General features: G+C 49.2%; 6 protein-coding genes and 1 long non-coding RNA gene across 9 annotated transcripts; 5 read left to right on the forward strand and 2 right to left on the reverse strand.

Annotated features, from left to right (window-relative positions):
- The first annotated feature begins 6,554 nt into the window (after positions 1 to 6,554).
- Positions 6,555 to 22,989, forward strand: MICOS10 (mitochondrial contact site and cristae organizing system subunit 10). Its single transcript, XM_061357361.1, has 4 exons — positions 6,555 to 6,667; positions 19,005 to 19,052; positions 19,657 to 19,766; positions 22,748 to 22,989. The coding sequence occupies exons 1-4, from the start codon at positions 6,592 to 6,594 to the stop codon at positions 22,754 to 22,756; spliced, it is 243 nt and encodes an 80-aa protein (XP_061213345.1). The 5' UTR covers positions 6,555 to 6,591; the 3' UTR covers positions 22,757 to 22,989.
- An 11,260-nt stretch (positions 22,990 to 34,249) lies between these two features.
- Positions 34,250 to 45,876, forward strand: NBL1 (NBL1, DAN family BMP antagonist). Its single transcript, XM_061357354.1, has 4 exons — positions 34,250 to 34,395; positions 43,606 to 43,800; positions 43,978 to 44,089; positions 45,544 to 45,876. The coding sequence occupies exons 2-4, from the start codon at positions 43,631 to 43,633 to the stop codon at positions 45,799 to 45,801; spliced, it is 540 nt and encodes a 179-aa protein (XP_061213338.1). The 5' UTR covers positions 34,250 to 34,395; positions 43,606 to 43,630; the 3' UTR covers positions 45,802 to 45,876.
- Positions 45,877 to 50,728: 4,852 nt separating this feature from the next.
- On the forward strand, positions 50,729 to 54,461 carry HTR6 (5-hydroxytryptamine receptor 6). Its single transcript, XM_061357347.1, has 3 exons — positions 50,729 to 51,748; positions 53,475 to 53,633; positions 54,108 to 54,461. The coding sequence occupies exons 1-3, from the start codon at positions 51,020 to 51,022 to the stop codon at positions 54,459 to 54,461; spliced, it is 1,242 nt and encodes a 413-aa protein (XP_061213331.1). The 5' UTR covers positions 50,729 to 51,019.
- A 2,635-nt stretch (positions 54,462 to 57,096) lies between these two features.
- TMCO4 (transmembrane and coiled-coil domains 4) lies at positions 57,097 to 88,504 on the reverse strand. Of its 2 annotated transcripts, none has more exons than XM_061357356.1 (14): positions 88,474 to 88,504; positions 86,379 to 86,563; positions 85,822 to 85,996; positions 81,292 to 81,319; positions 79,252 to 79,384; positions 75,668 to 75,765; positions 74,793 to 74,936; positions 74,190 to 74,309; positions 72,248 to 72,412; positions 71,623 to 71,759; positions 70,558 to 70,642; positions 66,111 to 66,228; positions 63,261 to 63,378; positions 57,097 to 57,645 (listed from the first exon to the last, which is right to left on the reverse strand). In XM_061357356.1, the coding sequence occupies exons 2-14, from the start codon at positions 86,555 to 86,557 to the stop codon at positions 57,361 to 57,363; spliced, it is 1,785 nt and encodes a 594-aa protein (XP_061213340.1). In that variant the 5' UTR covers positions 86,558 to 86,563; positions 88,474 to 88,504; the 3' UTR covers positions 57,097 to 57,360. The 2 variants fall into 2 exon arrangements, with proteins under 2 accessions (XP_061213340.1, XP_061213339.1); XM_061357355.1 differs by lacking the exon at positions 88,474 to 88,504 and adding an exon at positions 87,123 to 87,670.
- On the forward strand, positions 63,579 to 81,285 carry LOC133214456 (uncharacterized). 2 transcript variants are annotated; one of them, XR_009726124.1, is made up of 4 exons: positions 63,579 to 63,723; positions 64,196 to 64,403; positions 79,281 to 79,617; positions 80,899 to 81,285. It is a non-coding gene; the product is annotated as an uncharacterized LOC133214456 (long non-coding RNA). The 2 variants fall into 2 exon arrangements; XR_009726125.1 differs by lacking the exons at positions 79,281 to 79,617; positions 80,899 to 81,285 and adding an exon at positions 64,483 to 64,636 and having other exon boundaries at positions 63,590 to 63,723.
- Positions 88,505 to 92,780: 4,276 nt separating the features above from the next.
- Positions 92,781 to 96,254, reverse strand: RNF186 (ring finger protein 186). Its single transcript, XM_061357383.1, has one exon. The coding sequence runs from the start codon at positions 95,470 to 95,472 to the stop codon at positions 94,477 to 94,479; it is 996 nt and encodes a 331-aa protein (XP_061213367.1). The 5' UTR covers positions 95,473 to 96,254; the 3' UTR covers positions 92,781 to 94,476.
- Positions 96,255 to 98,816: 2,562 nt separating this feature from the next.
- Positions 98,817 to 107,739, forward strand: OTUD3 (OTU deubiquitinase 3). The gene is made up of 8 exons (XM_061357358.1): positions 98,817 to 99,013; positions 100,074 to 100,222; positions 101,663 to 101,775; positions 104,455 to 104,577; positions 105,776 to 105,901; positions 106,610 to 106,706; positions 106,974 to 107,155; positions 107,496 to 107,739. The coding sequence occupies exons 1-8, from the start codon at positions 98,832 to 98,834 to the stop codon at positions 107,670 to 107,672; spliced, it is 1,149 nt and encodes a 382-aa protein (XP_061213342.1). The 5' UTR covers positions 98,817 to 98,831; the 3' UTR covers positions 107,673 to 107,739.
- Positions 107,740 to 110,022: the final 2,283 nt, after the last annotated feature.

Here is a 110,022-nt window from a genome sequence, read left to right on the forward strand (position 1 = left end):
TGAGCTTTTCTTGAAGGTCAAATTGCACATTTTCATTCATGGCACTTGAAAGATATGTAAACTTCTCTTAGGGTTTCTCCTAAATTGAATTTACTGCAGTGAGACTCTTCCAGCAATGGTAAAGTTTTGCTTGCTGGGTTTTATTAGTCAGAGGCAGTAACCCAGCAGCATCGCCTGAGTTGAGGCTTAAAACCCAGTGTTTCTTGGAAACCAATAGAGGAAAAAGGTACCTACAACCCTACCCAATGGCTTGGAATTCCATATTCCAGCCACAGATAGTTCTCACTATGGAGATCCTTGTACACACTGTCAAAATAGCACACAATTCCAATCACAAAGCAACTTTGCTGAGGGGACTCTTGGAATATAAAGGTTTTAAGAATTTCCCTATTTGCTGCAGGAGCTGATGAGCAAATTCAAATACCATGTTTTATGAAAACCAACATCTTGTCCATTTAGAGTGAGGTTTGAGACATTTCTCCCCTCCAGTGCTAATGCTAAAGCCAGACTTTTTCCCACTTCAGCACCCAAGGAGATCTGCTCATTTGGTTAATGGAAAAGACAATAAACCTGGCAGCATAAGATGTCATGTAGTGGCCAAAAATGAGACATTCTGCTACCAGGCCAGCACTGTCACAGTAACAACAGAGAAATTAAAGGTTACCCATCACTCAGGCACACATACTGCCAGAGGCACGAGGCTCTTCTGGCTCTGAGCATTCTCATATAGCTGTAAGAAAATAGGTAAGACCAAGGCATGCCCCCTATCCTCCTTTCACAGCCTGAAGAGCAGACTTGGCCACTCAGCTGAAGCACAGAGAGGGGATTTGCAGAGTCACTTTAAAAGTCCCATTTACACATTTCCTGCTTTAGGAGACTTCCCCCCCCATATAAAGTATGACCCTCATTCAGTAATAAAAAGTGATGCATTTCAGTCCAAAAGTACCTGCCCACATTTTGAGGAGGCGGCTGGAGCTGTTTGCAGCCACACTGTTCTCACATGTCCCACAGGTTTCAAACAAACTGTATTCCACACAATGCCCCATCCCTGGCAGCGTTCAAGGCCAGGCTGGATGGGGCTTGGAGCAAGCTGCTCTAGGGGAAGGTGTCACTGCCCTTGGCAGGGTGTTGGAACTGGGTAAGCTTTAGGGTCCCTTCCAACCCAAAACAGTCTGTCATTCTCTGAAATGTTTAATACAAGATGGACAAATGTGACCAAGACACATAAAGAAACCTTCAGTGCTTGTTCAGAAAAGGACTAAGAGGAATTCTCTTAAGTATCAGTCCAGAACAGAGGAATATAGGACTGTTGGGGTTGCTTATTTTCCACTGTAGTTGTATATCTGAGGCTGCTGTTTGCTTCTGCGCTTGCAACTGCTCTTTATATTTTCAGCACAGAACTGTGATAGACAAGAGCTTTCAGAGCTGACTTGACCCTGAGCAAAGAGGGTACTGAGCACATTCTTGTCAAACTTGGTCATTAACTGGAGCAATAATGTCTGTAGCGTGTCATTAAAAAGGAATCGAGGAGAAGCTGATTAAACACACCAGAAGGAAACAAAACTTTTCCATTCCCTTACTTTTTCCTTGACACGTAGCACTTCATTGGAAGCTTGCTAATACACCAGCCAAGAGAATGGTAAGGGCCTGGATTCTCTCTTAATACAATAGTCACGGTTCACTGGTTAGAATCTGCATAGAATTAGCCAGTGACATGGACACATGGAAAAACATCCTGAAAGAGCTGAAAAACAGAACTCTCTCACAGGCTTGTTCATTAGAAAACCTCTATTGATGTAACACGCAACTTCTGTTTCTATTCCTACTCCTAACCTCAAAAATGATCGTACTGGCAGCACTGTGTGCAGTGCTGGTGTGCCCAACATAAGAAGGACATGTAGCTGTTGAAGCAACTCCAGAGGAGGCCACAAGGATGATCAGGGGCTGAAGCACCTCCCATATGGAGACAGGCTGAGAGCATTGTGGCTGTTGGAAAAGAGAAGCTGCATGGAGACCTCAGAGCAGCTTCCAGTGTCTGAAGGGGGCTGCAAGGATGCTGGAGAGGGGCTCTTCATCAGGGACTGGAGCGACAGGACAAGGGGTGATGGGTTCAAACTGAAACAGGGGAAGTTCAGGTTGGAGATAAGGCAGAAGCTCTTCCCTGTGAGGGTGCTGAGGCGCTGGCACAGGGTGCCCAGAGAAGCTGTGGCTGCCCCATCCCTGGCAGTGCTCAAGGCCAGGTTGGACACAGGGGCTTGGAGCAAGCTGCTCTGGTGGAAGGTGTCCCTGCCCATGGCAGGGGCTTGGAAGTGGATGGGCTTTAAGATCCCTTCCAACACAAACCATTCTATGCTTCTAAAATAGTACACATCAAATAAAGATGAGAAGTTGTGCTTATGCCTGTAACGTAAATTAGCAAAACCTCACATCAGTCTTTCCATGCAAGTGCTTTGCCTCCATGGATTTTTGGGGCAAACCTCACCGCAAAAGCAGCCTGAAGTAGAAGTAGCATGATGAGCTGCGACACATCTTGTTCTTGTTTTCAGTGTTCCACTTGACTCAGCTGTACCTGACAGCTGTAACCCGCAGTACCACGCTACTAATACACCTTTAGCTTTGCCAAACCAGCAAGAAAAGACATTAGCACAGCCAGAAAATGGACTTATTAATGTGAATGTGATCACTGTGAGAAGACTGAATGATGTTTCACTCAGCATCACAAGCTGTCTCTCCTAATGCTACCTCAGCCTTCAGATTATTGTTCATCCCCATAGTACCTGACTGCCTTCCACACCAAATCAATAGCAGCAAAGTGGATTTAATGGAGGTTTTGGCACTCTTCCCACTTTAGGGCAAAGTCCTGCTGATGGTTTCTTTTTCCTCAGGCTTAGACTTTTGTTGATGTTGCCTGGATAACAAGAAGTCTTTCAAAGAGAAAGCCAAGCATCAGTGACTGCACTTGTATCTGTGAGGAAAAAAACAACAAACCAAAGTGAAGACTAAGAGTTGAGGTTTCCTGCTCAGGTCTGCACCTCTCTGTAACATGAAGTGCTCTGACGTACAGACAGCAAAGTAGGGGTTCTCTACTAAAGCTGTGTCAACCATTTCAACTGGGCAACTCCTGCACTGCCTTCTTCCTATGCAGATCACTGCTACTCTTGGCAGGAAAACAAACAATGAACCTGTGTGTGGGAGGTGATTCATGTTGTTTAAAACAATGGAAAAACTTACATGTGTATTCTTTGGAAAAGAGGAGATCAGGAGCATATTGGTATGCAGTGAGGAACTTGACAGGAGGGATGCTAGAGGATTCTTTGAGAAACCAGGGTAAGAGATGATACCCTCATCTGGGGGATGGGAATTTTAAAGGAACTTCCTTGGGAGCCTTAAAACAAAACCAATCAGGGTGAGAGTGAACCTCCCTATACGGCACTGTAAAAGCTGGAGAGAACAGTTAAAATAAAGTCTCTTACAGTAAAAAGGGGGTTCATATTCTGGCTGGTGAAGCTCCCTCCTTACCTCTGCATGCGTGTGGGGACATGCCCTCTGCGTGGCTTCTTCCACTATACACCAGGGAAACAGAAAATGGGAAGAATAATTGTGGCACTTACTCCTCTTAGATTTCCCATTCTGCCTCTAGCTTGTTTGATGAGCATCAGTTGAAAAACTAACCACCAGTTTATTTAAGTCAATGCCTACCTTTTAGTCTCTGAGTAGTCTTACTAATTTAAAACACACATTAGTATACAGTTAAAAAAAAAATGGTGATACAGGGTCTGAGCCTACAAGAAGTTGACTCCTATCAGAGAAATGCAGGATTTGGGGCATTTTAAAGCTTTCTGGCTTCACTGCAGCTTCCTCTATTTTTTTTATATGCTTATTTACCGGAAAGGAGAAGAGAATGTGAGAGGGAGGGACAGAACCCTGGGACAGCAAATGCTGCACTCTAAAATGCAAAGGTTTATCAAAACCACACATTCTAAACATTACCTTAGAGTCACACAATAATAAATACTCAATATTACACTGAGAGGGTCTAATTGCCAAGTAACTATGGCAATGGAGAGAAAAGGCTGTCTTTGGACACGTTCCCTCCTGCCTTAATCTTTCCCTGGGGTGGGGAAGGGGCACAGAGAATGTGCTCTAGATCCTTCCTGGATAATGTTTTCCAGAGGCTCCCTCTGATCACCAGTGACTGGGATTTAGAAGCAGCAGGCTGATTTCTCTGAAGGAAGCTGAATGTTCAAAACAATTACACTGAACTATTCCATCTCCTCTGAAAGGGTTCAGTGCACCATGTTCCTGATGCAAGGCTGTCAAAATACATCAAGACCCATTACACAGCAACTCAGCCATTTATGAAGCACCTTCCAGTCCAACAACTCACCACAACTCCCTTCAGCCCCAAAGAAACAGTGCTTTCCAGGCAGCTTAGCAGCCTGAAAGTAAGTGTGAAGTGAGACTACACGTTGGCCTGCAGTGGGTGCATGTTTCTTGCCAAAGCGAAGACCACATTTCTGGCTTGCTTTTAAAAAGCTAAAATTTTTGGGGTGGAAAAATAATAAGGAGGCTTCAGGTATCTTTCCCTTTCTGCTGTTTTCCAGAGCTGATGGGAAAGGGGAAGGTGGAGCTAGGGCATCAGCCACTGGTTTCACAAAACACTTATCTGGCGAGTTAAAAACCTGCTCCCTCATGGTGGTGCTTTTATAAGTAACCTGATGCATGGTTCTATTTTTGATATAACTCTGCAGCAATGCAAACTGATTTGAGTAAATTGCAGGGGGGGGGGCGGAAGAGAACAGAAAGCTCCTTTTACAGAAGAACAATATCTGCCTTCTCTAGGGACAGCTCTTGAACCTGCAAGGACTTGGTTTAACCATTTGCCTTCCAAAAAAGTTTTTTTAAAAGCCATTTTTTAATTATGTAAAAATAATGGGCAATTGTAATGGTTCAGGTTCCATTTTTTAATGATGTAAAAATAATCATAGAATCATGGAATAGTTAGGGTTGGAAAGGACCTTAAGATGATCAAGTTCCAACCCCCCTGCCATGGGCAGGGACACCTCACACTAAACCATGGCACCCAAGGCCTTGTCCAATCTGGCCTTAAACACTGCCAGGGATGGCACATTCACAACCTCCCTGGGCAACCCATTCCAGTGCCTCAGCACCCTAACAGGAAAGAATTTCCTCCTTATATCCAATCTAAACTTCCCCTGTTTCAGTTTTAACCCATTACCCCTTGTCCTATCACTACAGTCCCTAATGAAGAGTCCCTCCCCAGCATCCCTGTAGCCCCCCTTCAGATACTGGAAGCTGCTCTGAGGTCTCCACGCAGCCTTCTTTTCTCCAGGCTGAACAGCCCCAACTTTCTGAGCCTAGAGCAAAGGGCAGGATCACCTCCTTCGACCTGCTGGTCACGCTCCTTTTGATGCAGCCCAGGATACAATTGGCTTTCTGGGCTGCAAGCGCACACTGAAGCCAGCTCATGTAATGGGGCAATTGTGATGGTTCAGTGATACGTGAAGGAGTCGAACTAAACCAAGTACAGAAGAAACCTTTCATCATTACTCTAGCTCAAACCCAGCTTTACTTTTAAGGCCAACAGAAAAACACAAACTATAATAACTGCAGAAAATGTTTGCCAGTTTCAGGGTGCTTTGACTCCTATTTGCTGCTCTAGTCTTTAATTGACTTGCTCAAGAACTTCCAGTTTTATGAGGCAGTAAAGCCTCCTCCTCTGCAGCTTGACGACACTGTCAGAAATAAAACCAAATAACTGCAGCTAAAAATTGCCTTACCCAGTACAAATGGGGACATTGGTACTTGAAAAACACCCTCTGTTTTTTCCACAAGGTTTCTAGAGAATGACTTCCAGAAAAGCCCACACAACATTTGCAACACAAATCTCATTACAGTGCATTTGAAGCTATTCACACTTACGTTGCTGGTTCTACAATGCTGTAGCACACTTCAGGACGTGCCAGAGACCCATAAACCATTAGGAACCCTTCCCATTACTCCTTACTTTAAGATTAGCATCCTATTGCATGGAGCAGCTGCTTATTTTTACAACTAAACAAAAAGGTATTGGGCCCAGGTTGCTTTTATTGGAGAGGTGATGGGTAGGGATTGGCAGCAGCTGATTTTTCACATACCTGTACCTCATTTCAGGCTCTAAAGATAAGGTGAAGCCAACAGGCAAAGGTGCAGGATTTTGGGGGTTGCATGTCCAGTGGGACCAAAAGTAGGCTCTTGCCAAGGGTGAAGTGAGAGCCCTGAGGGGAGTTGGTCAACCAGAGGGGGCTGTCTGAAGATGGGTATCCTGCCTTAGGCTGAGGTGTATGAGGCTTAACAAGGACAAGCGGGAGCCGTGGTTGAAGAGATGTAGCCCAGGAAGGGGAAAACAGGCTTTTGGGCCGGGCCCAAGGTTGATGGCTGCCTCCATCGCGCCCTCCCGCCGGTAACCTTGACAACGGCGGCCCCAGGCAGTTCTCGCGAGATCTGGCGTTGCGCCGTTTCCCCGCGCTGGTAGATCTCGCGAGAGTTTCTCGGGGGAGGAGGTGAGGGCACGGCCTGAGGTGGGAGGGGATGGGCAAGATGGCGTCGGAGAGTGAGCTGGGCAGGAAGTGGGACCGGTGTCTGGCGGACTCCGCCGTCAAGCTGGGTAAGGGCGGGGAGGGCAGGGCGGAGGGGGAGGACCCGGGGAGGAGCGGTGGCGGCCCGCCGGGCGCCTGGGGGCTTTGGAGAGCTGCCGCCTGTGTGGCCCCACGGTGCGGCCGAGACGGGCTCTGTGAGGCCCGGTGCTCTCCCGCCCCTCCGGGGCCAGCTTAGGCCGGCGTTGTCCTCGGTGCGGCAGGCGGGAGTGGGGCCTGTCCTGCGGCTCCGCTCTCAGCGCAAGGCAGCGCTGCCGCGGGGAGCGGTGCAACGGTGATGAGCAGGGCGGCCCCGGGCCTGGCAAGGTGACCTTGGCCGCGGGACGGACCCCCTCTGGGTCCGCTCGCATGGCAGCCCCGCCTGCTTCCCCCCCCGACCCTGTCCTGTCTTACCGGCGGTCCGGTCGCTGTGGGTCCGTGTTGACCTCTGGTTGCTCCCTCTGTTGAAGATGAGAGTTTTCCGTGTGTAATGTCGCTCAGCGCTGAGCTCCGGGGCTAGAGGGATGCCTCCTGCGCTGAATGAATGGGCCCCGGGTTGGCATCACCGGGGCCATGAGGGCCGCGACCTTGCCTGCCTTTAGTTGCGCTGTGACGGCGGCTTGGTTTTCAAAACCTGCTTGTGCAGAGCTGCTCACATCACTCAGCGTACGAGGTGGGCTGTGTTTATTAAAAGCAATGCTCTGCGTGACACGCTGATAGCTTTGGCATGTGTTGCTTAGTACAGTGTGCGGAGTTTGACATTGAGAAGCTTTCCGTCCGGTGTCCCAACCCTGCAGAGAGTTGTGCTTTAAGTAGGGGAGCAGTTGTGATAGTTTGCTTTAAGTAGGGCAACAGTTCTCTTGGTTTTCTTCCCTGTTTATTTGTTCCTAATGTTAGCACTGTGGTGCTAGCAAACGTTTCAGAGCATGTCACTTGGAACTGTGGGCTTTATGAGTGGTTGTGCTTTTCATGTGACAGGCTGGCAAGTCGACTAGACAGAGGTTGTGGCTTTCTGAAATGTGTATATTAAAGCAAATCTTTAAATGCAATGTACAGAGCAACAAGTGAAGTATCTGACACAAAAGGATGTGTCCCATGTTGGTGCAGATGTTTCTCTTAGGACCATAAATTATATCTGAGAAATGTGAATGTTTATTTCTTGTTGCTGTAGTGGCTTTATGCTTGAAAGCTGATGAGGAATTCAGGGGGTTTAGTTGCCTAATACTTTTCCATTAGGAAAGCTGTTTAATAGTTTTAAGTAAACTGAAACTTCCATTGTTTATATCAGGCCTTTGAAAAGTGTCAAGTGCTCCAGAGCAATGTTTTGCCTTATGAAATTCTATTCAGGTTTGTCTGACAAACACATCCAGATCTGTTTATGTTTCCGTAGTGCTGGTTGCTTTATCATAAAATATTAAGTATGCCAAATTATAAACAAGAACTTGTTCCTTGCTGCAGCTGTACATGAACATGTAGGAATTCTGTGCATGGGAAGTCTTTCTCAGGCTGAAAGATGTGGATGAAGGGTTGATTTCAATGCAGCATGTCTCTTGAGCAAGCCTTTCCTCTTAACTTGTTCAGGTTTTCCATCCTAAAGTAGCAGCAGAAGAAAACATGCTTAGACTTTTCTGAACTACTCCTTTAGACCAAGATTCGCAGTGTGAGCTTCAGGATGGCATTGGGTAAAGGTCTCAATAAAATTAATGTTTTTCATTAGATTGCCCCAAACCATCAGGAGCTGCAGCTCTTTAGCACTAAACCCCATGGCCTCAGATACACATTTCTTTTCATGTGTGAAAGCATTCCTCTATTTTGTGTGCTTCTACGATTGATCCGGTAGCTGAAGCATCTGTGCTGGTGACCTGCACTGCTGTATTAACAACAAATGACTCTATAGAAACTTTGGAAGTCAAAACAACCTCAAAGTTGCTTCATACTCCAGTAGTTTGTGACTGAAGGTGATGATGGCCTTTAACTGCAAAGTGAGTTGCATTAACACAAACATTGGCTGGAACAATCTCTCTACTGTTAATACTCAGGAAGGATGTAATGAACGTACAGGAAGGAAACTGCAGTCACCAAAAGGAGAAGTCCTACACATAGAAGTCCAACAAATTAACACAGACTGTTAATTGCATGCCTACAACACCAACTTTCTCAGTCTGTCTTGGTGGAAGTGAGTGTTTGCAGGAACTTCAAAAACCTGTGTGGTTGTGGTGATTGTTTTTGTAATACTACTGCAAATTCTGTGGAGTTTTAATAAACTGTCCAGGGCAGTTACTATACTGAAAAAAAAAGAAAATAAATTCTTTTTACTTGAGAATATTGTTACTTATTATGTGGGATAAAGAAGTTTACCAAATCCTCGCTTCTTACTCTCTGCAACTACCTGACAGGAGGTTGTAGTGAGGGGGGGCCAGTCTCTTCTCCCAAGGAACAAGTGACAGGACAAGAGGAAATGGCTTCAAGCTGCCCCAGGGGAGGTTTAAATGGAGACCAGGAATAATTTCTTCCCCAGAGCATGCTCAGGCTTTGGAACAGGCTGCCCAGGGCAGTGATGGAGTCACTGTCCCTGCAGGTGTTCACACACAGTGTAGACAAGGTCCTCAGTGCCATGGGTTAGTGGTGGCCTTGGCAGTGCTGGGGTAAAGGTTGGACTGGATGATCTTGAAGGTCTTTTCCAACCTCATTAATTCTATGATTCTGTTTGTAGGACTCTTCCTTTTAGTGGCTGCAGTTTCCTTCCTGTATGTTCATTACATCCTGAGCACTAATACCAGAGAGATCATTCCAGCAGTAGCTGGGGAAAGACAAACATTGTCATTAGTCCTGTGTTTTCACATTCCAGACCCTGTAAATAGGGGAAAACACTGAATTTCTGATGCCTTGCACACATGACTGTTCTCCAGTGAGAACTGTAGAGACAGGTAACTCCTGTGGATTAATTTGAGGGTTGGAGGTACATGGGAAACAGGAGAGTGAGAAGGGGAAGTAGTGGCTATCCAGGATGACTTTATTAGCCCCCTAGTATGTTGTTTAAAGACTAACTGGTGGCTTTGCAGCCTGTCCTATATTGTGTGAGTCTGTCTGGCTTACCACTACCCTTTGGTAAGCCGGTGTGTTTGTAGTTATGCTCTGCTGTTTTAGTTGGAGATGGAGCTCCCAGGAGAAACTTGATCTTCTGCCACTAAAATGTCCAAACTACATATTTATCTTGTAATACATCTTTTGAAATGCTGTATTATTTTTGACCTCTTGAGCGCTACCTGTATCCATGTTGTAATTTGGTATTAAACCTCTTTTTCCTGTTAGTTTAAAACAGAATGTGTTGTCAGGCGTTGGTAAGATGGTATTTCAGTTCAAAGAATAAAGTGCTGTAAGCCCACAGAAAACACTGAAACATTGTTCCGTGGAGTTTATGTGCTCACCTCTCTTTTGCTAGGGTTGATGTTTATTTGGTTTTGTATGATGAGGATGGGGTTAGGTATTTTGTTCCCCTTCCCTTTCTTTCCCCCTATTTCCCTTTCATTTAAATAATTTAACTTTCTGTTCCGTCTTTTCTTCCTGATAGGGTTTTTCTTACTCATCAGAAAAGTTGCTCGTTTATGTGTGGGGAAGGAGAATCTAAGCGTAGTGGCTTTCTTTTTCTTCCCAGCTTGCAAAGCTTTATAAGCTCCTGTGTCTTTTCCAACCTTCACAACCATTTATTTCCCTTTATTAGATGAGCTTTGTAGTGGAGGAATAGGAAGTAAATAGTGTTGTGGTCTTCTTCCATCCTACCAGCTCCAAACCCTGGCTAAAGGTTTTGTTTGTTTAACTTACTGGTCTTTCATGACTGTTTCTTTGGAAAGACTGTTAGTCATGAGGGACTGGCAGAGTTGGTTTTTCTCTGCAAGGCTATGCTTTTGGACAAACCATTGTTATATGCTGTTTCCAGTAAACAGGGAGGCAGTAGTGGTGCTATTGACATGCTGGAGGGAAGGGATGTCATCCAAAGGGACCTGGACATGCTTGAGAGGTGGCCAATGCCAACCTCATGAAATTCAGCAAAGCAAAGTGCAAGGTCCTGCACCTGGGTTGTGGCAATCCTAGGCACAGCTACGGGTGGGGAGGAGAAGCCTGAGGAGAAGGATGTGGGAATGTTGGTCACTGGGAAACTGAGTAAGACCCCTCTTCAGTGTGCACTTGAGCCCAGAACCCCACTGTTTGCAGGACTGCATCCCCAGAGCACGAGCAGCAGGTCAAGGGAAATGATCCTGCCCCTCTACTCTGCTCTTGTGACACTCCACTTGCAACACTGTGTGCAGTGCTGCTGTCCCCAACACAAGAAGGACATGGAGCTGCTGGAGCAAGTCCAGAGGAGGCCATGAGGTTGATCACAGGCTGCAGCACCTCCCGTTTGAAGACAGGCTGAGAACACTGGGGCTGTTCAGCCTGGAGAAGAGAAGCTGTGTGGAGACCTCAGAGCAGCTTCCAGTGTCTGAAGGAGGCTACAAGGATGCTGGAGAGGGACTCTTCATCAGGGACTGGAGCAATAGGACAAGGGGTGATGGGTTCAAACTGAAACAGGGGAAGTTCAGGTTGGAGATAAGGCAGAAGCTCTTCCCTGTGAGGGTGCTGAGGCACTGGCACAGGGTGCCCAGAGAAGCTGTGGCTGCCCCATCCCTGGCAGTGTTCAAGGCCAGGTTGGACACAGGGGCTTGGAGCAAACTGCTCTAGTGGAAGGGGTCCCTGCCTGTGGCAGGGGTTGAAGCTGGATGAGCTTTAAGGTCCCTTCCAACACAAACCAGTCTGGGATTCTATAATAAACTGTGGATGTGTAAGGGGAGGGAGCTTTGTGTGCCTGTGTGTGTTTGTTTGTTTAGAAACTGTAGTAGTGAGTTGAATGCTAATTTACCTGACATTGAAAGGTAATCCCAGGGAAACTGTTCGCTTCTTGCCTTGTGTGTTAAGTTGTTGAGCTGAAGTTATTTGTTCTTTTTTTCTGTTTCAGCAGTGAAATGTTTTGATGTCTGTGACTGACTAAAATCCAGCCTGGAAGCTTGTAAATAACCCAGTGTAGGGATGTTCATTTTCCTGTAATCCTCTGTTTTGACATCTGAAAAGAAAACACTTCTAATTTCCATTTAATAGGAATTTTGTAAGAGGAAAGGGCACTTTCAGCTCTCCTGCAAACTGCTACAGGATTTCTTCAAGTTTCATCATCTGGGCTGCTTCAGTGGCTGCTTCTGTTAATAACAGTGGTGTTACTGTATTGTTTGGTTCATTCCACAGATTGACTGTTTCAGAAGGAACCATTGTATGGATTGCACTGTCAGTATTTTTAAATAATCCTTCCCATGGTTATGAATAGGATCAAGTCAGTCTATGTAATGATAAAGCTTGATTATACTTCCTGAAAACTGGATTAGACTTTCTCTAAATATACAGAAATCCTGAAATTCTTGGTTTGAAGTGATTTGGGGAGTATTTTTGCTTGGTGATAGTAATGTGGCTGTTCAGTCTTACCAACCAGGTCAAAAGAGCGTGTTCTTCATTAGGGATTTTCTTTCTAATAATGGAGAACACAGCTATTATGTGAACACACAACTGCATTGTGATGTTTGTAACCTCAAGTTATTTTCCTCTCTTGTACAGGAGAAGATCCAATCCTAAGATCCAGTCGTACTAGTTTGATCTTGCAGCAGCCCAAGTAGTGTAAATATTAACTGTTTATGGCTCAGCCTGTGTGGGGAGGCAATGCAGCCAACAAGATGATGTTTGATTTGGAAGAGGTGGCTAAATGCTGTTCTGAGAACAGGCATTTAGTCAAAATCCAGGAGCAGTATTTAGTTATGTTGTTTGCAGACTTCTGAGTGCAATGACTGGCTACACATTGGGGGCTTATTACCTTATTTTGGAGGAAAAAGATAGGGAATCTTTAGGAATCCAGGCCTCTCTTCTGTTGACTGCATTGCATCCTGCTGTTCTCTGGGCTGACTGATCCATGGAGTCAGAGAGCTCTGCCCTGCTTATGTGTGCCCTTGCGCACTGTGAGCAACACTGGGGGAAGCCTTACTGAACCCTTGCTTCAGGCTGCTCTCGGCAACACTTATGGTGTGCTGTAACACCTGAGAGATCTGTGGTATCCACCTGATGGTACGGCCATTTATAACACTTACAGCCTATGTAAGATCTCCTGTGCTGTGAATGAATCCAAGGTGCACTGCTTCCTCCTTCTCTGCACTAGTGCATTGATAAGGTGTCACCTGGGCCTTCTTGGCATGCAGTGACATGGTCCAGGGAAAGGGGACTCTGAAGTAATGTCCTAAACCACTTGTTTGGTCCTTGATAGCAGCAGGTGGAAACAATTCTTTGTTAAGTCAGAGTTCTCTGGGAAAATCCTTCCAGGGCTGTTGGCACATCCTTGATGATAACAAATCAAATAGTGAGAGATTTGAGAAGGATCAGAGGCTGATTTCTGTAGCCATTCTGCTAGTGAGGTGCCAATGTGCGGCTTCTTACTCCAAACTGCCTCTTTCTTCACTGGGCCAGTAGACGTCAGTACTGGTCAACCTACACTGGATGGGTGTGAAGAAGGGTGGTTGCCAGCTCTCAGAGCTAGGCTTGCAGAAGCCTTGCATGTGAATATGTTTACTCCAGCTAAACTTTTCTTTTTAGCAATGCTGTTGTTTGCATTAATGCAATATTTTCTTACAGTAAGACAAGGTAAAGGTTTCTGTCAGAGGTGTATTTTCCATGTAATAAGCATCTTGCTGATTTCTTATATACGTGCTTCTAAAGCAAGTGCTACCCGGATTTTGTCTAAAAGCTTGGTGCAAGATCCTTTGTTGCACAGTCTGTTCAGAGTAGCTTCCACTCTTTTCCCCTTCCCCTCTTTAAGGAAAGAGGAAATGCTCTGTTCTCACCAGCTCATTCACTGGTGTGAGGATGGGAAGTTCCTGGTCCACTACAGGACTACAACTGTGATTGCTTGGAGGTGCTAATAGGGATATTTCCATCTGTGAAAGTGCTGATACCTATCTCAGTTTAGCCTCTGGGTGGTGGGTGACCTGCAGCAGTGCTTAAGGGTGGAAGGCAGCTCTTGGAAGCATGTCAGGATCTTTATATTATAAAGGTATTTGGATACTTAATGGTCTCAGGTTTCTGACCAGTGCATGAAGAAGGGTCTGCTCCCTGTGTTTGCGAAACACATACCCATGTATCTTGACAGAGTGGGATTGGAGAGCGAAGGATGGGACACTGCTTGCCTTCTTTGTTTTGAAGATCCTGACTTATTGTGGATGTTGCCTTACCTAAAGCAAATTTTAGTGCTGGACTGAGCTGATACTCATTTGAAACTTTCAGTGGATCAGGTGCATGGGTGAGATCTGCTCTTGGACCTTGGAGCTATTGTTGTCACTGTCTCCAGAGAGAAACTAACAGGGATTGACACGTTTTCCTGATCCTAATGGAAGCTCTCAGCTGGGAAGAAATCTCTGTTGGGGCAAGTCCATGACCTATTTTAGAGAGTCTTGTCTGTACAGGGTAGTTGCTGTTTTCTTAGAACAAGACACAATCTTCCAGGAGCTCTTTCTTCATTTTAGTTCAGTAATATACCTCTCTTTGACTTGTCAAATAAGAGAATGTGAAGGGGAGGAGGCTGCAGCTCTGTTTTGTACTGGTGTGTAAGGAATGGCAGAGGAAAAGAAGAGGTTTTTTTTTATCATCAGATTAAGTAATTGAAAAACTTCCAGTGCTATAGTAACAGCAACACCACAGTAACAGCCAGATGTCAATGAGCACATTTGAATCCTTCTATTTTAATCCTTCTATTTTAAGTTTCAAGCTGTTGAAGAAAAGTGTAAGATTCTTTAATCTGGAGAAGAGAAGGCTCGGGGGACCTTATGGCTCAATACAACTGTCCAGGGCAGTTACTATACTGAAAAAAAAAGAAAATAAATTCTTTTTACTTGAGAATATTGTTACTTATTATGTGGGATAAAGAAGTTTACCAAATCCTCGCTTCTTACTCTCTGCAACTACCTGACAGGAGGTTGTAGTGAGGGGGGGCCAGTCTCTTCTCCCAAGGAACAAGTGACAGGACAAGAGGAAATGGCTTCAAGCTGCCCCAGGGGAGGTTTAAATGGAGACCAGGAATAATTTCTTCCCCAGAGCATGCTCAGGCTTTGGAACAGGCTGCCCAGGGCAGTGATGGAGTCACTGTCCCTGCAGGTGTTCACACACAGTGTAGACAAGGTCCTCAGTGCCATGGGTTAGTGGTGGCCTTGGCAGTGCTGGGGTAAAGGTTGGACTTCACTTGAAGGTCTTTTCCAACCTGCTCAATTCTGTGTTTCTAGGTGTGGCAGCCTCACTAGCTGCTTCAGCCTGTAGCTGCTTGGGTAGCCTAGGAAGGAACCGTGTAGTAGCACTGTTAGGGGGCCTGTTAATTAAATTTATAGAAGAAGCTTTTCCCAGATGTTCTTGGGGACAGGAGCCTGACTCGAAGATTTGTGTTTCTCTCTGAGACACTTTGGTGGTGTCCTGTTGGGTCTGTGGCATGTGTTCTCTCTGGGCTGGATTGATCTGAGGTACTGTGACATTTTTCTTGGAAGGTGTATAAGCCAGGAATGAAGAAGTTTTGGAGACTGGGCTTAGTGCCTAATCCCCATTCCATGTGGCTGTGCTGGTCTACACAGCAGGGACACTTACTGGAGAGCAGGAGTAAGATGGCCATGGAGCCATCCTGTCCCCTGTTGACACTGAGTTGAAGCTGAGGTGATAGATGTGGGGTGGAAGAGGCTGTTTTTCTAGTTAAACATTTTAAACTGTCAGAGGAGGTGAAAAATGAGTTGTACTCTTTCCTGTGGCCTTTTTCTCCAAAGAGTCTCTCATGCAAAAAGAAATGTGCCCTGCATGGATCAAGCCCTTTGCTTCTCTATGTTCGTTTGTTTTTATTGTAAGATAAACCTTTCATGTTTTATTGTTCTGAAGTTAAAGCCTGGCCTAGAGGTGCTGATCCTTAGTAGAAACAGCTGCAGACTGAGTGTCCCCTGCTCAGGTGGGAGGCTCTTTGAAGCAACATGTTGCCTCTTATAAAGGAAATTGAGCATGTGAGAACTTAAACCTGTAAAAGCCATCAACAGCTCTGCCATTGTTTATCTCTGGTGTAACTTTATATAGAATTAAAGTGAAATGCCTCATTCTGCTTCCAAAATGAGATGGTTTTAGCTCCCTCCTGGTCCTGGAGACACACAGGAAATGACCACATAACCACAAATACTTTCTAGTGGAAGGAAGATGAGTGACAAAGTATCCACAGAAATGGGCTCTTAACCAGACAGGCTACGAAGATATATGTAACTTCTGGTTTTTAGGTAAACCCAATGCCTAAACATTAAAACTAAAAGATCAAATGCTGTGTATGCACTGGCTGGTGTGAGGGGGCACAGCGGTGCATTTCTTGGTTGGGTATTACGATCCACAACAGTTTGCAGCACAGACTGTAGCCTGTTCCTCAGGAAGAAAAGGAATGAGCAAAACTGAGGGAAGCTACAGTATGTTTGTGGCTTTGTTTATCAAGTTGCCTTGTTCAGAAACAAAAACCCCTCATCTGGCAGATTCTTCTTGCTCTGTAGCATTTAATTATTTAAAGCAAAGCCCTGGATATGTACCATCAGTCAGCTTCCATGCTCCTCTTCATACTGGGACAGGGTGCAGAGATAGCCTCTAAATTGCAAGAAGAATCCCTTCAGCTTCATTGGTTCCAAGAAAAGCTTTCTTAGGGAAGACAGAATGGGTTTTCCTAACTCAGTCATGTTGGACCACAGCTGCTTTGCAGTGGTGTTGGGTATTGGTGTGGGACAAGTTCTAGGTTTTGGTTTAGGCTCAGGCTGAATTGCAGTTGGCAAAGAGAATAAATCTATCACCTTTAAGAGTATCCTGTAGCTTCCCCCTCAGCCAACAGGAAGCAACATTGATGGCATCTGTGTGGAGCCCTTACAGATGGAGCTGTAATGGGAGAGAGCATTTGAAGGAGGTGAAAAGAGTTTAAGATAATGCCTATTTCTGGAAGCAGTTGGAAAGAAACTGTATTAACTTAGAGCTTCCTTAGTGCGGCTTTTTTTGAAGGCAAGAAAGTAAGCAGTTTACCATCAGGCTGGTAAAAAGAATGTGGGTTTGACTGGGAATGTGGAAAATGTGGTGACATTAGAAACTGCTGGGCTGTGCATGGAGATGATGCAGGATTTGTCATCCTGTAAATCATTTCTTATTGATTAGCTAAACTGTTTGGCTTGGCAGAGGGGATTTTTTCCTAGGACCAGTATCGCCATTACATGGCAGACCTTCTGAACTGGGCACTTCAAACAATGCTTAGTGCTGTCTGAACAGAAATTACTTCCACAAAGTCCTTTTCAGACCTACAGTGCAACAGCCCAAACCCAAAAGGCAGCAGACTCTGTATTACAGAAGACTGGCAGAGGGAGCTGGGTCAGAGGGCCAAACAGTTGTCATTTAGATGAATTCTTGAAGATAGTCATTATCCTTAATAGCATAAACATTCTATGAGAGCCAACACAGCTGTATTCTAGCAAAGGTACTGAAGGAAGGCTCTACACGGGGAGGAACCAGCTTGTAGCAATGATGTTTCTTCCAGTCCACATCTAAATGCCGGTCAGTGATACAGTGTGAGTAGTTAGCTGCACATGTGAGATGCTTCAAGTGGTGTATCTCTGCCTGAAATGCAGAAAAAGTCTGAAGCTCCAACCAGACATCTGAGGAGCTGAGACTTCCCCTTAGCTGTGCAAATGATTAGAGCTAAAACCTGACCTTCTGTTTCTGAGGTGGCTGGGGGAGTTGTGTCAGGACCACTTGGCAGGCAAAGTTCTCCCCTGCACTTGCGTGTTTTGTAAGCCTACTCCAGAGTTGTAATGACCTGGTAGAGTAGTTACCTCTGTCACACTCAAAAAGTTGTATGAAAATGAAGAGAGTTTTCAAAAGCAGCTTGGTTTCCCAGCTCTCAGTAAACGCAGATAGTGAGTCCTAACAGGAGAGTAAATGTAAGGTGTTTTGTTCTGATCATCTCTTGTCACCTCTGGTGTAGTAGTCATGGTTTTATAATCAATGACAAACATGGGGTACTAACTTAACATACTAATAATGCAGGAAGTGTTGTTTCATTTCAAGCTGCAGTTAATGTGCTTCTTGCAAGGAAAAAAAGTTTAAGGAATAGAAGGAAACATAGGAAAAAAGACCTAGTCCTGTGTGCCAAGAGGGTATAGGATTCTTTGGCATTTTTCTGGCCACATCCCACTTGGTAATGTGTTCAACAGGAGCTGAAATAAGGACCCCGTGCTTCTAGGAATATATGAAAAAGATAATATATCTTTAATTAAACTTTTTATACTTCAGTGAGATTTCTTGTAGTGAAGGGGGAGAATTGAAGCCCATAACAGGATGTGTTTGCTGCAAACCTGAAACTCCTGGGTATCTTTTTCATGAGCATGACTGATTTATTTCCTTTTCTTTTGTTAAACTTATGTACTTCTGTCCCTTATCTCAATTTCTTGTCTTTAGTGGATAGAATTAAAGGTAGAATTTAGCCACTGACCTCCAAGTTTTCCCTGTTCTATTTATTGGGCTGTGAGGGGAGTTTTGCAGACTTGCCTGACTTCTTGCAACAAATCATCAGCTCACCTTCCAAGCAAAGCAAAAGTCAGTTTTAGGTACACCAGCTGAGTTTTTTAATGGTGCTGGATGGTTTTCCTTTCCTTTTTTTTTCAGCTGCTGCAGTTATTTCTATATATAGTCTTAAGGATGTGAGAAGTCATTCATTCCTAGTGTGTTTAAATATGCTCCATAATGAATGTTGTGGATGTGAAAGATAAGCAGCCTGGAGCTTTCTTTTGTAAGGTATAGGGTAACACAAAGCATCAAAGTTTTACTGCCCTCAGGACACACATTGAAGCAGTTAAAGTAGTGAGATAACCGAAATACAATAAGATATCCATCTGCAAAATCTAAAGCTCAAGGACACAATAAGTTTTCATTTAAGTGTTTCTCATTTGCTGAGAATGAGCCAAATAAATCTTAATTCCACATTGTAGATGGTGACAGAAATTCAGTAACTTTCCCTGGGATGAGTCTGGTTTGGTGCCTGAATCTCTCTGATAATGGTCTATGTTGGGATGCTAATCTGAATTAGCTGCTTACAGTTACTTAAGAAAACAATAATTAGTATTGCTATTTAGGAACATTTCTGTTTGGTGCTGAACTACAGGTAGTCTGTTCTTCCTGAGCTGGAACAAAGAATTCCTGTAAAGAACTAAATCACTTTGCCTTTACTTTGCATTATATCTTAGTTCTCACTCACTGTGTTTGTTCTTACAGGTGCTGGGTTTGGATTAGGAATTGTTTTCTCAGTCATCTTCTTCAAAAGTAAGTATACTGCAGGAATTTTACTGCCTGGTTCCCTACTTTCTCTTGTAGGTGCAGCTGAAAACCAATACATCTTTGAGGCATGTAAAAATCAGCATGCTAAACCAATTTATTATTGGTTATGTCTTTTGAGTTGACATGGAGTTACGTACTGTGTTAACTGTTGTGTAACAAGGTTGTTCCATGAGGCACCTCTCTAAGCTCCTACTGTGCTCAGCTCAAATGCTGGAATTGCAGGAAACCCTGAGCCAAGTGACTGGAGCCATGTGTCTAGACATCAGTTTATGCCAGGCTTGCCAGGGTTTTAAAACTGATCTAAATTCCTCTTTCGTTATGCTTTGGTAAGAGAATAGTTTACAGAAATATCTTGGATTGAGAGATTCATTAGAATCCATTGAATTCTCAATGTGATGTCTTACTGTTACTTTTGTTGTTTTGAAGTACTCAGGGTATTAGCTGATTTTAGAACTTGAAAATGCCTAATATGCCTCTTCCCAGTGATATATTCTTTCTTGGTGCTTATTTAACAATTCTGTCACTGTCATGTGAAATAAACAGCTTTTCTTGACTTGGACTTTTTCTTTTTGCTTGCCTTCCCCCACAGGAAGGACATGGCCTATCGCTTTTGGGTCAGGGATGGGGTTAGGAATGGCTTATTCCAATTGTCAACATGACTTCCAGTCTCCATATCTTCTCCATGGTAAATTTGTAAAAGTAAGTATCAGTACTAGTTACTATTAGTTAGTAACTGTTTTAATTTAGAATGTTACATTTAGACACTATTTAAATAGACATTACTCTGCCTTTCACAAAAGAGCACTAGGAAGGAAAAGCTTGTGTTGCCAAATCTGGGCAGTTCCCCTCTCTTTAGTAATGTTTAATATCTGGTGTGTTTAGCACTAAACTTACTGGGCTGAATACATAGGCTTAGTTTAACAGACCCTGCATGTGGGTTTGCCCACAACCTGAAAACAACTCTAATAACAACAAGAAAGCTGAAAAACTAAACTAATGGTAAGATTTTTGTCTTCTTACTTAGAAAGAGATGAGCTAGGAAGAAACTGAAAGTTATGTCAGGTAGATCTGCCTGTGGAAGCAGACCTGGAATCTTTTGAGAGTGGGTTGGTGGGTTTATTTTTTTGGTTGGGGTTTTTGGAGTTTTTCAACATGAAAATAATAATCTTGTGTAAGTTTTGTGTCTTGTTTGGCTGGAATCTAATAATTAGTCTGAAGAAACTGTATACTGTATACTACTGTGTATACTACTGTATACAGTATACTACTGTATACTACTTACAGTAGTAAGTAGTAAGTTGGAAGAGAATCATTTAGATGAGTTTAGTTTTGTCACAGACCATGCCAAGAGAAAGTACTTAAAACTAGATTAATGAGCAGGAACCATTTGTTCACTCCCAAACTGCCTGCAGTGCACTAAGCCCACATTCTGACTCCATTCATATTGCTATTACTTCTTCACATGTAAAAGTTGGGGCTGTTTTTATGGTAATTCATCATGGTGGTGTCTGAGGGGAAAAAAAAGGTGTGAATGTTTTGGATTCACAAAGCCATAGACTGATGAAAGCACTTCAGTGATAGCACTTCAGCAATAGCACTGCAGAAGCATCCACTAAGACACATTTGCAGTCACTTTAGCACTCCAGAAGGTACTGAGGTAAATGTTCTGCCAGGAGCTTCTCATGGCAAGTACACAGAAGTGCATAAAGTGCTCATCTGCCTGATGAAAGAATCCTGAATGTGGTGTTCCCCTTCTTCCTCATGCATCTGCAGCTGGAAATTGAGTTCAGTCCCCCTCAGATTTACTGTCAAATGAGCTTTTGCCAGCCCTCTGCAGCCCTACCAGACATACTCGCTTATGACATTCAGCTGTTAAGAAGGGAAGTGGTAACAAGATTCTTGTCCACCTTCAGGATAAAATATTTTAGACAGCAGTATAGAGAAACAATGACTTAGATGCAGCAGCTACAACACTGCAGCTCCAGCCCAGAAGGGAAATCATGTGCAGCACTCTGCTGGCCAGATCTGCTAACATTAAAATGTGTTAGCTTTCCACACTATCCTGAGGGTATGCCTCCAATTCACATCTCCAGAAAGACGCTGGAATGACTTGTCTGTGGCTTCCTGTGAATGGTAAATGCCCTGCAAGCATTATTCATTCAAGGATGCTTGTTACTAGGGATGTTGAGCAACAGAAAACTGACTTTGGGGTCAGCTCAGTAAGGGATTTTGTTTGGATTAAGGACTAAGCTGTGTGCTGGAGCAAGGGTGGTCCTTTGAAGCATGAGGTAATTGAAAGTGCACTTCAGAGAAGCAGCACAGCTGCCTGCATGGCACAGGAGTAGACAAATAGTTTCCAGTGCACTGTCTCCGCTGGCTTTCTCTGGCACAGAGAGGCTGAACACACAGAGAGGGAAGTCGTGGATGAAACCATCTAATGGTTAATGCTGTTAATCCTCTCCAAAATGTCGTGTCATGGATAATGGCTCTGGGGTTATTATAACAAAATTATTTCATTTCTGTTGGTTAGGAACATGGAAAATATTGTTGCATTATCACTCATCTGTTTTTTTTCTTAGAAAATACAGTTATAACTGAACTCCGTAGAACTTCCTTTACAAAATGGAGTCCTGCTTAAATGTTAATTTGTCACAGTGTGAGATTCTGCAAGAAACTCTGTTATTGAGAGAGAAATGTCACATGGATTAACTTGAACCAAATTGTTTCTGGTTTTCTGAGCCTGTCAAGTTCATAGGATCACTCAGCTTGGAAAGGACTTCAAGGAGGTCGTCTACTCTGACCTCAAGGCAGGGTCAGCTCTGAGGTCGGGCCAGGTTACTTGGGGCTTTATTCAGTCTGGATTCTTAATTCTTCAGGCTCAAGTTCTTAATTCAGAATCCAAAGTGAGAATGAGAGAGAAGAGGGGACCTTCAGGATACCAGTCAGGAGATTACAGAGTGACTTTGGAGCTGTTGTAACTGTAACTTGGATAATCATGTTGCCCATCCTTGGGGTTAGTAATTTGATTATGAAACTCACCAATGCAAGAGCCATTCATCTAGACCAAGAGACTCCTTAAATGCAGACAAGTCTTCGTTTGTGGGCATAAGATTCTAAGGGCTTTTTAAGTAATTTGCTCAAGTGGATTCCACTGTGATTTCAGCTGAATTTAGAATCAACCTCTAGCAATTATTTGGAAGCTGAGAATTACAAGGCCTTGATTTCCTTGCAGAATGGGAAGTATCATGTTTTTCAGGTTATTTAGCATGTATTATTTATCACCCCAAATCCACAAGCCCGTGCTTTGGTGCAGTGTGGGTTACATTGATGTGCAAGAATACAGTCTGGCAAATGAAGCCTTTCCTCCTGCCCTTTGCAGCTTTGATTTCTCTCTGGTTTCTATTCAGTCTGTGAATAGTTACCTTGAACAATAATGTTGGGGTTTCTTGAAGTATCCATTTGATCAGAATAGGGAGTTATGTGCATGAAAACATGCTTCTGGCATGAAAATAGCTGCTTAACTTCTCCATGCTCAACTTCTCAGTCTAGTGAAGGATGAAAATGTTAGCCTACCTTCTGGAAACGTTTTGGAGCCAAGTGGCTTGCTTTACATCGAGCAGCACCTTCCATGTAAGGAACCCAAATGGCTTTTTAATAATGTAAGCCTTCTTGCTTTACAGGAACAGTGACTAATGACTAAGACTATCCCAGTGGGAAGGAAGGAGAAATCAATGATTATTCCTCAGGAATACTTGAAGTGCCCCTGGAATAAGCCAACATTCTTCAGTAACGATCACCAGTAACTCTTTATACTCCAACAAACTGTTTCTGTACATGAAACAAAGTTCTGTTGCTTGTTTTGTATCGTGTCTGCAACGTGCAAGGAAGAGCTCTTCTGGGAAATAAATAAAACAAAAATGGCCTTCTCTGGTGTGTTGACTTTGTATGTGAGTGAGCGAGAGAAGGGAAGGAGAGACCTTCAGTGTGAGTACCTAGCAGCTGTGCCCACATGGGTAAAAGCCACTGCGAGAGCTCTTCAGAGGAGACAGCCGTCGTATGTTCCTCTCCACTCCTGAAAGACAACCCCCATCTAACATAGAGTTCAAAGCAGCATTCCCACCTCATAAATCACCCACCAGACCCCTGCTGCTTGTGCTGGTGTTTGGAGAGGAATATAAATACTCCTATGTCCTGTTTGTACAGTTGCCCTTTAAAATTGGAGTTTTGGCCAAAGAGGCAGAAACCAAAAGGGCAAATCCTGTGTGACTGCACCTAACCAGTGCTGTGTGCTGGAGCTCTGAGTCATGGAGTGACCCAGGTTTGAAGCTTCCCAGGATAGTGGGTGAATTAAACAGCTGCACTTTGCCATCTGGCTCTTACCTTTTAGCTTGATTGTTTTTTCACCCCTCTTCTGTGGGAGAGAGGTTTCAGTGTCTGGGAATGGGTAACAGATATTTAAAGCTCTTTATTACCTCGGCAAGTCGCTGGTCCAAGTGCTCCCTTCTACTTTACATTTTCTCTAGTCCTTGTAATTGTCAGCATGTTGTCTGCTGCTCTTCTCCTGACTTGAGGTTGTCTTCAGTGCTGCTTTACTCAGCACTATTGTCTGGCTATTGAGGTGAACCCTTTTTCTTCGTCCCATGCTTGCTACGTGTCGTCTGCATAGTGCTTGGTGTAAATGCATGTCTCCTGAGATAGAATAGTGTATATATGGACATAGAGCTTTCTGTTACTGAAAACCTGCTGTGCTGGATGGTGAGTGCTGGCAGATGGAAAAGTGACCAAAAAAAGTCTCTCCAGAAAGGAAAACACAATGGAAAACAAGTTGTGCAATATTTGTGTTTGCTTTAACCATGCCAAAACCAGAAGGGGATGGACTGAGGGGCAGTGTGCTGAGTTCAGAGAGCTTGAGAAGCTCCTCATCTTCCTTAGCAATGAGGCTGAGATTTGGTGCAGGTGCCACAGCAGTTACGCCACACCGCATCCCCCTGCGGGCTCATTCATATGTGGATCTTGAGCACTGAAGAGCCATGTTGAGCTGTGCCCAGAGTCAACAGGAGCTGAAGAGCTTGCCTAGAGCAATGGACTTGTGAAACTAAATAGCTTTAATGCCAGAGCAGCATTAAAGACTGTCAAAGCATGATACCATCCAGGACCATTGCTTGAGCATGTCCTTGTTTTTCCACCTCCTCCCTTGCCGGGCTGGATTCATCAGTCAGGTCAAAACAGCTTATTGGAAACAGGATCTCTGCTTTCTTCCCAATTTGGAATCATTTTATCTGGCCCCAATTTTTAATTTGAGCTATGTACTTTGGAGTCATAGCTCCTCTGTGGTTTGGAAAGTGTTTTTATTGAGTTCTCAGTGTGTGTGTGCTGTGGTGCTAGCAGTCTGGGTTCAGCTGGAGAGAAGACCATCAACCTGGGTAAGAAACAGGAGAACCAAAAGCAATGCTGAATGCAATAACTGCCAAAGCGCACAAAAAGCTTTAGCTTAATGCTGTGTCATTTGAGCCACAATGATGGGTTCTGGGCTTTTTCAGTGTCCTTGGTAATGCCTTGTTCTGCCCTGGTGTGAGCTGCTTCAGTTCAAATCCAACACTTGGTTCTGGGGCTCCCAACACAAGAGGGACGTGGAGCTGTTGGAGCAAGGCCAGAGGAGGCCATGGAGATGCTGCGAGGGCTGGAGCAGCTCTGCTCTGGAGCCAGGCTGAGAGAGCTGGGCTAGGGCAGCCTGGAGAAGAGAAGGCTCCTGAAGGGGAGACCTTAGAGCAGCTCCAGTGCCTAAAGGGGCTGCAGGAAAGCTGGAGAGGGGCTTGGGACAAGGGCCTGTAGGGACAGGCCAAGGGGAATGGCTTGAACCTGCCCGAGGGGAGACTGAGCTGAGCTCTTAGGCAGAAGCTCTTCCCTGTGAGGGTGCTGAGGCGCTGGCACAGGGTGCCCAGAGAAGCTGTGGCTGCCCCATCCCTGGCAGTGCTCAAGGCCAGGTTGGACACAGGGGCTTGGAGCAAGCTGCTCCAGTGGAAGGGGTCCCTGCCCATGGCAGGGGTTGGAGCTGGGTGAGCTTTAAGGTCCCTTCCAACCCAACCCAGGCTGGGATTCTATGAAATACGACCTCCTGGAGTTAATTCTTGCTTGCTTTGATCTACTGTGGCCTGTGATCAAGCAGTTCTGGCTCTGGAACTCAGAGGGTTCCACTGTAGATCCCATTTCACAATGTGTCCTTTGTTGCTGGAGTGAGAATGATCACAACAAGTGGTTTTGCTCATTAATAGAAGCTCCACTGTGGTGAGTGTGGAAATGGTGTGCAATTATAAAAGTGGCATGTAAGATTGCTCTTTAAATGCATTTAAAATGCTCTTCAAATGGGGTAAGAACTTATATAGTCTTTTTCATAGCTGCCTTGCTGGTTGTTGGTGTTACAACATGCATATACACATATATAACTAAGACATAATGGGCCTGTGTTTTTTTCTGGTTTAATTAAAGTTGTTTAAATCCTGGTTTTGAACCTGTCTATGTAAGTTGTGCTGAATATCTCCTCTTTCCCTTTGTGGGAATAAGACCATACTGTTCCCAACTGAGAATGGAATAGGAACAGTTTTTTGATGCTTGATTTCTAATTACGTAAATGGAAGGGGGAAAAGTGGAAATTCTAAGTACCAAAAGGCATGTTAAATTTAGTATAATACACTCATCTGGAAACTATCACCTTTTTCCTTCGTTCTTAAGCCTGCTGAAATCATTGCTTCGTCTGAACTGTAGCGTGATTTGGATCAGTACCAAAAAGGGCAAACAAGATAGGCCTAAAGAAATCAGGTGTCCCTACCCAAAATTAATGAGACCTTTTAGTGGAGAAGTTACTGTAGCACCCCAGTGCAGTTTTAATAGGAAAACGGTGAGTATAGAGTGAGTAAAGAAATGATACCACTATCTAGGAGAGGGAGGGGAAAAAAGCTGTTTGCTGAATAGAACTGGGTTTGAACGTTTAACAGCTCCCTCAGTGCTTGACTGGCCACAAATCTGCCTCTTTAACAGCTTGATTAGATGTCTGCTGAAGCTTTGTGATGGATAAACAAGCCATGGAAAAGCAGAGACTGCGGGGAATCAAGTTGCTTTTCCCTTGTTTATCTGAGTTCTTCATGTTTGATCAAGACACCGTCATTTCTTTGTATTTCAGTCATGCCTTAGCCAAGATCAGGACCCTGCTGTATGTGGTGCTGTACACACAAATAAAAACCAGTCTCTGCCCTGGAGACTTTACAAACTAAACAGATGGGATTCAGGGAGGTAGAAGGGTTTGGAATTCCCATTATAAAGATGGGAGAAGCTGTAGACAAGGTCAGTGCCAAGCCTCAGGGGGAACATGGCGTGCAGCTGGGACTCGAGTTTGAGTCTCGAGCCATTGCCCCGAGCAGCCATCCACTGTGCTTTTACTTAGCAGATGCTGGAGCCTTAGGGGAAAGCTGCCACTTCCTGAGCTGGGAGACTCCAGCAGGGTATGTTCTGCAGCCATTCACTATCCTCAAGTCACCCCAAATTCTTAATGGCAAAGCTCTGATAAGGTAGGAATTCTGGTTTAGCATCTGGGACGTGATTGCACATGGAATCACTAATAGGTGTAAAACACTGAGGTCCTCAATATTGACTTGTGGTGTGAATCTAAATCTGATGAGGAGGTAAATATTGAAATGTGTTATCAATTCTTTGCATCTCACGGAATAGCACATGGCTGGGTTAGGTGTGACGTAAGCATAATTCCAGAAGACAGTCACTGCCTTAGCAGATGTACCTTAGATACGAGCTTAGGTAACAGATTGAGATGGAGGGAGGAGATCAAGGTGATACTATCATTCCAGTAGTGGAAACACAGCAGTGATGGTGTAACACGACTCTTCCAGAGGCTTCACATGGTGGATGATTTTCAGTAGGAGAAGGAACTGGTTTTCCAGATATTCTTATGGGGTTCCCTCTGGAGTTTTGGAGCAGTGCAGAAGAAATCACAAAGGTGCTTGTTTGCAAACACAAGCAGTGGGCGCATGAGTGGACTAAAGGTGTTGTGGTAGTGATGTACCATGAGGTACAGTTCTTAGCTAGAAGGGAGAAGCTGGTGGCAGAGCTGGGGAACACAGGATCAGGGACCTGGGAGGAAACCCATGTTTCCCAGCAGCATCCTGCATCCACAAGGCGCTGCTGCCCATTTGCTGGGAGCTGAATGGGGTTTGGTGCTTTTTCCCCGTACCACACACATCCTGACAGTAAGGAATGAACTTTTCCCTCACCTCCCACCCCAGCTCTGCCTTTGTAAATGGGAATAGTGCACATTCTGGCCCGGCAGCTCTGGTAGGCAGCTGTATGCAACGTGTCCCGTGTCTTAACTGCTCCGAGAGTCCAGCCTATAGCCCACCCACAGTGAAACGCTTGACTGGGATTGAAGCTAAACGGGAACATAGTTTATGGAAATTCAGCTGTGGATCGCTGTTCCTCCTGTGACTTCTGGCTGTCAGCACTTTGCTGTACACCACTGCTAGCTGTGTTCCTGGTGGTGGTGGATACCCACCTCCTGGAGCTTATAAAGATGCTGAGAAAGTTGTTGGTGACTAATAAATCACTCTTCATCTGCAGGCTTTATTGGGAGTGCTTGTAAAGACTCCAGCTCTGGGTTAGGAGTGTGTGCCCCTTCCTAGGAAAGGTCATGCCCTTATCAGTTCAAATTCAGTTCATAAATCTCCGGTTGGATGAAGGAGTGTGTTCCTTCATAGCAGTTTTAGAGGGTATTCTGCCTCCTCCTTGGTGCTGAACTTGAAGTTGGACTGGAGGTGCACTGGAAGGACTGGGTCGGAATGTCTGCACCATGTCAGGCAGAACAGAGGAAGTTTATTGGGTTCTTTTAAGGCCTGAGAAATAACTGTGAAACCTTTGGGAGCATCCTAGTATGCCACGTGCTTGTGGGAGGCTCTAGTTTGCTATCTGCAATGTTGTGGGGTTTATATCCATATTAGGTAGAACTAGAGGTAGACTGGCAGATAGAGAGGTCACGGTGACTCCTCTGAGCACGGGATGAGCCTGCGGTTATTAAACTAAGGCTTCAACATTAACTCTTGTCATACACTGCAGCAGCCACTGAGGCAAGTCCCTGCTACCAAAACTAAACCCGTACTGGCCCAGAATTGGTCCAGTGCTAGCACAGATGTCTCAGCCTGTTCAAGAAAGCAAGGAGAAGCTCCTGATCAGCTTTGTTCAGTTCCTCACCACCTGCAGTAGTGTTTCCTGCTTCACAAACCCAGAAGTCATGACCAGCAGGTCAGAGGAGGTGATCCTGCCCCTCTACTGTGCTCTGCTAAGACCCCACTTGCAGCACTGTGTGCAGTGCTGGTGTCCTCAGCATAAGGACATGGAGCTGCTGGAGCAAGTCCAGAGGAGGCCACGAGGATGCTCAGGGACTGGAGCAGCTCCTGTATGGAGCCAGGCTGAGAACACTGGGGCTGTTCAGCCTGGAGAAGAGAAGCTGCGTGGAGACCTCAGAGCAGCTTCCAGTGTCTGAAGGGGGCTGCAAGGATGCTGGAGAGGGGCTGTTCATCAGGGACTGGAGCGATAGGACAAGGGGTGATGGGTTCAGACTGAAACAAGAAGTTCAGGTTGGAGATAAGGCAGAAGCTCTTCCCTGTGAGGGTGCTGAGGCGCTGGCACAGGGTGCCCAGAGAAGCTGTGGCTGCCCCATCCCTGGCAGTGCTCAAGGCCAGGTTGGACACAGGGGCTTGGAGCAAGCTGCTCCAGTGGAAGGGGTCCCTGCCCGTGGCAGGGGCTGGAGCTGGAGGAGATTTAAGGTCCCTTCCAACCCAAACCAGTCTGGGATTCTATGAAATCACCACCCTGCTTCAGGGCAGGAGGAGCAGGAGGCAGTGAAAGCAGATTTCTCAGGGTGCTGTTTTTATGATTTTATGAACCACACCCTCTAAAAGATGAAAATCACGTTATCACTTTAAGAGTTATATTGGCATTTGTCCTCTGTATGGTGGGGGCTGTTAGTGAATCCACTGGTACATTCCTTTTCCTCTGTTACCCTAAGTTTAAACCCTAAGTTTAAAGAATGCTGACTCTCTCTCTTGCAGCAGCAGCACTTCAGAAACTGGCACTTTGATGCTTTGGATTTTGGATGCTTTTCTTAGAAGCCAGAGTTTGTTCAGCAGCAACATGCAAGAGCAGCTCACTATTGCAGTGGGCTGAGTCACCCCGGCTCAGGCGGTGCTGGTTTCCTTTTGGTAATGTGCAAAATGTTCCCTGCACACACGTGTGTGTTCTGTGTTTGTTCTGCTGCTTGACAGTTTGTCGGTGCTTTGGTGCCAGAGCTGTCTCTAAACACATACAAACACCTATTGTGACGAGGCCCTGAGCTTGGCTGGGCCCTTCAGGCAGCGCTGCAAGAGAAAGCACTGCTATAAGCAGAGGTTCTGAGCTATTGCAGCAGGGGGAAGTTGTGCAGCAGCAAAGAAGATGGTTATCGGAGGGGATTTATCCCTTTGGAATGGAACTGGAGGAAACCAGTGTTTTGGAAGTAGAAAGAGAGAAGCTGTTTGAACTCGCAGGGAAAAGGGCACCTGCTTCTTCCCAGCCCTCCCTGTTAGAAACTGCCCCTGCAGCCATGAGCTGAACAGGGGAAGGATTTTGCATGACCTGAGTTGCTGGGGAAGGGAGGGACGGAGGGGCCTAGCATGCCTGGGAGCAGGGAATGATTGGGCAAGGTGGAAAATAGAGCGATTAAACACACTTGGACTTGCTCAGCGATGGGAGGGGTACATGTTTTTACTGCTGCCCCAGGGCCCCAAAATGCATTGGCACAGCACTAGAGAGAAACCACTAATCCCAGTCACCGAGGGGAGGGAAGGGGACGTTCTCCTCCTCTCCTGCCCGCCGAGTTCGGACCCCTGTGGAAGGGAAGGCTGATGGGATTAGAGGAAACAGCTGGCTGGAGTCTTACCCTGCAGGAGCTCGCATTCCCGGCACTCGGAAGAGAGGAGCACCCCGCTGCCGAGTCGCATTCCAGGTCATTTGCTGAGCCCAGATGTTTTCTAATGAGCTCTATGAGAAATCCTTTTCCTTCACTACCAAGCACAGCCCCTGCCAGCCAGGTCCATCCATAGGTCTCTCCTGCCCATGGCCAGGCAAGTGGAGCTTGGCCAAGTTACCCCTAGGACTCGTGCCTTTCTGCTTTGCTTATGCAAAGGGATTCAGCACAGAGCTCAAACCTGTTACCCTAAAGCTGTGGCCTGATGGAGGTGGCTGGTTGAAATTCCTCCTGTGGCTGAACCCTCCCCTCCAGCCTCTCCTTACCCCTGTGTGTTATTAAGGCAGATGCTCAGTGTGGATTGACCTGACGAGCATGTTGTTAGCTACATGCTCCTCACATCCTACTTGCCACCATTGTCCCTTCCCCTCATCTACCCAAGATGGTGATGGGGAATCAAAAAACCTTTGCCTTCATCTCCTGGCGTGAGTGCTGCTTCCTTCACCTCAGGCATATATACCCTTAGACACAGCAGTTTGAAGTGCTTGGAGATGTCTTAGGAGCCAAGAAGTAGGAATTCAACTTCAGCAGGTGATGTTACCAGGGAGCTGGTAAAGAGCCATCTTTGTTCTGAGGAGCTCCAATGCAATTTTGCACCCTTTTTACAAGGGTATGAAGAGATAGGACAAGGGGGAATGTTTAAGATGGAAGAGGGTAGGTTTAGATTAGGTATAAGGCAGAAGCTCTTCCCTGTGAGGGTGCTGAGGCGCTGGCACAGGGTGCCCAGAGAAGCTGTGGCTGCCCCATCCCTGGCAGTGTTCAAGGCCAGGTTGGACACAGGGGCTTGGAGCAAGCTGCTCCAGTAGAAGGGGTCCCTGCCTGTGGCATCATCCATTGGAGATGGATGGGCTTTAAAGTCCCTTCCTACCCAAAACACTCCATGGTTCTGGTTCAGGTTGAGAGCCCTTCTTTGGTCCCTACATGATGTGTCCTGGGGATCATGAATAAAACACAAGTCACTGGAGGAGACCTGAAGCATGGGCCCAGCAGTGGGGATATGGCTGCTCCCTGCAGCCCTCAGACACACAGCCTCTCCCTTCACCCCCTCTTCTCCCAGCTCCCTCTCCCCCCTATGTTTTCCAGCAGGCAGCTGTGGGCAGGGAGCCCTGGAATCTGCGTGAAGGCACCAATAAAAGGGATGGGGTTATTTTTAACTTTCAAATACACCCTTTTAATTCTCACGCCCACAGCTCCCCGTCCTGTCCTGACAAGCGGGGAGCCCCTGGCACTGTGGGTGTTTGTCAGCAGGCCCGAAGCAGCAGCAGCGGGCTAGGGAGGAGGGAAGGAAGCTCCTGGGGACTGGAGAGCAGGTTTCTGCTGTGTCTCGCTGCACAGAAGCCTTGGTGATCCCACAGCAGGGGAAAGGGGAAGGCACAGGTGGGGGTGTGGAGCTTTAGGGCAAGGCTCTGTTTTCATGTGGTGTCTGTCTGCAGTGGAGGATAACAGGCTGACGAAATGGGCTCTTGTTGGGGGGTGAAGGAGGAGACGTGTGTTGTGTCACATCACTCAGGATGAAAAGTCCAGAAGAGGCCACAGGGATGCTCAAGGAGTGGAGCAGCTCCTGTATGGAGCCAGGCTGAGAACACTGGGGCTGTTCAGCCTGGAGAAGAGAAGCTGCGTGGAGACCTCAGAGCAGCTTCCAGTGTCTGAAGGGGGCTGCAAGGATGCTGGAGAGGAGCTGTTCATCAGGGACTGGAGCGATAGGACAAGGGGTGATGGGTTCAAACTGAAACAGGGGAAGTTCAGGCTGGAGATAAGGCAGAAGCTCTTCCCTGTGAGGGTGCTGAGGTGCTGGAATGGGTTGCACAGGAGGTTGTGAATGCTCCATCCCTGGCAGTGTTCAAGGCCAGGTTGGGCAGAGTGACATGGTTTAGTGTGAGTTGTCCCTGCCCATGGCAGGGGGTTGGAACTGGATGATCTTAAGGTCCTTTCCAACCCTAACTATTCTATGATTCTATGTCAAATACCAGCACTGTGGTTTGACATGAATGGGTTAGGGGCCAGCAGTGAGCTCCCCAGAGCTGGGTGGAGCTGGTGACTGGGGGTGGATGTGGAGCAAGAGTCTGAAGATGCTGAAGATGAAGAGTGTTAGCCCAGGCTGTGCCAGCAGCAGGTTGTCTCCTCCACCCAGCCTGCTCTCACACAGCACCTCTGCCTGCTGCTTCTGACACCAGAAAACCTCAGCTCTCCCACCCCAGACACACGGATTGCCATGTTCCCCTTGGCTGCTGCTTGCAGAACTGGAACACGAAGGACAGAGGGCAGCAGTGAATGAGCTGCACGCTGGCTCACAGCTCTGCATGCAGCCTGGTGCTCCTCTCACACTCATCACACCCCAGTGCTAAGGATCCCACAGAACCCATCCAAATACTGAACCACGGACCAGATGTACTGAGGTGAATTTCACTTTAATGCCCGTGGTCTGTTGCTTTGTAGCTGGTTATATCTATGTTTTATTTCCCCTCATTTATCCACAGCCATGAGAAATTGATTCCAAGCCTCAGATGTCTCCTCTTTCACTCCTTATTTTATTCATAGAATTATAGAATCCCAGCCTGGTTTGGGTTGAAGGGACCTTAAAGCTCCTCCAGCTCCAACCCCTGCCACAGGCAAGGACACCTTCCCCTAGAGCAGCTTGCTCCAAGCCCCTGTGTCCGATCTGGCCTTGAACACTGCCAGGGATGGGGCATTTGGAATAAAGTGGTCTCCCAGGCAGGAGCTCACTGCTGCTTGTGCTGGCCATGAGGAGCAGGGAGAGAGCAGCCAAAAGCCCAGGTTCAGCAGTGGGTGACCACACTGGGAGATGAGAGCTCAGGCTCCTGATGGTGAAAGGCTTCTCCTCTGCCTCTTGTTGGCACTTCTGGAGGTGAGCACAGTTTGGGCCTGGGGAGTTTGTATCTAACAGGGTGACAAAGCGATGCTGGCAGCAGGGTTCTGCAACCCTGTTTACAGATTCCTGTTGTCCTGGAGCTGAAGGGAACAGAGCAGCAGGAAACTGTTCCATTGCTGGCAGGCTCCAGGCTCCTTGAGCTAACCCCCAGCCCCAAAGCTGCTGCCAGCTCTCCCCTCAGCACAGCTGCTGCCTTCTTACCACCTCCTCTTCCTCCTTCTCTGATCTCTATGCAAATCTCCACACAAGCAGGAGCCAGCAAAGCCCATCCAAGCCTTGCAGGTATCTATTGCTTTGGGTAGTGCTGTGCCAGTGTTTAATGTAGAGGCCTCCATTAGATTAATTGCACCGTTACAGAGTCCTTCCGCTCTCTAGCAATTACTGCAGCTGAAAGACAGCGATGGATGGGCTTCACTGGGATTGGGGCTGGCTGGTAGTTCTTTAATGGGAAGAGGGAGAGAAAAAGGGAAGGGAAGGAGAAGAGAAGGGAAAGAAAAAAGGGAAGGAGAAAGGAATGGAAAGGAGAAGGGAAAGGAAAGGAGAAGGAGAAAGGGAAGAGGAGGAAAGAATGGAAAGGAGAAGGAGAAAGGGAAGAGGAGGAGAGAATGGAAAGGAGAAGGGAAAGGAAAGGAGAAGGAGAAAGGGAAGAGAAGGAGGGAATGGAAAGGAAAGGAGGAGACAGGGAAGAGAAAGAGGGAATGGAATGGAAAGGAGAAGGAGAAAGGGAAGAGAAGGAGGGAATGGAAAGGAGAAGGAGAAAGGGAAGAGAAGGAGAAGAAGGAAAAGCAAAAGAGAAGGGAAAGGAAGGATGAGAAAGAGGAAGGGAAGCAAAAAGAAAAGAGAAACCCGTCCGCTCTGGTGTTGCAGAGCTTCCCCAGAGCCTGTGCCCGTGCCAGGGCTCTACCCCAGGCGCTCTCTGTCAAGCACTGGGTTTAAATGGGAGCCGTTCGCGTTCGGTGCGCCCTGCCCACACTTTGTTTCTGCCGCTCCGCAGCAAGCCCCGGCTGCAGCCGCCGCACCCGGCTCTCCCGCTCGGGACACGCCGCTCTCGGCCCCCCCGTGCCTGCAGCGCCCAGCCCGAGCTGCGAGCGGGGCTCCCCGCGCCGCGGCCGCTCCCTCGCCCCGTCCCGTCCCTCCTCTCCTCTCGCTTCCCGCCCCGATTGTGCAATCGCGAGCGGCGGGGCCGGCGGCACCGCCCGGAGCCCGGCACCGGGGGGAGGGAAGGGAGGGAAGCAGGAGGGAGGCGGCCGGTCCCGCCCGCCCCGCGCCTCCCTGGGCCGCGGCGCCGGGGATGCGGCAGCCGCCGGGCACCGCGGGGCTGTAGCCGCCCGCCGCGGCCCCGGAGCCCATGGGCTGAGCCCAACGACGCCTGGGTGGTGAGTACCGCGGCTCCGCGCCTCGGCCCCCTCCCCGCACCCGCCGCCGCCGCTTTTCCGCCTCTTTCCCCTTCTGCTCCCCCCGCCACCGATCCCCGCGTGCGATGAGAGTGTGGCCATGGCCAGAAATGAGTTGCAGATGAGGCGGAGGTCGGGGGAGCCGCTGTGCGAGCGTTGAACGATTCCCACCGCCGCTTTAGCGCAAAGAAAGTAGAAGCCGAAGGGCTGGGAGCCGCGCTGCGCTGGTCCCCATCTGCGGCGCAGAGTCCTGCCCATCGCCTTCGGGTTTCCAACAAAAGTGCGGAGGGAAGAACGGGAGCGTTCCGACTATCGATTAACCGCAGCGGCAGAGGACGGGGAGTGCTTCGGGCAGTGTGAAGGAACGGGATTTTCTGGATGGCAAAGCAGTGAACTTTTGTTACTTGAAAAAGGGGATGAATTTACACCCTTGTAGCCTACAAATAGGTTTCGTGCTTGCTGGTGTATTACAAAGGCTTAGATCCTATGGCTCTCTACCTGTTTCTTGAGTTGTAAGGAAGTGTTTCAGTTTGCCTCGGTATTTGTGGCAATTCTCACTTGTTATATACAAGAATCTTGTTGCCCACTAACATTTCTCTTACAAGGGCACTTGTATGGAAATCGTATGCTCTGTTCCACAATCTACCTTTCCTGTATAGGATTTATATACAGGATTAACCCCACTGGCTTCCGAATTCAGCCTGTGTGGAGTGGTTGCTTTTGGGACACTGTAGCTTTGTCCTGTAGGTTTTCTTTGGAGAAGAATCTGCGCTCCACTGAAACGAGTGGGAAAGATACGGCGAGGCCCGGGTTTTCCCTTGTATTTTTAGCCTAAGAACTGCATGTCCTCTTTGCAATATCCAACCAGCCAAAACTCGGCTGTGTACAATGGGCACTTTTGCTTTTGGGAGGCAGTCTCCCATCTCCTAAAAGGCAGCTTTGCCTCCCATTTGCAAACCGCAGGATGGGAAATGGAATTTGCCTTTGGTCTAAAAATCCCAAGTGTTTGCAAACAGCCCTGAGAAGAATCCGGGCTCTTGGCTTGACCTCTCCGTGCTGGATTCCAGCTTGGGGAGTTTGTGGTCTTGCAGAAAGGGTGAATGAGCAAAGTCTTCCCGAGTGCCCGGTCGGTCGCCTTTCCGGAGCGAGGCAAAGCTGGAGGGAATTTTGGGGTGCCCAGGAAGTGCAGGATTGAGCCAAATTGCTTTTAAAGTAGCCCTGAAGACCTGCTCATGTTGGAGTAACTTTGTGTGTTGGCATCGCTGAGGTCGTGTTAAGCTGGTACAGTGGGAAACCTGCCCGAGCAGCACAGTGAGCTCCTGGGCAGTTATCCCTCCCCAGGCTCCATGCTGTATCCGTTAACGTGGTCGCAGGCTCTCCACCAGCCCCTGTATCCCTGTGGAGCAATCAGAGCCGGGGACTTGCTCCAGCCTTGCTCCGGCTCCTCGTTGTTTGAAGTCTTCTGGAAAAACCCTCCTCTGGTTGCTCAGCTCAGAGATCCTCTGGGATAAAGCAAGGACCAGAGTGCTGGGGGGCTCCAGCACGGCGGAGGGCAAAGAAACCTCATGGAGGAGAGTCCTAAAACCCTGCTGGTTGATAACATCGTGCTTTTGGGGTGGGCTGAGGGGTGCTCTGTCTCCTGTGCCTCCCGTTAGCGCTCCTGCTTCCCCAGACCTTTGTTCTTCACACAGTGCCGTTTGGGGGGGCGGAAGGGACCAGGGTGTAAATGAGCACCGATGGTGGGACCGGAGCAACCCAAGACTCAGTTGTGGAGCGGTGCTGGGTGCTCCCCCCCATTCCAGCCAAAACTGCAGTGCTTTGGAGCTGAGCTTTGGAAATGGCGTCAGGATCGGGCCCTTGCGTTGGTTGCTCTCGATGATGTGGCTTAAACCTCCTCCTTCTGTGAGACACAGCTCAGGCGACTGTCCAGAGAGGGGAAAGGACCAGCATCGGGTTCACAGTTTGATTTCAGTGTGGTTATGGGGCCAAATCCTGCACTTTAGGGGAGACAGTGTCTAAACATCAAGTGTGAGCTCAGCCCGCAGTGTCTGGTAGTTAGTTGCACATCCCAAGTGGGCTGTGAGATGTTGTGATACCCCCAAAAGCCTCTGGCCCTGCACTGCTTCAGAATTAGAGCTACTGCGGTCAATGCCATGGGTAGGGAATGCAGACGTTGGGTTTAAAACTGAGGAGGCTGGTGCAGCGTAAGGCAGAGACTAAAAGAGGGAAAAACAGTGCTCCAGCCGACTGGATTTCTGCAGTTGTGACCAGGATACGGCCTAAAAGGGCATAAAGGGAGAGGAACAGGGCAGGAAGGATCCTGAACCATTGCTGAAAGATCCACAGCTTCAGCTGCAAACCCTTCTCCTTCCCTCTTGCTCCAGCAGCCGGGAACCTGATCCCAGAGGCGCAGCCCCGTTGGGTAGGACAGGGCTCCATGTTCCTGTGCCAGTTTGGTCCTGAATGACCGAGGGAGGTGAACGGCAGCGCGGTGGCACCCGAGCCACCTCCCGTCCCTGCCTGCTCCATCGTGTGCTCGCTGAGGAGCCCCGGTCCCGGTGGCCACTGTGAACTGGTTGTGTCTGGTTCCAGTCCTGCTCGTTGTGAGCAAGCCGAGCGGTGCCAGGTTCTGATCTCATTTGCACCACTGGAGTCATTCCGAGGAGCCGGTCCCAGTTTACCTCACTCCTAAGTGAAAGCAGAACTGGGCCTGCTGGGAGCCGCGCTCCCCAGGGAGCTGGTGCCAGCCTGCAAAGCAGGCCCCGGGGGATGTGAGCGCCGGGGGGGGGGTTTCACCACCAACCCTGAGAGCTGCTTCAACCAAAAAAGGAGGGGAGAGGCTGTGGCTTCAGCAAGGGAAGTGGTGACCGCGCTCAGGTGCCTTGGGGCCGTGCTGTCGGTGGTAGGACTGATAGGGGTCAGGCTCCGGGTTAGTGATGCTGTGGTGGAGGAAAAGGCAGCCCCTTGCCGTGCTGGTGGGGAAGCGGCTGCTCGCAGGGGGGCTGGGGCAGCTTTAGGGCTCATAGCCCAGTTCAAGGGCAGCAGTCAGTGCTGGGGTTGGGGTTTGGATCCACAGTTCACATGTGGACACCTCTCGTCCTCCCGCAGCCGGTACCCTCAGCCGCAGGCAGCAGCAGTGCTGCTCCAGAGGGATGTGTGGGATGGCTGTGTGGGAATCACCAGCTCCAGGGGAAACGCAGGAGGGAGTCGAGCCTCCTTCAGGTCCAGACATGCGAGCGAGGCCTCTGGCTGGAGCGCTGCTGCCAGCTGTGTTTGTAAGTGCCTGCTGCTCCTATGAGCTGCAGCGTGGGGACTGCTTCAGCCAAAGCATGCGACAGGCTCGTCCTTCCTTGCTCGGGCTCTCACATGCAGCCTGGGCGCTCTCCATTCCCCCAGTCCTCCGAGCACCCCAGTCCTGCTGCTCCCCAGAGCTGGTTCCAGGTTTGTTTCCCAGGTCCCGCACAGCAGAGCCCCGCATTTCGAGCAGGTGCTTGAAGAAGAGGGGGGCTGGAGGGTGCTGTGGGGCTGGGATGTATTCCTGTTGATGTGTTTTCCTGTCCGTGATTGTTCTTCATGCAGAAATTGAGCAATTGAAATAAGCCACCAGGAGCACTTTGGGTTACCCTTGCCTCCTCCCCAGGCTGTTTGCATGTCCCTTTTCCAGCAGAGCTCCTTCAGGACCCCGTTCTAAGCCTAGATGAGTCCATAGGTAACTTTCCAGTGGCTTTTGTAGGTAAAGGAGCTGGGGTTTCTTTTCCAGCTGCAGAAGACCTGAGTTTCTGAGTGCTCAGAGCATGGTCGAGAGGCCAGGTTTAAACTCCCAATGTACCAAAGGCTTTAGGACTGGGGAAGGGAGAGGGCTTTGAACTGCTGCAGGGCTTTGCTCTGCTTCTGCTTCCTTGCTGTGAATGACGCAGCCATGCGTGAGTGAAAGGAGTATGTGACCGAACGGGGAGCTCTGACACCTCCTGCTTTGGAAAGGGGCAGGGGCAGCAGGAGCCACCCATGGCACAGCTCTTGCTCCGTTACCAGAGAGGTTTAGGACCCATTCTTGTGCGTGTTAAACATGGGACACCCTCTTGTAGGAATTCCCTGTTTGCCACTGTTCCTTCCCTGCTTTTGCAGCTCAAAGCGAGCCTGGAGCTCCCAGCAGGGGCTGTGTGCTCAGTGGAGCCTTGCTGGCCTCAAGAATCACCTCTACCCATTTTCAGTGCATCCTTGTCTTCCCTCTCCCCTGCTGTGGCATCCATGGGATGGATTTGGGCTGTTGCAGACACAACGGTGGAGTCCCCAGAGGATGCTGTACCTTGTGGTTTTGACAGATGTAGTTTTACCTCAACTCAGCTGGCAAGTAAGGGCAAGCACTGAATGAAACCATTGGTTTGATAGGTTTTATTGACTCTCCAAGTTTTCACAGGTTAGATTGAAACTTTCCCTGCTAATAAAGCTGTCTCGATAGAACTTTTCTTCCGTGTGAGCAAATACTGAGTGGAAGAATTGCCTTTCAGCATTCAGAAGTTCCTGTAGAGACAAAACCCTGCGTCTGAGGAGAGCTGTGCTCTTTGTGGGACACATCCGTGTTTCCTTCCAGCTGCCACCAAATCCCTTACTGGGGCTCTGCTTCCTCTTAGGTGCCTAAATAATCTCCTACCTCCCAGCACACACAGCTCCCTGCAGCCACTTCCACACAGCAGAAGAGATCCCACTGGAGTCCTTGGCTTTCCATTCTCCTTACCCTGCAGCACCGTGTCCCCACTGGCATCGTGTGGGGCAGGGGCTGTTGGCGGCCTCCCTCCCCTCCTGCCCCTGCAGCCTCTTCCCTGCAGCATTCCAAAGCCCTCCCTGTGCATTCCCACTCTCTCTGCACCCATCAGCTCACCCAGCATATGGCATTCTCCTGTCTCTGCTCTTCCATTAGGGAAGCTGAGGCACGGAGCAGTGCATTCAGCAGCGCATCCTTGGTGCCTCCTCCTCTCCCTGCAGTGCTGTGTGGCAGCTCCATGCAGCAGAATGGCACAGACGATGAGTTGAACACAAGGCAGGACCCTCAAGTGCTGTGATTCATGTCCAGCACCAACTTGGGGTTGCTCTGGGCGCTTGGCATCAGAGCCGTGCTGGGTGGGAAGCTGGCTCCTTCAGGACACCCCTGTGTCCAGGGCAGCAGGGGAGGAAGGTGGAGATCCCAGTTCTGATCCACAGCAGAAGCTGAAACCTGCATCGTGTCCATGCTGAGACCTTCTGCATCTCACACAAGGATTGGGATCTGAGTTAGGCCTGGAGGTAGGGCAAATTTCCCAGCTTTGAACCTCATTTTCCTTAGCTGCAGCATGGAGCTGACACTGTTTCTGTGCTGTACCCACAGGCTTTGAGCCTTGGCTAAGCCATGTGTGTAAGGCTTAGGGGCTTGCTGTCTCTCAGAACCTGGGATGTGGCCGTGAGCACAATCTGCCTGTGTCTGCAGTTTACTGTGTTAGGCAAAACTGCAAGATCCTGGATAAGGAAAATACCTACAACTGTGTTAACCTGCTGATGGAATACTCCCCGTGTCCACCTGCAGGCTGCTCTCCTGTGATGGTGTAAACTCCCCACTGGAAAAAGAGGGTAAAACTGACCAGATGCTTTGTATTGTCCTGCAGCCGTGTTTGGTTTCCAAGTGGCCGGGAACAGCTGTGGGCTGGATGTGGGAATGCGGCCTCCGAGGTAATTCCCCTCATTGTAACCATGTAGATTTCCCAGCTGCTTCCAGGCGTTGGCGGGGTCTGTCCTGAGAGCCCCTGGGATGGGAGGAAGGAGCTCCTCGAGGTGACACGGAGCAGCTGAGCCTGCTAACACCAGCTCTCGAAGGGTATCACAAGGATGCTGAGGCGGTGCCTCGGGACCCGCCAGCACTGGGACATGCTGCCCTCAGCTCCAGGGACACGGGGACGGGCTGGGAAAGGGCTCTGGAGCTGCTCCCCACAAGGCTGCAGCTGTGCCTGCGCTGAGGAGTTGTTTGTCTCCGGAGCCTGGGATGTGCCAGGCTCAAGGGCTGAGTCATTCGATGGCTCCAACGCGTGCGGAAGGGATGGAGGAGGAGGCTGCCATGGGCAGGGAGCGGGCAGAGACCCCGTGGGCTGCTGGCTCGGATGGAGCCGGGCTGAACTTTCTGCTTGAACAGCTTTGACTCTCAGGCAAAGCCCCGTGTGCCCTGGGGTGGAAAGAGAAAAGAGCCCCTGTGAGGCAGGCCAGGGCCGGGGTCAGCACCGGGGAGCACACACTTGTTCCTGTAGGGGCTGCAACGTGTAATTTAGCTTGTCACAGAGGAATGCGCTCCGTGCCTTTATCTAATGGGGAGCTTGCAGACCTGCTCGGGTGCCTTGCCTTCCTTTTCGCCTTCCCTTTCCCAGCCGGGGGCAGAGGGAACACGGTGCCTTTGTCTGCCCCCATGTGTCTGCTGTCAGATGAACGGCTTTAGCGGCAGCTCCGTTCGCATGACTGGGCTGAGCTGTGCCAGTGAGCACGCCGGGGTTGCAAGCAGGCTCTTTCCATCCCAGGCTCCCTCCCAAACTCAGCTGCACCCGATGTTTTCCTAAGCACTGGCATAAACCTCGTTACTGACTAGAACTGCGGCCCTGCAGGTTCCAGGGTAGGAGGAAGGCACTGTGAGGATGCGGCTGGTTCAAGTCAGCGAGGGATGGAACGGGGCAGAGTTGTAGCTGCTCCAGCAATAGAGGAGCTCCCCTGCTCACCTCTGCTAGGGCCCTGCTTGCTGAAACATCCCTGCTCGGGAAAGGAGAGGCTTCAGCACAGGTTCAAGGGCTTTCCTGAATGCTGGCCGGGTCCTGTGCGTTAGCAGAGCACAACCTCGCTCATCTTCCTCTCGCAATCAAAGGGAGACGAGCCCAGGTGTTCGGAGGTGACCCCTCCTGCCGCTGGCACTGGGTCTAACACCCCTCTATTGAACACATCCCTCTGGGGCGAGGGAAGAGGTCCAGGGAAGCCGGTCTGCCTGCACGGACATCAGTGTTTGCCTCTCTGCTCGGGGAGTTGCATAGAAACCTGGAAAACCCCAGCCACCACCTTGCTTTGGGAAGGAGGAAATTGCTCTGTAACGGGCATGTGGATGTGAGCTTGTGAGCTGGCTCCCGAGGAATCCGGCTGTTCCCCGGGGGCTGCAGTTGCTGTTTGGGTCACATCCCAGCCCTGATCTCGGACTTGCCTTTGGGGCGAGATTCCTCAGCACAGAGCTGCTGGTGTCTGAGGAATGAGGCTGGTGCTGAGCAAGCCAAGTGTGTGCGCAGCTCAGCTGGGTTCTTAGGAACTGCAGAGCTCCCCCATTGACATGGAAATGAACCTTCAGGGAGCACAAGAAAGCCCTGAGCCTTGTCTTCAGGTCAAATGTATTCAACCACACCACTCTCCTTGCTGGTGCTGCAGGTTCAGGGGCTAAACCCCTCTGCTTATCTCCAAGCAGGAGCTGCAAACCCTGCTTTGTGCACGTATTCTCACTGGGGACTGGGGCATTCACATGAGCAAGTGGTGGGAGGGCTGTAAAGGTGTTGCTGCATTATACCATTACTGGATGACCTGGAGGTCCTTTCCAACCCGAGCCATCTATGATTAGTTCCTGTACCACGAGGAAACAGAGGTTAGCAGAGAGACTGCCTGATTCCTCCAGAGGTCCCGGGACCAGGGAATGAGGATGCCCTCTTCTTGCTGCCTTGGGATGGAGGCTGGGCAGCATCTCTTGTCTCTCAATTCAGATCCAGGAGTTTGGGCTCAGTGAAGGGGTACCAGGACAAACCCCTTTGCTTCATAATGACCTTAATGTACGTGAGCTGGAGCTGTGAGAGGTTCTTGTAGGGTGTCTCAGTCATGTAAGAAGAGAAGCTGTGTGGAGACCTCAGAGCAGCTCCCGGTGTCTGCAGGGGGCTACAGGGATGCTGGGGAAGGACTCTTCATCAGGGACTGTAGGGATAGGACAAGGGGTGATGGGTTCAAACTGAAACAGGGGGAGTTCAGGTTGGAGATAAGGCAGAAGCTCTTCCCTGTGAGGGTGCTGAGGCGCTGGCACAGGGTGCCCAGAGAAGCTGTGGCTGCCCCATCCCTGGCAGTGCTCAAGGCCAGGTTGGACACAGGGGCTTGGAGCAAGCTGCTCCAGTGGAAGGGGTCCCTGCCCATGGCAGGGGCTGGAGCTGGAGGAGCTTTAAGATCCCTTCAACCCAACCCATTCCATGGTTCTATGTAGGTAAGCGTCGTGGTCCTGCAGCCAAGGAGGGGTTGGGGAGCACTGCAGAGACCAGGGGAGCGCCCAGCATGGAGCTGCCTCTGGCACCAGTGTCTGATAACCGAGGCATTTTCCTCTCCTTCCCCAGCAAGCATTAGAGGGCTGGGCCCAGGAGCCCTGGGAATCAACAGGAGTCTTTCCAGTGTGGGCCTTGGATCTTCATCTGGATAAATAAACAGGAGGAAATAACAAATTCCCCTGTTCCTATGATGCTTTTCCATCTGCCTGTCCCCGGTCACTGGGAGTGTTAATGCAGGCACCGTGCCTCGGGAATTCGCCTGGCCACAGGGAAACCCTGCGTGGGGTTTCTCTGACCGCCTTTGCGAGCGAGGTTCGTGCTTGTTGCCGGAGGGACCCCGCTCCCCGCAGGCTCGGCTCCCATCGCGGTTCCTGGGTTTGAGCGGCTCCGCACAAGGAACCGCGGGTTCGGTCCTTGGCCGCTCCCGGCCTCTCCATGGAGGCTTTCCCACCTCTCCCTGCTCGCCGCTGCCTTGCAGCGACCCCTGCTGCGCGCTTCCCGGGGGAGAGAGGAGCTCCTGCCCCTCGGCCCTGCCGGCAGGGCCCGCTTTGGCTTTGTGGGTGCGAGCAAAGGAAGCGGGAAGGGGGCTCCCCCCTCGCTCTGCCGCCTCAGCCCGTGGAGGCGATGCTGGTGCCCTGCAAACACCCGGCCCGGCTGGGGGTGGAGGTGATGGGAAGCTCGGGAGCAGCTTGGGTACCCGGGGCCTTGCTCCCCTTGCAGAGGGAAGGGGCAGAGCAGGATGCCCCGCTCCCTGCGCGCTGTTCTGCAGAGCCCGCTCGGCCCGGGGCTGATGTGAGCACCAACACCGCGGGCACAGCAGGGCTTGTGGCTGCCGGGAGCGGCTGCGGGGCTGCAGGAGCAGCGGTGCCTGCTGCTGCCCTCCTAACGCTGCGCTCCCTGTGTGCAGTTGCAGGGTTCCGGCAGAGCTGGCCATGATGTTATGGTTCGTGGTCGGTGCCCTCCTCCCAGCGCTGCTCCTGGCTGCACCCCCCCCCATCAACAAGCTCGCCCTCTTCCCCGACAAGAGCGCTTGGTGCGAGGCCAAGAACATCACCCAGATCGTGGGGCACAGCGGCTGCGAGTCCAAGTCCATCCAGAACAGGTACGGATCCAGCGCGGAGCTGGGTGCAGCGGCACTGCGGTGGCTCCGGGGCTGCCACTCGCACAACGCCCTGCTTCTGCCTGGCTGCCTCCTGACCTGTGGCATCTCCTCCTTCCTGCCTCTGTTGGGAAGAGCAGCGCCTCCCCTGAGGTCTCACCCCTCCTCTTGTCTCTGCAGGGCCTGTCTGGGGCAGTGTTTCAGCTACAGCGTCCCCAACACCTTCCCTCAGTCCACAGAGTCCCTGGTGCACTGTGACTCCTGCATGCCAGCCCAGTCCATGTGGGAAATCGTGAGTATCCCTCCCTGCCTGCTCCAGGGGTCCTGCTGCTGGGGGCGCTGGGCTCTGCTCTGCCACCACTTCAGGACAAGAGATTCTCCTTCCCTGAGGCTCCCCAGTCGCAGTTTGGGTGCCTCTCAGTGGCAGCACCAGTCTCAGGATGCCTGGTGAAGGGGCTGCTGCAGCAACTGGACTGCAGTGATGAACGATGCATGTGTCAGTGTTTGCAGAAGCATTCCCATCAGGCCCTGCATTATTCATCCCTGTGCTCACCCCTCGTGCCCCTTCCCTCCACCACTCCTGTTGTTGCTTCCTCCCATTTGGGAGTTTTTGCCTTCTTTGATGTCCACAAGTGCTCCCCACAGCCCATCTGTCCAGTCCAAACAGCTCCATGCCCCCATTGCTCCTGGCAGAGCCATAAACCCTGCCTCTGAGGCACGCCAGGATGCTGGGCTCAGCTCTGCGGTGCTTTCAGCTCCTGCCTTCGGGCAGATGGGTCAGTCCAGGCTCTCAGATGCTCAGCAGCGATCTTGTGGGGGGCCTTTGAGTTACTGCCGAGGTTTCTGTGCCAGCAGTGACTGGGAGCAGCATCCTGCTTGAGCCAGGGCTCAACACAGCCCATCAGTGAGCCCAGAACCCCCCGTGTGCTGGGCTGCACCCCCAGAGCGTGAGCAGCAGCTCAGGGAGGGGATCCTGCCCCTCTGCTGTGCTCTGGGGAGACCCCCCCTGCAGCCCTGATCCAGCTCTGGGGCAGCAGCACAAGAGGGACCTGGAGCTGCTGGAGCGAGGCCAGAGGAGGCCATGGAGATGCTGCGAGGGCTGGAGCAGCTCTGCTCTGGAGCCAGGCTGAGAGAGCTGGGCTGGGGCAGCCTGGAGAAGAGAAGGCTCCTGAAGGGGAGACCTGAGAGCAGCTCCAGTGCCTAAAGGGGCTGCAGGAAAGCTGGAGAGGGGCTTGGGACAAGGGCCTGTAGGGACAGGCCAAGGGGAATGGCTTGAACCTGCCCGAGGGGAGACTGAGCTGAGCTCTTAGGCAGAAGCTCTTCCCTGTGAGGGTGCTGAGGCGCTGGCACAGGGTGCCCAGAGAAGCTGTGGCTGCCCCATCCCTGGCAGTGCTCAAGGCCAGGTTGGACACAGGGGCTTGGAGCAAGCTGCTCCAGTGGAAGGGGTCCCTGCCTGTGGCAGGGGTTGGAGCTGGATGAGCTTTGAGGTCCCTTCCAACCCAACCCATCCCATGGCTCTATGATGATCCTATGACTTTCCCTGCACCTTGTCCCTTATGAGACATTTCCAGTGAGCTCTTGCCTTGCAGACTGGCAGTAGAGGTTTCTTTATGTGGATAATGAGCCACCACTTCTGTGTTGTAGTGCACCATGTGCAGGGCATGGGGCAGCCCAGACCCACATCCCCGTGCCCATCCGGTCGCTGAGCCTGCTCACTCACCCCCCCGTCCTCCTCCCTCCGTGCAGGTGACCCTGGACTGCCCAGGCAACGACGAGATCCCCCGGGTGGACAAGCTGGTGGAGAAGATCCTTCACTGCAGCTGCCAGGCGTGCGGGAAGGAGCCGAGCCACGAGGGAGCCCTGTTCAACGTGTACCTGAACGCGGAGGAGAGCCTGCCCGCCGAGGGGCCCGCGCCCCATCACTATGCCCACCACCAGCAGCAGGAGCTGGAGGAGCCTCCTGCCTCCAGCCACCACCAGCACGAGGAGGAGGGGGACGAGTGAGCCGGCCCCTGTGGACTGTCCTTGTGGGCAGGGGCTGGGGGTGGGTGCGGGACAGGGCCGGGGCTTGGGGAGGGAGGGGGGTGCTGGAGTCTTTCCTGTCCTCACGCTTTGCTCCGCAGGGCCCCCCCGGGAAGGGGGAAGGTTCTGAGGCACAAGCAGGGCTGAGGGGAGGGCTCGGTGTTGTCGGATGCAAACCCACTTGCACATAATAGTAATAATATATTGAGAGGAGCAGGGGCGCGATTGGGGGGGGTTTGGCTGAGAGCAGGAGCTGAGCTGGGCTCCCCAGGGGCTGTCTGCAGGCTCCGGACCCCTGTGGAGCCCTTGCTGAGTCCCTCTGGGTTTTGCTCTTGTAAACGGCTCATCCCTGGGGTGCAGGAGGAAGGGGCGCATCTCAGGCTGCCAGGAGATGCGCGGCTCTCCTGTGCAGGACCAGCAGCATCCCTTCTTCCTCCTTCCATCCCTGCTGCCTCAGGAGCTGAGCCGGATGCGCTGTTCCTCGCTGGATCTTCATTCAGCCCCAGCCCTCCCCTGTCAGCAGCCCCTGGGGAGTGCTTTGCCCCAGGATGTGCCACTGGGGCCGTGTGAGGTTGTTGGGATCCGGGGTGGTGACCGCTGGGGCCACCACGAGGGAGCTGGATGGCGCCATGGGCACTGCTGTGGCTCACAGGGGAAGGCCAAGAGCAGGCGGGGGGGAGCCATCCCCTCTGCCCCCACTCCCTGCTGCACTTTAAGGGTGGGGGCTGCAGATGGAGCCTTGCAGGGGCTGCCGGTGCCGGGCTGGGGCAGCTCGGGGTGGGTCCCCTCCTGCTCCCCCTTCCTCTCTGTTGTATGGAGCTGATTTCTTGGCGCTGCCCTGACAGGAGCTCCCAGAGCCTGTGCTCGGTGCCTCCCCCTCCGTTTCACAAGGGGTTTGGTTGGGTTTGTGTTTCTGAAATAAATGGGTTCTGACTCCCACCCCTCGGCGCGCTGGTGCCTGTCTGGTTTGTGGCTGTAGGCTCGGTGCTTACAGCAGCACAGGAGGGTACAGGGCATGGGAAGCAGTGGCTCCCCTTGGCTTGCTGCGTTCCGTTCAGGAGGAAGAGCTCTTAAAGGGAAAACCCACCCCGAATTCCCAGCATCTGGGCTGCATGTGGGCGCCCCGGGCGCTGCTGTGCTCCAGGTTGCTGCAGCCGGGAGGTTTGGGGGCTGTCGGGACCCACTTGTGTGGAAGTGTGGGGGGTCCCTGTGGGATCATGGAGCCTTTCCCAGCTCTGTGGCCACTAGGTGACACTCTTGGTCCAGTGCCTTGCGTGGCATCCAGATGTTCCCTGGCCCTGGGGGTGCTGCGGGAGCCGAGGAAGGCGGACATGGGCATGGATGTGGGCATGGATGTGGACACGGATGTGGGCATGGATGTGGACATGGATGTGGACACGGATGTGGACATGGATGTGGGCATGGATGTGGACACGGATGTGGACACGGATGTGGGCATGGATGTGGGCATGGATGTGGACATGGATGTGGACACGGATGTGGACACGGATGTGGGCATGGATGTGGGCATGGATGTGGGCATGGATGTGGACATGGATGTGGACACGGATGTGGACATGGATGTGGGCATGGATGTGGACACGGATGTGGACACGGATGTGGGCATGGATGTGGGCATGGATGTGGACATGGATGTGGACACGGATGTGGACACGGATGTGGGCATGGATGTGGGCATGGATGTGGGCATGGATGTGGACATGGATGTGGACACGGATGTGGACATGGATGTGGGCATGGATGTGGACACGGATGTGGACACGGATGTGGGCATGGATGTGGGCATGGATGTGGACATGGATGTGGACACGGATGTGGACACGGATGTGGGCATGGATGTGGGCATGGATGTGGGCATGGATGTGGGAATGGATGTGGGCATGGATGTGGGCATGGATGTGGGAATGGATGTGGGCATGGATGTGGGCATGGATGTGGGCACGGATGTGGGCATGGATGTGGACATGGACATCCCTTCCTGAGTGAGGAGGGGACCAGAGCACCTTGGCTGGAAACCAGAGGGCTCTTTTCCAAGGGTGGAAAAGGGATTTCCCAAGGGATCAGGCATCCCTGGGCAGGGCAGAGTGGCCCTCACAAACCCCTGCTCCCACTGCTGCCCCCAGCCTGGCTGTGCCAGACACAACCAGGCGATGCTCCCTTGTTGGACCTGACCCTGGGGCAGGTCCCAGTGCTCCCGTGGGATGTGAGGCTGTTCCGTGCAAGCCACCAGCTCTCAGTGAATGAATCCCAGGCTCTGGGGGCTCTGCACGTGTTTGGAGAGCAGCTCTGGAGCGTGTTTGCATTGGGGCAGCAGCAAAGGGGATGGGCTGAAAGGGGAGGCCCCCGTGGGGTTGGAGGTGCCGGGTGGGCTGAGGCGATGTCCTGGCTGTGCCGTGTGTTCCCAAGGCAGGGAGCAGGGTGGGGATCACAGGCACCCCACGGAAAGGATGCAGTAGGGCCCCGGGGACAGAGTGCACTGGTGGGGCTGGCCTGCACCGCCCGCGTGTCCTCACCGAGCTCCCTCGGCCCTCCCCGTTCTCCTCACCAGCCCTTTCCTCAGCCCTGTGGCTTCCGTGCTGGTGGTAGGGGAGAGCAGAGCTGGTGGAGCCGCGATGCCCTGCAGAGGTGCCCTGGGATGTGCGCAGGGACAGAGCGCACACGGGCACTGCGGGGGCACAGGAGCCTGCGCAGGGGCAATGGTGGGATTCAGAGCTTGTTTAAGGCAGGATTTTAAACACGTTTTCATGGAATCAGGGAGCCCCAGCCTGGTTTGGGTTGAAGGGATCTTAAAGCTCCTCCAGCTCCAACCCCTGCCACGGGCAGGGACCCCTTCCACTGGAGCAGCTTGCTCCAAGCCCCTGTGTCCAACCTGGCCTTGAGCACTGCCAGGGATGGGGCAGCCACAGCTTCTCTGGGCACCCTGTGCCAGCGCCTCAGCACCCTCACAGGGAAGAGCTTCTGCCTAAGAGCTCAGCTCAGTCTCCCCTCGGGCAGGTTCAAGCCGCTCCTCATTTGCTTCCATCGGTTCGGATTCACTTCCCCAGCGGCCGCGTCCAAACCGAGCACGGGAAACCTCCCCTTGGTGCTGGGGGCCGCGCTCCTGATCCCATGCAGGAGCCGAAGCCCTGGAGCTGCGCTGCTCCCGAGGCTGGGGGGGACGGGAGCGTGGCTTTGCCCTGTGTCACCGCTCCCCCCGCGCACGGAGCCAGCTGGGCCGAACGTGCTGCTCCTCGCTGCTCCTCGCTGCTCCTCGCTGCTCTCGCTGGAGGCTGCCGCAGGGGGCTCCCTGGGTGCCTCGCTCGCTCCCACGCAGATGCGCTGAGGAAGGGAGGGTTTCCTGGTGCGAGCGCTGCTCCCCCGTCCCTCCCGCTGCGATCAGAGCCTCCCATCCCTTGCCCTGAGGTGGTTCCAGGCCTCAAGCGCCCGTTAGGCCACGGGGGAAAGCACGAAGTTGGTGAGGAAAGTGGGGCTTGGTAAAGAGCCCCGCTCCTGGCCCAGCGTGGGGGCTTGTGCGCTGCAGCGGTGCTGGGGCTGCAGCAGGATGGGGCCGGGCACAGCTGGCTCTCATCGCACATCTGCACCAACATCTGTGGTGGTGCAGGGAGGAAGGGGCAGTGTCTGTGCCCCTCTGGCCTGTGCTGGGGGCGGTGCCCTTGGCTCTGCTCATCCCCAACAGAAACTGAGGCCAGGAACTGGAAGGAAAAGAAGGCTTTTGGCAGCTGGGTGGTTAAAACCCCAAAGCAGGCCCTGCCGAGCACCACGAGGTGTTGGCTGTGATGTGTGGAGGTGGTGGCAGCACTGACAGACTCAGAAGTGTTGAACTAGAAGGGATGAAGAAGCCAGCGGGACCCCCTGGCTCCCACTTGCCGAAGGACAGTTGCCATGGGTCCACCCAGGGATGCTGCACCGCGGCCAGCCCAGGTAACCATGGAGCAGAGAGGGGAGGGCTGATGCTCCCCTGGTGCGGTGCAGCCTCTGCTCTCGGCTTCTGCTCACACCTCCATCCCTGGCTGCAGATGGGTGGAAAAGCAGCCAGCAAATCCTCCCTGTGCCTGTGGCTGCTCGGAGCGGGCTCTCGGTGCAGGTTTGGGTGCTCTCCATGTGGCTTTGCTTCAAATCACCCAGCACAGAGGATGGAGCCTGGCATGGGCAGGGCTTCCCCACGGACCTGCTGGTCCAGGGTCACTGCTCACCCGCCCGGCCAACGTGGGGTCCCCAGTGCTGGCGTGGGGAGGCAGAGCACGGTGCAGGCTGTCTCTTTAAGGCAGAGAAGGGAACTCTCCGCGTGCCACTTTGTGGAGTTTAGAGCAGATCCCTGTTCCCATCAGCATCTCACTGCATCCATCCCCTCCTCGCCCTCCCTGGCCCCACCTCCTCCGAATCCGCGTTTCTGCATCCTTTGCTGTGCAGCGCAGAGCCGCAGGTGAAGGTCTGGCTGGTGCCTGCACGGGGACACGGACCCGGACCCGGACCCTGCACGCACCTCTGCCGGGGACAGGCGCCTGCCCACTCCGAGCGCTGCATCCTCCTCCCGGCGCGCGTGGCTGGGAGCAGCTCCGGCTCTGCCTCTCCTCGCTGGCTCTGGCTGCAGCAGCAGCAGCGAGAGGAGCTCAGTGCGGCCCCACTGCCCCAGGGGACAGAGCTCTGCAGGGAGCCAAGCCCAGCCGGGGGGCGGTGCAGGGCCTCAGGGGTCCAGAGCATCCCCAGCATCTCCGGTCCAGAGCATCCCAGTATGCGATGTATCCGGAGGTCCAGAGCATCCCAGCATCTGAAGTATCCTGAGGTCCAGAGCGTTTGAAGCATTCTTGTGTTCCAGCACATCCAGAGCATCAGAGCATCCTGCTATGGAGAGCATTGCTGGCACCTCAAGCATCCTGCCATTCAGAGCATCCCCAGCATCCGGAAGCAGTGTCCAAGGGCATCCCGGAGCAGGGGGACTTGCAGGGATGAGGAACCGCCTGGCTGTGAGTAATGGGGAGGAGAACCTTGCTCCTGCTGATGGGCTCCTGGGAACGTCACTCTGCCCTGATCACCGGTGAAAAGACGGGGAAGAGGGGGAGAGGAGGAGGAGAGGAGGAAGGAGGATGGATGCACGGGGATGCCTCTTCTCGCCCTGGCACTGCCCCCGGTGATGATCACCTAGCACAGGGCGCGCTGGAGAAGGTCCCTGCAGCTCCTCATGGAGGGTGACTTGGGAGCCCCCAACGCCAGCGTGCTGGGGGAGCGCTCGCTGCTGGTGGGGAGCAGCTGGGTGGCTGCTTTCCTCTGCTTCATCATCCTGCTGACGGCAGCGGGGAACTTCCTCCTCATCCTCCTCATCGTCACCCAGCGCTCCCTCCGCAACACCTCCAACTACTTCCTGGTGTCGCTCTTCATGTCCGACCTGATGGTGGGGCTGGTGGTGATGCCCCCGGCCATGCTCAACCAGCTCTACGGGCGCTGGGTGCTGCGCGGTGACTTGTGCTCGCTCTGGTACTCCTTCGATGTCATGTGCTGCAGCGCCTCCATCCTCAACCTCTGCATCATCAGCCTGGACCGGTACCTGCTCATCATCTCCCCGCTCAAGTACAAGCTGCGCATGACCTCCTGCAGGGCCCTCTGGCTCATCCTGGCTACCTGGACCTTGGCTGCGCTGGCCTCCTTCCTGCCCATCAAGATGGGGTGGCACGAGCTGGACTTCGAGGTCCGGTCCCCAAACGTCACCTCCCGTGGGGACGAGGACCAGTGCCGGCTGCTGGTCAGCCTGCCCTACGCGCTGGTGGCCTCCTGCCTCACCTTCTTCCTCCCCTCCACCGCCATCTCCTTCACCTACTGCCGCATCCTCCTGGCGGCCCGCAAGCAGGCCGTGCAGGTGGCCTCCCTCGCCTCCAACGTGGCCACCACCACCGCCGAGGAGGCCACGGCACAGGTGAGGTGCCCATGGGATGCTGCTCCTTGCTGGCACCGTGCTCTGGGTGCAGGGAGGGGGGGGGTTTGTGGCTTCTGGAGCCAGCAAAACCAGGATGCAGGGAAGGGGTTTGGGCAGCATCCACCTCCTTGGTGTCCTCTGATGTCCCCCGTGTCTTTTAAGCTGCTTGGGAGCACAGGAACAGCACAAGGGACGCATTGAAACCCAGGCGAAACTGAACGGAGCTTCGCCTCCCTTCTGGCTGGAGGGTTTAACCTCAGTCCTGGCCGTGGTGGGTGTGGGGCACATGGGGGAGAAGGGGTTTAAACCACGGCAAATGCCAGGTCCCAAGGGAGCCTTCGGAAGCGGCAGCGGCTGCTCCTGCTCCTGCTCCTGGTCCCGGTCCCTAACGGGAGCCGCGCGATCCCTCCCTGCATCGCTGCTCGGGCTCGGGTGCGTGGCTTTTATCGCCGGGGCTTGTTTGTGTTTCTCCAGGAGAAGGTAATTGCCGCTCAATGTAACAGCTTTAATTCCCTATAATGGGCTTTATTGCCCCCGGGTCCTGCAGGGAATGACAAACGTAATTGCCTTTAAATACCTTGATTTAGTTTGTTGCTCTCTCTTAGACAAAAGCAGCCGAGGCTCTGGGACTTGCCCAGCTCCTGCACGTGATGGGATGCGCCAGCCTTGCCAAAGGGAAATGGGGAGGAAAGACCAGCGACAACAGCATCAAATCATAGAATCATAGAACAGTTAGGGTTGGAAAGGACCTTAAGATCATCCAGTTCCAACCCCCCTGCCATGGGCAGGGACACCTCACACTAACCCATCTCACCCAAGGCTCTGTCCAACCTGGCCTTGAACACTGCCAGGGATGGAGCATTCACAGCCTCCCTGGGCAACCCATTCCAGTGCCTCAGCACCCTAACAGGAAAGAACTTCTTCCTTATATCCAATCTAAACTTCCCCTGTTTCAGTTTTAACCCATTACCCCTTGTCCTATCACTGCAGTCCCTAATGAAGAGTCCACCCCCAGCATCCCTATAGGCCCCCTTCAGACACTGGAAGCTGCTCTGAGGTCTCCACGCAGCTTCTCCTCTCCAGGCTGAGCAGCCCCAGTGTTCTCAGCCCATCTTCAATTGTTCCTTCTCTGCCCACGAGTCAGGGGTTTGGGTGCTGCAGACACCTCGAGGTGCTCGGGTGCTTTGCTCTGTGTGAACCCAGCACCACCCCCGTGTCCCAGGAGGCTCCTCCAGGGAATCCTCGAGTTTCCCCTTTCTAACCCCATTTTCCTTCTCTTTTCTGGGCCCAGAGCTGGGTGCCAACAGGCCCCTGGTTATCTGTGGCACGGGGCTGAGCTAAGGGCTCTGTTTTGGGTTGCAAGGACAGGGCCCTGAGCTGGGGCTCTGCAGGCTGGCACCTCTGATGTCCTGCCTTTCACCACAGAGTTCCTGCCCTAAGCAGCAGCTCAGGCTGCACCTTCAGGGCTTGTTTTACCCTCCCCAAAGCCTTCAAGAGCCGGGTTTGTCTCTGCAGGAGCAGCCTGATGAGAAAGCCTCTGTTTTACAGTTACAGCACTCCCAGTGCCCAGGGTTTCTCTTGCCTCCTCTCCCCTATCCACAGTGCAGTGTGTGCCCCCTCCTGCCCATTGCCCAAAGGGAAGGAGCTGCGGGCTCTGCACTCCCCTGGAGGCTGGGGCCGGTATTCCAGCCGCTGGGAATCGCTCATTGCCCTTCTCCCTCCCCAGGCTCCCCATGCCCCGAGCCAGCCCGCGGCCGGCAGCGAGAGCAGGAGGTTCACCAGCAAGCACAGCAAGAAGGCGCTGAAGGCCAGCCTGACGCTGGGCATCCTCCTGGGCATGTTCTTCGTGGCCTGGCTGCCCTTCTTCATCACCAACGTGGCGCAGGTGAGGCTCGGGTGGGTTTTACATCGGGGTTTCAATCGGGTTTCACTTGGAAACCAGAGGGGTGCAGTCTTGGGCACCTGCAGGAGCTGCTGGAAAGGCTCCAGGAGCAAAGGTGCAAGGGATGGGGCAAGAGGAACCGGCCTCAAGCTGCACCAGGGCAGGGTTAGATGGAGCTGAGGAACAATTCCTGCCCCAGAGGGTGCTCAGGCATTGGAACAGGCTGCCCAGGGCAGGGCTGCAGGCACCGGCCCTGCAAGTGTTCACACACCCTCAGTGCCATGGGGCAGTGGTGGCCTTGGCAGTGCTGGGTAAGGGTTGGACTGGATGGGCTGAAAGGGCTTTCCCAACCTGGTTGGTTCCATGTTCTCCCTGGGGAGCAGCATCGAGGAGAAGCCCCTTTGGAAGGGTTCTGAGGGGTTTCTGTGGAAGGGAGGTGCTGCCCTGGCTGGGGCTGACCCTGCTGGGTGCCCGCAGGCAGTGTGCGGCTGCGTTCCCGCCGGCTTCTTCGACGTCCTCACGTGGCTCGGGTACTGCAACAGCACCGTGAACCCCATCATCTACCCGCTCTTCATGAGGGACTTCAGGAGGGCCATGGGCAAGTACCTGCCCTGCTGCCGGCGCCCCGGGGAGCCGCGGCCCAGCGCCATCTCCCTCTCCATGAGGAACTCCAACAGCGGGGCCCGCGCCGCCACGTCCCTCCGGAACGTGCTCACGCTGCAGGCTGAGACCGACTCGGGGCTGCTGGGCCACGAGCACCCCCTGCTCCCGGCCCCCGGGGAGCCCCCCGACACGGAGCCGCAGCCCCAGCTCATCACCCCCATGGCCTGAGAGGGGGTCCTGTGCTGAGCGCTGCTTCACTGCCCCATGGACCTGCCTTGTTCTCCTCTCCTCCCATCCCGCCTTTGCTCGTCGTCACCAAGCGCTTGTTCCCTCTCCAAGGGATGCTCCTTGGGGCCTTTTCTGGTCACTGTGAACCTTGGGCACCGCATCTTCCACAGCCAACATCTCCCCGGCGTTAAACCAAAGCCTGGCTTTCATCTCCCACTCCCACAGCTCGGTGGGTCACCAAATGCACTGAGAGCAGCAGGGGAAGCAGCATCCCACGACCCACGGCCAAGAGGTTTGGGGCTGTTTCAGGCCACAGAACATCCCATCTGGTTGGAGGTTAATCCCCTCGCCTGGCTGGGACTGCGTCTGTGCTGCACTGAGCAGCAGCACAGTGAAACCATGGTGTTTAATCACAAACAGCACACCGGGGGTTAAACGTGATGCAGAATGCTCAGCACCACTTTCTGGCTCCTCAGCAAGGTGTGGGTGTTCGCCTTGTTTGCGGCTCTGTGGGTATCCTGACAGGAGATAAGCTTCCCTTTGGGTTGCATCCTACAGCTTCCTATTTTTGGCATGTGCCCATCATACTTTGACAATCCGTCAGTTTTTAGATGATGTGGTTGAAAAAATAGACTTATTTATTCCCTTTGCAGTGAAAATGTAACCAAATATTGTCTTTTAAACAACAGTTCCAGTCCCTCCGCAGCCACCAGCAGAGAGAAAAGTGACTAACGCAGCAAGTGGGCACTTCAAATGTGTAATAACCCAATGAGTGCTTTTAGCAAATCCCTCCTCAAGTGCCTTTCTGATGCAGCCATGGGGCTGCCCCTTTGGAATCACACCCTATGAGGCTGCTGCCTTTTTCCAGAACTTGCTGTTATCCAGACAAAGCATCCCTGTGGGACCGGATGCTCGGAGAATCCACCACACCCCAAGCAAATTGCGTTGGTTTTCTTTCCCCATCACCCACGTGCGTTCCAGAACTGAACAAGGGGTGGGTATGAAGAAATCCACGTTTCCCTGCTATAAATGCCCCCCAGGGCCAGCACTGCCAGAGCATGCGTCCAAACAGCACAAAGGTTCATGCACTTGTGGTACCTACCTGTGGACAGATGGGGTTTGGCATCGAGCATGAAGTGAGCGCATCTGCCCCTAAAGGGCTTTATGTATGAACACCCTCTGGCTGTAGCTCCAGTGAAAAGGGAGCTGGCAAACAGAGGGTGCAGTGTGTGAGGTGACCGGAGCAGCAGGCACAGGATGGGGGAGATGGATGGAGCGAGGCCGCTTCTTCAAGCCAAATGGTCAAAAGCAGCACCAGGACTCCCTTGAGCCTGTTCTTTGCAATGGGGTGTTTGCTTGTGGACAAAGCTTCCGATGCCACGGAGGAATCACGGCCCCTTCCTGCAGCCAACAGCACTGCCCTGCAAAACAGGCTGCGGGTTCCTGGTCCTTGGGGTGTTCCCAAGGCCCTGCTCTGGAATGAGCGCTGAGCAGCACCGAGCCCCCTGACTGCAGGGTCTGGAGAGAGGAAAAGCCCCCAACAACATCAAACCCCAAACCAGCCACGCTTTGGACTCAGGAGAGGTCACCTGCAGGTAAGGTGTGCACACAGCTCGGGAAGGGAAGGGAAGGGAAGGGAAGGGAAGGGAAGGGAAGGGAAGGGAAGGGAAGGGAAGGGAAGGGAAGGGAAGGGAAGGGAAGGTGGGTATTGAAGTAGCTGCTGGGACAGGGAGGGAGGAGAAGGACTTGGTGTGTGAAAGGGAAGCTGCAACCGTGCTCTTTCCCCCCTCGAGTCAAGACCTGATCTGGAGGTGTTTCTACACGAGGAGGTTTCTCCTCGTGCCCTGCTCCTGGCAGATTCGTTTGCTTGGGCTCAGCAGCAAAACAGGTCAGAAAAGAAGCTCTGATGGCAGATGTGGATCAGTCCCCCATGGATTGGGAAGGCTCTGTGTGGTGGCGGATGTAAAGTGGGGTCCTTCCCTCTGGTGTGAGACTGAGGGAGTGGAGAGCGGATACCAGATACCAATTAGCTCTTGTGGAAGGAGGCAGAAATCAAACAGATTCATCCTGAGTATTGGTTTTATTCTAAGCCAATGAAAAATACGCCTGGAGGGGGCTTTCAAGGCTGGAGAAGTTTGTGGGACACAAAAGCAAAGTCTCTGTGGGTTGCTGGCTTGCAAAGCCTGGGAGGAGGTTTTACAGAGCACTAAATCACAACCAGCCCCCTCTGTTTGCTCTGCTGTGTTCACCTGGGGTCTCCAAGTGTGTCTCCACCTGGAGCACTCACTGCACCAAGCTGGCAGACAGGGACAGAGTCCAGTGCCCAAGCCTGCGCACCAAACCTACAGCAGACAGGGAGAGGAGCCAGGCAGCCCCAGCCCTTCGCCTCCTCACTCAGCAGAGCCGAAGCGTGGGCACTGGGATGCATGTGCCCGCACTCCAGAGCCTGCAATGCACCAGCTCATGTGAAAGCCAAAGCCAAATCGACCACCAAAAGTGGGTTTCATTTCCTAGAGCCCCTCTCCTCAATCTGCTTCAAAGTACCCACAGAGACACCTCTTTCCCAAGAGTTACACAGCAGAAACACAGCCCCGATGGGGAGAGCTGCTTCCCCCCAGGATAAACCCAGTTTGTGCAAGGAGGGAAGCGCTTCCTGAGGAGCAGGGCTGATTCAGGCAGGAATCAGCCCCTTCTCCATGGGAGATGCTATGGGCAGCTGCTCCATAAGCTCTGATCCAGTGACACACTGGTGCCATGCTCCAGGCTCTCAGGAGGGTCTGCAGCCTGCAGCTGCAGCTCTGCCAGTGCTACTGATATTCCTTTGGGAATGCCAGCGCTTTGGACAGTGCTTTGGAAGCAGTTTTAGTGCTGGTTGAGCATCTCTGCCCAGCACCAAGGTCTAATGTGCTCCTTCTGCTGCTGCCTGTTCCTTGGTTCCTCCCAGGACAGGGCTGGGGGAATCTGGGCAGTGAGCACTGGCTGGGAGAGCATCACTTGCAGCCACATCCTCCTCCTCCTCCTGCCCAGTGCCTTCCTCTTCCTGAGTCCTACTGCCCGCTCCCTGCTGGGACTGCCTGCCTGGAGGGGAGGAGAAGCTGGCACTGCCCTTCTCTTCCTTGGTTTTAATGCCCACAGCTTTGAGGATCGTGTCCATTTGCTTCATGTAGTCCAGGTGGCCGCTGACCTGCAGAAAACAAGAGTCCTGTTAGTGGGGAGGCTGTGGGGAGCCGGGCTCAGGTGAGTCCTTCAGCTCAGGAGCCACCAACATCGCCAGACTTGGGTTTAGCTCTGAAAGGCTGGAAGAAAGAGGTCTGACAAGGGTTGTTTAAGTGCTCGGATGTTGTTGAGTTACAAACCCCCAGATTCTGGGTACCGCAAAGCATAACCTGCCATGGGCAGAGACAGCAGGCAAGCTGTCTTAGTTCAGCTCCCCGCTCTCTGCTCAGTCATGTGCCCTCGTCGTGCCTTAGGTCCCTAAAAGCAAAGATTATCTTAATTGTACTATAGGAATTAAATCTCACAACAGCTACCAAGTGTGTGAAAGGTTCTTGGCTGGAAGCAGTGACCTGGCCCACACTATAGGAAACTGAGGCTGGCCGGAGCCAAAATAAAGTCAGCAATACACAAACACACACAGTTTTACTGTGAGATAAGATAAACCCTTCTGAGATGGAGGCTGGAATGCTCCATTCCAGGCAGGACACAGGAAGGAGAGGGAACCTCCTCTGCAGGTGATTGTGGTCCACTGTGAGGGTGCTGAGGCACAGGGTGCCCAGAGAAGCTGTGGCTGCCCCATCCCTGGCAGTGCCCAAGGCCAGGTTGGACACAGGGGCTTGGAGCAAGCTGCTCCAGTGGAAGGGGTCCCTGCCTGTGGCAGGGGCTGGAGCTTTAAGGTCCCTTCAGCCCAAACCAGTCTGGGACTCTGTGATTGATGCTAAAGGCCAACAGGCTGAAGGCAGGAGCTGCCTTCTCTGCTTCAGGTCTCCTGTGCAAGGTAGGATTTGCATCCTAAGATATTTAAGCATCTCTGGTAAATTCAGTTTCTAAGAAATTAAACCATTCCAGACCCAGGCAGGAAGCCCTCTCAGGGAAAACCACCTCTTCTTTTCCCAAGTATTGCTAGGAATTAGGGAATTTCCACAGCAGGGAATACCTGACACTACATTCCCAGCTTTCCTGCTTCCCAGGAAGGGGCTGCAAAGAAACCCAGCCTGCTCCCTCCTTGCTAGTCTGGCTGGGTCCTTCCCTGCTAAGGCAGCAGCCAGGTTTAGCAGCACACCTTGACCCAAGCCTAAAAGAAGCCTCCTTTCTTGCATGTGTGGAATTCAAGCCTCGGAGCTGTTTGCAGGAAGCGGTTTCTGAGTGGTAACATTTGGATACATTCGGGACTTGGAGCAAAATGAAGTTTTTAATCAGCACATTACTAATGCAGTATGTGGCTTTAACCAGCCCAGATGGCTCAATGGGCTCTGCCTGTTTCGAACAGATTAGTTAATTAAAATAACCACTGAAGAGCTAATGGACTGGCTGTTGTGTGCATTGTTCTCTGAACAAGGCTGAACCTTTTACTGCTCACCAAGGGGGCTTGGTGCTAAAGAGAGAAATGAGCAGCGTCAGACAAGGTAGAGAGAAACAAGGAGGAAATGGGCTTACTGGGAGGGGTTGGGAAGGTTCTTGTTTGTGTCTTCTGAAACCTCTGCAGTCACCATCTACCTGTCCTGATCAGCACTGAGGAATTTCTCAGCCTGTTATGTTCTCTAGTTAATAGTCAGGGAGAACAAATCTCTGCCCCCCTAAGGAGAAGACTTTTGTAACTCCTCATCATCCAGCAGCTTCCACTAATCCAATGGGGAATTCCTCTTCCTCGAGTGCCATGATCACTGAGAGGTGCTGGCTATGAGTGGTTCTGAAAGGGCTGAACCTTCCCTGTGCTGCTAAAAGAGCTTAGGCCTTCTGAAAGCCTGTCTCAGATTCCTGCTCTAAATGTCTCGAAAGGAACCTCAGTTCTGTCTCCAGGATGGCCCAGGAGAGAATTCCACAAAGCCAGACCAAGGCAAGCCCTGAGAAGCATTAAGAGGATGTAGGACTCGTTCTCTGCTATAGAATATATGTGCCAAATCCTATACTGTGACCTTAAGTACAGAGCCATCAGCAAAAGAACAGCAAACACATTTTCTTGCTGCTTTCAAGCTGTGCAGCCATCCTGGTGGGAAAATGTAGTGATTCCATCTCTTAAAAGCCTGTTTTCCTGTGCTGAATTCTTCCGCTGGCTCGGCTGCACAGGAGATGGGATGGGAACATTGGAAACATTACAAGGAACAATAAAAGCATTAAAGGGAAATAAAAAGTTGTTTAATATCTGTCAGAACAAAGGGCAGGAGGAATTCCGGAACAAATGGAATAGAACAGTGTTCTTGTAACCAAAGCAAATACATTTATGCTCGTTATAAGGAAATGCAAGCAGTGGGGTAGGTTTATCAGTGTGCATCAGTGACTTCTCCCCTGTGGTATCTCATTTTATGGCTGCTTTGACGCACTGCAAAGCACAAGCTGCCTGTATCACTGATTCTGATGTGGGACAACAGCACTGCACTGCCTGATCTCCAAAGGGCTACTTACAGGTGACAGCATCAGTCAGCTGCAAGGAGCAATCAGTTTGGTACTTTGGAAAGGTTTCCATAGTTCAAATCCACCCCAAAGGACCAGAAATGTCATTGAGCATAATGGGCTATTAAAATTCCAACTGAAGGCTTTCTGTTGGGTGCAGTAAGTGCCATAAAGACACAGTTCAGTTTATGGGAGCTGCAGCCCCCTCCCTGGAGATGAGGTGAGCTGTGATGCTGCTCTCCATAGTGATGGAGCAGTTCTGGGTGGAGAAGGTCAGGGGACAGAGATCAGTGTGTGTGAGGAGGGATGATAACAGGATCATCTCCAGACACCACACAGCTCTCTCCATTCGCAAAACCAGGGCAGGCTCAACGCGTGCTGGTGAAGAATAAGAAAAGGAGAATTTATCTGCCATTAGCACCATGGGAAAGACTTCATCATGTCACCCAAGCCCCTGTGTCCAACCTGGCCTTGAGCACTGCCAGGGATGGGGCAGCCACAGCTTCTCTGGGCACCCTGTGCCAGCGCCTCAGCACCCTCACAGGGAAGAGCTTCTGCCTTATCTCCAACCTGAACTTCCCCTGTTTCAGTCTGAACCCATCACCCCTTGTCCTATCACTGCAGTCCCTGATGAAGAGCCCCTCTCCAGCATCCTTGCACCCTCTTCAGACACAGGAAGGCATCATGGCCTATCCATGCTCTCTGCTGGACTTCCCACCACACATTCCTCCTACTCCTTTGCTTCCAAGTCCACTCCTGGTTTCTGCAGCACTAAAACTGCCCAGAGAAAGCCCTGTTCTTGACTTGTGAACCTGCCTGAGCACACACTGCCTGTGCTCTGACTGGAGCAGCTCTGCAACACACAGATGTTAATGCAGGATGTAATCTCCTATAGCCCGTCTGAACAAGCAGCAATCAGTCTAACCCACCACAGCTCAATTGCTTCCTCGGTCTCTGTAACAGGTGCTGTCAAATAAATCTGGTGGATAAATCAGTCCCATTGTAACCATTAGGAAGGTTTTATAACTGCATTTGATGAGGGGGAGGACAGTTTTTTCTCTGTTTTTTTAATGACAGCTAGCTAAAAACCATGCTAATCACGAGAGACATGCAGTAAATGCCTCGGAGGTGAATCCCTGTTTATACTGGAATCTCTTAGTACTGCTTATACTGAGAGCTCTTAGTCCTCCACTTATTTGAGGATTCTGAGGCAAAGAGAACCAAGCTCTTTGGACCCAGCCCAGTTTTCATCATGGATGGGCTGGGAGATGCCTAAATCAGTAGGGAGGCTGCCTGCATAATACTTTCACACTGAGCACCTTTGCATCACCTATGCTTTGTTATGCTGGCACAGCTCAGCCTTTCTTATTCCTGGCAGGACACTCCTGGGGATGGGATCCTGCAAAGGCATCTGTAGGGGTGGAGCCAGTCCCCACTGCAGAAACTCTGCACTGTGCTTGCAGCAAAATCTATCTTTGCTTTAAAACAGATTGCCCCTGAGTGTTTCCTTCCCATTCTTGCTCCTTTCACTTGTCAAATGTTCATCAGAGTGTTCTGTAATTCTTTTCATAAAGCTCCATGGTCTGGAAAATGGATCAAGACAATGACACCTCATCAGGACAGGCTTTTCCTCCTGTGGGAGTTGCTTCCAACCCCAGTGCTTTGCAGCCAGATGAAGCAAGTGCAAGTGTCAGCTCCCTCTGAAAGGAGAGCAGTGCTGGGCTGCCTGTTGGCATCAAGCAGCATGGGTACAGATGCACAGCAACAGAAGATGAGCAGATAGCAGCTCTGCAAGCTTATTCATTTAGAGCTGTAAATACTGCAGCTCTGGGGGCACTGGGGCTGCTGCCAGCCAGGCAGGAGGGAGTCTGCAGGGCGCTGGGGAATTCAAAGTGCAGGAAGCAGAAAGTCAACAGAAAGAGGATTTCTGAAGAGAAGTCAAAAAGAGGAGAGGAACACGGGCTGAGCTGACAGGAATCAGCCCCCTGCCAACAGCATTTGACACCTTTGGCCATTCTTTTCATGCCAGCAACAGATGTCACTGCTCACTAATGGCAGCTCTGGGGATGGGGAAGAACTTGCCTCTGGGCACATGTGGAAATGCAAACCTAGAAAACCCAGTGAGATGCAAAGATACAGGAAAAGCAACAGTGCTGGGCCTTTACTACAGCACTTCCTTCTGGGAAGCCTCTAGTTTGTTCTGCATTTGATCTGTAGAGCAGTAAGCCCTGTATTTTCTGGCAAGGGCTGGCCATGGCTCAGGTATAATGAATGAAATGAGCAGGTAACAGTTGTGTACTTATAGGCTGGTGTGCCAACAAGTGTGAAAGCACTTAAGAGTGCTTTTGGCTCCAGAGCAGTGTTGACGGTGGGGACATTCAAACTGCAGCATCTTCCAATCCACTTTGCAGAGTGAAGAATGAACTAAAACATGAAGATGTGGCACAAGAAGAACTGTGTGTCCAAGATCACTGTGAATATGGATAAACAAGGAAGTTCTGCATGAATTCCTGTGAAAGAGCTCACTCATCAGTGAAGACAAGGCAATGAGATCATTAGTTTGCTTAAGGTAGTTGAGTTGAATATTGCTAGACATGTAATCCAGTGGCTTTTCATTAATGACACCAGATAGCTTTGAGGAAGTTGATGGCACATGGGTGAGTATCTCTGTTTCCTGGAGACCTCCAACAACTCATCATAGAGCTGCTGCAATTAGAGACTGGCTCCTGCACCACAGCACCAGTGCAGCCCAGGGGACCAAGGTACAAGGTCTATGGACTTGTCCCTGTATGGACCTGAATGGTGTTGAAGGCTCCACCAAGACAAGGCTGCAGACTGCAGTGTTTGAGCTCCGGGTTTCCCAGCTGCTGATCCCACCTATGTGCCCTCTGCAGGGCTTGCAAGACAGCAGGATCTTTTTTGGAGATAATGGCATTTTCTGTCTCCAGGATGAGGTATTTCACAACAAAAAAAAATCCCCAAAATACCCTAAAAGAGAGTCAGATTCTCCTTGTTTTGCTCAATACTGAGTGCTGGCTGGGCAACCAAATCTATAGTGAAGTGTGAGATGAGCAGGGACGGGAAGCACACAGAGGTGCTCTCTTCAGGATCCCATTCTCCTCTCATCAATGACTGTGAGGCTGCAGTGTCACAAGCAAAGGAAACACTGAGAAAATCAGAAGTATTACTTACTACAGATGAAAGGTCCATGTTTACCATTCTCCTATCCTCCAGGTCGACTGGCTGGAGGCCTGCAACATTGATCTGGGCAGAAGAGGTTCTGTACACAAACCCCAGCAGCCAGTCCCCCCTAGGAGCAGAGCAGAAGAGCGTGAATAAATCCTGTTGCCAAAGCCAAGTGATTTGTAGAGATCACAGCAGGTTCCTAGGCCATGGTTGTGTAAGTCTGAATTGAATCCTGAGCCATGGGTGTAGCCTCTATTATGTGCAGTAGGTTTAAAAATCTGACCCTTCTATTTCTTCCTGTATTTGCTTAGAGATTGCAACACATTCCCATATTTAACCTTTTTAATGTACTAACAGGTAGGACATTCCCCAGCCTGTAGAGAGCTGCCAATGCGATGAGGCCTACACCACCAATGTTGTTGACATAAAGATCAACTGTGAAGCTCCTCGGTGTGCTCCTGATTTAGAGGTACAGTACAAACACATGGTTGCAATGACAGAATAAGGAAGAGTCTGTCCCCACTGTATAGCATAGCCCTAAGTCACTGCAGCAGTGTCAGGGTGGACTGTAGCATGATAAGTCCTTTGGCAATAACCTCCTGGGCTGAGCAACAGTGTAAAATCTGTGCACCTAAGTACTGTGGAGTAGATTTAAGCTGTGGTGTTTGTACTCGGTGATGGCAGGAGGTGAAATACACCTGCATAGGCGCTGTTTCTAGCTGCTCCTGTCCACTCCAAGATGGTCTATGCTAGAAGTCGTAGATCTACACAGCTCTGCAAAACCTTTGCAATGCATCCTTGCTACTCAAGCACGGGTTCTTTCAAAGGCTGAGTGAGTCTGACTCATTTGGTTAAGGTTTCCCACTAGGAATTTGTAACCCTACTGTGAGATGGGATGGGCCAGCTCTGACAGTTGGCTTTCACTCTCTGTGTCCTCTCAGGCTTCAGAGCTGAAGGAGACAAGTCACACTGGCCTGGAGTTCAACAAATTAACCCGAGCAACTGTATGAATCTGTGAAATTGGGCCCACATCTGATCGTGCAGGAATTCTATTCAATGTAACTCACCTGATCTAAATACAGTTACTCCCAAGGTGACAGAACAAAGCCACAATTGGTATGAGTGAGTGATCAGAGGCATCAGAATCAGGTGAGGTTGTACCACTAAATCTTTGTATAATCCTTCTCTCATATCTAATAGACTCACGTAAGTTCTCCCTATCTCTCAGTTACCTCCTCCAGCTGCCCTCTTGCTAACTTAATAACCCTCAAATCCAGCACTGAGGGCAAAGTGTAGAACCAGCAGAGCGGTGACAGGCTCCTCACCTGCTTCATCCTGTTCGGGAGCAACAAGCTACAATTTCTACATCATTTTGCATTCAACCTTCGATTCATGGGCTTGGCAAAGCAGAGACAAACCAAATTACTGCACACACAGAGGCACAAACACACACACTGTTTTATTCCAACAGCACATGCAGACTTTGGAACTATAACAGGATCTTGTGGGGGGATTTCGTATTATAGGAAATGAATACACCAAGCTTTCTGGAGTGAAATTGGGGTTTGTATAACACAGGAGGAAGAATATTTGCCAGGGCAAATTCAGTTCCATGCTACAACTGCATCCAGCATTTCTGGCTGCTTGGAGGACCCCAGCAGCACTCCCAAGGAGGCAGGAATTGCCTTTTCCTTCTGTCACATGCAGAACTCCTCTCAGTTATTTGCACCTCCAGCAGCTGTAAAACTTCCTGTGATCCAGAAAGGACAAAAGCAACAATCTACAACCTCATCTTACACCTACATACACATAGAAATACACATGTATGTGTGTACAGAAAGTACCAGCAGCATTTTCAGCCCTCCTTAACCCAGGCTCATGGCTTTATAGGCTGCCTTGACTTGCAGTTACATGTTCTTTGACAACCTTCTTGCCTGGTTATTTCTCACTTTATTTTCTCCATACTCTTAGCCTTCCCTGCTTCGTTCCTTCATTTTAATCTCCCCTTTTCCAGTTGTGGTGGTAAGGAGTGTTCTGGTCACAATTATCTCCCAACACAGAGTCATTAGATTTGATACCATCACTTGAATTCTTAATTAGCTTTTATAAGATTGCTTCAGCTGTTTCATGCCTCTGAATCTCCCTCTCCTCACCCAGCACACTCTGCAAAGCAGTGTTAAAGGCTGCTATTTGGTCTCAAGGTAATGTTTCTATTCTTCTCCATCCTTAGTAAATTTAGTACAACTATTCCAACTGTATCTCCTTTGTAAGTAAAATACCTTGGTCGTATGGACTATCCTGACCAGAAACTGACTCTAGATATAAAAGGTCATCAATTTGCTTGAGCTCCTTCCCTTCCATTGCAATTTTCACAGCTTGCTCCCCACGAGCAGTCCCTGGTGAATTGTATCTCAAAGCTTTCTTAGATTTTAATTCCCATTCTTTAACTGTCAGTGAACTAAAGGGCTGTATCTGTAATCCCTTACACCAAGCTGAGATTGAAAGGGGCCTTAGAATATGTCAAATGATGCACACAAACACACTGACCCAGCTTTAAGCTGATATAACACAGCCACTGTACAAACAGGACACACACACTGAGCACCTCAGGCTTCCTTTGCACCACAGAGAGCAGAGCTGGACACAGACCAGCCTTCAGTGTCTCCTGAAGACTGGCACCCAAATGGATCTGAGGGAGAGACCCTCAGCAGGAAGAGGCTCTGACACTTGCCATCTCTGGTGCTATTGAATCAGTGCACTCACCAGCTGAACAATTACTCACTTACAAAAGTCTAAAAGAGATAAATTAATGGAATAATCTCAAAGTGATACCAGGACAATGAAGCACATACAGACCTGCAGTAACCATTTATGATCCTGCCCGACACCACTTTTGCAATAGGCTTCCAGTACTTGGGATCTCCTTCCACTGGAGCTCCCAGTAAGACCACATCTTCAATGATGCCTTGGAAGTCTGTAAAGATGAAAGTAGAACAGCTCAGATTGAGCAGACAGATCAGGAAATGTATTTTAACACATCCGTGAAGGAGGGGGTAGGTTCTGATGTGTACTATGGAAAAATCATCACTTCTGTGATTTAAAGACAGAAGCAGCGGAAAGGAGGATCTTGAACATCATTCTGCATAAATTCTGTGTCTGCAGTTCAAGCTGGAGACAGTAACTGTGAAAATTGGAAATCCTGACATAGTGAAGGGGGGAAGACTGATGGGAAGAGGGAGAAATGGCCTGGAATGGTTTGTGTTGGAAGAGACCTTAAAGCTCATCCAGTTCCAACCCCCTTAAAGCTCATCCAGTTCCAACCCCTGCCACAGGCAGGGACCCCTTCCACTGGAGCAGCTTGCTCCAAGCCCCTGTGTCCAACCTGGCCTTGAGCACTGCCAGGGATGGGGCAGCCACAGCTTCTCTGGGCACCCTGTGCCAGCGCCTCAGCACCCTCACAGGGAAGAGCTTCTGCCTAAGAGCTCAGCTCAGTCTCCCCTCGGGCAGGTTCAAGCCATTCCCCTTGGCCTGTCCCTACAGGCCCTTGTCCCAAGCCCCTCTCCAGCTTTCCTGCAGCCCCTTTAGGCACTGGAGCTGCTCTGAGGTCTCCCCTTCAGGAGCCTTCTCTTCTCCAGGCTGCCCCAGCCCAGCTCTCTCAGCCTGGCTCCAGAGCAGAGCTGCTCGAGCCCTCGCAGCATCTCCATGGCCTCCTCTGGCCTCGCTCCAGCAGCTCCAGGTCCCTCTTGTGCTGGATGCAGGTTGCAGTGGGGGACTCTCCAGACCCACTTTGATAATCTATCAAATTTGTTTGATTTTCATGAAGGGCACTTTAACCTCGGTGCCCAGGGCATGATTTGCAGAAAAGGAATGCTGACTTTGAGGCATAATAAATCTTCCTCTTGTCAGACAGCCACAACTGGGCAATTCCAGTAGAAATCATGATTGAATGAGAAAATTGGGGTGGCTCTGCTGTTTTCCTGAAATCCCAGTCAATATCTATTAATATCTATTCATAAATCATGTTGGTAAAGAGAGATCAAGAGTGATACCATAGAGCTAAATGAAATTCAGAGTCCTTGGAGGCTCATGGGCACAGCATGCCAAATCCATACTCTCCAGTCCTGGGAGCCCAGCAGGCACAAGCTGTGAGCCAAACCATTCCCAGGCTGGCCTTTGCAGGCTGTAAGCTGTATGCTGAAGTCTGTGGGGATGTGAAAGTGGGAATGAGTGCATAGCACCTCAAGTTTGGATGGGGAGGTGCTGCCTGACTTGGTTTTTTATATGTAAATCAATTGGTTTCCTTCCCCTGATAGCAGGAAAGGACTCGGAGCTGCATGCAGTGCCTGGGTCTTTCTCTGCAGTGTAAATCCCATCACCTGCCAACAATCCGAGAGAGCTGTTGTGGTATTATTTCTTATTGCAAAGCAAATTTTGCACCAATGGGGAACAGCGAAGAGCAATTCCATTTTGGTACTGTAATCTGTGAGCAATGAAGTCCTGCTCCCAGCAATCATGGGCAATGGAAAAGACACTGAGAGCTTAGCCAAAAAGAAAAGAAACCCAAAGCCTCTCAAATGGGGAGCTTGTTCCAACCAAGGTACTAAATTCCCTGGCCATAGTGTGAACCAACTGAATAAACACACAGCTAATTCATCAGCATCCTGGACATCTGGGCAAGGCATTGGAAGGTTTGGTTTCGCCAGTGCTTTGTACAGCTTATTTCTTGCTTAGAACTAAAATGCTTGAAAAATACACACTTTGAATTGTTGACAGAAACCTGAGAACAGATCACTGACCTCTACAGTGCTGACACTCTTATTTCCCAGTTTGCAAAACTGTTCTATGATGAAGAACAAGAAAGACTGCATAGGCAGAAAAATGAAGAAGGGGGGGGGCAAAAAATAAAACCTGGTAAGATCATAGAATCCCAGCCTGCTTTGTGTTGGAAGGGACCTTAAAGCTCATCCAGTTCCAACCCCCTGCCACGAGCAGGGACACCTTCCACTGGAGCAGCTTGCTCCAAGCCCAGCCCAACCTGGCCTTGAGCACTGCCAGGGATGGGGCAGATTTGCTGAAAAGGAATGTTGACTTTGATGCATAATAAATCTTCCTCTTATCACACAGCCACAGCTGGGCAATTCCAGTAGAAATCGTGATTGAATGAGAAATCTTGCGCAGCTCTGCTACTTCCCTAAAATCCCAACCACTATATCTATATCTATTCATAAATCATGTTGGTAAAGAGAGATCAAGAGTGATACCATGGAGCTAAATGAGATTCAAAGTCCTTGGGCACCTTCTCTGGGCACCCTGTGCCAGCTCCTCACCACCCTCACAGGGAAGAACTTCTTCAGCATTAGATAAATGAGTACCCTGTGATTCGTCACCCAGTTTGGTTTCAAGGTGCAGGTTCTGGTGGTAACAGCCATTATCAATAGTTCACTCTTCTTATTCACTAAATGCATGGGAATTGTGATGAAGAAATATGACCAATAACCACCCTATGCAGTAACTTGCCTCTGATGGGTCAATTTCTACATCTTCTGCTCTAATACCATTATCTGAAAACCTCCTGAATCTGGCTTCCAGTCATTTGTGATCAGCTATCCCAAAGGTTATTTCATTGCTTTGCAGAAGAGTGTTTTCTGTGAACAGCATCTGAGTTTCTGCCATGGTGTTTCACTGGATAATCCATGCTTAGCTATTTGTCCTCAGAAATGCCACTGCCATCTGGATACAAAAGGCTGCATGTCTAGGCCTTGTATTCCTTTTGTGTTAGACATCCAAGCCCAAACCCAAACGAGTCTCAGATGTTTCAGGTCCCAGCTCCATTCCTTCTGTGGCTTGCGCTGGAATGTGCATGTGAAGAAGGCCTTGGCAATGTGCACTGAACATGCTGCTTTTCATCTCACCAACAGCTCAGCTTTCATAATTCAATTAAGGAACTGAAAGATCACTGTGCAGTGGGGAGCTGCTCTGATACATAATTACAGTGCAAGATTTCCTTAGAATGGCAGCCAACCTTAAAGACCCCTAATGATTTCCTTTCCTGTATTCCTTAGCTACAGTCCCCTTATTCCAGCAACAGGCTGCACACCATTAAATAAAAACCTGGAAATATCCCAGCCCTTGGCATTCTTTGGACACAAGAAGAGTAGATTTAGGGCCAGATTAGGATCTGGGTTCTGGCTTTGGGAGAACTCCATTAGGATCATTCTGGATTTGATTAGATTTATTTTGAGGCCAGGATTCCTGGTTTTGAAGGCTCACATCTGAAACCAGAAGTGAAGTTCTGGTACACAGCTGTCAAGAGAGAAACTGCTGACCTGCTCTGTCCTCACTTGACTCTATTCCCACCTTCTTGGCCTTTATTGAACATTTTCCTTTATAAAGCTCTTTATTTATTAGGGGCTCGTTGTGAGGCTGGATGGTTAATGAAGTAAACTGCCACAGAGGGGGAAGGCTGCAGGCACACACTCACTACTGACTCAACTCCAAGATGCAATTTACATCAACTGATCATCATGATTTTATTCTCTTTCTAAATCAAAAATAGAATCTATTAATAAACAGAACCACAATGGGTAATAAATTGACAGATGGTTTTATACTTGACTTTGGGGAAAAATTACCATGAAAATAGCAGATGACAGTGGCATTTTAGTGACTTAAATGGAAGGGAGGACTCAGGGAATCAGCTACAATAGCTACAGAGAGCTTCCAATAAAGGCAAGCCATCCTCTGCCAAGATCACAGCATCGTGTGGGCAGCTCACAGACCGATCCAGCAGCTGAATGTCACTAAATGTCAAGTTGTTGTTTACAGACTGGAGACCAAACTGACACACTGAGCACCTCGAGTGAGCACAGTGGATTTAATCCACTGAATCTGTGGAAGTGACAGGAGAATTGGGCTCCAAATGCATTTCAAAACTTTTTTGTTTAAGGCTTTTGTCTTATACTAGAAGACCCAAGCTCTGTTCCAGAACTCTTTCTCTTCTGTAGATAGAAGGCAGAAGCTCTTCCCTGTGAGGGTGCTGAGGCGCTGGCACAGGGTGCCCAGAGAAGCTGTGGCTGCCCCATCCCTGGCAGTGTTCAAGGCCAGGTTGGACACAGGGGCTTGGAGCAAGCTGCTCCAGTGGAAGGGGACCCTGCCTGTGGCAGGGGTTGGAGCTGGAGGAGCTTTAAGGTCCCTTCCAACCCAAAGCATCCCATGATTTGATTCTATGATTCTCTTGGAAGAAAACCTTCTCTACTGGCAGTAAGGAAAATGAAGGTGGAAAAGGTTAGAAGGTGAGTTTTACCTTTTTCTTGAGCCATTTCCTGCAGGCAGAAGTAAATGACTCTTGCACCCAGACTGAAGCCAATCAGTGTGACAGGTCGCTTGCCCTAAGAAAGGAAAGGAAGAAATGCCATAAAATACTATCCTAGACCCAGAAAGAGAGACTGGCTAGGTGATCCCCAAGACCCTGATCTACAAAACACACTTTGAAATTTGATATCTTTTTGCTATTCAAAAAGTCAATTGAAATCATCTAATGATCACAAGTTACAACAAAGTAGATGCTTCAAACAGAAACAAACCAGAAGCTGTCATTGGCTTGAGGTTTCCAAATGAAAGCCTAATTGAAGGAGCAAAGTCTTCCTAGAAATGTTTCAATGAACAGAAGAAGGTGTAACACAAAAATATTGACCACTTCTAGATTTCAGACGGAGTGACAGCAGCACTGTGTGGTTGTTCTAGAAATGATGTGGGGTAAGCTAATGAGATTTTCTGTGAGATCTAAGGGAGTCTAATCTCAACAAGAACATAAAATGCTCTTTGTGTTAAGGAGGGAGTAGGTGTGCAATGGACTCTTTAGCCATCAGCTGTCTAGTTTGAGATGCTCCCAACATTGGAATGTGTGTTTTCACAATAAAGGATGCTTAAAAGGCAGAAACAAATGCCTGCAAGCAAATCAAAGGGCTCGTATGAAATCAAGTTTATTGCCTTTCCTTGTATTTATCAGGGTGCATTTTTAACACTCTTTATTCTCTTTTCACCTATCTTTACTTTCTGTCCTCAGGTTTCCACTAGGTGCATTGGCTGGGCTGTTTTGTGAGCTGGTCAAGCCTCTTGTCAATTATGACCTGGATCTCCTCTTCTTCAATTAGAAAAGCTTAGGTTAAATGGTACAAATCTCTGATTTACTTGGGATCTCCTATTTCCCCAATGAACCAGATTCATGCAGCATTTTTTCATATTATTAGTAGGTTTTTTTGTCTCTGGAAAGATAACACTTGAGAGTTAAGGAGCATGACATAAAACTTAACCTCCACAGGCCATACCCCTTCCAGCCATTATTCCTGGATCATTTCTAACCAGTTACCTGCTGTCGACTGAGCAGGATATGTGCTAGGTGCTTGCCTACTTCAGCAGAGCGATGGAGACACACTCCCCAGGGGTTGTCAATGACACTGGCAACAGTCAAGAGCGAGGTTGGCCAAGTCAAAGCTGTCACAATACCTGCCACACACAAAGCAAACAGCACAGCACAGTCACAAATTGGGGCTGCTCTTGGGAAACGTCAAAAGCAAGACAGGTCACTGAAGTTGAAAGCTAAACCTGGGAACTTGTCATTTCCAGTTTCTTCTTTCTCAAGAGCTGATCTAAGCAATGTTTTGCTAGATGGAAGATAAGAAAGAAGCTGATGTTCTGATATGGAGACAAACAGACACTGTGCATGAATGTAACCTGCATGTCTGAAAGCTTTATGTAAAGCAGTAAAAGCCAGTGTAACAACAGAGAGAAATAAACACAGTCACACATCAAGAAAGGTGTTTCCAGCTGTCATTTTGAAGGAATGAGTCAATGACACAGAGGCACAGCAGGACAAGAAAGCAAATCTAAACTATAGGTGTGGCAGAGGATCTCAGCCACTCCTTTAAACAGACACCAACACTGAAACTGAACAAGAGCCACTCGAACGCATCTGATGTGATTTAGGTCCTTACCTGACAAGACAGTAAGTTTTAGGGCTTCTTGAGCCATCATGTTCACAAAACCATTCAGCAGGGTATCCAAGGCATTGCCAAGCTCCATCAAGTACTTGGATTCCCAGGCCAGACAATACTGCTCACTCGACTGCAACATGCTGCTCCATGGTGCTGTGAAGCTCCCTGAGGAAGGTTGCAAAGATGGAATCTATGGTCAGAGAAAGCACAACAGTGGCTAACTCCTGGAAGTCATGTCTGAAGCCATGGCTACAAGAGCTCACCCTGGCTGGATGAGCCCAACAGAGAATCAGAAAAGAACCTGGAAGGCACTGATCTACTGTGAAAATCAGGAATCATATTTAAAAATAAAGATTTAGCCTCTGTATTTGCACTGGTTTTGGTCTCTGTAAGTAATTGTGTAGCTTTAGCTGCCTTGGCAAAGAGGCTTCAGCATGGACAGGCTCAGAATTCATGACCCATTCAATTGACTCAGAGACTGCCAAGACAGATGGACATTAACACTAATTATGTCAGGTATTAAGGACATTCCTCCTATCATCAGCCACCAGGCTGAGTCCTGCAGCTCCACCTTCTAATGTAGGCCAAAGGAGGGCCTGTCCTGAGAAAGATGAGTGGTGAATGGCTGTGTGAACTGAGCTCAATGGCACCAAAGGCATGGAAAACACAGAAGATCTTATCAAAATCCACTGCAGAGCAGCTTCCCAGCACTTGAGTGAGGTGGGCAAGGAGTGCAGCAATGACCCTGTCTGAAAACAAGCACATCCAGACTGCTGTTAGTTTTACTTTGTCATTCAGCTGCTTCAGTTGAATTGTTTTCCCTCCAGGTGTTAACCCCTTCTCCAAAGGATGCAGGACAGAGAGCCCCACGCCAGATCATACCACGATATACTCTCAGCTCTGTGAACATCCAGACAGGCAGCTTCTGGGAGCTCAAAACTCACAAGGCAGTGAATTCCCTAAAAATGCCATCCTGTTTTAAGGGGTTATGGGAGTGTGTAAATAGACAGATACAGCTGTAAGGAGGAAAAGGGATGACAATCCTAGTTTTGCTTATGAAAACATTATAGCAGATTGCTAGTTATGGAAAAAGAATGTGTGTCATTTGTAACTCCCTTTTAAGGGCAAACAGACACAGAAGGGTTCCTGAAGGGGCACACTTGTCTTTGTAACAGTGCCTGGGAACCCTCCAACCCTGAGGATCTGGATCCCTGGCAAGCAGACAATGAGAGAAACCAAAGCACAGTACTGCGAAGTGAAAATAACCTTAATCTGACGGCAAGCTGCAACCTAACAAGGGGGAGGACAGAGATATCTTTCTGCATTAATGATACCCAGTGTTAATTAAGAGGCTATGGAAGAAACTGGCAGCTGTTCAGTTAGGTTCTGAACCTATCAGCAGACAGTTGGCATATTTTATGTGACAAGCTGTATTGGCAAACAAAACACTACAGACCTTTTAAGGTTGCTGTCTGAAGTTGACTCCTGTTGTGTTTAACAGGCTATACTTGACAGAACTTTCTTGCCAATAAAGCTCATTAGGTGGCAGACACTGAGACAGGAGAAAGATACTCTTTCCTGTTAATTACTGGAGGAGAAACATAAGGTCTCCAAGCTAGGTGAGACACTTTGTACTAGTGCTGGAAATGAAACACCCCAAACAGTCCTTTCCAGGCTAAACCATATAGCATTTATCAACACAAACAATCCTGTTCTTACTAGCACTCCTATCATCACTACCAATTTAGTGTCCTCTCTCTTTCCTCTGTTTTGACTGCGATTGCAAACTGGGTTACAAAGTCTCATGTTGAGAGGGGCTCTGTTTTAGTCACCAGGCCATGCAAGTGTAAGGAAGCCATGGCTACGAGAGCACAAACACTGCCTGGAGTGGGACCCAGACATGGCTCTCATCCCTCTCTTGGTTTCCTCATCTTATTCTTACCATATTTGCCAGCGCACAGCCATCCAGTAATTGCTATGGTGATGTGAAGCTGCTTTCCTTCCGTAAGTGGGAGGAATTCAAACTCTTCTATGGCTCCCACACGCTTCTTCATCTTGTACCCTACAAACAGCAAGGCAGAAATACAAATAGAGAAATCACACAGCAAGGACAGACTCCGCTAACAGTAGAAGTTCAGAATAACTTGGATAGGGTTGGTTTTCCCTTTCCAAAACCCTCAGCTAGTCCATGCATTACTTAGAACTTGGTATGGAGCCAACCTGATCCTTCTGAGCTTGTGCGATCTGAAGCAACACCAGCAGAAGGCTTTTTTGCTGCAGACCAGGCATCAGATGTAGGAGCTGCTGCTTTCCATGGCAGCATCTTTCTAACCTAGAGTAGCAAGCTTTCATTTCCTTCATTTCCCATCCCTGGCAGTGTTCAAGGCCAGGTTGGAGAGGGCTTGGAGCAATCTGATTTAGTGAAAGGTTGCCCATGGCAGGGGTTTGGAACTGGATGAGCTTAAGGTCCTTTCCAACCTAAAATATTCTATGATCATGTGATCTTGTGCCTCAGTAGCTGAGAAATGTGTGGTCACCCTCTTACCAGTAAGGCCAGCTCCAGCTGCTCCAAAAAGCGATGCCATGACAGCAATTCCAGCAGTTGAACCTAAAGCAGCTGCTCCAGCACTTCCGATGACTGTAGCAGCTCCTGCCGCAACCAGAGGGGCAGCAAGACCCCCTGTCAAGCCTGAAGATGCAACAAGTAACATCACTAGATTATCATGACTTCTAAAATCAGGCAGTTGACTCCCCATGCTGTGTGAGTGCTCCTAATGCTACTGGACGAGTACAGATGATGCTCTTTTTGGCATCACTGACAAAGGGGCTTTCTGAGACCCTCCCCAGGCCCTGAGTCTCTGCACAGATTCTTTGACTGACTTCAGCAGAAATGAAAGTCAAAGGAAGAGTGTGAGGTAGCCTGGGGTGAGCTGTGCCCTGTTTGCTTAGGAAATATTGATCTAGTCTCACTCTATTCTGAGTTGAGAGTTGAAGATCTGATCCTCTAATAACACACAGGGTAAGAGTGAAAAAGGAGAAAACATGTTTTAAGGGTGACAACCTCAGTGTAATACTTCCCCCAGCCACTGAAGCTACCCTGGAATAACTTTTCCAGCTAATTGTTTCCTTTTTAGAGTTGTGTGGATGAAACTTCTCTTGGATTTGGGGTTTCTTCTGTTGCTGTGGGGGTTTTTGTTGTTGGTTGGATGATTAGGGTGGGTTTTTGCTATCTGAAGCAACATACTGTCTTCAGTTTGGCAAAGGAAAGCAGTGAATGTTTTAAAACTAGAGCTTGGGCTCAAAGGTGTGATCGTTTCTGTTGCTGGGTGTGTAATTCAGTCGTAGCCTCCCCTCTCTGCCCCTAGTGCTGTGCATGCAGTTCAGACCTGCAGGTCTCCAAACTGTCTGGGGCAGCCTCACCGATCACTGTTCCACCTCCGACGGTTGCCAGGCCAATGAGCAGGTACCTCTTCAGCTTCCTCCTTCTTTCCTTCTTTTTTCTTGCTGCTTCTGCAGTTCTGGATGGGGATTAGAATCACAAACACTGATGGAAAAGCCTGATGGATTACACTGCTGCACCAGAACCTGCTTTTATTCTCCTCAGTGTAACCTCCCAACTGGGAACAATAAAAAGTAGCATGCAGGTGTGGACTGTGACAACACACTCAGATTCATGAGCATGGACATAAACCCACAGATGTACACTGAAAGGATTTAATTGCTGACAAAAGCCAACAGATGTTACTTACTTGGAAAATCCTTCCTAATAGGGATGAGGCTTGTAAGAAATAAGAAACAAAAAGTCAAAGCCATTTCAATAACTATATACTGCCTATGTGTTTTAAACTAATACAAGAAGTGAAGTGGGAACAGGGAAAAGTGTTTGGAACAAAAGGGAATAGGGGGAATTTGGACTAGCAAACACTGAATTGAACTATTTCCCATCAACAGAGTGTATGCTGAGCTGCTTTCGGATTGCACTGTAATAATAGAATAGGTATTAAACAGTCATTAGTTCATTTGTCTGTGTGCATTTAAGCTACATTTTAACAGGCTTATCAGGAATAGCTAATTTGACCTAAAAGGACCAAATATCACTTATTAGGCACTACTTTTGGCTTCTCTCCACTGTCTTTCATTTCTCTTTTACCAGAAATGCTTCCCCCTTCAAGGAAGTGCAAGAAACAGAATACATGGGAATATGTTGTTTACAGAGGAAGATTCTTTCCAGCCTGCTTACGCAGAGGTTAACCTGGGCCTTGAAACATGAGAATTTATCTTGCTTCCAAACTTGGATATTTTCCCTCGTAATCCTAGCCTAATTGTGGACTTCCATTATCCATATAATTGCCTAATCCTTCCTGGAACCCCCTAAGCACACTGTAATTTTGATAAAGACAATTTGAGATGAGTCCCAAACAATATACAGCTTTGTACAACACAGCAGGAGGAGAATGAAGCACAGTGGGTGAAATCCCTGCGTCGCTGAAGTCAGCGGCAGAACAACCACTGACTTGCATGGCACCGAGGCTTTGTCTCCACAAAGATGCTCCAAAAAAGCCTCCATCATGTATTACCTTTTGCAGCTGCAGACATTAACTGTCTGCAGAGAACAACACTGCAGCCTGCAGTGGGTACTTCTGTGGTTTCTAAGTATAACTAAGTTCACTTGCTACACCCCCATGGTTAAAGAGGAGTTTGGATGTGCCCTGGTTTGTGCATGCAGTCCCCCATCAGAATGCTGGCTTTGGAAGAAACCATTCCTGGTGTTCTTCAAACAACTGCCGCAGCCTGTTAATACCTAAGTTGGCAATACCCAGCAATTTCTGTTCTGCAGAGTGGTTCATCAGCTTTTATAGTCAATGTGCTGTTGTCTTAGGCTGAAAGTAATGAAATCCAGAGAGCTGAAATACACCTTTATTTCTAATAATGAGCAATTTGTGTTATTATAAAGATAGCTTGCAGCTAAATCCTACCTGAAGATGCAGTAAGTAAAACTACCGTCATGAGAAGTTTTACCCGCATTGCTTTCCTTCTGTAGCTGTTAGCAACTGCTTTTGCTTCCCTAATAGCTTCTGCATTACAATTATCCCTTGATTACTGCTTTTTATCCACTGTGGTAATTAACTGCCTCTTCTCATACTTCTCTACCTTCAGTGATCTTGGTGGTGCAGCCTCTTGCCTGAACCACAAATTATGTTCAGAAAGACTTTACAGGTGGAATTTCAGGTCATTTTCCAGTGATGAAAAGTGGCAGAACACATGAGTGAGCCACTGATGTCCTGTTTTCCAGTTTCTTACAGAACCCTGTAACAAAGAGAGGCTCATACCTGCAAGTCAGGACAGGACTGGTGTTGATAATATGGATTTAAGTGTTTGGAGCATTGTTCTACAGAGGATTGTACATTTAACCTTGCAGGTTCTGGGCCACAGTCCAACACATCCTCAGCAGCAAAGGCAGGAGGACAAATACCAGTAAAAAAAACCTACGCAGAAGCTGCCAAAACCCTGTTTGGCTGTTACTGTTACAAAACCTCTTCTAGTGGATGGTCAACGCTGGAAGCATCCTGAGCAGGTATTAATGTACTCCCTGCCTCCAAAAGGTCTGTGAGGTCAAAGTGCTGACAGGTTCATTTTCTCCTTTCTTTCCCCATTGACTCCTAATTTTAAAATAAGCAAAGGGTTATGGATTCCCCACAAATCTCTGCCTTGTTTTAGCACTGCAGAAATGGACTCTCACTATAAAGACATTTTTTTTCCTTTTATATAATAGGTATTTACTTCCATGGCTGCAATTTGGGCAAAGAACAAGAGTGAAATCCATGGTTTTCACCATACACAAAACCCACTGGGGCTAGCTGCAGTGTTTGAAAGGCATGTTTGTAAATATGTGGCATAATTCATCAGCCTCTCATCATTATCAGACACACTGCTGCATCTTTCGGTGCCACAGCAGCCACAGTCCAGTCAATACAGAATTACCACCATCAGTACTGGGGTTTTGCTGTGCTAAAGGCCCAGGACTGAGTTCGTTTCCACAAGTCACAGCAAAACAGTCCCCATTAATAGCAACCCTTGCTCCTGCATGCTAGATGGTGTCCTATTTAGCAGGACATGATCTCTGAGATTATTCCGACTTTCCCTTTTTACAGTGTGCTATAAAGTTAAGCTTTACTTAAATAAAGTTCTAACTAAAAGGTCCCCATCACATGCTTGGACTCCCAAGGTAATATCTGAGCTGTACTGTGTCAGGGACATTGATTAAAGCCTTTATTAGCACTCAGGCTAATCTCATAGCCTGTCTGCTGAGCTGACAGGCAATAATAGTCAATGACCCCTTGGAAAGTCCACTATTGACATATTTACTGCCACACATATTGCTAAACCTTTGCACAATTCCTGCCTGACAAGTGGAATGTAAAAATACTACATTTCTTACAGATACCAACAACGTTTTGGCTGTTTCACATCCAAGAAGTGGTGATCTAGGGAATAGATCTATTAATAACACAGAATTAGGAGTCAGATCTGCAAGTATCTAAAGTTGCAGGCTATTGCCCTCAGATATCATTAGGAGTTGGACAACTGTCTTCAAACAGACACAGAGGACAGATCCATAGGAAATGAGCAGCTGAGGATCTAAACCTGACACTTACAGGAACTTCATTCTGCAAGAGGCAGTTCTAGCTGAAGATACTGGGACAAGAGATGACATACAAGACTCTACAGCCTAGGAGAGACAACCGGAACAAGGATATGAGGTAGTTCAATGTGCAGTGGCCCTTACCAGTTTGCAAGGTGGGGTCTCAGCTCAGATTTTAAGACAGCTGAGCCTTCCTGCTCTTCAGTGCAGCTCAAGTGCTGTGAGGGCTCTGCAACCCTAAGCAAGCCACAAATCATTACCCTAACGGCCACGAGGGGAATGATCAGAGACTGGACTTAGGCACAAGAGATTACTGCTGAGCTTTCAAGCAAGACTCCATAGTCAACCCAAATGTTCTTACTCTGACTCTTCCTCTTTTTGTTCCTTCAGGCTTTCAAGCAGAGATTCCTCCAGGACTTCCAGCTCCTCCAAGGGGATTCTAAGCAGCCAGGTGATGTGGCAGATCAACACCCTGGCTCGAGCATCGTAGTGCCCTGAAAGAGAGGGAAGAGCAGGAAATCAATCAGCCTTCATCAACCAGATTAAACAGCAAGTAGCTTACTTGGCTGTGCTAGAGGATCATGTCACATACAAGCACAGCTCCTTCCCTTGGGTCCTCTTCTTCTTCCATGTCTTTGAACACAACTCCTATTATCTAGAGAAGAGAGTGATAAATGGGAAACCCTCTGCCCTGCAAACCTCCTCCTGCAAACAATCACGGCACCAGGTAATTGCCTCTATGGCAGAAAGAGGATCTCAAATCCTTCTGCCCTTATCCTCTGTGACAGAGGCCTTTTGGCTCTGGATAGGCTGCATCTTCCTTCTCAACAGAGAAATGCTTCAGCAAGGCTAGGAGTAGCAAATATATATTGTGTAACATGACACAGTACACCTCAACTATGCACCAATGCAAGGTATCATATGCTTAAAATGCACCTTTAAAATCTTTATATTTAATTCATCTTGCTGGCAGTAGGAGTTTAAAGCTACACACCAGCTCACCTAGCAGCATCACTGTATAACCTTGCTGCAGGAGGTGCTGGAGTGGACAGTGCACTCAGACAACATGTGACAGGAGCAATGATTACTCCTGTGCTTATAAGCAGGTGTTCTTAAAGAAAAGACATTTTCAGTGTAATAGATGTTAAATGATTTGTGCCAACTCTTGCTTTCTGAATCTGTTTCAGCAGCATCTGCTGCTTCCCAGTAGGAGGCTTTTAACAAAGCTCTTGCTGCACTCTGTGATGAAAATGCAATTGCTTGTCTAGGGTGTCTGGAAGATACCAGCAAGAACCAACTACAAAACCTGTTTCTGATACCCGCTGCACGTAGATCAAATATGGCATTGGGCAATTGATTAAGTATATGTGTTTATTACCATCATTACCAAGATACTAAACTACTCTGGTAGCTTTAATGATACTACTTTTAAGATTTGTGCTTGGTTGAGAAATAAGGATAAGGATTTATCTTCACTTCATCCCTGATATGTGTCACATCTTGCAAGCCCAAGCATGTGTTCCTTCCTTCTTGCTTCCTGTCTGCTAATCCACAACCTAGCTTTTTACTCAGCCAGCTTGGCAGCAAATCAGCCAGGCTTGAAAATATATGTCTTTTCAATTCCAGCTTAGCAAAATAAGTAGTTTTGCAATAACTGCCTTGTCAATTTTCCATGAAAAATAAAGCAAGCACAAAAATGGTACTTTGTTCTGCAGTGACACAGGCTAATGAGCACCCAGTGAGTTCATTCCTGTGAGAACATGTGAAAACAGGGATTTAAACCCTGCAAGTGGTGATATAAACCAGGCTACTTTTAGAAATGAACAGTTTGTTCAGTAGGCAGTCTCCATTTCATGAAGTTTATCAGACTAATCCATGGTACAGACTGGAAAGCAGAAAATTGTTTTATGTGTAATGTCACAGATGACTAAAATCACATTTATTTATAATGGGTTCCACAGGACACTCAGGAATTTATTCCCTGAATAGTTGTGGGTTTTCTTTTTAGGCAAAAAGTGATGTGCAGAAAATCTGCTGGCATTTTCCTCCCAGCTTTCCTGCCTTCCTAAAGAAAGAGGTCACCTGCTCGCCTGGAAACACTGGAAAAAACCCATCCCACTCTGGGTATTTCAGTTCAGAACTTCTCTGCCACCACATTTGTATACCAGTACATGCATGTGAAGGTAAGGAGACAACTCCATTTTTAACAAGTATGTTTAATGATTTGTAATAAAGGAGTTGCTTTTCCTGAGGTGGATGCAGGGACAGAGTGTGATGCTTTTGCCAGAAAGGAAGCTAAGATTAAACAGAATGGTACCTTGAGCTCTTTGAGCATTTTTAAGTACCAGATGTAAACTCATCTACATTATTTTCACAAAGAGCAAATGCAAAGTGAACTTACCATCTCTGAGAGAGAAGGACAGAAGGTCCTAAAGGGTAAAAAAGAATATTCAAGTTAAAACTGATGATATATGTGTGTAGGTATCAAAGCAGAGGCATGAAAACCCATTGGACTGTGATTCAATTACTGCAGGACGACAGGTCATCAATATGGGAAGGCAGCAAACTGCAGTTCAGCGAGGCAACACTGAGCAAAGCCGGGCACTTCTAGTACAAAATTCTCCATATGCAGGTACAAATGGCTGGACAGAAGTAGGTAATGCTTGGTATATGCTGAAGCATCCCATATTTTTTTTTTATTAGTGATCCTGTTTCCATTGAAAGCACTGTGACTACACTGGACATCAAAATTTGGAGAAACAGGGCTCTAATTCTCCTACATAGAAGCCCAGCCTGGTTCGGGTTGGAAAGGACCTTAAAGCTCAAGCAGCTTCAACCCACGGGCAGGGACCCCTTCCATTGGAGCAGCTTGCTCCAAGCCCCTGTGTCCAACCTGGCCTTAAGCACTGCCAGGGATGGGGCAGCCACAGCTTCTCTGGGCACCCTCTGCCAGCGCCTCAGCACCCTCACAGGGAAGAGCTTCTGCCTTATCTCCAACCTGAACTTCCCCTGTTTCAGTTTGAACCCATCACCCCTTGTCCTGTTGCTACAGTCCCTGATGAAGAGTCCCTCTTCAGCATCCTTGTAGCCCCCTTCAGACACTGGAAACTGCTCTGAGGTATCCACACAGCTTCTCTTCTCCAGGCTAAACAGCCCCAACTTTCTGAGCCTGTCTTGGTCATATATAGTCACATATACTCCTATTCTCAGTGAGGAACAGGTCTGAATGCTACCCAAATGGACCAGTGGCCCCTATTTTCTTTGGCATTCTGAGAATTCGTAGCTTTAGGCAGTAAGGCTGAACTGGCATGAAGTTCTGTTGAATGAAGTGCTCCAAAACAGAAAACTCAGAATTTATGACCATCTGTTAAGGCTGAGGGACTTGACTTCTGTGCTGGCTCTTAACCATAAAAAGAATTTGAAAAACAAATCAATCTAATAGATGGTTTCTATGGAAAAAGCCATGAAAAAGAGGGCAGTGGTTTTACTACTGTGTTCTCTTTTATTGTCACTGGACAAATGTGAAGTTCTTTCTGTAGCTACAACACTAAGCACTTGCTCAGTCTAGCTGCTTCCCTCTCCTACACGCAAAAAAGGCAGAGCTGAATTTTACATGGAACCCTTCAGCCCTTTGGGAACACAAAAAAATGCAGCCAAAGATGTAGGAGGCTGCCAGGGAATTTATGGTTATTGGTCCCAGAAGCTCCTGAGGAAAATTTGTTTTGTAAAAATGTCTCTAATCTTTTCCCTGCTGCATGAGAAGTGCAGAAGGGAAAACAAACCATCCTTAACCAACTCCTGTTACAGGAGGGGAAACTGGAGATACTGTCCAGGCAAAAGTAAGTGCCTGGGCTCCAGCTATCATTTTAACATGGGAAGAGTCTGCTATTTCAGAAAGGCAAAGAGAGCTTTTGCATTCTGGGGAAGCCGAAGGATTAGGGCAGCTGAGCTCCCACCTATGGGTGCTTTTTCACCAGGTATAGCCCTAAAACCTTCACTTCACTGCTGCCTAATGTTTTCACTCACCCGTCCTCTACTGCTGAGTATCTGGGTGGCTGTTCCCATCCACAGAGAAGACTTCTACTGCTTTCATGTCCTGTAACCTAATGGGATAGGATTTCCAGAAGGTAACCTAATGAATGGGATAAGGGTTTCCACAAGGTATCTGTTGGGCTGGGCACAAAGCAGTCATCACTGCTCCTTCATCCTGCACCCCCACAGCCAGAGTGCTCACCCAGGAGAAGCCCTGGTTTGCTATTTCCAGTGTGTGAATAAGCCTTTGAAGCTAAGTTAGTCACTGAATCAGGCCTCCTCTGTGCCCCTAACAACAAAGAAGTGTGAGCAGCAGGTTGAGGGAGGGGATTCTCCCTCTCTGCTGGCCTAAGCATTTCCATCAGTGCATTTCAAAAGGTGAGGGATGGATACAGGTAATCGGGTGATAAACTGGAACTCCTGTTTTTACTGCATCTGTACCAATGAGCATTCTTAGCTCTTTGGAACTGGTTTAGGCTTTGCACGTACTGCTGTGCAGTCATCTGGAACGCAGTCAGCACTGATTAGATTACTTCACAAGTAGTTTGGCTTCCTTCTCTAAGCAGCAGTTACTATATTTCAGTCTTATTTTGAAGTTGGTGCTTTCAGTCTCCCTGTGAACACCATGCACAAGACTTTCACCTGTAGGACTGAGAAACCTTACAAAGAAAGGGAAGAAATCTTTGTTCAGAGCCTTAACCAGGTTTTGATGAATTGCTGCAAGTTCAAAACCCATTTCTTCAACAACAGAAAGCACCCAAGCACAAAACACAGGAAAATGGGCATTCTGAGTATGTTCAGAGAAAACCCAATGAATTCAGAATAAGATGTTTCAACATTTTCTCACCTATCATTACCTCTTTTTGTAGCAGTGCCTTCTAATACTGCACCCACAGCCTGTGTGTTATGACTGCTGTCCTGAAAGGGTGCAGTTAACCAACCTGTATTACTTTTCAGCCTGCATTAGTCATCCTCAAAGAATGCAAACAAAGATAAATATCCATAATCCTCAAATGTTCACTAAATCAATGTGAGCTCACCTCTAATCTCCTGACTTCGTGGATCAGCCCTTCAGCACCTTTGAGATGGAGGGCATTCAAAACTGCCAGCATTAGTGCTGACAGGACCCTGCCACTGAACACGCACAGCGATTGAAGTGTGTACTTGTTAAAGAAACAGTAAATCTTGCATCACTGGCAATGAATACAGAGAAGTGAGAGCACCATAAAGCAACATAGCAAGAATTCACAACACTCTGACCCATAGCTCGCTTATTTTCAGGTAAGAAGAAAAAAGCTGATCCCAGCTTGATACACTGAGGCTTCCCACATGCCAGTATGTGTTCCCAAAGACATCCTGCAAGCCTCTGCTGTGTGGTCCGACAAAAGTCTTTCTAATTCTCAAAGTCTTTAATTCCATCTTTCTTGGATCACCTTGCCCATAGACACGCATGCATAAGGTACAGATGTTATGGAATTAAACTGACAGCTCTTCCTGCTCTTTACTTTCAACTAATCAAAGAATTGTTATCTCTAGCTCCTGTGTTCCACCCGAATCCAGGTGATAAGTGCCTCAGTTCTCTGGCTCAGAGCAAATACCACATGCTACTACTAATCCAGAGCCACTTCTGTAAAAGGACGTGGAGCCCTCATGCAACATATGCTTAGAGCAAGCACACACTAAATTTCACCAAAATTTCACCCTTAAACTCAGCAGCAATGCAGGAAGACTTGATTCAGTCTACAAAATTCATCCTGAAGCAGAGAGAACAAGGGAAACAACCTGGGAAATACCAAGCCATCTAAATGCAGGAAGAACCGAGCATGGCTTTACTAGTAAAGTTCTGAGTGAACAATATAAAAGAGCTGCTCTTATTTTAGAAGATCTGTCCTAACTTATTAATTAAGCTTAAGATTCAGTGCTGCTGTACTCAGACTGTTACAGGACTTTGGGCGCTATAACATGGATCTTTGGAACAGAGCCTCCAAGGCCTTTTATGGCTTAGGAGACATTGAAGATGGCAGAGATAATGGAAGTTGGTCATGATGACCAAGACAGTTCACTCCTATCATGTCCTGACATGTGCTGCTCTGGCAGACAGGAGTGTGTGATCACTCAGTATCACTGTCTGTATGCAGGGTGTCTTGCTGTTCCTTGCATGCAGCATGTGAGGTGACAGTGGCCACATTATGCACGGCAGCAGCAGCAGCCTACTGTGCTCTTCTCCCCATGTGGCATAAGATGAGGCTGGATGAGGAGATATCTTCCCCAGATGAGACTCTGCAGCCACTGAAGGTGAATTGCCACTGAAATGCTTCACCTCTTTAATCTTTGTGTCAGCTTTTACATTAGAACATTTATGGAGCAGTCCCAGTCTCACTAAAACTTTCTCAGTGGAAGAAAATAAAGTCAAAAATAACTTAATTCCTTCTGGCCAAAGCTGACTCTGGAAAAAAGACTGGATATTCTTAGAATGAAATTGTGCTGTTTGGAGAATGTATGTAGAGGTGTTTTAGCTTACAGATTGGTGAAAGGGTTTTTAAACAAGTGAAAATCAGGTCTATCATGTTCAGTGTTTCACCAAGATCTGTAGAAGCCTCACAGGAATCAGAACCATTGCAATAATACAGTCAAAGGAAAAAGTCTGACAGTTTTCTATTCCTTAGAGCAAGAGCATCAAAGGCACAAAACATTAATTCAACAGACAGTAACTGTGCCTTGTGTTCATCACTTTTGTGAGCTCTTTATGGATAGAGAGAATGCCAGTCACCCACACAGCTCCTCAGAAATGTATGCATACCAGAAATACTGTGCAAACAGAACCTCAGTGTCAGACAGACACGTATGACAAAGCTCTTCTGCAAAAGCAAACAAGAGTGAGGGGAGCTCATGAACTTACTTGGGTGATGACAACAGGATTTTCTTTCAGGACGGCATCCTGCAGCAAAAGCTGGGCAAAAGTTTCTGTGCCTTCACCTCCTAGGCCATTAGCAAACGCTGTCATGGCAGGTAAGACAGCATCGGGCAGGTCCAGCCACTTCACAAAGCCCTCAATGAATCCCATCCGGAAGGAGCTGTAAGGCAAGAACTGCAGTTAATCTCCATAACTGTGTATTTTGGCAGGTCCCTGGTTTCAAACATTGATCTGTTCACACAAAAATCAAAGCACTGTGAGAAGTCAGCAGAAGGCAAATTGCTACACTAGCTGGTCAAACAAACAAACGAACAACCTGAACGGAGCCAGAACTTGCTTCAAGACGTGCTTTGAAGTCTGTAGAATTGTGCTGAAGTATGAAAGGCTTAAAGGTGTAAGAGAGAAAGTCAGTGCTATTGACACCTAATGTCAAGAGGATCTTCCACTCCCCTAACTTCAGAAGACCCCACACAGAGTCTGATACCAGCTCCATCTGAGCTGCTACATCTCCTTTCCTCACCCCTTGCTATCCCTTGAAATACCTTTGCTCTTCTTCAGGGAAGAGCCATGCAAGGGATATCCCACAAAGCGCTGCGTAAGCAAATCTTCCCGGCTCAGCCAGCTGCTGGCTCAGAAGCACACCCGGTTCCTTTCCACCTGCCTCTCCAGTCACACTGTGCTGCTTTGAAGACAAACCTTTCCACTTCTCTTCTGCAGCCATTTTTACCTGCAAGAACAAAGAGAAAAGTAGAAGGAAAAAAAAATAAATCAAAAGCAAACAACAAACAGTTGGAAACCAGGAAGCAAAGACACAAAGAGCCAGTGGTTTTTTACTGTCACATTTGTCAGTATTAAGTCAAGGGCCTGTTTGTGTACCCCCACCACATGGCACTGTGACCAAAGAAGACAACTTTCTTCAGGGACCCTTTCAGTTTACCAGTTCCCAATGTTCAGCACAAAATGAGCTGACAATACTTCATGCAGCAAAAGGAAAACTCAGAGCTCCATTCAGGCATATCCTTCATGTGTTCATCACGAAATCACATGTAAAATAAAAGCTCTGCAGGGGCTGCCTGGGAAATAATTTGCCTTCTTCATCCTCAATCAAAATTGCTCCTGGTTATTTGCTGACAGCATTAAGAAAGTGGAGTCCAGCTACAGCCTCTGACAGGAAGGACATTTAATGTGCCCTATGGACATTGCCATGTTTTGCTTGTGCCATTCTCTCCTCTATACAACCTGCCACTGTTTTGTCCCTAAACATAACACCCCTGCACCACACAGACCTTGAGCTGAGCCAAAATCCTGGTTTTTAGAACACAGACATTCACACTTCCAACCAAACAGCCTGTAACTGCTACCCAGAAGCTCCCCTGGTTATACAAGAGGCTAATCAAGCTGACTGAAATCAGGAGATGTGACAACAGCTCGTTTCACAATTCAATGTAACAACCTGCTCCAAAGCTTTGCTCACATCACCTGAAATGTCTACTGACTTCATCAAGATTCAATTGGTTTCTAAGGATATTTCATTATATACTTCCTACTTAAATGTTTCCTTCCTTCTAAGCCATGTAGAAAGTGGCTAAATAGGAATTAGGAGCCTGTGACATGACAATGCATCTCAGAGGATGCAGACACCATTTACGGGATAGTTTTAGAGTTCTAGAAGAAAGACACGCAGCACAGGAGCGGCTCTTTTTAAACATGCAGATTTGATTATGTGCGTGCTGTCTGTCACCAGGAAAGGTGTCTGTCTGCCTTCCCACTCAAATATGAATTGGAGGCAATTTGTGTTTCTCAAGGCTCCCAGTATTTAACTGTAACTGAGGTACACACACAAAGCAAATTCAGCACTCCAGGGCCAATGGTTATCATAACTCATGCCCTATCTGCAGGAGAGCTCAGCCCCAATGCAACACAGACCTCCTGGTGCCATCCATGCCTCAAGGCTAAGGCATCACAGTGCATTTCCATGGAAACATCACATTCCAGCAACATGGCAGCACAAAGTCCACAGGAGTGAACTAACTGTTCCTTCCGACCAGAGGAGGGAAGGGCCAGATTAGGCTCCTCAATCCACCTGAGTGCCAACCTCCACACCCAGGAGCTGCAGAGGTGGTGTAAGCCCTTCCTCTGTGCCTTCTAGACTCTTCCTACAAAATCCCAGTGTTGATTTACTACCTCAGGAGCTCCAAAGCCTGCATTTGGACTCCCAAATCCATTTCACATCACTTGCTAGGCTCTGATCTTCCTAAACCATCCAGACTTACAGGGCAATTTGCCCAGAAATGATCCAACATGAAAGTTTCAAGAACTTTACAATTACTTGGCATGTCTACTCACCTCTGGACACAGATTTATTAGCTTAGTATGGGACACAAAACCCCTTTTCCCTGCTGTGACAGATTTATTGATCTGTTAACACAGGCTCATATGAAAAGTGAAGCAACTAAAAAGGATGATCCAGAAAGAGTACAAGTGTTCAACCTTGTTTCCTAGTAACATAAAGGATATGAACAGCTATGCAGTGGCATCAGAGCAGCTTCCTGCATGCAACTTTATTGCTGTTATGCAACAAGTAATTAATGATGCTGAGCATTTGGCTGAAAGACTTTACTCTGAAGATGCTCTGACGGGCAAGCTTGATGGGTGTCTCTCAAAAGAGGCATCTTTCTTCATAGATACCTAGGAAAGAAAAGGGCTTGAAGTAAGCATAAAAGCATAAAAGGGGAAAAAGTGATTTAGTAAAGAAAACTTGAGCCATAAATTGTGCTGCTAATTCAAGATGAGGGAATGGAGAGCTAGAAATATAGCCCAGAAGTTATTTACAGCTTGTGGCACTGGAATTAACATCCCTGGCTCCAGCAGGGTGGTTCAGCAGCCAACAGCATCACCATAGTCTGAACCATCACTTGAAATTTGTTATCACTTCCAGCGCTGACTTTTCACAGCACCTTTTCTTGAGAGGTGCTGTTTTACACAGCGGCTGCCACAGTCCTGTTTGAGCAGCAGGAAAATAATCCTTTTGTGGATCTGAAGCTGTACAATACACACGTTCCCTACTGCTGGGAGAAGGAATGCAGAGATGTTGGCGTCTCTGTCCTGAATTACAGCAAAAGCAACCGAGCTGCTGACATGTTGAACTTTAGAAGGGCTGGAGCAGCTCTGCTCTGGAGCCAAGCTGAGACAGCTGGGCTGGGGCAGCCTGGAGAAGAGAAGGCTCCTGAAGGGGAGACCTTAGAGCAGCTCCAGTGCCTAAAGGGGCTGCAGGAAAGCTGGAGAGGGGCTTGGGACAAGGGCCTGTAGGGACAGGCCAAGGGGAATGGCTTGAACCTGCCCGAGGGGAGACTGAGCTGAGCTCTTAGGCAGAAGCTCTTCCCTGTGAGGGTGCTGAGGCGCTGGCACAGGGTGCCCAGAGAAGCTGTGGCTGCCCCATCCCTGGCAGTGCTCAAGGCCAGGTTGGACACAGGGGCTTGGAGCAAGCTGCTCCAGTGGAAGGGGTCTCTGCCCGTGGCAGGGGCTGGGGTTGGAGGAGCTTTAAGGTCCCTTCCAACACAAACCAGGCTGGGGTTAAGACAGCGCTGCAGAGATGCAAATGTAAAACACAGATCAGATAGGACACGGAGAAGCTAAGGCTTTGGCTGTCACAAAACCGAGTGCGTCTGATGCGGTTAATCCGGACGCTTAAAGCAGCAGTGCCTGAGGAGCCATGATCAGTACAAAGCTGCGGAGAGCGAGGTGCCCAGCCTCGAGGAATCACTAAAACACGAAGGAAACCCTTCAGCTGTGAGGAACACCACCGCCACAGCTCCCGATGTTCACTTTTACCTCGAGTCTTTTGTGTCTGTAACTCCTGCTGCTAACGTACTGGCTGCTTTTGGCAGCAAGCCGCGCCTCTGACAAGCACGGAGGAGAGGAACAGCCCCGGCAGCAGGGAGCACAGAGCGCTCGAAGGGGAGGTTAGGGTCCCGCCCGCTCGCCCCTCAGCCCGGGAGCTGCTCCCAGCCCCTCGCCCCCCCTCTCCCGGCCCGGACCCGACCTTCTCCGGGACCCGTCCCAGTCGGGAACCGCCGTGGGGCTTCCGCCGCCTCCGCCCGCCCCTTCCTGCCTTACCCGCTACGCAGTCTGCGTAGGGGCTGCGCTGGGCAGGCCCGGAGCCGCTTACGCAATCTGCGTAGCGAGGTGCGTCGCTTGCGGAGCCGCGCAGGGGTGAGGTGATGGTGGCGGCGGCGGCGGCGGCGGGTCCCGTACCCGGCTCCTGCATGGGGCGGGTGGTGGCTCCATGCCCATCATGGGATGGGGGAGCTCTGCTCATCCTTCACAGCTCACCTTTACCTGCACTCTTGGGCCTTGTCCACAATCTCATGTGGCCCATCCAGGTACCAGCCCTTTTGTTCCCTTTAAAGCCTTCCTCGCTGAGGGGGGGCAGCAGAGAGAGGCAGGGACGTGCGTTTGGTGGAGGTGTTGGCAGGCCGCACCTGAGGTTTATTTGCCACCTCCGTGAAGAATAGATTGGGGTCTCTGAGGGTTTCCTTGAGGAGAGTGAAAGATTTGGTGTTGTGCTGTGTTACTGGGTGGGATCCCAAAGATGTGATCAGAAGCTGAAGTATGTGTATGTGTTCATACATGCACTCATTGAGCAATGCATATAAAGTCATGGTTTGTGTTGGAAAGGATCTTAAAGCTCTTCTAGTCCTGACCCCTGCCACGGGCAGGGACCCCTTCCACTGGAGCAGCTTGCTCCAAGCCCCTGTGTCCAACCTGGCCTTGAGCACTGCCAGGGATGGGGCAGCCACAGCTTCTCTGGGCACCCTGTGCCAGCGCCTCAGCACCCTCACAGGGAAGAGCTTCTGCCTTATCTCCAACCTGAACTTCTCCTGTTTCAGTTTGAAATATGATGTGTTTAAAATAGGTTGTTTCTGGTAGCAGCAGGGTTACTGGCCTAGGCTTTGCTCAGTGTGGTGAATTAGCCTTGCAGAAATCCTTACACTGTGTAGTTAGTTCAGGTACTCAAGCACAAGGATTTTGAGGCTTTTAAGAAGTAAATTTACTAAAGAGAAGTCTCAGCTCTAACCCCAAGTTCATGTGCAGTCAATTTTGGAGAAATCAGTGTTTTTTCAAGGGAAGGAGAGAAGTTTTTCTGTGTGAGAAGCAACACTACTTGGGTTGCTTGGTAGCTGGGTAACTGATGGATACTTGAAAATGTGTTATGTGGGACTTACCTATAAATAAATGTTGAAAATAGTCTGGATTCTAGTTATAAGATGATTTCAGTTTGGCCAAATATCTTGTGCTGGTTGCTTGCTACTGACATTAGGCCCCCTCAGGTTTACTCACACAGCTACTTATATTCCATACAGGCATTTGCAGCATTGTCATGGAGTTGTTAAAGGTGACACTGAAGCTCAGAAGGTGAGTTCTGTTGATCCCAGTTATGGTGCAGAAGGGATCTACTTTACCTGTGACTTTGGTAACTGCAGAATGCGGTGGACAAGTTGCAAATGGTTCCCAACAAGCAAAGAATTGCCTGGACACAAATCCCTGTTCTCAGACCAAGATCTGCTAATTAGTTTCTTGTAGATTTGACAGTTCCGTGTTTGAAGATCTAAAAGTTCTCTGTGTACAGAATGAGAGCGATATGGAAGTGTGAAATGTGTTATTTTCGACTGCCTCTAGCTGCGTGATAACACAGGAGAGCTGTTAAAAGTGGACCAAAACATGAGCTGAGTGGAATAACAATTAGAAGTGAGTTTTACCAGATGTTGTTAACTCGGGATTTCATTATAGAGTTTAATAGGAGTCAAAGCCCGCACAATTATGGATAATTTAAAGTTCTGTAGATAAAGTGAGACTTCTACATTTAACAGTAATTGAGAACACCTACACTCGGAATCTTTCAGGCACCTGTCTTACTCCTTACATAAGGAACTAGTGACTCTGGTGGGTGATGGTGGTGCTGGTTCTTGAGAAGCCTGATGAGGGATTGGGGTGGGAGAAGTGGCTTTGGGAAGGGTGCTGTGGGTAGAGGCAGAGTGGGAGCAGAGCATGACAAGAGGAGAGGCGTATTTTAACACTCATTTGTGACTGTGCATTGTTAAACAGAGCACCTTTGAAGGATTTTGTCTATACAACTATAAACCTTAAATACTGCTGTTGGGTCTTATCATGTGCTTCATGTCTCCCTGGGATTCTGTCTTTGTAAATCCCAGTTCTCAGATAGAATCACAGAATCAACCAGGTTGGAAAAGACCTTTAAGGTCATCATGTCCAGCCATTAACCCAAGAATAGTTATGCAGTTTGTCAGCTACAGCTGAATGTTGCTGCCTGGGTCCATTTCTTATTATGAAGCTCTCTCTGTTAAGCTACAGCCTGTTACTAATCACTCTCCAAAACCGGGAGCCAGCTAGGTAAGACAAGCAGGGCAAAGTAATTCAGAGCTGAAATCTTGCCAAAAAGACTGGCATGAATGAAACAAATCAAGCAAATCCTTTACGTTTTGGTCTAGCAATACAATTCTGTTGGCCTTTTCTCCAGAAACTTGGTTGCTGCTTTGAAGATTTGCATTGTCATCGAGCCTTATCTTGTCAGATAAGAACCAACAGATACTTTATGTTTTGGGCTGGCAAAACAAACTTAGTTGCTGCTTTGAAGATTTGCATTGTCATGGAGCTTGATGACTCCCACCAACATCCCTGAACTCTGAACCACTTGTTGTTAGTGGCTCTCAAGGCTGAAGAAACATTCTGGTTGGACTGCTGCGTGCAAGCCTTTCCATGGCTTCCTGTGTGGATCTGCAGGGGTTCTTTCAGAGGGCCAGTCTATTCCTTCCCACTGGTGTATGCTGCCTTGAGGGGAGCCCTTTTTTTTTTGGCCTTTTATTTTGGCACTGTAGAAACTAGCGTAATCAAATTGAATTGTAGTGATGCAGAAGACCAGGGACATTGCCTCTCAAATCTTCATTCTGTTTCTTGACTGATGATGGCAAACTGATCCTGGGTGCAACACACACATCCTTCTGGAGTCAGTGATGGTTGGTGTCTTGCTTGGTATCTTAAGGAAAGTTACCCAAGTTTTGTCTTATTTCTTTTTTATTTGGATCACTTTATGGCTCTAGTCCAGATCATCTTTGTCATCTTATCTTTAGGACAATCTGTTTCTTGCTATCTATGAGATCAGTGTTCTGTAGCAATTAGCACGCAGTTTTCCTTTACTCCTTTGATGGGTTCATGCATGCTACATCTAGGCCAATATTGACACATTTGTTACAAACTTTCAGAGTACCAGTCACTCACTAGTGTTGGTGAAGGAAACTCAACAAGAAACTTTTCTGTGAGCTGAGACACTTGCCAAGAGTTCCTGAACTGATTTTCAGTACAGCTGAGTCTGTGTTTGGAATAATACAGTATTTGGATTTCAAACTACCTGCTTTTTAGCAACTGAAACCTCCTTTTTCTAGTTGGTCATTAGGAAATGTTACCACATATGTACTCTGCAATGAGGCAGTGGCTGTCCAAATAGATGGGGGGGGGGAAAGGCATTTCTTTCCCTTAAGGTTTGTGTTGTTAGGCAGAAAACAGACCTGGTTTTCCCAAGGCTTCAGGAGGACAGCAGCTCCTTACCCTCTCAGTCTAAACTGGTTTATCTACAGGTGAGACACTGAGTATATTTGTATACTGAGTAACTGCAGAACATCAGTTTCCATTCTTATCAAACACAAACATTTACCATAGGCTGGATCCAAGGTCTGCTGAGATCTGTGGTACTCTTTAAAGTGTGACAGAACTGGGGCAGTCTCCTAAGTTTTGTATTTTCTTCACAACTAAGTGTTTCTTTTAAATAAAGGAAAACACCAACACATTACTGCTTTGCTTTACTCCCCAACTCAGGTGTGCTGACTCCTTAATAAGCTTCTCAGCTGTAGTTCCTGTCAATGAGAAAGCTGAAATGTTTTGGCATTAATTCAGGTGAGGAATCAAAACACAGAAGTCAATGTGCAGTTAATGAGTACTTTTAAACTTTTAATGGAGATATTCCATATAAAAATATTGTGTGTAGTATCTCATAGCAGTTGATCTGGGGGAGCCTCTCCAGGGGCAGTGTCCTACTTGGTGTAAAGAAGAGAGGTGATGCAGGTAGCCAGATGAAGGAGTTCAGTTGAGTGAACTGTTTCTGTGCTGAATAAATGGGGAATTTAGATGGTCCTGAGCTTTGAGAGCCTTGGCCTTGGCAAGCTGCAGACTCACAACTAGGAGTGTTGGTTGTGTCTCTTCCTCTCCAATGCAGTGTGCAACTTAAAATGGTATCAACTGACATCCCCTTTTCCCAGTCCCTGTGCCACAAGCACTTGGGCAGTGATGGGGGTTCAAGTGATAATGTGTGTTAAAGCCTCTCTCATCCCCTGAGGCTGGGCACCCACTCCCTGAGGGTCCCTGAGCATTCTTTCTTCCCCACACTCTCCCAAGAAAAGGTGTACATATGTTAAGAGTGGGAAAAACACAGCCATGGGGTTTTCACAGGACATAATCTCTCAGATTCAGATAATGTTCTGCAGTGCTAATCAGGAGATGACACAAGAACAAAGTGACAAAAGCAAACTGATGAGACAGCTTTGCAGGCAGGACCAGTCCATTGTTGGTTCAGGCTATAGCAGTAATGTAGGTCTCTTTGTGGCGGGAGGTGAGCAAGTCCCTGTTAGACCTCCAGTAGAATTTAGGAGTGCAGCAAAGCACCACAGAGATGACCACCCCCAAGGCAAGCATGAGACAAACCACCCATTTTATCAGCCCAGAGTATATAAAGGGGAGGATGAGGATGGTGAGGATCACCCCCAGCAGCAGGAGCAGCACAAGTCTCTGAAGAGCCAACCTGTTGTCTGGTGGAACGCTTTCATCTCTGTAGAGCAAGTCTTGGCTGGTCCGAGTCCAGCTATTGCTGGCTAGCCCTATGGCAGAGACATGGACCTCAGGGTGTGAACTGGGGGTTTCCAAGTGCTCCATGATGTCTTCTTTGTTCTGAAGGGTGCGGATGAGTCCTCCTGACACACAAGTGGCTTTTCGGCAAAGGGGGCAGGTGATCATCCAGGCATTCCCATCTTTTCTGAGGATGAGCTTGAGGCACACTGCACAGAAGGCATGCTGGCAGTCCAGGAGCTTGGGCACTCTGTACATGTTGTACTTGTTGAAGCAAACCAGGCAGTCCAGGTCAATAGATGTGGTTGAACACTGGTGGTTCAAACTGTCTTCTTCAGGACAGTTCCTGTTTGTTAGCACAAGAGATACTGAGCTAGGACAGTCTCCTTCCAAAACTGCTGGTTCAGAGGCATCAGGACTGGCTTGCTCCATGCCTGAAGGTCTCTCCGGTTCTTTAACACATTCTTCAGTGAATCCCAGGCTCTTCACATCCTCTGTTTGGAGTCCTACTCTGCTCATTCCTGCAGCACATTCCACAGCAAGTGCAAGACTCTGTTTTTCAGCCTGTGGTGCTCCAGGAGCTGTGGATCCAAGGTCCTTGTTCAGCTTGTCAGTGAATTTCTCCATGGAGATACACCTTGGTGCAGTTTTTCTCCACTTAGCTGAAGGTTCTGCTGAGTTTCTGGCTCCTTTTATGTGTTGCTTTATCCCTGTTGTAGGCATGATTGGTTAGTGACAGCTTTCAGCATGTTGCGCTCCTCCAATATGATGTTTTTATGAGATGGGGACCAGAGTTAATCACTAACTTCGTGGCCAAGACATTTTACAATGGCTGGTAATCTTGCTGAGCAATTCCTGTCCGGAAACAAACCCCATGGCATTACCAGGCTGCAGCTTTGCTCACTGTGATAGTCAGACTCTATCATTATTACTAAATGAGTATTTTATGTTGAACGCAGTTTAACTGGTCTTTACGCACTGCTTTGCTTGCCAGTAGGGGGCTCAGAAGGATTTGCTGTTAACACTGGTTGGAGGGCTTTGATTAGAGGGAGCAGAAGGATGACCAATTCTGAGCTCTCTGGGTAGGAAATCTGCTTTTGCTTTAGCAACACCCACTACCCTCGAGCTGTTGCTTTGCAGCACAACAGAAAGATTGAGATTATCAATGTTGAATGTCTGATTATTACTAACTCTTTTATCTGAGGAGCATCCATGATGGAGCATCACCAGAGGGCTGCAGGTGCAAACCAAAGCATGATGTAGGCTCATGTAGGGTCGCACAGGTTCCATGAGAGAGCTGGAAATTAGAAGTAAGGTTCATGTCCTGGTAAGACCATCTTTACTGGCATTCACAGGACCTGATGTGCTCAGGAATGCCCTGTTGATAAGTGGGTTTGTGAATATTCATCTCATCTGAAACTAATAACACTGGATCACAATGCCTCAGTCTCTGATTTCTTTCTACCTTTTCATTTTGAGGGGTAAAATGCATCTGGGTTCTCAGTAAGAATCCTAAGGAAGGAAAGAAGGTAGAAAAGGAAGGGTCACCAGTACTGAAAAGCTGGATGAGGTCATCATTCCCGGGGAGATACCCCATACTGTGTCTGTATCCTCAGATGCACCCAAGCACTCAGGCTAACACTGCCTCCACGTACCAGCCACTCCCCCCAGGAGCGGAGCAGCAGAAAGAAATGGAACAACTGCAATTTAGGAGGGCAAGGCCTTCAGGAAGAGACTATTCTCCTGAACCAGAGATTAGATTAGGGGATGAGGTGAGAAGAGCTTGTTCTCTGCTGAGAAATAGTAGGAGCTTTGTCGTAAGCAAGCTTCATAAAAGTGCTTGGGCGTTCCTGCTGTATTTCTGCTGATGTGTTTGATGGACTTGTGGGTGACTCCAAATTATTAGGAGCCTGAAGATCATAGAATCCCAGAGTGGTTTGTGTTGGAAGGGACCTTAAAGCTCTTCCAGTCCAGACCCCTGCCACGGGCACGAACCCCTTCCACCAGATCAGCTTGCTCCAAGCCCCTGTGTCCAACCTGGCCTTGAGCACTGCCAGGGATGGGGCAGCCACAGCTTCTCTGGGCACCCTGTGCCAGTGCTTCAGCACCCTCACAGGGAAGAGCTTCTGCCTAAGAGCTCAGCTCAGTCTCCCCTCGGGCAGGTTCAAGCCATTCCCCTTGGCCTGTCCCTACAGTCCCTTGTCCCAAGCCCCTCTCCAGGTTTCCTGCAGCCCCTTTAGGCACTGGAGCTGCTCTAAGGTCTCCCCTTCAGGAGCCTTCTCTTCTCCAGGCTGCCCCAGCCCAGCTCCCTCAGCCTGGCTCCAGAGCAGAGCTGCTCCAGCCCTTGCAGCATCTCTGTGGCCTCCTCTGGACTTGCTTGAGCAGGTCCAAGGTCTTTCACTTGCAGAAGTTAGACTCACTTGCAGTGCAGGAATGGCTGGAAGCCGGCTGGTGAGCTGCAAGACTCATTTATGTTTAAAACCCGGAGAATTTTCTGTTGGATTTCACATCCCTCTTTATTAGTAAATTAAAACTGTTAAAAGATCTGGGAACACAGCAGCCAGACCTGCCACTTCTACAGTGCTTTAGAAGCTTCAAATGCAGTCTTGTCAGTTCTACAATGTAAATGTCTTAAAATTTACTGATTCTTAATTATTAGAACAGCATGAAACCATCTCACAGATGTTGGGAAGATGGAACAAACACCAGGAGGGGGCAACTGCACTCGTGATTGGAGGAGTTTGAAACCAGGTGGGATGAATCCTGTTCTGGGAACTTGGAGCTGCTGGAGACATGTGGTTATTTTGCTACAGACCTCCGTGAGGATGGCTCACTGGAGGGAATGGGAAGCATGTTGTGGTTTGGTGAGTCCTCAAGCTTTTTGGGGACCCCAGGGGTGAAAGTGTGATCTTGCTGGGGGCTCAGGAAGCCACAGCTGTGCACTCGGGCTGTGGTTGCGGCACCACTGTTCCAACACTGTGGTCCCTCTGCCCTGGTTTCAGTTGTTCACATTGGATTAAAGATGCCTGCTCAGTGTTGTCCCATGCTCCACCCAAGTGTCAAAGGCTCTGCCCTAATTTTGACTCAGTTTTGTGCTTGGTGGTCCTGGCATGGTGCAGGTTGCACTCAACTGCACTGCCTGCAGCCTGTTCATTCAAAATGTGTCATTACTCATTTGCAGTCAGTGTGAGCACTCCTCATGCTTTCCTGCTCTCAGTATGTTTGCCTAAGAAAATGTTTCTAAGGAATGCCTTACGGATTTGTTTGACAGGAAATGGATAGAAGGGAGCAGTTGTGTCATTCCAGAGTAAAATGCTCGCTTGCCATACGGCTTGGGCGCAATAATACACACAGCCTCCATGTAGATACCGGTGAAAGTCCCGTGAGCTGCCTTCTGTGCTCAGACTGTTGTGACAACAGGCTCTTCCCAGCAGAGTGAGTCAGGAATAACATGTAATTCCAGTATGCTCATGGTGGAGGGTGGATTCTCCAGCTGCCCACTGTGGTGGAGGATGAGGATGCAGGGAATCTTCCCCAGGTGCTGCGCTCTGGTCGAGCCCCATCTTTGTGCTGTGCCCCTTCTCCACCCTGGCAGGTTCCTCTTGGAACCAGGGGATCTGGGACACGAGAGCTCCACATGAGATGTGTGTTACACTGAGTTGTTCCAGCTGTCCTGGCCCACCAGCCATGTTCCCGTGGTGCCACCTCGTGGGTCGGCAACTGTGCCCTCATCCTTCATCTCCTTTTCCAGTTCTTGTCAGTGTGTTTGGTTGGGTGGGCACAGCCTGCAGAGACCTCCTGCTCAGGATGGAGAAGACAGTGACGGTCCCCACACATGGGTGGATGCTGCGGGGGGATGGAGGCGCTCTGGGGCAGCAGGAAGACGCTGGGGGGGCTGTGGCTGTGATCCCAAGGGAAGCCCTCTGCTTCCTCTGCCTCAGTTTCCCTCCAGAGCCTAATCCAGCTCCTGCTGGAGGGATCCACCAGGGGGCAGCAGCGCGGAGGGCGGCGCTCTGGCCGCTCGCTGCAGCTCTCAGTAGTGCTGCGGTCACGTGAGGGGTGCTTGGCGCAGGCGCAGTGCGATGTCCCGTAAGCCGGCGGCCAAGGCCCGGCACGGTGCCGCTGCCGCAGCCGGGCGGGCCCGCAGGCCCCGCCAGAGCCCAGCCAGGCCGGGCCCCGGCCCCAGCCCCGCACCGGGGGGAGGCGGCCTCGCACGGCAGCTCTGTGCCCTCGGCCTCAAGTTGCGGGAGGTGCCGGGCGATGGGTGAGCACCCCAGGCCGGCGGTTTACGGGTGGGGCAGCCCGTGTCCCCGCCGTTGAGAGCGGTCCCCGCGCGGTGGAGCGGGGCCGGGGCTGCACAGGAGTGAGGGTTCCCCCGGTGCACCCCGCAGGTCAGGGGGCTCTGCTGGGGGGATGTGCCCCCTCGGGCTGCCGGTCCCAGGCCTTGCCGCGGGGGCTGGGGCTCTGCTGGCACGCCGAGTGTGCAGGGGGACGTGCAGAAGTGTGGGGCAGATTTGTCTGCTGAGGGGTGGCTGAGTGGGTCATGGGGCTGCCCTTGGCTGCGTTGTGTTCTTCGGCTCAGTGCCTGTTAAAGGCAGCTGAGCCCAGTGCTATTCATCAGTACAGCAAAGAGAGAGGGTCCAGAGGAGGGACACAAAAATGATCCGAGAGATGGAGCACCTCTGCTATGAGGAAAGGCTGAGATACGGGGTTGTTCAGCCTGGAGAGACTCCAGGAGACCTTACTGTGGCCTTCCAGTTCTGTAAAGGGCACCCATAAGAAAGATGGGGAGAGACTTCTTAGCAGGGCCTGTTGTGACAGGATGAGGGGTAATGGGCTTAAACTGAAAGAGGGAGATTCAGGCTGGATGTGAGGAAGAAACCCATTACAGTGAGGGTGGTGAAGCACTGGCACAGGTTGCCCAGAGAGGTGCTGGATGCCCCATCCCTGGAGATGTTCCAGGCCAGGCTGGATGTGGTTCTGGGCAACCTGCTCTAGAGGAAGGTGTCCCTGCTCAGTGCAGGGGATTGGACTGGGTGTGCTTTGAAGGTCCCTTCAACCCAAATCATTCTGTGACTCTTGCTGACCTTGACTTCTGCTGTTGGAGCTGACATTCATTCAACACCTGTTCCTATGAGGAGTTCCACCAGTAGCAGCCAACAAAAGAACAAGTGATAGGTGCTGCTTCACATTTATATCCATAGGCAGAAAGAGCAGCTCTCGCCCTTGAACACCGTACTCTGTGCTGCTGGATCAGTCCTTTGTTCAGCAGTGTGCTCCGAGCTGTGTGTTGCACACACCAACCTCTGCTTTCTCTCTTGTAGCAACTGTTTGTTTCGGGCCCTGGGGGACCAGCTCGAGGGGCACTCACGGAACCACCTCCGCCACCGCCAGGAGACAGTGGATTACATGATCCGGCAGCGGGAGGACTTTGAGCCCTTTGTGGAGGATGATGTGCCCTTTGAGAGACACGGTATGGTCTGCACAGGGCACTGATGGAAGGGGTGGCTGTGTAATATGGTTACATCTCATGGGTGTAACCTCTTACTAAAGAGGTCCTCATCCCAGACCTGTGGTAGGGCTCCTTATTAGTGTTTAGAATCAGTGAGTTTACTTTTGGGTCTGTTATGTTTCTGTAGAAAGATGGGCTGTTAAATGTGCATTAACTGGGGTGTTGGTCAATGAGAAGCTCCCCATGACCTGGCTTCAGTGAGTGCTTTAGCCCAGAACCCCCCCATGTGCTGGGCTGCACCCCCAGAGCGTGAGCAGTAGCTCAGGGAGGGGATCCTGCCCCTCTGCTGTGCTCTGGGGAGACCCCCCCTGCAGCCCTGCTCCAGCTCTGGGCCAGCAGCACAAGAGGGACCTGGAGCTGCTGGAGCGAGGCCAGAGGAGGCCATGGAGATGCTGCGAGGGCTGGAGCAGCTCTGCTCTGGAGCCAGGCTGAGAGAGCTGGGCTGGGGCAGCCTGGAGAAGAGAAGGCTCCTGAAGGGGAGACCTTAGAGCAGCTCCAGTGCCTAAAGGGGCTGCAGGAAAGCTGGAGAGGGGCTTGGGACAAGGGCCTGTAGGGACAGGCCAAGGGGAATGGCTTGAACCTGCCCGAGGGGAGACTGAGCTGAGCTCTTAGGCAGAAGCTCTTCCCTGTGAGGGTGCTGAGGTGCTGGCACAGGGTGCCCAGAGAAGCTGTGGCTGCCCCATCCCTGGCAGTGCTCAAGGCCAGGTTGGACACAGGGGCTTGGAGCAAGCTGCTCTGGTGGAAGGGGTTCATGCCCATGGCAGGGGCTGGAACTGGATGAGCTTTAAAGTCCCTTCCAACCCAAACCAGTCTGATTCCATGAAATTAGTCTTTGAAATTGTTTAAATTTAGGAAAATCTTGGTGAAACAAAGAGAAGCAGAAAAAGCCAAGGAGTAAAAACCTGGTGTTTTCACAAGGAACTTGAAAGAAAGGTCTGTCTTTCCTTGAATACTGGTGGGTGTTGAGTGGCTGATTTATGTGGGTTCCCTTTTCTCCTTGACAATTGATATTTCACAGTGGTATCCCAGGGGAAGTTCCAAAGCAGAGACAAACTCAGCCTTTGTTCTAACAGCTTCGAGGATGTGCCAATTCTCATGCAGGTAATGCATGAAAGCACTTGGTTACTTAGCATGTGGCTGTCTTCCCTCTGCACCACCACAGAGCTGATGGCCTTGCATAATCTAAGGGTTGTGGGTTTTGGAGTTTTCTGTGTCCAGTTAAGGCACATTAGCTTCAGCTGCTGCCAAATTCTTGCCTCAGAAGTCAGTGCTTCCCAGCTGGGATTTCCTTTCCAGAATTTCCTGGGCTTGTGTTGAAATTTCATTCCTCACTATCCCTCCAGTGCTTTTGGAAGTGTCAGAAAAGAGGTTTCCAACTCTTCTGAATGTTTTTTCCTCTAGTTTCCAATCTGGCAAAGCCGGGTACCTTTGCTGGCAATGATGCTATTGTGGCCTTTGCAAGGAACAATCAAATGAACGTGGTTATTCACCAGCTCAATGCCCCACTCTGGCAGGTGAGAAACCAAACCTCTGTATTTTGGCCTAATTTTTAGCTGATGACTAAATAGTGTTAAAACTTCTTAATTTATTAAAAGAGAGCAGTCAGTAGCTGTGCTTAGCTGGGCAGGGTGTAGAGCTGAGCTTGGTTTTCAGTCCTGGGGCAGGAAAACACTCCAGGTTCTCAGAGGGAATGAAATACAACAGTGAATGCATGAAAGGCAAGTATGTGGTGACAGAGCAGTGTGTTTAATTTGGTTTTAAGCTACTGGCTTCAGTGGTATATTTCTGCCTCCTTAAGATCAGACTATGTATAACATGACATTTCTGACAGGAATTTGAGCCAGCCTTAAGGAAGCCTCTGTACAGTAAGGCTCAGGAATAGGGAAGTGGAGGTATTGCAGAGCAGTCCTTGCAGGGTCCATCAGTTCTGCATGGGGTTTGGAATGAGGAGGTTTCTGAGAGGTTCTGGGCTGGGCAGAAGAGGAAAGGCAGTGTTTAATCAGCTTCTGGAAGGGACTGTGCAGTGGGGTTTCCTCTGACAGAGGCACTAGAACAAGTGATCCACCAGGTTCTTCCTATTCCCCTTTTGTTGCTTTATGTGTTGTGGAATGGGTCCATGCACTCTCTGCCTGTTCCCTGAGCAAGAGAGAACCTGTTTGCAAGTCAGGATTGTGTCTGGCCCCAGTTTACAGACAGAACCAAAGCAGTACACAGGTTAAACACAGCAATAAAGATAAAAGACGACAGGGAAGCTCTCAGTGGTGTCTTAAATACGTCTGAAAGAGCATCAAGTGAATTCCAGAGCCCAAATGAGTTTAAACTCTTATTTCTGTGGCAGCCATGGTCAGTAAGACAGATAAATAATACTCAGCTGCTTGACCTGTGAGTGTTTGGAGGTCTTGACCCTGCAGGAGAGTTCATGGGGCTGCAGTTCGTGTTCTGTTATTGCTCTGAACTGGGCACTCACCTCAGTGTACTTAAATCTTATCATCAGTTTTCCATGTCCTCTTGCATAACTTAAACCCTTTCTTCCCCTCCCCATTCATTGGCCTTTCCAGGGTTTGAAATACAGAGTTTGTGATGAGGTTCTGTTTTACCTGAGTGTAGTCTTGCAGTGAAGGGTTGTCTTAGGCTCTTGACAATGGTGTAGGTGGTAGAGCTGTTAGTAGCTGGAACATAGAGTCTTCTACCTACACAGAGTATACATCAGGACATCACGAGGTGGTGATGGTGTTAGCAAGTTACTAGACTTGACTAACCCAGGCCACCCTTTTCTCTTCATTCTCTATACTTTGACATTTCCTCCCCTTTCTCTCTGCTGTGGAGCCCCAGTAAAGCTTTAGAAAGATGAGATTCCAGAGAGGGCATTTCCAGACAGGCAGCTCAGGAAGATGCTTAAAGCAGATGCTCTGAATATATCCATTGGTCCCAACTCTAAAGCAGATGGTGACTTATCCTCTAATTTTAAGAGAACTGGTTGTATCCACCACAGCAGAGCTGGAATATTCAGGGCTTCCAGCTGTTTGTCAAACCTTGACCTGACCAGAAAGCTCATGGGAGGTGGCGTCTCCACATGGACTTCTTAGGGCTAAACACCCTTTACATCTTCTGATAGTGACTGTAAATGAAGAGCTTCAGGTCAGCTCGGACATACAGGTTATTTTATTGTCTTTTGGGATAATTCTCTACCTTCTTTCAGTGCTTGTTCCTTTCTTTATCTGCAGCTATCTTTTACTTACAGTTTCAGTGTGTTGTGGAGAGGCTTCACTGCTGAGAGCAAAATTAGCTGATGTTCAGGATAATCTTGCAAGAGCTTTGCGATGGTTTTAGATACCTGTTTAGGCTCTGGCAGAGGAGAGATGTTGAGAATAAATCTTAACTGAGTTCCAACCTGTTGAATAACTTCATAGGATAAAAGGCAGGAGGGAAGTCTTAAGTCTTGAGTTGGAACTTAAAGGTGAGCAAGTGTAAACCAGGTGAATGGAGAGTGTCTGTTGTGCAGTCTGAAGTTGTTAGCGCAGCACAGAGGCTGAAAGGTGACTTGGTGTGTGCTCTGTAAGGGGGATGAGCTGATTGCCCTAAAGCAAGTGTGCCTTGTTGTTTGCTTGCTGTCATCTTCTCCAGAGAGCTGTCAGATCTTTGAACTCCTGACAGGAAAGCAGAGGAGATTGCAAACCCAGTGGAATTTTCCATGTTCCTTGCAGCAGTTGGAACACTGTAGCTCTTAGCTGCCTGTTTGAGACGTGATAACCAGGGTAGGAATTATTCTTGCACCAGTACAGATGATAAAGCAGGAATTCTTTACAGAAGCTGCTGTACTTGGTGCTGATGAAGAGGGAAATGACACTGGACACTCAGTGGGAGCTGTCCCTGAAACATGACCAGAAGACTCATGTGGAAAGTGTGGAAACTACTTTTGAGCTTTCCCTTGAACTATTCTCACACCATGTTTGGTTTGTTATGATGTAACTGACCCAACGTTGTGTTTCTGGCTTCAAACATCATCCTGAAGGCACATCTGGGTTATTAGACCAGCTCTTCCTGTTTACAGATGCTTCAGTAGCTCTCTTTGCTGCCATCACACTGTTTATCCTTTGCTTCAGAAAATGAATACTTTGCCACATGTGATACTATTCTATGCTCATGTTGATCCCAAATCCCTATTTGATTTACAATTGCTTTCCTTTCTTGAGATTCGTGGTACAGACAAAAGCAATGCAAGGGAACTGCACATTGCGTATCGCGACGGAGAGCACTACGACAGTGTGAGGAGGATCAATGATGATTCTGAAGCTCCAGCGTTTCTTCAGATGGAGGTTGGTTATGACAGAATGACCCAAGTCAGCAGAGGGTCATAAATAAAACTGTTTCCAGCTGATTTCCTTTCTTGTTTGCATTGAGACTGTGAAATGAGTTTGGTCCCTGTGTTGAGCTGGAGACAGAAAAGCCCCTCAGGCTGTTGTCACAAGAGGTGCCTGCTCTCCTGAGACAGGCTGTGAAGTGTTTCAGTTACTGGGCTGGAAATCTGGTCCTCTGATGTGGCTGTAGGTCTCTTGAAGCAACTTCACCTAGATTACACACTCATGCACCTCAAATGCAGAAACAAAGGGAAGGAAGAAAGGGGCTGGACATCATAGAATCCATAGAACTGTGGAATGGTTTGAGTTGGAAGGGACCTTAAGGCTCCTCCAGCTCCAACCCCTGCCATGGGCAGGGACCCCTTCCATTGGAGCAGCTTGCTCCAGGCCCCTGTGTCCAACCTGGCCTTGAGCACTGCCAGGGATGGGGCAGCCACAGCTTCTGTGGGCACCCTGTGCCAGCGCCTCAGCACCCTCACAGGGAAGAGCTTCTGCCTAAGAGCTCAGCTCAGTCTCCCCTCGGGCAGGTTCAAGCCATTCCCCTTGCCCTGTCCCTACAGGCCCTTGTCCCAAGCCCCTCTCCAGCTTTCCTGTAGTCTCTTTAGGCCCTGGAGCTGCTTTAAGGTCTCCCCTAAAGGAGCCTTCTCTTCTCCAGGCTGAGATGTTCTCTGCACATTATTGTGGGGTATTGTAATAATATGTCATTTAAAGAGCCAGTGATTGTTTTGTAGCAGCCATGATCCTGTTGTACCTGAGAGCTTGCTCAGTGTGAAGCAGTGTCGGTGACAGTGGATGGGATATAAGGAGGAAATTCTTTCCTGTGAGGGTGGTGAGGCACTGGAATGGGTTGCCCAGGGAGGTTGTGAATGCTCCATCCCTGGCAGTGTTCAAGGCCAGGTTGGGCAGAGTGACATGGTTTAGTGTGAGGTGTCCCTGCCCATGGCAGGGGGGTTGGAACTTGATGATCTTAAGGTCCTTTCCAACTCTAACTATTCTATGATTCTAAGTCGCAGTTTCCAAGATACTTTGACCCAGGATCTATCTGAGAAAAGTGTGCCATAATGACTAAAACTTTTCTGATGTCAGCTGTTTTATTTCACTGCATATAACGAAATTGCTACATGTTTGTGTGATCTTGGTTTTGCTTTTCTTGCAGTTGCTTTGCAAAAATGACTCAGGTACAAAGAAGGAAGAGAAGCCACAGAAGGAGGACTCCGAAGATGAGACTGAAGTTGAGATGGAAGATGCTGTACAAGAAGTGTGTAATGCGACTGGATGTTCAGTAAGTAGTGACAGCTTTTTTGTGCTTAGTGTTCAAATCTTATTGATGAGCTGCTACAAAGTACTCCTCTTTGGACAGTTTAAGTACCACAGCCATAAATAAGGATGCATTTCATCCTGGACTCAGCCCTTAAATGCAGATGAAATATGTGCTCCGTGTGGATAGCCGATCACTTTGGGTGGTTTGTCTGCAGTCACCCAGAAAACTCACTTTGAAACAAGTTCTGTAAGATTTGAAATCCTTGTAGTCTTCCAGTGTCTGAAGGGGGCTACAGGGATGCTGGAGGGGGACTCCATCAGGGACTGTCCTGTCAGGACAAAGTGTGATGGGTTAAAACTGAAACAGGGAAGTTCAGGTTGGAGATAAGGCAGAAGCTCTTCTTCTATGATTCTATGAAATCCTCTGAGGATGTCTGCAGTTGAACATCCCAATGACTAGATGATCTTTGGATCTTGGCCTGTGTTCCTGCACATTGCTGCTTGCACTGTGTGAACGCGTAGAGCAGACAAGGCCAAGAGTGAAACGGTTACACTGAAACTGATGTCTTCAGGATTTTAATATTCCCCCCGACCTCTTTCAGGAATGGAATCCAGGCTAGTTGAAAGGCCAGAAAATACAGCAGCCCTCTCAGTGGTGCAGATGGTTGTTAAATGAATGTAGATCAGTGATTTGAACTCTCTTCAGCTTTGATCTTTCTCTTGTGGACAGGACATTGACCTAGTAAGCCAGGTTCTGGAAGTCAAAGACTACAGTGTAGAATCTGCCATCTTTGCCATCCTTCAAATGAACGAAGTGAAGAGAATCAGTAAGTACATGGTGTTTGTCACCTGGTACTTCAGAGGAGCACTGTCTGATGTCAGTGTTCACTGTCAACAGCAGTTCAACAGGGACAGCAGCAGCTGAAGCTCGCTCTTGGCTGTGCTGCTGCCTCAGCCTTCCAGTGCTCAGGAAGGTTGTTAGTGAGGGCAGGTTCAGTCCAGCTCCCAAAGCCCCCCCTCTTCCAGAAATCCCAGAGAAGGGAATTGGCTGACAGGGAAGCAGGCTCTGAGTAGAGTGTGTCTGTTGTTGGTAGGTACTGAGGAGCAGCACGATCCCCAGAGCACAGCTCAGGAAGTGCACAGCAGAACTCTGGGGGAAGAAGATGGAACTGGTTCGAGAATCTTTGGAAATGAGAGCTTGCATCAAGGTGAAAGAGAAAACAACAAGGGGCAGCCTAGATCCTACAAAGAGAACCGAGCTAGCAGAAACCCAAAGGTATGCGAAGGGGGTTTGCCAGGGGTTTGCATGCCCTTCAACGATTAGGGGAATGCTTTGGGTTACTTAATCAGCAACTGTCTTCCCTTTGAATTAAAACCAGCCTCTGTTTACTGGATTTTGTTGCTGCTGCAGCTGAGACTTCTCTGATCCAAACATTTAATAGACATGTGTTGCTTTCCCCAAAATGCCACAAGATAAAGTCCTGATAAGTAGTCTGGAATAAACGTTCCCTGTCAGCTTTGTTGCTGTGTGCTTATCTCCTTTCCAGTGTATTACCTTCCCCCACTGAACAGAAACTGTGTGTTTTCAACTTTGTGCTTTCACCCTTCCCTTTCAGGCATCTAAAAAACAAAAGAAGGAGCAGCAGAGACTGGAGAAGAAGAAGAGGCAGGAAGAGAGGCACCGACAAAAGGTCTTGGGCAACAAAAGTAACTGCCCAGTTAGTGGCAGGGGAGACACGGACTCAACCAACCAGGTCACCTTGGTGAAGGCCATAGGAGCGCTAAACATATGACTGTGTTCTGAGTGCTCTGGTGAGAAAAGCAAATAAAGCTGAGGAAGACAATCTGCCCTCAAGCAGATTTCCAAGAACTCCTTGTTATCTATTGCTGCGGAGATCTCTAAGCACACATGAACTTCCTGTTTCCTCGGTTGTGGGGCAGTAATTCTGCATCAGCCTGTGTGTGAGAAGAGTTGTTTGAAGTTAACAAAAAGTAGAGACTTGGGTGTATGATTCTGGAGGTAGATGAAGGTGAGAACCATTTCTTCACCCAGCAGTGTCAGGTTTGCTCTGACACCTCTTGATGTGCTGAGGTGATTTAGATTTAATGTAACTTTCTACTTGGGTTACACTTGGAGGAGCTTTATTTAATCTTGGTGTCAGGGAAAGCTTAACAATTCTCAACTCAGGGGTTTGGTTTCTCCTCCTGTTTAAATAAAGCAAAGAGAATTCTAGAATCCTTTCCAAACCGTAGTGTGTCAGCCAGCGCTGTGTCAACCGTGACATTCCTCTTTTCTTTCCCATGCAAGAATGCAGGGATGAGTTTTACTTTAATTAGAGCTGCTTGTGTTGCATAGGCTGTTGGAGAAGCGATTAATATGTGAAGGGAGAATGGGATTGCTGCATCCAGTTGGAGATGAGCTCAGTAATACAGTAATACCAGTGAACTCCTGAGACCACAGAGCCAGTTCACCTCTGATGAGGTTGTAAAACACAAGATGAGCAGGCATGAGATTCCTGTTGAGTGTTATTACTTGGACATCGGGAATCTCATCTCCTTTGCCATACTCTGGAGCATTTGGGCTACTCCAGAGCTTTAATCCAAGCCAGGAACTTGATAGTCTACACATGGAGTTAATGTAGCCAAAGGTCTGGGAGCAAGGTTCCAAGCAGCAGTGCTCACTGGGATCTCTGCCTACTTCGCTCTTCATAAATCAAGCTTTTTCCAGGGTATGATGTTTTCATCTTCAACTCCTCTTTGGTAAGTCCACTGAGCTCCATAGAACGTACAGCCAGAATCCTGTGATACTTTATACTATAGGGTTGTGCGTATGGGCTGAAGCGTGAGGACTGTGGGACTTGGCCCTTGATTTATGGCTTGTGGTGTTTCAGCTTCACTCTGGATTTTAGGCTTGGCGTCAAACACTAAGCTTGAAGGAAGCACAACAGATAAGAGGAGACACCTCATCAGCCAGGGCAAAGATTAGCTACATCTTTCTGAAAGTAAGGAATGCTGCTTTTGTCAAAATTCCATGTATTCTCTGAAGTTTCCAGACCAGCACAGAAATACAAATGCCTTTTCTGGCTGAACTGCCAAGATCTGAGCTAGTACTGCTTCATGTGCTCTGCTACTGTTCATCCAGAGCAGCTGGAGAACAGAAAGGAAGGAGCTGTAAGTACTGGTGGCATAGGAGAACAGGCTTTAATGCTGGTGAAGGAGTTCCTTTGGCTCCTGTAATGAGCTTGGTGGAAATAAGAAGTAATAAAAAGCAGCTCTTCTGCTTTATGGTGGGACACAGTGTCTGGCAAGTGAAGCAGTGGGTTACATGCTGCTCTGAGTGCCCGTGGTGGGCATGGGGGAAGTCTGTAGTATTCCATAGGTGGGAAGAGCGTGGATGAGCCTTGGATTCACAGTACTGTTCTTACACTGAAAATGAGTTAGGTGAAACCTGTTTCATGCCAGCCTTAGCCTGTTGTTAGCACTGTTGCTTCCTGCCATTCCTATTCTCTAAGACAGTCGCTTTTACAGTAATGGAGCCACAAGTCATGGCTTGAAGGGAGAAAGCACGAGTCGCTTCACCGGGTGAGGAGCTGAGGAGAGGCAGGTAATGGAGGTGAGCATGTCACCTTTGTCTTGCCCAGCTGTGTTTTGCTTTGCAGGTGGGTTCTGCAAGTCTGAAAAGATAAGAATGTGCGGTTGTAGGATGCTTGATCTTAATGAATTGCTTTTTTGTCTTCCTGAGGCAGAGCTGATAAAAGGATTATTGTTGCTTGGAGCCTGAAGAGCCATGAGGGGAGTGATGCTGCAGCCAGCAGGGAGAAAGCTGAGCTTCCCAGTGTATGAAGGGACCTGCAAAACTCACCATGCCCAGGATAAACGGCTGAGCCTGCAAGAGCAACACCTCTTCAATGGCAAAGAGAGATGCTGACCTTCAGCTGGAACCAAATCTGTGGCTGAAAATGCTTTCATTTCCAAGTGTAATATGATTAAAATCAGTTTTTTCAAGCTGTGGTCTCCTCAGTCTTGTCAGAGCAGTCCCATTCTCTTTGGTTTAGCCAGGATAACTTTGTACCTGCACACATTCTCTATTCAAAGATGTGAAAGCTTTCATCCTGTCTGGTTTCTGTCTTTCCTTAAGAGGCT

The sequence above is a fragment of the Neopsephotus bourkii genome, unplaced genomic scaffold (genome assembly GCF_033783945.1).
Source record: "Neopsephotus bourkii isolate Nb327-2 ecotype Australia unplaced genomic scaffold, CSIRO-AGI_Nbou_v1 NB_891, whole genome shotgun sequence".
Classification (NCBI taxonomy): Eukaryota; Metazoa; Chordata; class Aves; order Psittaciformes; family Psittacidae; genus Neopsephotus; species Neopsephotus bourkii.

Excerpts from the sequence above, each read along its gene's own strand:
- MICOS10 (XM_061357361.1), top strand. The coding sequence starts at position 6,592 with ATGGGCAAGATGGCGTCGGAGAGTGAGCTGGGCAGGAAGTGGGACCGG. Across the intron at positions 6,668-19,004 it reads GGACTCCGCCGTCAAGCTGG|GTGCTGGGTTTGGATTAGGA; the intron begins GTAAGGGCGGGG and ends TTGTTCTTACAG. Across the intron at positions 19,053-19,656 it reads CTCAGTCATCTTCTTCAAAA|GAAGGACATGGCCTATCGCT; the intron begins GTAAGTATACTG and ends CTTCCCCCACAG.
- NBL1 (XM_061357354.1), top strand. The coding sequence starts at position 43,631 with ATGATGTTATGGTTCGTGGTCGGTGCCCTCCTCCCAGCGCTGCTCCTG. Across the intron at positions 43,801-43,977 it reads TCCAAGTCCATCCAGAACAG|GGCCTGTCTGGGGCAGTGTT; the intron begins GTACGGATCCAG and ends TTGTCTCTGCAG. Across the intron at positions 44,090-45,543 it reads CCCAGTCCATGTGGGAAATC|GTGACCCTGGACTGCCCAGG; the intron begins GTGAGTATCCCT and ends CCCTCCGTGCAG.
- HTR6 (XM_061357347.1), top strand. The coding sequence starts at position 51,020 with ATGGAGGGTGACTTGGGAGCCCCCAACGCCAGCGTGCTGGGGGAGCGC. Across the intron at positions 51,749-53,474 it reads CCGAGGAGGCCACGGCACAG|GCTCCCCATGCCCCGAGCCA; the intron begins GTGAGGTGCCCA and ends CTCCCTCCCCAG. Across the intron at positions 53,634-54,107 it reads TCATCACCAACGTGGCGCAG|GCAGTGTGCGGCTGCGTTCC; the intron begins GTGAGGCTCGGG and ends GGGTGCCCGCAG.
- TMCO4 (XM_061357356.1), bottom strand. The coding sequence starts at position 86,557 with ATGGCTGCAGAAGAGAAGTGGAAAGGTTTGTCTTCAAAGCAGCACAGT. Across the intron at positions 75,766-79,251 it reads CAAAAAGAGGAAGAGTCAGA|AACTGCAGAAGCAGCAAGAA; the intron begins GTAAGAACATTT and ends ATCCCCATCCAG. Across the intron at positions 74,310-74,792 it reads AGCTGGAGCTGGCCTTACTG|GGTACAAGATGAAGAAGCGT; the intron begins GTAAGAGGGTGA and ends TGCTGTTTGTAG.
- RNF186 (XM_061357383.1), bottom strand. The coding sequence starts at position 95,472 with ATGCCTACAACAGGGATAAAGCAACACATAAAAGGAGCCAGAAACTCA.
- OTUD3 (XM_061357358.1), top strand. The coding sequence starts at position 98,832 with ATGTCCCGTAAGCCGGCGGCCAAGGCCCGGCACGGTGCCGCTGCCGCA. Across the intron at positions 101,776-104,454 it reads TCAATGCCCCACTCTGGCAG|ATTCGTGGTACAGACAAAAG; the intron begins GTGAGAAACCAA and ends TCCTTTCTTGAG. Across the intron at positions 105,902-106,609 it reads GTAATGCGACTGGATGTTCA|GACATTGACCTAGTAAGCCA; the intron begins GTAAGTAGTGAC and ends TCTTGTGGACAG.